The 118,951-nt window shown below is 47.9% G+C and overlaps 7 protein-coding genes across 13 annotated transcripts; 5 read left to right on the top strand and 2 right to left on the bottom strand.

The window, feature by feature from the left end:
* The first annotated feature begins 2,661 nt into the window (after nucleotides 1-2,661).
* Tmed2 (transmembrane p24 trafficking protein 2) lies at nucleotides 2,662-11,932 on the top strand. 2 transcript variants are annotated; one of them, XM_041649097.1, is made up of 5 exons: nucleotides 2,662-2,946; nucleotides 4,784-4,976; nucleotides 5,345-5,365; nucleotides 8,197-8,304; nucleotides 10,499-11,932. In XM_041649097.1, exons 1-5 carry the CDS (start codon nucleotides 2,767-2,769, stop codon nucleotides 10,621-10,623), a joined length of 627 nt encoding a protein of 208 aa, XP_041505031.1. In that variant the 5' UTR covers nucleotides 2,662-2,766; the 3' UTR covers nucleotides 10,624-11,932. The 2 variants fall into 2 exon arrangements, with proteins under 2 accessions (XP_041505031.1, XP_041505033.1); XM_041649099.1 differs by lacking the exon at nucleotides 5,345-5,365.
* Nucleotides 11,933-13,209: 1,277 nt separating this feature from the next.
* Nucleotides 13,210-28,126, top strand: Ddx55 (DEAD-box helicase 55). Its single transcript, XM_041648574.1, has 14 exons — nucleotides 13,210-13,381; nucleotides 14,598-14,648; nucleotides 14,727-14,813; nucleotides 16,183-16,274; nucleotides 16,390-16,452; nucleotides 17,427-17,576; nucleotides 18,397-18,586; nucleotides 20,291-20,373; nucleotides 21,448-21,579; nucleotides 22,928-23,020; nucleotides 25,977-26,091; nucleotides 26,421-26,589; nucleotides 27,022-27,314; nucleotides 27,497-28,126. Exons 1-14 carry the CDS (start codon nucleotides 13,274-13,276, stop codon nucleotides 27,671-27,673), a joined length of 1,803 nt encoding a protein of 600 aa, XP_041504508.1. The 5' UTR covers nucleotides 13,210-13,273; the 3' UTR covers nucleotides 27,674-28,126.
* Nucleotides 28,127-28,488: 362 nt separating this feature from the next.
* Eif2b1 (eukaryotic translation initiation factor 2B subunit alpha) lies at nucleotides 28,489-38,634 on the bottom strand. The gene is made up of 9 exons (XM_041648576.1): nucleotides 38,525-38,634; nucleotides 37,406-37,507; nucleotides 35,878-36,014; nucleotides 35,663-35,779; nucleotides 33,720-33,832; nucleotides 32,215-32,283; nucleotides 31,400-31,475; nucleotides 29,959-30,084; nucleotides 28,489-29,191 (listed from the first exon to the last, which is right to left on the bottom strand). The coding sequence occupies exons 1-9, from the start codon at nucleotides 38,535-38,537 to the stop codon at nucleotides 29,027-29,029; spliced, it is 918 nt and encodes a 305-aa protein (XP_041504510.1). The 5' UTR covers nucleotides 38,538-38,634; the 3' UTR covers nucleotides 28,489-29,026.
* A 38-nt stretch (nucleotides 38,635-38,672) lies between these two features.
* On the top strand, nucleotides 38,673-55,730 carry Gtf2h3 (general transcription factor IIH subunit 3). 3 transcript variants are annotated; one of them, XM_041649051.1, is made up of 13 exons: nucleotides 38,673-38,727; nucleotides 42,345-42,424; nucleotides 43,976-44,082; nucleotides 44,171-44,337; nucleotides 46,407-46,469; nucleotides 47,436-47,465; nucleotides 48,105-48,133; nucleotides 48,710-48,784; nucleotides 50,058-50,111; nucleotides 53,154-53,222; nucleotides 54,210-54,345; nucleotides 54,467-54,503; nucleotides 54,588-55,730. In XM_041649051.1, the coding sequence occupies exons 1-13, from the start codon at nucleotides 38,715-38,717 to the stop codon at nucleotides 54,655-54,657; spliced, it is 930 nt and encodes a 309-aa protein (XP_041504985.1). In that variant the 5' UTR covers nucleotides 38,673-38,714; the 3' UTR covers nucleotides 54,658-55,730. The 3 variants fall into 3 exon arrangements, with proteins under 3 accessions (XP_041504985.1, XP_041504987.1, XP_041504986.1); XM_041649052.1 differs by lacking the exon at nucleotides 38,673-38,727 and adding an exon at nucleotides 39,313-39,405; XM_041649053.1 differs by lacking the exon at nucleotides 42,345-42,424 and having other exon boundaries at nucleotides 38,687-38,727.
* Nucleotides 40,454-40,861, bottom strand: LOC121446428 (protein transport protein Sec61 subunit gamma). Its single transcript, XM_041649054.1, has one exon. It carries the CDS (start codon nucleotides 40,808-40,810, stop codon nucleotides 40,604-40,606), a length of 207 nt encoding a protein of 68 aa, XP_041504988.1. The 5' UTR covers nucleotides 40,811-40,861; the 3' UTR covers nucleotides 40,454-40,603.
* Nucleotides 55,731-57,427: 1,697 nt separating the features above from the next.
* Nucleotides 57,428-87,402, top strand: Tctn2 (tectonic family member 2). 4 transcript variants are annotated; one of them, XM_041649230.1, is made up of 18 exons: nucleotides 57,428-57,598; nucleotides 57,756-57,863; nucleotides 58,530-58,606; nucleotides 61,733-61,928; nucleotides 64,249-64,349; nucleotides 67,599-67,795; nucleotides 68,582-68,705; nucleotides 69,824-69,965; nucleotides 72,221-72,286; nucleotides 74,638-74,772; nucleotides 76,806-76,883; nucleotides 78,959-79,036; nucleotides 80,157-80,274; nucleotides 82,918-83,024; nucleotides 84,436-84,655; nucleotides 85,749-85,874; nucleotides 85,956-86,044; nucleotides 86,847-87,402. In XM_041649230.1, the coding sequence occupies exons 1-18, from the start codon at nucleotides 57,517-57,519 to the stop codon at nucleotides 86,972-86,974; spliced, it is 2,172 nt and encodes a 723-aa protein (XP_041505164.1). In that variant the 5' UTR covers nucleotides 57,428-57,516; the 3' UTR covers nucleotides 86,975-87,402. The 4 variants fall into 4 exon arrangements, with proteins under 4 accessions (XP_041505164.1, XP_041505165.1, XP_041505166.1 ...); XM_041649231.1 differs by having other exon boundaries at nucleotides 80,163-80,274; nucleotides 86,847-87,400; XM_041649232.1 differs by having other exon boundaries at nucleotides 84,436-84,592; nucleotides 86,847-87,397.
* Nucleotides 87,403-90,988: 3,586 nt separating this feature from the next.
* Atp6v0a2 (ATPase H+ transporting V0 subunit a2) lies at nucleotides 90,989-117,796 on the top strand. Its single transcript, XM_041648017.1, has 20 exons — nucleotides 90,989-91,206; nucleotides 94,971-95,049; nucleotides 97,688-97,785; nucleotides 99,140-99,277; nucleotides 100,886-100,974; nucleotides 102,908-103,034; nucleotides 104,916-104,998; nucleotides 106,198-106,291; nucleotides 106,866-107,078; nucleotides 108,903-109,053; nucleotides 109,424-109,560; nucleotides 109,924-110,111; nucleotides 110,206-110,296; nucleotides 110,721-110,839; nucleotides 111,927-112,137; nucleotides 113,111-113,230; nucleotides 113,578-113,697; nucleotides 114,233-114,350; nucleotides 115,198-115,369; nucleotides 116,913-117,796. The coding sequence occupies exons 1-20, from the start codon at nucleotides 91,090-91,092 to the stop codon at nucleotides 117,016-117,018; spliced, it is 2,571 nt and encodes an 856-aa protein (XP_041503951.1). The 5' UTR covers nucleotides 90,989-91,089; the 3' UTR covers nucleotides 117,019-117,796.
* The last annotated feature ends 1,155 nt before the right edge of the window (nucleotides 117,797-118,951 follow it).

Raw genomic sequence — 118,951 nt, 5'->3', positions numbered from 1 at the left:
AGTATTCTACCGACATTCTGTTGCTCTTCAAGGACTGCCGGGAGGTTCTGGGCTCACCCTCCATCTTCTGCCTCCTTCACCTCACATCCCTGCCTTTCAGATCCTGTTGCTAGTTCCAGGACGCCAGGGTCAGGGCCTCACTTTCTGCTGTCAGGAGTGTAATAGGGAAAGCTGACCTGTCTAAATACTTCCTCTGGGACCAAAAAATTCAACTCTTACTGTGCAACTTAAAGGGAGCGGGAGAAGAATGCTATCAGCCGCTTTACTCAGAACGGTACAAAGCTGGGTATAAGTGGAATTTCCATCGCTAAATTCACCCAATGGAGTACTATGCAGCAGTGAAAAACCACACGATTCTGCTGTGCCATAGTATGGGAGTACTCACAAGCACAATGTTGAGAAATTCATTCATTCAACACATACGAGAGGCTGAGCTTGGCGGTTGAGACTTTAACCTGGCACGTGTGAGGTTCGGGGCCAGCCTCATCTACACAGTAAGTTTCAGACAAACCAACAACCACCAGGAATTGAGAACTAAGAGTGGCGACTCATGTTTGTAATTCTAGCCTTTGGAAGCTGAAACAGGGGGATTGATTTAAGTTTGAAGCTAGCCTGGGCTGCTACAGTCCTTTTCATTACCTAAATCAAATCGCCAGATCTCTGAAGGCCTTTGCATTTGGACACCTGGCTTGTATTAAACTCATAACCTACAGCTTGTTGTTCCCTGAGACATTAGATTTTCCCATTTGAAATCCTGAATGGGTGACTATAGAATAGCATTTAATCTCTTCCAAATTAAAACCAAATTAAATTTCTATATTAAAGCAAATTTGTCTTTGGGTGGTTTTCTAAAGAGCTGACGCGCTGGGGAAAGGAGGCCCTGTGTGGGGCTGGAAGAGGGAGGAGCACTGGCTAAGGTTGAGAGACTTCATTGCTGGGAAGACACTGTCACTACAGCTCTACCTCTCTCTTGTCACCTACCGTGGGAAACTGCTGCCCCCTATTGCCTAATGGTTTCTCTCTCTCTCTCTCTCTCTCTCTCTTTCTCAAACAAACAAAACCAACCAACCGAACAAACATACAAACAAGAAAACCCATGAGATTTGCAAGCTCGCTGTGCTGTCCTAGTCACGGTCACAGAACTATGTGGAAAAGTGGAACTGCAAGCCAGACTTGTAATCTTCAAATTTGTCCAATGAACTCACCCAACATGTGACAACACGTGTCTTGTGTGCCCCCAAATGGAAGCATACAGAAGGCTAGACCTTCTCAAGACAAGCAAGCAGTTGCTTTTTTTTTTCTAGTGAGAACAAGTGTGCACTGCAAACACAGAAGGGCTGGTGGCCAACCAATATCCTGTAACCAGAGCTGGAGAGATGGCTCAGTGGTTAAGAGCACTGGCTGCTCTTCCAGAGGTCCTGGGTTCAATTCCCAGCATCCACATGGCAGCTCACATCTGTCTATAACCTGGTTCCAGGGGATCTGACACCATCCCACAGACATACATGCAGGCACAACATTAATGCACATAAGATAAGCAAATAAATCATTTAAAAAATTCAGAAATGAAGCAGTGACATTTAAATCGAGTTTTGAGGGACAAACAGACATTCAGCAGGCAATCTGACAATTCCAAGTGGGGGTTAGGGCAGGCGGCAATTCTGTGACAATACTGGGAAGGCTGTAATTTTGGAGAATCTGAACAAGGTGAGATTTTATTTTGCAATATCATGGACATAGATCTTTTGGTTTGTTTGTTTGCTTTTTTAGTTTTTCGAGACAGGGTTTCTCCGTAGCTTTGGAGTCTGTCTTGGAACTAGCTCTTGTAGCCCAGGCTGGCCTCGAACTCACAGATATCTGCCTGTGTCTGCCTCTCAAGTACTGGGATTAAAAGTGTGTGCCACCACTGCCCGGCTGACATAGTTTTTAAAAAGGTTTATTTTTATTATTTTAATTATAAGTATGTGCATGTGAGTGGAGTGGTCTTCAGAGACCAGAAGACTTAGCACTCCCAGCAACCTTAGGGGTTCTCAGAAGGATGATGTGGGGATTAAGAACCTTGAGCATTCCCTAGCCTAGATAAGTAGCATGATGGGGTAGCAAACAAAAGAAACAGAAACATTGGAATTCTCACTTGATGCTGTCTATCTCTGACTCTCCAGTCATCTCCTTAGATACTCCTAAAATTACATTGTAATGGGCAGGGGAAACCCTCATATACTATCACTTTCTGAATAAGTCGTTGTGATCCTTATTTATTGCCATTATGCTTTAAATTTTATGTGCTTGGGGTATTATGTGTGCTTGTGTGTATGTATACCATGTGTGTTCAGTGCTGGTGGAGGTCTGGAGAAGGCGTTGAATACTTGGAATTAGAGTACAGCCGGTTGTGAGCTACCATGTGAACTCTAGGACTCGAACTCGGGACCTCGGCAAAAGAGCAACTAGCACTTCCAAAAGCACAGCGCCTTTTCGCTAGCCCTAGTCCACGTGACCATTAGTTTGAACGTCGAAGGACTGGGGCCGACGGTTTTTTGGCTCATTGGGTACGCCGTCCAGTCTCAGGATCCATCTTGTCCCTCGGCGGCCGCCGTGCGTCCGTTACGTGGCAGCTGTCGGCGCCGGCCAATCAGCGGCGCCCGCATCAGCCCCCACGGGAGGAACAGCCGGAAGGGGAGGAGCTGAGGCGGCGGCGGCTGAGGCGGCAGCGGTGGCGGCGGCTCCGGAGGCCGCAGTCCGCTTCCCGGCTTCGGCCCGTGCCGCACCATGGTGACGCTCGCAGAGCTGCTGGTGCTGCTGGCCGCGCTGCTGGCCACGGCCTCGGGCTACTTCGTCAGCATCGACGCACACGCCGAGGAGTGCTTCTTCGAGCGGGTCACCTCGGGCACCAAGATGGGCCTTATCTTCGAGGTGGCGGAGGGCGGCTTCCTGGACATCGACGTGGAGGTGCGGCCGCGCTGCCCGCCGTCGGGGCGGCGCCGCTCGGCCGCTCGGGGGGTTGGAGAGTCCCGGGTCGCGCGCGGGGCCTGAGCGGGACAGCATCCGCCGGGGCGCGGGCCGGGGAGGGGCCTCGTCGCCGTCCGTCGCGTAGCCCCCCGACGGGCCCTGGCGCGGCCTGGGTAGCGCTCGTCTTTCCGAGCGGCTTCGGGCTCCGCTCGGAACTCGGGCGCGGACTCGGCCTCTCCCTTCGCTTTGTCCCGCGGCGGCCGCGTGTCAGCTCGGGCGGGAGCGGCTTAGCGTCGTTCTCTTCGGTCCGCAAGGACTCGCGTGCGGCGTGGCGCGGGAACAAACTTTGAAAAAGTAGATCGCAAGCCGCCGAGGAGCGCTAAGGCAGCCGTGCAGTTTCTGACTTTGGCAGAAACCAGCTTAAAACTTCCTACCCGCTTTCTTACGCAAGCGGCCCCATCGGCCCCACGAGAGATGCGCTGGGGTCACTCATTTTAGGAGCGAGATTGCAGCGAGGTGTTTTAGAAAACATTTATTTGGAGAATGAAACTGACTTGTCGAATTTTTTTGAGGCAGGGTTGTATTATGTAGCTCACGCAGGCATGAAATTCACCTGCTTCTGCCTTCTGAGGGATAGTCACTGCCATGTCCCGACAGTTTGCTGCAGTAAGGGGGGAGGAACCCTTACAGTACCAGATACACTAGTTTTAATTTGCTTGTTAGTGTTCCCGACGGGGTGTAAAGATTGTTCATTTGGTCGTGATTGATAATAGAGCTGAGCAAATCTCTACTACAACCGGGACCCCAAAGTTTGGAGGCCAGGAACCCATCTAGGTAAAGATGAGCTTTTCCAGTTTCTCAAGCTTTGCAGGTGACTGGCTCTAAAGGAGGCAGGCTTGGGCTGGAGAGATGGCTCAGCGGTTATGCATGCCTGCTGCTCTTCAGAGACCTGGAGTTCAGCGTAGGGGGTTCAACTCTAGCTGTGATGTCAGCTCCAGTGCATCAGATACCCTCTTTTGACTCTCTCTCTCTCTCTCTCTCTCTCTCACACACACACACACACACTTCCAACCTGGTGCTCTTCTCCAATCCTTAATAGGCATGCCAGATAAATCACATCCCTTTGTTGTTTGGCAGTGATAACAAAAAATCCTTGATAAAATTTATCCTTTATAAAATTACTCATTTGGTAGGGTATGATTGGGCACACATTTTTTTCATCTTGGTAACAACTCGATAAATTGTATTTATACAGCAAGAAAGTATCAACAGCACACAGCCAAAACCATAACCAGCCTTAGACAGAGAAACAGCTGTGTGACTTCCTCCAGGGTGTTGAGAAAGGGCATGGTGATATGGCACCTGTGCATCACACATGGCAGTGGCCACCCGCTTCAAGATCATTGCAGCGTGTGCTTGATGGCCTGACAGAAGGGTCTCAGTCCAAAGGGCTCTGGTCTTAATTCCCTAGCACTTTAGACAGAGGCAGCTTGTGCTAATAATAAGACCCTATCTCAAAACAAAAAGCAGAAATAAAATTTCTCAATTGGAAATCTTTCTTCCTGTTGTCGGGACTATCTTGAATTGTCCCGTTTCTGTTTCTGACAGATTTACATTTCCCTTGGACAGATGATACCTTAAGGCGGTTAGAGTGGAGGGGTGCTTTAGGGAACCATTGAGTCCACTCTTGCTGATTAAGTGGGAGAATTAGTGCCCAAAGTGGCTCACTGCTGGGGACCTAATCAAGTCTCAGTCTAGTGGATTTTTTTCCTGCTGAAGGATGCTACTTACGATATTAATATTTAGTGAATTTTCTGTTTTTTTCTTCTGCCTCCAGATCACAGGACCAGATAATAAAGGAATCTATAAAGGAGACCGAGAGTCCAGCGGGAAGTACACGTTCGCAGCCCACATGGATGGGACCTACAAGTTCTGCTTTAGTAATAGGATGTCCACCATGACTCCAAAGATAGTTATGTTCACCATTGACATTGGGGAGGCTCCCAAAGGACAAGACATGGAGACAGAAGGTGAAATGTCACTTTGATGAAAAACTCACTTAAGTTCATTACATGCACCCATCTGAGTACTGTGTGTGTGTGTGAGTGTGTGTGTGATTTTTAAAATTTCTCTTTGCAGATTGATCCACTGTCCTTAAAAATATTCCTGTTTAAGTGGATGTAATCCTGTAATTAACCTGTTTCTCAAGGTTACTGTTTGTTTTCAGTGGTTTTGATTGTCCCTTCTGGCAGCCATGGGGGTCATCGTGTGCTCTTGTAAACCTCTAGTCTCCATGTGTCTGGATTCTCTTAACTTGCTAGTTCTGGGGCCCACACACCTCTGCTTACAGTTGCAGATGTGCTGTGCTAGCCTAGCTAATCTCCTCACTTTTCTCTAGGTGGTGGAGACTCCTGGGATGGTATGTCATTGCTGGTTTTGTTTTTTGACAGCATCCTGTTTTTTGGTTTTGCACCCATGTACCTAGTGTCTGACTCCTCTAACGTCAGTTTGTTGGCATGAGAGTGGTTTTTCCTTCTTAAATCCCCTGTGATTAATTACATTATTTTAGGTAAATTTGAAAATTTGGTTAACAGGTACAAGTTGAATTACTTCAGTTTGATAGAAATGGCAATACCATGCCTGACATTTTTATTTGGCTTTGTCTAAAATGAATGCTGAAGGGTGCAAAGGCTCAACTAACGCACAAGACAGAGACAAGACTAGACACTTTAGAGCCAGCATTATCTAGGCTTCTCACTGCTAAGGTTTCTAATGTGAAGTTTGGTTTGCTTTAAAATACCGTGCATGAGTTGTTCAGAGCTCCTGATGACAAATTTGCTTTGGCGGAATGTTTATTACACATTTTTTGCTTTGTTAATTTTTATTTATTTATTTACTTGGTGGTGGTGGTGCTGGGGATTAGACATAGGACTTTGTTGCATGGCAAGCAAGCACACTTTGAGTGAGCTGCATCCCAGCCTTTTCTGTATATTTTCAATTTTGAGATAGGTCCTCATAGCTTTACCCCTGCTGGGCCTAAGTTGTGATGTTTTTGCCTCAGGTTCCCGAGTAGCTGGGGCCACAGGTCTGTACTATGCTTGGTTCTGGAGAAATTGCTTTGCTGATTCACAGCAGCCAACAGGATGTTTTTCCCTCTTCCCACAGCACATGGTAGAATTTGTGGGAACCGGCTGTTGTTTATCACATCCCGCAGTGTTTGTTTAGGCCATACATACCTCGATATTGAGCATTTACAAGGACCCACACAGTGAAGGTGAAGTTTTGTATGGTTTTGAAGTCTGTAAATTTAAGAATTTTGTTTAATTCCTATGCTTATTATTAGGGCCATTTATAGTGCTGTGCTTGCCTAATTCTCCGTGAGAGAAAATCAGCTTTGAAGGACTTGATATTTTTTTACACTCTAAATGTTGGTCCTATTACATGGCTAGAAAGTAATGGCCTATAAATGTGGGTAGTGAACTTCTGGTTAATCTTTTAGCTGTCTCAGATTCTTGCTTTTGCTTGTTGATGTTAGGTTGAACCTTCTCTAAAGCAGTGGTTTCCAAATGGGTCAGTTTTTGCCATTTGAGATGTTTTTTAATGTCTGTAGACATTTTTTATTCTACAGTTGAAGTTCCAGTCCTAAGAAACCCCACTTAAAACATTTGACATAACGTGTGCACTCCAGAGGCTTCTGAGGGGTGATTGGACATTCTGGTCCAGCCCTTCGGCGTGGAGGCCAGTGGCTTGAAAACCTGAGGGTTACCCTGAGTAAATCTTACCTGAGGCTGGATCCTGGGCAGCTGGGAGGCAACTCTTTATTATTTATTTGATTTGATTTGATTTATTTTTAGAACAGCTTGATTAGAGAGGATACCTGGGGTGGTCGAGATGATTCGTGTGTCAAGTGTGAGGACCTGAGTTTGATCTTGAGGTTTTCCTCTGACCCCTGAATCCCCTCCAGAGCCCCACACCTACTCTTCTGTGAATGAGTCCCTGGTTGAGAACCAGACCACTCCCGGCTTGTTTTCACTCATGCATGCTGCTGCGCTTGGCAGTTGAGATACTCAGGAAGCAGCATGCGACTGGTTAGTTTTCCTGAGTGTTAAGTTCTGTGCTCCACTTTATGTAGTTAAAAACCTGTTTTGGTGCTAAATTAACATCGGAATTAAAGTCGGGCGGTGGTGGCGCATGCCTTTAATTCCAGCACTTGGGAGGCAGAGGCAGGCGGATCTTTGTGAGTTCGAGACCAGCCTGGTCTACAAGAGCTAGTTCCAGGACAGGCTCCAAAACCACAGAGAAACCCTGTCTCGAAAAACCAAGAAAAAAAAAAAAAACATCGGAATTATGTGTTTCTTTTTTTATGTGTGTGTATGAGATTTTGAGACAGGGTTTCTCTATGTAACAGTCCTGGCTCTCCAGGAACTGGCTTTGTAGATCCGGCTGGCCTTGAACTCATAGAGATCTGTCTGCCTCTGACTTCCAAGTGCTGGGATTAAAGGTGTGCACCACTGCCTGGCAAATTGTGTAAAGGAGATTTCCCTATTAATTTAAAAACTTACGTGTATACTTAGGCTTTTGGCTGTTGTTCATTTGTTTTAAGTGTAAAACAAATATGCACTGTGAGTTTTTTGTTTTTGATTTTTGCCATTAGTACAGTTAACTGGAAGGAATTCCTCAGGGGTAATTTTTCTCTAGTTAGTATAGTCTGTTACCTACTAGGAAATAGAGTGGGTCCTCTGCTGGAATGGACTTCTAAAAATGTTCTGAAAAGCTAGTGGTACATCCCTTTAACTCCAGCACTTAGGAGGGAGAGGCAGAGTCAGGCTGATCGTTGTGAGTGCAAAGCCAGCCTGGTCTACAGAGTGAGTTTCAGGGTAGCCAGGACAACATAGTGAGACCCTGTCTCCAAAAAAAAAAAAACCCAACCAGGTATGGACGTACGTGCCTTTGATGCTTTGATGGCTACTTGGGAGGTTGAGGATGGAGGGTCAGGAGTGGAAGTCTGGCCTTGGTTATTTTGTGAAGCTTGAAGCCAGGCTGGGCTGCGTTAGACACTGCCTCAAAAAGAGCAAGACCAAAAGGAATAGCTCTTGAGGATTGAATTGTCACCGGTGGTTCAAGTAGTTGCTTGAGCTCTTTCTAAAACTGACTGCTTTCGTGTGCCTTCTCTGAGAAATATTCTATTTAACAAGTATTTCTCACAAGGAGATGACTAAGTGTGCTGCTCTGTCTCCCAATCCTCCGCAGCTCATCAGAACAAGCTAGAAGAAATGATTAATGAACTGGCAGTGGCAATGACAGCGGTAAAGCATGAACAGGAGTACATGGAAGTCCGGGAGAGAATACACAGAGCCAGTAAGTTATTGACACAGCCTGTGACAGTGTCCCCTGGTGGTGGTGTTTCCCCCCTGCCTATAATTTTGCAAGTAGACCATACCAAGGCCTTGACTTTAGAATTACACTGAAGGATGGTCTGTGAGACGCATGTTTATTGAACCTTGTAAGCTGGTTTACTGCAGAGACATTACTCTATACCAGAAATGTTTGTATGTTTGCTTTTTTTTTTTTTTTTGAGACAAGGTCTCTATGTAACCCTGGCTGTCCTGGTTCTCAATATATAGACCAAGTTGGCCCAAATTCAAGAGAGGCACCTGCCTCTGCCTCTCATGTGTTAGGATTAACCATGCCCGGCTAGCATAAGTTTTTTTGTTTGTTTTTTTATTAACTTCCCAATCAGAGTTTTCCCCCTCCTTTCCCTCTCCCAGTCTCTCATCCCTCCCCTCATCCACTCCACTACTGTTTCTCTTCAGATAACTGTTGGCATTCCATTGATTTCAGCCATTCAGCCATACCTAATATATCAAATTGAGGTGAGACTCGGTATTTCCTCTTTTATTAAGGCTGGATGAGGCTATCTTGTAGAAGGAATGGGTCCCAAAAGTAGGCAAAAGAGTCAGAGACATCCCTGCTCTCACTGTTAGGAGTCTCACCCAAAGACCGAGTTACACAACTTTAGCATATATGCAGAGGGCTCTTGGGTTGTTGGTTCAGTCTGTGAGCCTCTATGAGCCTAGCGTAGTTGGTTCTGTGGGTTTTCTTATGGTGTCCTTCATACCACTGAGTTGTTCAATCCTTCCTCCCCTCTTCTTCAGGATCCCCTGAACTCCACCTAATGTTTGGCTGTAGGTCTCAGTATCTGTTTCCATTAGTTGCTGGGTAAAGCCTATCTGATGACAGTTGGACTAGGCACCAACTATGTATATAACAGAATATTATTAAGAACCATCTCATTGACCTTTTTAGATTTATTTAAACCAAGTGATGGTGGTGCTTGCCTTAATTCCCAGCACTCCAGAGGTAGAGAAAGGCAGACCTCTGAGTTCAATGCCAGCCTTGTCTACAGAGTGAGTTCCAGGACTGTTAGAGAAACCCTGTCTCGGAAGAAAAAAATGTCTTTTATTTTAAAATTATGTATATATCACATATCTCTTTGTGTGTGCCACATGCATGCATGCAGGTGTCCTCAGGCCAGGTGAGGTCATCAGATGCCTTGGAACTGGAGTTACAGGTGGCTGTGATCCACTTGATGTGGATGCTGGGAACCTAACTTGGTTCCTCTGGAAAAGTAGCAAGTGTTCCTGATTATCTAGTAATCTCTTCAACCCCCACAATGATGCTTTTTAAAAATAAGTTAAAGGAGATGCTGGTTATTATGGCATGTGCTTGGAATCCCAGCACCTGGGAAATGGAAGTAGGAAGGTCAGGAGTTTTAAGGGTATTTTCAGCTATAAAACCGGTTCTTGGCTGCCAGGCATGGTGGCACATGCCTTTAATCCCAGCACTTGGGAGGCAGAGGCAGTTGGATCTCTGTGAGTTTGAGATCAGCCTGGTCTACAAGAGCTAGTTCCAGGACAGGCTACAAAACTACAGAGAAACCCTGTCTCGGGGGAAAAAAAAAAACCAACCTGGTTCTTGGCTATTCTGGGCTATACATAAAGAGAATGTCTCAAATAAAATAATGAAAATTTGTTTTTGCACAAGTGAGAGACTTTGTGGCAGATAATATTCCTCAGATACACGTGTTTGTTTTTTTTTTTTGAGACAGTATTCTAAAGGTTTATTTATTTCTTATGTATACAACATTCTGCCTCCATGTATGCCCACATGCCAGAAGAGGGCACCAGATCTCATTACAGATGGTGGTGAGCCAACATGTGGTTTCTGGGAATCGAACTCAGGACCTCTGAAAGAGCAGCCAGTGCTCTTAACCACTGAGCCATCTCTCCAGCCCTTGAGACAGTATTCTAAACTGGCCTTGAACTCTGTTTTAACTGAGGGGCTGAGTCTGGCCTCGAACTAGTAGTGATCCACCACTCGCTTCCTGAAGGTAGGTAGAAATTACAGGATAGGTCCGTCATTTTTAAAGCACCCAGTCTTTGGCCTTGGTGGATGGAGTAATTGTCAGCCCTGGGTGGCATGTTACATGGAGGTGACGAGGTTCCTGTGCTGCTGTGCAGGCTGCTTAACGTTTGTTTGTTTATCTCCACAGTCAACGACAACACAAACAGCAGAGTGGTCCTTTGGTCCTTCTTCGAAGCTCTTGTTCTAGTTGCCATGACATTGGGACAGATCTACTACCTGAAGAGATTTTTTGAAGTCCGGAGGGTTGTTTAAAAGACCTTTTCCTGTTGATCCCAAATTCACAATTCACTTGTTTACCAAACACCTTGGTCATAATAATGTCATTAGTTTATACATTTTTGTTTTTGAATGTTCATGACTTATGTTTCTTTGTGATTAATTGGTGTGGGGTAACCTGTTTAGGAAAGTTAGAGTGGAAATTTGACATTTGATTGGCCTTTAATTCTTACTTGAATGCTGCCCCATTATACAAGTCCTTCCAAGAGTTCAGGGGCTATTAATGCTGTTTGGGACTATGGTCTTTATTATGCTTCCTTATACTTTGGTTTTTATAATAAAACGCAGTTTGTTCCGGAAGCACCCCACAGCCTGACTGCATTCTAGGGAGTCCCTCATCTGTAGTTCATTATCAGGTGTCCATTTTGTTGAGTCAATACATCAACAATAAACTGAAATTGACCCTTCTGGCCCCAGCTCAGGGCAGAGCAACCTGTGGTGGGGTATATTACCATGTGGGCACTCATACTTTCTTTTGAGGTTGCTTAAACTAAAGACTTATCCCAGCACTTTGCCCCAAACGTTTTATATTGAACCTTGGAATTCAATCACCTCTATTTGAATTGACACAAGCAGCCGAGAACGTAGAAGTCTGTTGGAGCCAGTTTTTTGGGTGTTGGGACAGACTGCTCTCCCTCTGTACCACATCTCTGTTCGTGTTGGCACTTAGGAGGAGCGAGTTTGCTCAAGTGGAAGCCTGCATTTCTCATGCCAAAGGGTTAAGCCTCTTGGATTGCTTGCAGTGATAGGCAGCCACTGTTGTCCTTTTAGTCAGTGGCCTTGAGGCCCTGGTTCAGTGTCAGCACTAGGGTTTTGTTTGTTCTCTGGTGTCTTTCTTTTTTGGCACATGTCAGTTTTGTTTATAGAAAATTAAGAGGCTTTCTCTCTGATGATGGGTTTCATGAACGTCGCTCTGCTTTGGGTGTGGGCGATCCAGGATTATGTGCTGACTGATGTCTGGTAGCTACCTGGAGATTTTAATTTTCCATTTTGGATCTTGCAAGGGGAAAACTACAAGTAATAAGTTTTGTAAAATTTATTTAAATTTGTTATAAGTTTTCATGTTCAGGACAAATAATTTTTCAACCCCGATGACTATCCTTGCAACAGTCTGTTGATAAGGTGACTCTTTCACCGTAGGGCAGCTGTTGCATGCCAATTTTTTTTGTGCGTGTGTGTGTGAAAACACTTCAGAATTGAATTAAAAGATATAAATTTAAAATTGGTTGTGTATCTAATATGCCCCAGGTTCAGTAAATAAACAATTCTTTTTAAAAACCGTCAATATCTGGTTTATATTAATGCTGGCTAACTTAAATTTTTTGATAAATACAAATTTTCTTTTTCTTCAAATGAGATATGCCTATGTTTGTAAACAACTATGTTATGTCATTTTTATTTCTGTAAACAAGGGTAGTGAACAAGAATACCAATTTAAGCCAGGTGTGCGATGGCCCATCGTTTTAATCCCAGCACTCTGGAGGATGGATCTTTTTGAGATTTGAGGTCACCATAGTCTATGTAGTTCAAGACAGCCCAGGGTACATAGAGCCTGTCTCAAAAGACAAAACAACCCCACCAAAACATAAAAATAACCATTTTATCCTGTGTGGTTTCTTTGGGTCAATGTTAACTATCTTGTGGGTGGAGAAAGTCACATTTTAATTAATTTTACTTAATCACGTAGTTTATGGATGTAGGGAGATAGAGTGGAAGGAGGTGAAGTGAGTTGCCCAAGGCTGTGGAAAAGGGAAGGTGGAGCCAGCTCTCCTGCAGAGATCCTTCCCAGCGTGGAGCTGCTAAGAAAGCAGGGAATAGCCAGTCACCAAATACTGCATCCCTTAAAGCTTGGCCTCCCGCCAAACTACATGGTTTGTCCTATAGATATCTCATAGCTGCCATTACCTTTCGTAGAATTAGTAAATAAACAGACTCGGAAGAGATTTTAAGCTCAGCAAAGTAGTAACTAGAGCCCCAAAAGCAAATAGCCTCGTGATTGCCTGATGCCCTTAACAGACTGCCTGTCCTCAGATTGCCCTCTATGGTAGTTGCAGAAGCTTTTTGAGGATGCGATGAGGACTTTTTGTTCATTTGTGCCTCAAGTGTGTTATCTATAGGCAACATTTAGTTACTCCCCGACTGCTGGTTTGCTTTGGGGGCTGTGAATCTACTAAATGCACACGCTAAAAGTCCGTGTAGGGGGAAAGGAAACAGGCGTTCTGCTGATCAGACTGAAGGGCGTGGGGAAGACAGCAGCGAAAGCTGACCCCAGGTCCGCAGGTGAGCTAAGCTTAAAGGCTCAGCTGGGAGACTTTGTCTGGCGCCCTCGCTTGGCCGCGAATTCCTGAGAGTCATGCTCCTTGTATGCTCACCGACGGGGCGGGGAGAACCCCAGCATCCTTTACTGGGACAAGTCGGGGCTCCTTCCTGTCACTTCCATCGCCCTACCGCCTCGCCTTCCCGTCCGCTGTGCTCCTCTTCCTAGCTTCTCGGGCACGTCCTCCGGAACGTCATCGCTGGAGTGCGGTTTTCCGCCCGGCGTTGGACCAGCCGGAAGCGGAAGTGCTTCTGGAGGTACTGTCTCGGTGTTCCGAGCAGTCTTACAGGGAAGGCCAGGGAAAGCGATATGGAACACGTGACGGAGGGTGCCTGGGAGTCGCTGCAGGTGCCGCTGCATCCTCGGGTGCTGGGCGCACTGCGCGAGTTGGGCTTCCCGCACATGACGCCGGTGCAGGTATCGGGCCCACTGGGAAGCGAGGCCGAGCGGTCAGCCTCTCGAATGCAGCCTCGGGGATGGGGCAGTGCCACGCGTGTTCACGATACCCACTCCGGGGTCTCAGAGCTTTGTGCCTGTCCTGCCTGCTCTAGCGACTTCGGAGAGTGGCTCCTTCTATGCCCTTTCCGTCTGAGAAATTACAGTCACTTTCTTCATAGCATTGTGGGGACTAAATAATCCAGGTGGGCGCCCGGTGACTGTGACCTGTGGTTATTATTGGGGAAACAGAGTCTCCCTTGCTCTATTTATCAAAACAAGCAATCAAGCAAACAACCAAAAGCTCGCCAACCATTTATGAAGGACCTGGAATGTATCTGGGTCTCATTTAGGCTCTGGATACTTGACAGTCTTGGTACCTACTCGTGGGCCTTATTTTTAGAGGGGGTGTTAGAGGAAGAAGTATAGGAAGGAGGTAATTTATCTTGTGCTGAGCGTTATGAAGGAACTGAGATAGACTCGTGCGGTGAAGTGAGGCTGAAGGCCTCTGAGGGAGTTGTCATTCTGAGACCTGGATAATCAGGGAGGGGAGGGGCTGGCTTCGGGTGACTGGGGGAAGCTGATTGCCAGAGAGAGAGAATACCAGTGCAAATGTCCGGGGGCTGGTGGCAAATCCTATGCTTCCAGGGTTCTCAGTGGTTGAGAGCACTTGCTGCTCTTGCAGAGGACCAGGGTTGAGTACCCATCACCCACAGTGGATAGGCTGACCACTGAATATAACTACAGTTCCAGGAGATCCAACACTCTTTTCTTGCCTTCCTGCATACCTCTATGATTGTAGCCTACATACAGATAAGTAAAAATAAATTTAAAATGTCCAATGTTTCCAGCTCTTTCCTAGTCCAAGAAGGAACAATGCGAGTGTTAGGACTTGAATCCAGGACTCTTGCCACACTTGTCCTTATAGATAACTCACAGTGTTACTCTTGGTTGCTTGGTTGGTTTTGAGACCGTTCTACCTGCCCCTCTCTCCTGAGTACTGGGATTAGAGGCGTGTGCCACTACACCTGGCTACAACTTGTCCCGTTTAATTCAACCCTTTGTGGTGACTGTTTACTCGGGATCCCCGTGGGGCGGGCTCCAGTTTGACCTCAGTCACCCCCGTGTCCCTAGGACTTGGGTCTCTGTTGTTTGGCTGTGGTGTTGTGTAAACAGCTGTTGTCATCTCTCCCTGCAGTCGGCCACCATCCCTCTGTTCATGAAAAACAAAGATGTCGCTGCGGAGGCTGTGAGTATCTCATCAACAGTCCGTCCCTGGTCCTCCTAGCCAAGCGGGAAGCAAGGCAAAACCTTTGTCCCTTTGCAGGTGACAGGTAGTGGGAAAACCCTGGCCTTTGTCATCCCCATTGTGGAGATTCTTCTGAGAAGGGAGGAGAAGTTAAAGAAGAGCCAGGTGAGGAGGGTTGACTGACTGTCCTGGAGGCAGGACGGTTTAGGCCTGAGCTGAATCCTGTTTGGTATCTGAGGAGTCTATTTTGAATTTACCTGCTTGTTAAACCGAAGTCGATGCTGGGTTGCTCTCATGACACTTGGGTACTTTCTTGGTCACCTGTGGGTATGGGTAGAAATGCCATTTTCGCTCTCATACTGTAAGCAGGTATCCTTATGAGCAATCTGTTAGTTGTGTTTGTTTGTCTGTTTTAATCCTCTCTTAGCTGAAGACCCAACCTAGGACCTTGTATTTACTAGGCAAGTGCTCTACTATTGAGCTATATCCATAGCTCCTCATTTTTGTGGCTTTTGTTGTGATTTTGTTGTTTAAAATACCCTCAGTGGGGGCTCAATGGACAAGAGTACTGGTTGCTTTTGCAGAAGACCTGGGTTTGTTTCTCAGGATCTCCCGAGGGTTTTCAATCTCTGTACCTCTAGTTATAAGGGATCTGGTGCCCTCTTCTGCCTGGGATGCACAGGATGTGTGTCCATGCTTGCAGGCAGAACCTCATGTGCATAAATACAATCTTAAAAAAAAAAGCGTTCGGGGCTGGAGAGATGGCTCAGCGGTTAAGAGCACTGACTGCTCTTCCAGAGGACCCGGGTTCGATTCCCAGCACCCACATGGCAGCTCACAACTGTCTGAAAATGTAGTTCCACGAGATCTGACACCCTCAGACCAACGAACATAATAAAGTTAAATAAATAAATAAAAAATAAAATGTTTAAAAAAAAAAGCGTTCAATATTGGCTGGACTTAGTATTGGATGCCTTTAATCCCAGCCGTGGGAGGCAGAAGCAGGTGACTCTCTGTGAATATGAAGTTTATCTAAGAAATGTGAGGAATAAACAGTCAGAGGAACATGGAAGCAGCTGAGCTAGGGCTACACAGAGAGTATTAATTACCTTCCTGTTGCTGTGACAAATACCATGGACAAGGCGACTTATAAAAGGAAGGGTTTGTCGGGCGGCGGTGCACACCTTTAATCCCAGCACTCGGGAGGCAGTCAGGTGGATCTCTGTGAGTTCGAGTTCAGCCTGGTCCACAGGCACCAAAGCTACAGAGAAGCCCTGTCTTTGGAGAGTGCCCAGTGCCATCCCTGAGCCCTATGTTGGTTATATTTTTGTTTTGTGGTGCTGGGCTTTGTTTATGGTAGGCAAGTGCCTACCACTGAGCCACCCTTCACAGCTCTTGATGTGGTGATGTGTGATATGCCCTGGGACTGCTGAAAAGTCCTAGGAATTGTCTGAGGATACACGATGCAGCACTAATGCGATCCCACCCGGAACCTATGTACTGCTGACCCTGTGGTTCCCCTCCGTGCGGGCAGGTCGGAGCCATCATCATCACTCCCACTCGGGAGCTGGCCATTCAGATTGACGAGGTCCTTTCGCACTTCACAAAGCACTTCCCGCAGTTCAGGTGATTGGGTGCAGGGCCCTCGAGATGGCACTTGAGGTGATGGGTGTGGAGAATCCCTATTGGCCTGGGTTGTTATTTTGCCTGACTTTGCTCCAAGTCCCATTTCTTGCTTCAGTCAGATCTTGTGGATTGGAGGCCGGAACCCTGGAGAAGATGTGGAGAGGTTCAAGCAGCATGGGTGAGCCTGCAAGTTCCTGCTCCTGCCTCTGTGCTCTTGGCTCCTAGGAAGTACCTTGGGGTCCTCCAGAGGGTGTTTCCTCCCTGCCCACCTCCTGGTTCCCTTGTGAACACTTCGTAGTCTCCGGTTGTCCTGGGAGTCGGGGCAGGTTATGTAAACAACCTGGGTGTGAACGCCTGGTGCCCCTAGTATTCACCTGTTGCTGAGCATTGCCTGGCAAGGCTGGTTCCTTGCTGCCAGCTTGTGAAGACTGTAGAGGGTGGAATTCCATACGTGTGTGTCTCAGATTTTTTTAGCAGTTGCTTACAGTCTACATTGTGTGAAAACATAAGCAGCTGGTTTGCTTGGTCACATCTGGCTTTCAGCCTGTTGGTCTAACTCTCTCCCCTCCTCTTCCTTCCCTTTCTTTTTTATTCTCCCCTCCCCTTCCCCTTCTTTTTTCTTCCTTCCCCTCTCCTTTTCTCTCTTTTCTCCCCTCTCCCCTCTGTCTCTCCCTCGCTCTCTTTCCCAGTTTGTTTTTGCTGGGATTTGAACTGCGGGTCTCATGCATACCAGACGAGTATTTTGCCATGAGTCACCCTTACCCCATCTGTCTCCCTCCTATAGTTGTGTTTTCTGTTGCTTTAGGTCAGAGGTCGGCCTGAGTTGTGTGGGCCATGTGGTGTCGTGTTGCAGTTTCTCTGCTGCAATAGAGAGAGATGGCAGAGATAGTCTACAGTAGGGGTAGAGTGTGGCTGTGTGCCAGCAACATGCTTGCTAACACAGGTGGCCAGTGTGGCCAGTGGGCTGGACCTTGCCCATCCTGCCTGAATCCTGGCCTATAACCAGATCCTCCTCTTTCCCAGCCCTTGTGTCTACCGTGCAGCCATCATTCTCCCTGGCATGGAGATGGCCTTGCAGGGTGGGGACTTGGTATCTCGGTAACTGTTCCTGAGATCCAGAGCACACGCTAAATGGGAGCTTTCTTTCCAAAGTGGGAACATCATTGTGGCAACCCCAGGCCGCCTGGAGGACATGTTCCGGAGGAAGGCTGAGGGTCTGGACCTGGCCAGCTGTGTGAGAAGCTTGGATGTCCTGGTGCTGGATGAGGCAGACAGACTTCTTGACATGGGCTTTGAAGCAAGGTACTAGAATGGGGGCTTCCTGGAGGGGGTGAAGCTGGTAGGAGGTGCAGTGGGACTTTTGTCAAACCTCAGGTGGCTCGACCCTCTGCTTCTATCACAGGGTTTAGTCCCAGTTCTTTTATTTTTAAAAGATGAGTCTGTGTATTGTGCTAAAGTTTGAAATAAAGTTTCACTCTGTATCCCAGAATGGCTTTGAATTCGGGATCTTTGGAGTCCTGTATGTCAGCAGCACAGACACAGGCCACTATGCTGGCTAGTTTCAGTTTTTCTGTTTGTGATGTTATGTTTTTGTTCATGGTTTCTCTAATATGATATCAGGTTTTAGGATGATTCATGTATGTAGCTTGTCATGTAGTCCATGCCAATTACTATACACTTGTATTAGAGAGACCTTGATGATGTAAAGGAGGAACAGAAATTATAATGCTTTTATCTCCCAACGGTGTGGCTTGTGTCCGCATGCTATCCCTACTTTTCTTTTCTTTTCTTTTCTTTCTTTTTTTTTTGTTTGTTTTGTTTTGGTTTAGTTTTTTCAGACAGGGATTTTCTATGTAGCTCTGGCTATCCTAGAACTTGCTCTATAGACCACGTTGGCCACTGTGCCCAGCTGCCATCTGGACTTTTAATATTTGATTCATTTTGTGCAGGATCTTACTGGGAAGCCCAGGCTATTCTAGAACTTAGCTCTGAAGCCTAGGTTGGCCTTGGACTTGTCAGTCCTTTAGCCTCTGCCTCTTCGTCTGTGCCCAGCTCCTCTGCTTTAATTTGTGTGTGTGTGTGTGTGTGTGTGTGTGTTTATGTATGTATGTATTGTTTCCAGCATAAACACCATCCTGGAGTTCTTGCCAAAGCAGAGGAGAACAGGCCTTTTCTCAGCCACGCAGACACAGGAAGTGGAGAACTTGGTGCGAGCGGGCCTCCGGAACCCTGTCCGAATCTCTGTGAAGGAGAAAGGCGTGGCAGCCAGCAGTACCCAGAAGACCCCATCCCGCCTGGAGAACCATTACATGGTGAGTGTGGGGCCTGTAGCTTTGTCCTGTGCCTCCACTATCCACAGAGATGGGGCTGGCTTGAGACCAGAGGGTCACATTGTGTGGACTATGAGCTCTTGTCAGACGGCAGCTGCCTGAGGGATGTTGGCATTTATGGGCTAGCCTTTCCTTAAACTGGGCTGGGGAAGGGAGGAGGCTCATCTTCCCATGAGTGGCAGGGCTTACTACTCGGTACAGAGCAGGAGCCAAGACTCGGAGGGGGTCCCAGCTTCGTCCTTCATAGGGCCGTTGGATAGTGAGTCAACCCCCACAGCTGCTCAGGATGGGAAGAGTCAGGAAACACTGAGGACACACAGTGGCCACCCTCTCTGTCTTTTAGATGACGGTTAGACGTGTCTTAGCACAACTTTTTGTCTGTTCATGCTTCTCTGTGCAACTGCCCTGGCTGTTCTGGAGCTTACTTTGTAGACAGGCTGGCATGTGCCAGCACTTCCCAGCTAAGAGTTTTTGTTTGTTTGTTTGTTTGTTTGTTTTTTAAGACAAGGTTTCTCTCTCTGACAGTCCCGGCTGTCCTGGAACTTGCTCTGTAGACCAGGCTGTCCTCGAACTCACAGAGATCCGCTGCCTCTGCCTCCCAAATGCTGGGATTAAAGGCGTGCACCTCACTGTGTATTTGAGAATGGCCTTGAACTCCTTATCCTCTGTCTCCCTGGCAGTACAGACCTGAATTACTGTGCCCCATGAGACCAGTTTGTAACCTGCAGTGTTAGTTTTACAAAATCCAGGAAAACTCATTCACTGGGACTGAATGTTTCTGGTTGGGGCCTGGATTGGGCACTTGACTGGGAAGGGGGTGGAGCCTGTCTCCGTGGCAGTGCTTCAGGTAGTCGCGTACACTCATTTCCTGAGGCTGTGCTTGTCTTACTGTGGCAGCTTTGGAACAACGTGGCCTTAGATTCAAGCTTGGAGGTAACGCGTGTTCTTCGTTTCACTTGGACCCACTGCTGCCTGGGCAAGGGAGCTGGTACCGCAGCTGGCCCAGGCCTGGCTGTCTGGTGGTTCCTGGGAACAGTTGCCTGATATAGCAGTGCTTTCCAGTCACAGTTTTATGACATAAAGTGAACACTGGCAGCAGCACGTGATCAAGCTTCTCTGAGTTGGGCAGGCTGGGATGTCTATCTTGTTCTCTCTGAGCTGGGCAGGCTAGGATGTTGTTCTCTGTGAGCCGGGCAGGCTAGGATGTCTGTCTTGTTCTCTCTGAGCTGGGCAGGTTGAAGAAGAATGTCTGTCTTGTTCCCTGTGAGCCGGGCAGGCTAGGATGTCTGTCTTGTTCTCTCTGAGCTGGGCAGACTGACTTTGGCCCAGTGGGTGAAGGCACTGATTTCAATGTGGGTACAACATGGCAGATGGAGAGCTGACTCCTGCCAGCTACCCTCAACCTCTGTGCATGTGCCTCTCCAAATAAATCAGCATATTAAAATGAATAAGTGAAGGCTGTGCTGGGTGTGGTGGTGCATACATTATTGTAATCCTAGTCCTCAGGAGGTGAAGGCAGGAGAACCAGGAGTTCAAGGCCAACCTTTGCTACAAGAGTTTGAGGTCACTTTGGGCTATGTGAGACCTTGTCCCCCTAAAAAAATAGAGAGGAAGAAAGAAAAGGCTGGAACTGAAAACAGTTATGGGATTATTTTTGCAAATATGTGACTTTCCCCCTCCTTGTAGATATGTAAGGCAGATGAGAAATTCAATCAGCTGGTCCATTTCCTTCGGAACCATCAGCAGGAGAAGCACCTGGTCTTTTTCAGGTAGGCTCCAGGTCAGGTTTGGGATGGCGGGGAGCACAGGGGGCTCTCGGGCTGTGTGCACCTGGTGACTAGAGCCCAGCTTCTGTGGCTCCCGCTGCGGTGATGTCCAGAAGCAGCAGCTCCTGCGTCTGCCTTGTGGGCTTAGCGGTGTCAAGGCTGATGTTCCCACACCTGCCTCCACCTTGCCTTTCTTTCATCCTTTTGGTTTTTAAAGACAGGGTTTTTCTGTGAAACAGTCTGAACTGTCCTGAAACTCACTTTGTGTAGTCCAGGCTAGCCTTGAATTCAGAGATCCGCCTGCCTCTGCCTCCTGAGTTCAGGACCGTTCTTTTATCTTGAGAGTCATCTTGTGGCTTCCAGTTGACCACTGTACGTGTGGTCTTGTCACGTCTTCACCGAGGCAGAGAGTAGGGGGAAGAAGGCAATGCTCCTGCCTCCACCCTTTTCACTTAGACTGAGCTGAATGCTGCTCTGAGAAGCAGGGTCAGAGAGATGGTTGGAGCAGCTTGCTCAGCCACAGAGTGTCCTGTTACAACGAGGAAGATAGGAACAGGTGCCTGCTTGGGTGGGCTTGGGCTGTTTTTGTTTGTTTGTTTTATTTTAGTCAGGGATTCACTGGCTAGCCTGGAACTAGGCATACAGACCAGACTGGTCTCAAACTCAGAGATCCACTTCTTTCTGCCCCTCCAGTGCTGGGATAAAAGGTATATGCCAACATGGCTTCTCTTTTTCCTCTCTAACCTGTTTTGACTTTTGTACAATGAAATGCATCAGATTGGTTCCAGGCTTGGTCTCTGCTACAACCCCAGTACTTGGGAGGCCAAGCAGAAAGACAGGAAATTCAAATCCCATCTGGTCCTGATGACAGCATGGGGGAAGTAGATCCTGCTTACTGGGCCATTGCTAGACAGCAGGACCCATGTCAGGGTTTGTACTGGCGTTTGAGGGGTTGGATGGATGGTGGCGAGAAGTGAGGGGCTCCTTCGGCAGGTCTGTACCCACTGCCCTTCTCTGCATCCTTCCCCAGTCCCTGGACCCCAGTGGTCGGTGACTGAGCGCTTTCCCTTCTGACAGCACGTGCGCGTGTGTGGAGTACTATGGGAAGGCCCTGGAGGCGCTGCTCAAGAGAGCCAAGATCCTGTGCATCCACGGGAAGATGAAGTACAAGCGCAATAAGATCTTCATGGAGTTCCGCAAGCTGCAGAGGTCAGTGGGGACCGGTGTCCTCAGTGGCACGGCAGGGCAGGTCAGGGCAGGTCACCAGACTCCTCAGGTCCTGCACTTGCCCCTTCTTCCTCTGCCCTCCTGGAGCCTTTTTGGTTTCTACTCAGTTATTACATCTTTGAAGGCACCCAAAGCCTGCTTTGGACCCTCACCCCATATACTAAGCTGGGGTCTCCAAGTTTTTACTAGATTTCTCTACTCCATCACAGGCCTGTGTGTTCACTGCTGTGTCTCCCAGGGCTTGGCACACTGGAGGTTTGAGGACCTATTTGCCCCCGGGTAAATAAGAGCAAACACAGTCTTTTTGGGACAGATCCTGCTATGGGCTATAGAGCGCTGGCTAGACAGAGGAGACTTGGGGTGTCTTGATGAGCACAGCTCTTCCTGTTTTTCCTAAGCATTGCATGGCTCCTTTCAAGCAGCAACAAGAACACAGCGGCACCCTGCTGTTGTCCTAGTCACAGGCTAAAGATGTTACTTGTTTTCTAGTGGCTGCTGAGGGCTGGCCCTCTACAATTTTATTTCTCAAGTAGAAATTCATGAATTAAGAAAATTTAAACCAGAGGTTAGAGTGTTGGCTCAGTGGTTAAGAACATTGGTTGTTCTTCCAAAGGACCCAGGTTCAATTCCCAGCACCCACATGGGCAGCTCACAACTATCTGTAACTCCAAGATCTGACACCGTCACACAGACATACATGCAGGCAAATAAAAATTTTAAAAAATTAAGCCAACTGTGGCAGTACATGTTTGTAACCCCAGTGTGTGGGAGATTGAAAGAGGAATGAAATTCAAGGCTACCCTGTACTACAGAGGGATGGACCAGAGGACCTTGTCTCAAAAGGGAAATAGGGTCCGGGTGAGGCTCAGTGGTTGGCAGTGCACCTGTTAGCACGCAGAGGCCCTGGCTCCACCCTAGTACTGGCTAGAAAGAATCGTTATCTGTCTCTCCCACTCTTCGTGTGTGTCTGTGTGTCCATGACATTTTATTATTGATTATGTGTGATGTGTGTAGATTTATGCATGTGAATCCAGGTGCCCCTGGATCCCAGAAGAGAACATCAGATCCCCCAGAACTGGAGTTAACAGTGGGTGTGAGCTGCCTGTCATGGGTGCTGAGCCATCTCTGCAGCCTCCTCTACTCCCCACTTTTGTTGGCAGTTTATAAAGTCTGGGAAGATTGTAGGAGGAAGAAAAAAGAAATCAAAGTATTCTATTAAAGAAAGTAGCTGTTTGTGTGAGAGACTCCAGAGCCCTGCACTGCTGTCGCTGGGGTTTGAACACATGATGGCTAGGGGATGGCCAGGCTCATGTGCTGCTCTCATTGCTAGTGGGATCCTGGTGTGCACGGATGTGATGGCCCGGGGAATCGATATTCCTGAAGTTAACTGGGTTTTACAGTACGACCCTCCCAGCAATGCCAGGTACGTGAGGTGTTCCTCTGTCTGGGGACTGAGCCGAGGGGGACAGGAACCTGGAGGGGTGAATGTGCAGTGAAATTTTAAACATCTTAATTTTTTTTTTTTTTTTGAGACAAGAGTCTTGTAGCCAGAGATGGTCTTGAACTTCTGATGGTCCTGCCGTTACCTCTTGAGTGTTGGGGTTACAGGCATGTACTACCACATCTGGCTTAGTTTTGTTTTTGTTTGTTTTTTGAGACAGGGTTTCTCTGTGGTTTTGGAGCCTGTCCTGGAACTAGCTCTTGTAGACCAGGCTGGTCTCGAACTCACAGAGATCCGCCTGTCTCTGCCTTCCGAGTGCTAGGATTAAAGGCGTGCGCCACCACCGCCCGGTTTCTGGCTTAGTTTTGAAATCAAAGCCCAGCTCCTGTAACATTCAATTCCAGAAGTAGGCAAGTGGCCAAATAGCTTTGGTGTGTTCTAGCAATCACGTTCAGACAGTCAGGTGTGGTGACTCCTGCTTATAATAGTGGTATTTAGGGGGCTAAGGATGGAAGTCGAGAGTTTATCAGCTTGAGCTGCCGAGTTGAGATGCTGTCTGTAAAGTGGTGTGTATGTAGAGGATAAATAAAATGAAAGTGCAAATTACAGAGTATTGAAAAGAGCACCAGGCTACTCTAAACTGCGTCTCTCCGAGAGCGCGGACACTCCCCACACACTTGTCTCTTGTTTAGTTTTTGCTTTTCCCTTTTAGTTTTTTTTTCCCTTTTTTTGTTTTTATTTATTTATTTATTTATTAAAGATTTCTGCCTCCTCCCCGCCACTGCCTCCCATTTCCCTCCCCCTCCCCCGATCAAGTCCCCCTCCCTCGTCAGCCCAAAGAGCAATCAGGGTTCTCTGCCCTGTGGGAAGTCCAAGGACCACCCACCTCCATCCAGGACTAGTAAGGTGAGCATCCAAACTGCCTAGGCTCCCACAAAGCCAGTACATGCAGTAGGATCAAAAACCCATTGCCATTGTTCTTGAGTTCTCAGCAGTCCTCATTGTCCGCTATTTTCAGCGAGTCTGGTTTTATCCCATGAGTTTTCAGACCCGGGCCAGCTGGCCTTGGTGAGTTCCCAATAGAACATCCCCATTGTCTCAATGTGTGGGTGTACCCCTCACGGTCCTGAGTTCCTTACTCGTGCTCTCTCTCCTTCTGCTCCTGATTTGGACCTTGAGATTTCAGTCCGGTGCTCCAATGTGGGTCTCTGTCTCTGACTCCTTTCATCGCCTGATGGTTAATATTCAGGAGGTTGCCTATATGTTTTTCTTTGGGTTCACCTTATTTAGCTTCTCTAGGATCACGAATTATAGGCTCAATGTCCTTTATTTATGGCTAGAAACCAAATATGAGTGAGTACATCCCATGTTCCTCTTTTTGGGTCTGACTTACCTCACTCAGGATAGTGTTTTCTATTTCTGTCCATTTGTATGCAACATTCAAGAAGTCATTGTTTTTTACTGCTGAATAGTACTCTAATATGTATATATTCCACACTTTCTTCATCCATTCTTCCATTGAAGGGCATCTCGGTTGTTTCCAGGTTCTGGCTATTACAAACAATGCTGCTATGAACATAGTTGCGCATGTACTTTTGTTGTATGATAGGGCATCTCTTGGGTATATTCCCAAGAGTGGTATTCCTGGGTCCAGTGGTAGGTTGATCCCGAATTTCCTGAGAAACCACCACACTGCTTTCCAAAGTGGTTGCACAAGTTTGCATTCCCACCAGCAATGGATGAGTGTACCCCTTTCTCCACAACCTCTCCAGCAAAGGCTATCATTGGTGTTTTTTATTTTAGCCATTCTGACAGGTGTAAGATGGTATCTTAAAGTTGTCTTGATTTGCATTTTCCTGATCGCTAAGGAAGTTGAGCATGATCTTAAGTGTCTTTTGGCCATTTGAACTTCTTCTGTTGAGAATTCTCTGTTCAGCTCAGTGCCCCATTTTATAATTGGGTTGATTAGCCTTTTACGGTCTAGTTTCTTGAGTTCTTTATATATTTTGGAGATCAGACCTTTGTCAGTTGCGGGGTTGGTGAAGATCTTCTCCCAGTCAGTGGGTTGCCTTTTTGTCTTAGTGACAGTGTCCTCTGCTTTACAGAAGCTTCTCAGTCTCAGGAGGTCCCATTTATTCAATGATGCTCTTAGTGACTGTGCTACTGGGGTTATACATAGGAAGTGGTCTCCTGTGCCCATGTGCTGTAGAGTACTTCCCACTTTCTCTTCTATCAGGTTTAGTGTGTTCGGACTGATACTGAGGTCTTTAATCCATCTGGACTTGAGTTTTGTGCATGGTGATAGATATGGATCTATTTTCATTCTTCTACAGATTGACATCCAGTTTTGCCAGCACAATTTGTTGAAGATGCTCTCTTTTTTCCATTGTATACTTTTAGCTCCTTTATCGAAAATCAGGTGTTCATAGGTTTGTGAGTTAAAGTCAGGGTCTTCTATTAGATTCCATTGGTCAACTTCTCTGTTTTTATGCCATAGTTTTGGTTTTTGAAGACAGGGTTTCTCTGTAGCCCTGGAACTCGTTGCCGCCCCATGTAGATCCGCCTGCCTCTGCCTTAGGAGTGCTAGGACTAGAGGCCTGCACTGCCATGCTGTTTTCCTCACGTGCTTTCGAAATGTCAGAGCTGCGTTCAAATTCAAGTGATGTTTTCCTGACATCTGTCATTCCAGGGCCCTTTCTCTTTAGGCTTTTTCTTGCTTGTCAGTTTTGCCCTGTGACTGCTGTGTGATCTGAGGAAGCCCAGCTTTGGTCGGGTGTCCTCAGAGCCAGCAGACCATCCCTTGGATCCTGTCTGCAGCGTCTGTTTCTCTGCACCTCCTCTATACTCACTATGCAGCACTGTGTCGTGCGACAGCTGCATGGCTGAATCCTGACTGCTCACTGCTACCCTGGGGTACTGCCCCACCCTGTCCCCTTAGTGCCTTCGTGCATCGCTGTGGACGCACAGCCCGGATAGGCCACGGTGGCAGCGCTCTGGTGTTCCTACTGCCGATGGAGGAGGCATACATCAACTTCCTGGCCATTAACCAGAAAGTAAGAGGCACACTGGCCTGGTAGCTGGTGGTTAGCAACTGAGAGGAGGTTAGCAACTCACCTGGGCTGGGTTGGGAGGTATTGGCCAGCATCATGACTTGGGAACACTTCCTATTGTTGCCTGCCATCTTACTAGTCGGGATTGTTATGTGCAATGCCATTTTCAAACTTAAAAAAAAAAGAGCTCCAAACTCCTATTTGACTAAGGAATGTGTTTGGGCTGGATTTGGCCCCTGGTTCTTGGTGTACTGTGCTGTCCTTGATTTATTAGCTCTGGAAGGTACTGGGTTGGAGGGACTACAGGGAAGGTGAGATGGTGGTCTCTGTAGTGTCCCCTGCAGGAGATGAGCCTCCAGAGAAACACAGTAGACCTTCTGCCAAAGCTCCGGGCCATGGCCATGGCCGACAGGGCAGTGTTCGAGAAGGGCATGAAAGCCTTCGTGTCCTTCGTCCAGGCTTATGCAAAGCACGAGTGTAGCCTCATCTTCAGGCTGAAGGGTAAGCAGGTGCTTTGCCTTTTTGGGGTGGGGGACAACAGGGTCTTTCTGTAGCCCTGCCGGTTCCTGCTGTGGAGACCAGGCTGGCCTCAAACTCAGAGATCTTACCTCTGCCTGCCAAGTACTGGGATTAAAGCTGGGTGCCACCATGTCTGACATAATCATATTTCTTCTTCTCTGAGTCTTTGGGTGACAAGGGTTGCTTTGTCTTAATGAAATATGTGGCATGTTAGGTTAGTGTTTATAAAAATAAAAAAGAAAGTCCTATATAGGACTCTGAGTAGAGGCAAAATAAACTGCCATTTCCATCTTGAAAAATGTTTCTTAAAAATTCTAATTAAATTTATTACGTCATTTAATTAAGCAACATCATGAGGAACCCGTGCCCAGCTGTGATGTCTTGCAGTGCTAACTCTAAGCTCTTATCTGTTAGATCTCGACTTTGCGAGCCTTGCTCGAGGGTTTGCCCTGTTAAGGATGCCCAGGATGCCAGAACTGAGGGGGAAGCAGTTTCCAGATTTTGTGCCCGCAGACATCGATACTGACATGATTCCATTTAAAGATAAAATTAGAGAAAAACAGAGGCAGAAACTTTTGGAGCAAAAAAGAAAAGAGAGGACAGAAAATGAAGGGAGAAGAAAGTTCATCAAAAATAAAGCTTGGTCGAAGCAGAAGGCCAAGAAGGAGAGGAAGAAGAAGATGAATGCAAAGAGGAAAAAGGATGAGGTAAAGTGTGATGCTCTTTGTTCCTTAGCCTCCTCCTTAGAACCCCGACATTCAGTGTGTGAGGACGCCGCACTCCCCCGTTCATTTTGGAGCCTCTGGTGTTGACCCTGGCTCCTGTAGGCCCAACAGGATCTGCTGCTTTCTAGAGCCGCAGCTAATAGCCTTGTTGCTTCTGCACTCAGGGTTCGGATATCGATGACGAGGACATGCAGGAACTCCTTAATGATACAAGGCTCTTGAAAAAATTTAAGAAAGGTAAGATCACAGAAGAAGAATTTGAGAAGGGGTTGCTGACAAGCACCAAAAGAACAGTCCCGCTGACAGACTTAGGGGTCTCAGACTTGGAAGAGGATGGCTGACCTCAGCCTCAGGTGAAGGCTGTTACACCACTGGCCCACACTGGCCTACACTCCTGCCCTTCCCGGAAGACTGTTCTGGAAAGCTGTCTGCGCTGACAGGGAAACACCAAAGAACTGGACACCCACGAGCACTACAGTCCTGCCAGAGTCTCACAGAACTCATTATTTGAGTGGAAATTTGTACTTCATAACAGATGTCAGTATTGGTTTTGATTAAGTGTACTTTTTCTGGTGTAATTTTGTACTTTATTACAGACTTGAAAATATTTTCATATATGTGAAATATTTTATATGTATATATGAATATATACAAAATATATTTTCATATATATACTTATTTTAAATTATTACCATTTAAAAACAGATACTGTAGCACACTTGATTTTAGGCCTTGTAAAATTTCTAAGTATTCCCAGTCATATGACCTCTCCTCCCCCCCTCCCGCCCAAATGTTGCATGTCCTGTGCAGGCCTGTCTGGAGCACCTGCAGATGTACACGTGGCTATGCCCAGTGGGTTCTGGGTTCTTTCTCTCCTTTGCAATAGGGGCTACACTATGTAGTCCAGGATGCTTTCAGAACGATCCTCCTGCCTCAGGCTCTGTGTGCTGGGGTCACAGGCTGTGCCACCACACCCCGACTAGAGTGAGGACATTTTCGAATTGACTGTGGTGCTTATTTTATTGGCAGATAGGTGTAAGCCAGGGATGGAATTCTGTCCTGAGACAGTGCTGTTAGGCCGTTTGTGGTGTTCCGCCCAATTGTGCTTACAGTTTCTGGCCTTGGTCTCCTGGTACTGATGCAATACCATATCCAAATCGTTCATATAATTTATTAAAAAAGGTCCTGATCTGTTCCCATGTTTAATTTACAAAAGCTGTTGGGGACTTAATCATGTTTAAAGTAAACTACTTTATAGACAGGTTAGGTCCAGACATTCTGTAAGCAGCATCCTGGGAAGGCATTGGTGTTTTTCCTGACTGGCCTGACCCTGCTGAGGAGACAGAGCCCTGAAGCCAGATGCAGCCAGCAGTGTTTCCTGCCTTGTTTGTAAGGCACCCCATGATGTATTCTCAGTGGCCGTCACTGCAGAGCGGCCTGCGTTACTTTCACTGCCCCCTCGTGTGCTCTCCTTCCTTGGGTTTGCAGCCAGTCACCTAACTTGTACTTCCACAGACAGTGAGTTTCTGAAAACCCGGAAGGATGCTTGGTTCTAGAACTGGGAACAGGTTTCAGATGTGGCAGGGCTGAGTTGAAAGGATTCTCCAGGACTTCCGACGTCAACTGGTTCAGTTTGGAGCCGGCTGGCTCACCCTGCACACGTGCTCCCTGCAAGCTGGCAGGAGGGACTCTGCTCACAGGTACAGCTTGATGAGCTCATCACTTACAGCAGACGGCGTCAGCACGCCCAGGTCTGTAAACAGCAGGGTGATCAAGGACGGGGAAGTATAGTCCACCCACGGGTGTTCCTCTTTGAGGTCCTGCCCAGTCTGCACAGACTTGAGAGTGTCTGCCTTGTACTGAGGAGGGAAGAACTTGTATTAGTTGGGTTGGCCTCGTATCCAGGCTTTCTACTGCTGAGGCTGTAGTTTGAGCGCTAAGTGAGCTCACATCAGGACTGCCCCCATGTCAGGAAACTGGCTGTGTGGCAGGCTGGGAGGGACAGTACTCACAGGATCCCATCCCATCCCAGATAAGCAAATCTTCAATGGAAGGGCCTGGCCAAGGTCACATTTTATAAAAGCATAGGTGGGAATGAAGAGTTGATTCTAAGGCTGAGGTTCCACCAGTCACACAGTATGGTGCTATTTCATTTGTATTTTAATAAATAAAGCTTGCCTGAAGATTAGAGAGTAAAACAGCCACCTTACAGAACAGGCTGTTTTAATCCCAGTAGCCACACTAGTTTGCCATAGAAACCAGGTGGTAGTGGTGCATGCCTTTGATCCCAGCCCTAGAGAGGAACATAAGACTGGAGGAGACAGCTCTCACAGTTTCATTCTGAGATTCCTGGAGGCAGGATCATCATTTCAGACTGAGGTAGAGGTAAGAGCCAGTGACTTGCTGTTTTGCTTTTCTGACCTTCAGGTTGAACCCCAATTTCTGTCTCAGGGTTTTTATTAATTGTGCTACAAAACAGCTTCTCTGCTATGTAAATAAACAAGATGGAGACTGCCCACAAATGTGTCCTGGTACCATAGAAGAGCACTGGAGGACAGCAGTGGGAAGTGAGGACCTTTCTAGAACATTATAGAATCAAAGACCCTGTCAGCTATGTAAAACCCACCTTAAACTTATCTGGGACGTCTTGCTGGTTGAGTGGGAAGAGCCGTACAAACTTGAAACTTTCTGCAACCACATAGAAGGGTTTGTTTTGGGCTTTGGCACACACGGCCATCTGGTTGGTCCCAATCTGAGAAGTCAGGGAAATGGAAGAGATGCAAGGTTAGTTTGCACAACTCACTGCAGTGGAAGCACAGAGTAAGGGCAATTCTGGCATGGTAATTTTTTTGTTTCATTTAGTTTTTTGAGACTGGCTTGTTTTCTGTCTTTAAAGGTCCTCTTTGAAGGGTAGGAATTTAGCTCAGCTGGCAGAATGCCATGCTGAAGCCATGAGTTCAAGCCCCAGCCAGCACTGTCCAAATCAGGCCCTGGTGGGAAAAATGTTATCCCTAGAGATTATGGGGAGGTAAGGCAGGAGGATTAGAAATTCAAAGGCATGTTCAATACATACTGAGTTCAAGGCCAGCATGAAATATCTTTAAAGTTGGGGGGGGGGGGAGAAAAAGAAAGGAAGAAAGAAAACAGACCAGGCAGTGGTAGGTAGCTCTGAGTTTGAGGCCAGCCTCGTCTACAGAGCTACTTCAGACAGCTAGGGATACACAGAGAAACCCTGTCTTCAGAAACAAAGGAAAAAAACCCAAAACACTTTTTTTCTTCCAAGTTAAATGGTCCCAAGCCACATGAAAATGTCCAGTACCACCAGCTAGGATGAGCCACTTCACACTTCCTGGGGACTTAAGGCACTTGCTGACCAGTGTCCCAGCAGCACTTTGCACCACAGCCAGTGGAAGGAAAGCCCAATGTCCACTATCAGTGACCATGACCACACTGTCAAATGATGCAGCCCTGACACACGCTGCAGTCGGGGATGGGGGATATGACTGAGGCGGCAGGGTCAGTGAAGTATGCCAAGATCAAAGCCATGAGCTTGGGAGTCTACTTGTGTCAGTAGCACTGGAAAAGTCAGGACAGAACAAAGGGGACCCAGGGATATGGGAAAAGGCCATCTGGGACAAACAAAATTTTACAAACACTGGTGACAGCATGGTGTGATCGTGCTGAAAGCCACTGAACCAAAGCCTCAAGATGGTGCATGCACAGCGTAACATGATCAAGATGCTGTGTCATGGACGGTTTCCTAGGTAAGAAAACCCCGAGGACTAACACCTTCAATCAAATGTAAGCAAAGTGGGAGACACTCAACTCTCTAAGCTGAATCTGTTTTGCCTGGGTGTGGTAATGCATACCTGTAATCTTAGCACTTGGGAGGCAGAGACAGGAGGATCGGATCAGCCTCAGCCATACAAGACCCTGTGTCAAAACACAGATCCAAACAAAAGCACTGATCTGTGTAAATGTGCAAATTGACAAGCGTCACAAAGGCCAGCCTCTAAAGATGAAATCTGTGCTGCAGGGGCGTCCAAGGCCAGTGCGGCAGTACCCACCTTGTTAATAATGCCTCCGTTCTCAACCACTCCTTCAGCACCAACTATGACAAGATCTGCTTTCTCCATGATGTAGCTGAGGAAATGGACAAGAGGAAAGGCTTCACATACTTTTCTTGGCTCTAGTTAATGTCTGATGATGGTGGGTTCTTCCCACAGCTGCCGTTTTCACAGGGCGTCTGCCACAGGCAGCTGCCCTGGCGCTGTACCTTGCCACAGCATTAAAACTGTTGAGCCAAGGTCTCAGTTTGTAGCTTTGGTTGGCCTGGAACTCAGATCCACCTGCCTCTGCCTTGCAGTGCTAATAGGTTGAGTCACAGTTTACTTTTTGAGACAGTAAGAGCTGCTGAAAGTGCTTATGGAACACACTCCTAGCCCTCTTCGTAATGCGTTTTCTTTCCCAGAGACTACTCGTCTTCAGTGACAGACACTGACGGCCCAGCTGGGACAAAGCCTCAGTGAGCCACTGACCACCTAACTGCTCAGCACAGGCTGACTTTATCACAGCTGAGTGTTCCACCCATGCTAGCAATTCCAGCATTTGGGAAGCTGAGGAAGGACTGCGTTCCAGGCCAGACTGGGCTACAGGAGCCTGTTTCAGAAATAAGACCCCCCCCCCCCCCCCCGCCACTAACAGGCATGAACACAGGTCCTATGCTGGGCCCTCTCACGACCTTGTGATAACCTTGCTACTGCAGAGTGGCTGCCTATTAAGGGAGAGATGCTACCCAGTCAGATTTTATGGATGGGATTCACACTCCAATTCGAAAGCCCTGCTTGGAGCCAGCACGCACATGTGGGACAGTCATACTTACCCAACAGCAGCATCCAGCACTACGGTGACAGGAACATTGAGGTGGCAGAGGGCTTTGGCCATTTTCTTCCTGAAGGTGACATGAGGACATTAGATAAAGTCAAAAGGTCCCACAGTGATGCATGATGAACTTGATTTAGACAGAGATGTCCTGTGACCTCAGTGGCTTATGGGGCAGGTCGTGACTCTGGACCAGGGAAAGGAGAACCCAAGTTCTTTAATTTTTTATCTTTATTTTTTAAGATCTAGTTTTTATTTTCTGTGTGTGGTAGTTTGGATGTATTTAGCCCCCATAAGCTCACAGAGAGTGGCACTATAGGAGGTGTGGCTTTGTTCGAGCAGATGTGGCCTTGTTGGGGGAAGTGTGTCACAGTCTACTTCCTGTTGCTTTCTGATCAATATGTTGCTAGCCCCGTGTCGGCCTGCCTGCTGCCATGCTCCCCATCATATTATGGACTGGACCTCTGAAACTGTATGTGAGCCACCACAATCAGATGTTAGCCTTTACAAGAGTTTCTGTGGTTATTGTGTCTCCACACACCAAGAGAAACCCTAAGACAACGAGTAAGTGTTTTCCCTGCATGGGTCAGACACACCACATGCACGCCTGGTGTCTGAGGAGGCCAGAAGAGGGTGTGGGATTCCCTAAAGATGGAGTTACAGACAGTTGTAAACCACCATTTAGGTATTGGGGATTGAACCCAGATCTTCTTCAAGAGCAATCAGTGTCAGTGAGCCATCACTGGTTCTTTCTCTCTCTCTTTTTGAAACAGGGTTTCCCTGTGTAGCCTTGGATGTCTTGGAACTTGTTCTGTAGTACATCAGGCTGGCCTTGAACTCAGAGATCTGCCTGCCTCTGCCTCTCAAGTGCTGGACTAAAGGTGTACACTATTGTGCCTGGCTTATCTCTAGTTTCTTAAACTACAGAGTTGTGGGTACAGCTCCGGGGTGCCTGACTAGCATGTGCAGGACTTGGATTCACTCCTCAGCACGACAAAGAAAAACAAAACTATACTCTTAAAGGAACCTGGTAATGAAGTCAGCTGAGAATAAAGTTTGCTTTTCGTGTCGTCTGGAGATGGTTTTGTCAATCACCAACTAATAAAAGCTTTTCATACAGTCGCCTGCTGTTCCTCTGATGTAACTCTCTAAAGAAAAATCCTTAAAGGAGAGATGGGTCAAAGTTAAGCTGCTCTTCCAAAGGTCCTGAATTCAAATCCCAGCAACCATATGGTGGCTCAAAACCACCCATAACAAGATCTGGTGCCCTCTTCTGGCCTGCAAGCATACATTCAGACAAAACACTGTATATGGATTAAATAAATAAATCTTAAAAAAAGAAAACAAACTTAAAAAAAAGCAAAACCCTAAAAATTGAAAAGAAGCAAAAAAAACTACAGCCTGTACTGTGCCCCTTAACCCACAGGAACTTTCCTCCCAGGGTCAGAACAGTCATGAATGGGTCCAAGGCAATGCTGACTCACTGGCCAGTGGCAAGATACTTGCCCGGATAAATCAGGCTGAGACTCCGTGATATACACACTGAACCGCTTCTTGGCTGCCACGGCTTCTTCTAGGACCCTCAGGACGACTCTGGAGTAGGCGTGAGTTAAAATTCTCTATGGAACAAGAAACCTCATCAGAGGGGTGGGCTGCCAGTTAGCCACTGCCTGAGCTGCCCGCACTGCTATATGACGCGTGCTTACAGTCCTGTATGCTGCAGATCAACCACAATCGGAAGGGTGACTCTGACAGCCCATGGAAATTCAACACTCCTGTCCGAGAGGAACCCAAACGTACAGAAGACGTCACGGGTTGGCTCCCTGCCAATAAGCTAGAGCTTGCATACTTGGGCTTACAGGTGCTGGGAGGGGAGGTAACACAGGACCTGATGAGACCCTGGTAGCGCAAGGCCAGGGAAACCAGGCCAAGGGGCCCTCTGTCACATCATCCCAGAGCCACCTGGGTTTTCTAGAAGAGGTAAAAATCTAATATCTAACTGTATACAAGTTACGCTAAGAGATTTCATTTTCAAAATTGATGAGCACTGTGGGGTTAATACAGCTTCTGGCACAGGTAATTGTGGACTCACACAGACTATGTATGCTCTAGGATGCAGAGGACCACACAAGGCACGGTGGTGGACACGATTCCCCAGAATCGCAGGTTCTCGGGCCGCATCTTGAACCTGAGGAGTCTTCATTTAACAACCCTGAGGGTGATCTGACCACAGGTTCAAGATTCAGCAGCTCGGTTTGCGTGGTGCGGGCAAGAAACACACACCACAGCCACACACTGTGAGAGCTAAGTAGTGTCATGGCTGGGCCTCCACTTGGCCTAGGTGTGTCTGACACTGCCATTAACACAGCTCCGTGTCCACCTCCCAGTAAGTCACAAATACTTAATAGCACACTTCAAAGCTGGGAAATGCAGTAAAGCCGTGATGTGATGCAGGTAAATAGAGACGTGGTGCATGGAGGCTGAGTGGTGGGGGCTGTGCTGATGCTCAGGAAACATGACGGCTTCATCACCTGGTGGAGTGGACAAGCTGGAGACTGGCTCTACCTGCCATTCCCCACTTGACGAGGACAGCTCCGCCCAGGACTGATGCTGGCTCAAATACGTGGCAGTGACCATGGAAACAGCTGATCTGAACACACTCATTTCAGGTTAGAGATCTAAGTACACACCCAATCTAAAAACACTTCTTTAGAGCAGGTGCAATGGCTCAGTGGGTAAAGGGGCTTGTCACTAAGCCTTAGACCCTCAGATCCTCAGATCCTCCGCAGTGGGAAGACCTCCACACACTCGCTGTGGTGCCTCTGCACACTCACACAAACACATAATTAAGAAACAAATGTAATAAAAAATACTTCTTAAAAAAAATAGCTTGCTGGGCGGTGGTGGCGCACGCCTTTAATCCCAGCACTCGGGAGGCAGAGGCAGGCGGATCTCTGTGAGTTTGAGGCCAGCCTGGTCTACAAAAGCTAGTTCCAGGACAGGCTCCAAAGCTACAGAGAAACCCTGTCTCGAAAAACCAAAAAAAAAAAAAAAAAAAAAAAAAAAAAAGCTTGCTAAGAGGCTATGGGCATAGTTCAGTAGTAGAGCAGGTCTAGCATGTCTGAGGTCCTTACTTTCATCTCCAGATCCAATTAAAAAAAGGTTAAAATTAAGACTCACTTATGTTGGTCCCATGTTCTCCCAGTTCATGATGGTGAGCTTCTATAGTATCTGTGTTGCAGAGCACTGGCTACAGGAGGTATCTCATTTATGCCCCACCCACCCAGCCAGTCAGCTGCTGCTGTCCTTATTAACAGACTAGAAAACTGCAAGACAGAGAAGTGACTTGTCCCTGGGCCCAGCAGTAGGTGGCAGAGTCAGGACTTTAGGCCCAGTAGCCTGACTCCAAAGCTCTTGATTCTAGCAGTACAGGGGAGCCGTGTACTCACCGCCCCGTCTTTGATGAAAGTATGGCACAGATCCGCAATTTTATTTCTTGACAGGGATATTCTCCTGAGGAAAAGCTCTCCTCTCTCAATCATGATCTTCTTACACTTGGAGTAATCCTAGGGAGAGGAGCAAAATGAAGGGAGACCGCAGGACGCTGACAGTATCTGTAGGCCAACAGAGAAGCGGAAGAGGCTCCCGAGGGAGGGGGGCTTACAGAGTACTCCAGGGAGGTGAGGCTGATGAAGCGGAGGAAGAGCTCTCCACCAGATGACACGGCCACGGACGAGTCCACGCCACACAGGGTTTCTATGGCACTGGTGAGGTTCGCCCTCAGGCCCTGCAGTGTCTCCCCTGCAATGACGTCAGGAATGTGATGTTCATTTAGGGTGACGGCCCTTGCGGGCCTGCACTTCATCCACTCTTACAAAGAACACTGGCTGCATCTCTGTGCCAGCCACTGGGAGATGCTGCATGAGAGGGCTCTGTTCTCACGAACAATAAACAACAGACAAGTGACAAACTGTCAGAGGACAGGAGACGGTAGGATGATGAACAAGAGCGAGCTACTGTAAAGGGTTGGCCTCTTGCATTACAGGCCATTTAAATGGAGACTTGGATAGGAAAGGACCCAGTGAGGACAGCTTCTGTGTAGACATCAGTGATACAAAGGCCCAAGGTAGGAACACACTTGGGATAAAGAGCAAAGAAGGCCAATGAGATGACTGAGCAAAAGCACTGTGCGGCTCAAGCCTGGTGGCCTGAGTGCGAAAGACCCAACTCCGGAAAGCTGTCCACTAAGCATACCGGCTCACCGTGGCATATGCATACCACACTCATGCACATGCTAATAATAAGATAGAAATTAAAAATCCAAGAAGCCAGCAGGGCTGCGTTCATGTATTCTGCAGTGAGCGACAGCATGGCAGATGGTGAGACAGTGCGGGTCCACAGTATCTGAATGTATGGACATTGGGAAGACACTCGAGGCTGTGTTAGAGAAATTTTTCTCTTGGCCACCCCATGAGAATAAAAAAGGCATCATTATAATTTCTGTGTAAAAGAAGTCATATTATGCCAAAATCTTAAGATTACAATATTTGTTTAGTAGATCCCAGTGAATATTGATGCCAGATTTTTTTCCCCCCCGAGACAGGGTTTCTGTGTAGCCCTGGATGTTCTGGAACTAGCTAGCTCTGTAAACCAGGCTGGCCTCGAACTCACAAAGATCCGCCTGTCTCTGCCTCCCAAGTGCTAGGAGTAAAGGCAAGCGCTACCAGAATATTTTGTTTGTTTTTGGAGACAGGTTTCTCGGTGTAGCCCTGGCTGTCCTGAAACCCACTCTGGATTTGAACTCAGAGATCCGCCTACCTCTTCTTCCCGAGTGCTAGGATCAAAGGTATGTGCCACTATACCTAGCAATATTTATTCTGGAACATTCTCTATAGCATCTGCACAGAATCTAGGACAAGCTAGATGCTTGGTACTCATCTATAAAGCTAAATTATTGCTTTCCTTTAAGCCTTTTGTTATACTGACTCTCGATTCCCAGCTTATTTTATAGGTAAATAGGTGTCCTTTAGGTGACAGCCTGAGGGCTCCCTGGCCAAAAGGATGGACGCAGAGACAGAAGCTGAGCTTGAGACTGTAGGCAGACCTGCACGGCTCCCTGTCCCTGTCTGCTCTCCTAGAAGTGATCTGAAAACGTTCCTAAGGCCCAGGTTGTCAAGGGTGACTCTTTGTACCTTTGTCTCTCTTCAAGAACTCCAGCAAGGTCTGGATGGCAGCCACTGCCGAGGCCATGTTAGGATCGCCTTTCATCTGAGACTTAAAGTATTCAATTAACTCTAGGAAGAGAGGGAAAAAACATGAGTCATCACCCAAACTTAGCAAGATGAGGCTAGAGTGCTTGGTAACAACTGCTGACCTTGAATAAGAAGCAAAAACATTAAAAACAATTTTATTTTTAAAGAAGAGCAGCTTTTAAAGTTACAGGGAACAAGTGTTGACTGGGATAGGAGATACTTCCGTACTATTGGCAGGGACACCTCTTTCATATCGGTTTTTCTTCTTTCTTCTTAGTGTTTTTGAGACAGGGTTTCCTCTATAGCTTTTGGAGCCTGTCCTGGAACTCGCTAGGCAGACCAAGCTGGCCTTGAACTCGCTGAGACCCGCGCCTGCTTCTGCCTCCAGAGTGTTGGAAAAACTCTGGTGTGTCAGAGACTTTAGAGGTCAAGACCAGGGGTTAGTAGTCTAGGGAGTCCTCTCATCCACTTTATTAATCTCTCCTGCAGCCTTCTGAGCAGTCTACAGTCAAGTCTACTCGTGTGCCCAAATACAAATGGGAAAATGCATACAGTTCTACCTAGCTTAGTTTTCATTAAAGTAAATATATTAGTTTGTTTTTCACTCAACAGAAACATCCTGGTAACCACGATGGACAAGAAAACTAACGATGCCTTATTCCTTCAAGTAGGGACAATGTGTCTTCTTACTGCGCACAGAGGACACCCGGACACGGAGGCTTGCACACTGACTCTCAGAGCCAGTTTTTGTTTGTTTTTCGAGACACGGTTTCTCCGTGTGACAGTCCTAGCTGTCTTGGAACTCGCTCTGTAGACCAGACTGGCCTCGAACTCAGAGAGATCCGCCTGCCTCTGTCTCCCGAGTGCTGGGATTAAAGGCGTGCGGTACCACTGCCCGACAAGAGAGCCAGTTTTTTGGAAGAGGCCCCTCGGACAGCGTGTGCTGAAGCCAGTTTGCGCGCGTCCGAGAGGCCCAGACCACAACACAAAAGCAGTGAGAGCAGGAAGCAGCTCGAGCCCGGACTGCCCGTGTCCCCGCCGCTCGGGTCACCCACTCACCGTGGTTCTCCATCGCTTCTCCGCGAGCCTCGCAACTGCGCCGGCAGCAAGGCACAGGCTGACAGCGTGTCGCACGTTTCAAACATCACTTCCTTCGCCTCGAAGTTGAGGTGACGTCGTTTGTCAGCGCCGGAAGTTGGCGTGCGCGTGTCGAACCGTGGGCGGCTCTCCACCGAGGCGTAGGGGCACCATGGCCACAGACGGTGAGGGTGGCACGGGCCGGACGCGGAGCTGGGCTGGGAGGGACACGTTTGGTTGTTAAACGAGCAGCCAGTGTAGTCGTTCGTTCACTCAGCAATTTCATTGTTGAGACAGGGTCTCACATAGATTTCGTGATGTCAAGGATGGTCTTGAACTCTTGATCCTCCAGCCTCTAGCGTGCTGGAAATCACAGGCGTGCCCGTGGTACTCAGATCTTTGTGCTTTCTCAGTAGGCTTCCTACCAGTTGAGTCCCATCCCCAGCCCTAGTATTTTTACGTAGGCGCCCTGTCCTGCCTTAGCCTTCCGAGTTCTGGGGTTACAGGCCTGCATTAGCACGCCAGTGTGTCGTTCGGTAAATACTGGGATTGTCCCCGTGTACTGAACGTTATTCTCGAAACTGGAGAGTACAGCACAGAATCAACACAGGGAAATTTGAGTGTGTGGTGTCATTCGGTGGAGAGGGGCGGTTGACAAGTGAAATCATTTCAAGAGGTGACCAGGGCTCTGAGGACCAAATGTGTGACAACTAAGTTCAAGAGGGCTGTCTTTCGTTAGTACTCCATTAGAGATGGAGGCACTAGAACTGGATTGAGCAACACTATGAAGTTCACTTTAAGTACAAACATCCTGGGAGGTTAAACTTAGAAGAGCAAAACGGGCAGTGGGCGGATAGAGGAAGGTGAGAGAGAGGCTCTTATTCATATACTAACCTGCTAGTTACAGCTTTTAAATTACATTTCCTCCCAAAGATTCTTGCGTTTATTTAGTGTGTGTGTGTGTGTGTGTGTGTGTGTGTGCGTGTGCGAGAGAGAGAGAGAGAGAGAGAGAGAGCGCACACACTTAGGAAGTCAGAGGCAAACTTGTGGGAATCGGTTCTCTTATTGATTGTTTAGGTTTCTGGGATTGAACTCAGGTCATCGGGCTTGTAAGCAATCACCTTTACCAGCTGAGCCCTCTCACTGGCCCCGAGTTATTTAGATTGACAACATTAGAAGCATCGCTTTGGCTACTGTGTGAGAAATGGATTCTGGGGAGCAAGAGTAATTAGGGAAGTGCACTCAGCAGTCATAGACATGACCCACACCTCTGTGAGAAAGGCAGACCTGGCACAGCTTGTCAGCCAGGGAGGCAGAGGCTGAAGGAGCTTGGCAGAGACATTTCATGCACACACTTCTGACAGGCAGCGCATTGTTTTCTTTCTTAGTCTTCTTGGTACTATCAAGGAAGGGAGCCTAAGCAGGATTTGGTTCTGCAGAAACCAGAGGTGGGGGATGGTCCTGGTGAAGAAGCTGGGCTGGGAGAAGGAAAGTAGGAGGCAGTAAGTTGGGCACACACTCGCCCAGCTCTGTTATTATGTGCACATCCAGGCTTTTCATGACAGCAGGCACTGGCAGGGTTGCTTTGTCCCTTCAAGTGCAGGCTCTTGGCTGGGTGTGGTGCCAGATACTCAAGAGGTAGGAGGTTACCAAATCAAGGCCAGCCTGGGCAATTTTTTAAGATGCTGTTTTAAAGGGTCATGGTTCCTAGGGAGATGACTCAGTGGTTCAGAGTACTATCAGGGGACCCTGGTTAGTCCAGCAGCCACAGAGCTGCAGAAACATCCAGGGAATATGGTGCCATCTCCCAACCTCTGAGGGCACTTCATAAATGTGGCACACATACATAGCTGCAGTCAAAGCTCTCACTCATATAGAATAAATGTAATTGTTTTTTTTTCCCATGGGAAAAATGTTTATTTTGAAATTATTTTAGTTTAGAAATACAAAACCTCTTGGGGAGGGAAAAAGGAAAGGAAAACACAAAGTATACAGGCAACTTTTTACTTCATAAGCTTCTCACACCCTCATTTGCTCCTAGTTCCCGCGAAGAGAAAGCATTCAGCCACCCACAATAATATTATTAATAGGGATATGGATCAGTTTCACAAAGAAGCCAATGAATCCCATGATAGCAAATCCTATGGCTGTGGCCATGGCAATCTTCTGGAATTCTTTTCTGTCGGGTTTGGTGCATCTTTTAACCAGCCGAATTGAGTCCTTTACGAACTGCCGACTTGGCTCAACAAACTGCATCACCTGATCCATGACTGATTGCGGGACGGCGGCTTGAGGAGGCAAAGACACGTAGCTTAGGAAAGGACTAATGTAATTGTTTTTAAGTAAGAAAATGCTGGGGCTGTCGTTTGGTGGCAGAGCCCTTTCTTACCATGTAGAAGTTTCTGTGTTTATTTTATTCCCAGGACCAGAGTAAATGAAGCATAGGTTCTTCGAGGACTCAGAGCCAGGACCTCCATCACTAGTCATAGTTATTACTGTGGCTGTTTGTTGAAAGCTTGTGTTAGCTGGGCCTGCTTTGTTGTGTCTGTCAGTGTGGATAGTGGCCTAATTCCTTTACATGGCAAAACTTTGTTCACAGCCGGGCAGTGGAGGCTCACGCTTTTCATCCCAGCATTTGGGAATCAGAGGCAGGCAGATCTCTGTGAGTTCGAGGCCAGCCTGGTCTACAAGAGCAAGTTCCATGATAGCTAGCAATAATAATAATAACAACAACAACAACAACAACAATAATAATCAATCGTTCACATAAGAATTGTTTTCCCCTCTTTGGCTCTTTTAAAAAGTTGGGCCCTGGTCTGGGAATGTAGCAATATAGTAAGAGTCCTTGCCTGACATTCACAGAGCCCTGGTTTGGTCCCCAGCACTGTTTCCCACCAGATGTGCTGGTACTGAAGAGACTGAAGGATCAGTAGTTTGATGTCATCCTTAGCTACGCAAGGTGTTTGAGGCCAGCCTGTGCTATATAAATAAAAACTAACTAAATAAATAAAATAAAGATTCTTAATCCCCGCTGGCTTGGCTGTTGTACGATGGCTCATCCTGGCTGCTCATGGACCAGCCTCGTGGCTCAGGGGTCCCTAATCTGCTTGAAATCCTATCGTGGAGATTCCTGTTGCTCATTCAGTAAGCTCAAGACCAGGTTTTAAAATGTGGATACCTTTGGGTTAAGTCAGTATACGTTTGTGGAGTGTCCACCACATGCCAGGAGCAGAGGATTGGCATGCCCCACCCACAGCCTAGCGCTTATAGTGCTGGGGGCAGGTGAGCGCTAAGAAGGTCTGCCCAGCTCCTCAGCCCTGGTCAGCTCAGCCTGGACCTGGTTTTGAACTTGGGGAGATCCATCTGCCTCCTCCAAATGTTGGGATTCCCCAGCATTTAAAATTAAATTTTTTCCTTAACATTTATTATGTGTGTGTTAGTGGGCAGCTTTGTTAAGTCAGGACTCACCTAACCATGTGCATGCTAGGAATTGAACTCTGGTCATCGGGCATGGCCATAAGCCTTTACCTCGTAAGCCATCTCTGACCCTTATTTTATAAAATGAGATACTGGCTCTCAAACCTAGGGCTTCCCCAATACCAGGCAAGCACTCTAATCATTTAGCTGTATCTTCAGCCCATAATTTTTAAGGAAACTTGGCTCTTTCGGTGAGCTCATGATCCGTCAGAGGATGATAGCCATATGAGGCCCTCTAGTTATTAAATGACCATCAGGAATGTTGGCTGTATTTCAGTTTCATGAGGCTGACATTTTGAAATGTTGCTCTTGTTCCTGTTTGCAGAAGATGAGTTGAATCTTCTGGTTATCATAGTTGACACCAACCCGATTTGGTGGGGAAAGCAAGCATTAAAGGGATCTCAGGTAAGATGGCTTGAGCCTTCCCACGATTCTCCTTAATTCCAGTTTGTGTGTATGCCACCCACTACTTTGCAAGCAGTATTGGGTTCTTACAAGCCGGGTGTGGTGGCCCTCGTCCAGTCCTAGCCCTTAGGTGGAGGCAGGCAGATCTCAGGAGGTCAGGCTCATTTTTCCAGTCTAGGCATCTAGAGACACTGTCAGAAAGGAGAGCTGTGAGCATATAACAGCGCCAGTTATACCGTACAGACCAGGGAGTTCTTAGAGCAGGGAGATGTGTACCTGGCCCCACCGGACCCAGGAATGCACATGAAGTCCTCAAGCCTGGTGACCTGTTGACTGTCACCCTCTTCCGGCCTACGTATGCAGGCAGCTGATTGCCTCCTGTCTATTTTGCTTTTCTAAACAGTTCCTATATCTCTTGTATGAGGAGGCGTCTTCTGTTATATATCTGCTTGGGGGAGGGAGTATGGCGTGCCGCAGCACGTATATGGAGGTCAGTGAAACATCTTTCGGGGGCCTGTTCTTTGCATCAATCGTGCGCTCTAGGGATCGAGCTCAGCTCATCAGCCTTGGTCTAAAGCACCTTTAACCACTGAGCTATCCCACCAGACCTCGTCTTTGGAGTTTTGAGATAGGTAGGGTCATCCTTTTTGTGTTTTTACATTTAGTCTTTGTTTGTGTATGTGTGTGGATGCTTGCATGTTGTAGACACCTGTAGTTAGTTTGCTTCTTTCTCTAAGTGCTCCCCAGGCATCAAAGTTCCTGTATTTGTTGAGCCATCTCATTGACCCAAGTTTTAAATTTTGATGAAACACAGTTTATTTATTGAAACAAAACAAAACAAACGAGATTGTGCTTTTTTAAAAAATTTTTTCAGTACAGGAATTTGGGTATCCCAGGCTGGCCTTGAACTTGCTGTACAGCCTGAGGATGAACTTCTGGTTCAGCTGCCTCTGTCTCCTAAGTTCAAGGCTTCCAAGTTTACATGTGTGGCCCCACCATGCCAGTATTTGAGAAGTAATGTTCTCGTGTATAAACGATTCTGTCAGTAAAGTCAAGAAGGCTTCCTCTCGGGGCTGGAGAGATGGCTCAGAGGTTAAGAGTATTGCCTCCTCTTCCAAAGGTACTGAGTTCAATTCCCAGCAATCACATGGTGGCTCACAACCATCTATAATGGGGTCTGGTGCCCTCTTCTGGCCTGCAGGCATTCACACAGACGGAATATTGTATACATAATAAATAAATAAATCTTTTTAAAAAAAAAAAAAAGAAGAAGGCTTCCTCTCAGGTGCTGTGCTTCCGGTTTTAGGAGCAGCGGAGCTGAGCCGATTTTTAGTGTTGAGTCACTGTGTAGGATGTCGGTGACTGTCCATCGGCACATAGTGGCACATGTCACGACGGGGAGGTAAAGACAGGTGAATTGCTGGACATTTGTTGCCCAGGGCAAGGCTCTTTCTTAAACACATTAGTGTATAAGTAAAGCTAAGTAATGAACAATCGGTTTTTCAATGCCGTCTTCATCAGGAACTGACTTGTTTTTCCCATGTTTGTCAGTTCACTTTATCCAAGTGCATGGATGCTGTGATGGTGCTGGCGAATTCCCACCTCTTCATGAACCGCTCCAACCAGCTGGCGGTGATAGCCAGCCACATCCAGGAAAGGTAGGACCAGCACTCTGCTGGGGCTGCTTTCTAGTCCTTGCTGGTTTCATACACGTGTGTAGACATGCTGGTTACTCTACCCTGTCAGCCGATTCTTATACCCGGGGAAGAATGGCAGACTTGGAGACTTCTTTGGAGACCCTGGCAACCCGCTTCCTGACTATAATCCCTCCGGGAGTAAAGACGGGAAATACGAATTGTTGACAGCTGCAAATGAGGTGATCGCCGAGGAGATCAAAGATCTGATGACCAAAAGTAAGAGCCTGGCTATAGTCACTGTTACCTCCTTGTAGTGAAACTGTTGTATACTTTTAAAATGTAAGGTTTGTATTGAATCTTTGAGGATTTCATGTGTACCATGTATTTTGGTGATATTTGCCAACCCCATTCTTCCTAACCCTTCCTATTTCCTCACCTCCTCCCAACTCTCTCTCTTTAATAATCTGGCCAGGGTTGCAAATGCCTTTGATTTCAGCACTCAAGAGACAGAGGCAGAAGATCTCCTGTGAGTTCTAAGCCAGCCTGGTCTACTTATCCAGTTCCAGGAGAAAGTTTGTCTCAAAAACAAAAAATAAAACAAAACAAAGAACCCTCTTGTGTTGCCCATATTCTCACGGTATGGGCCATGTCCTGGAGTATGGTTGCCCTGTCAGGGACCACACCCTTAAAAAAAGCCAACCTTGCCACCCCAGGCCATCGGTTGTTAATGGCTCCCCAGCTAGGGGAGGCTCATGCATCTGTCCATCTTAGTTACGTTTCTATTGCTGTTAAAAAGCACTATGACCAGGGCAACTTACAAAGCGTTTAATTTGGGATTCATGGTTCCAAAGGGTAGTAGAACCTTCGTGGTAGGGAGCATGGCAGCAGGCAGGTGGGATTGGTGCTGGAGCAGTAGCTGAGAATTTACATCTAATTCAAAAGCACAGAGTAGGGGAAGAGCTAACTGGAAATGGCATGAATTTTTGAAACCTTACAGTCCACCTCTGGTGACAAATCTCCAACAAGACCACACCTCCCAATCCTTCCCAAACAGTTCCTCCAACTGGGGCCCAGGAATTCACATGTATGAGCCTGTGGCAGCCATTTTCATCCAAACCGCTGCAGCCTCCAGTGTTGCCATCTTTAAAGTCAACAGTGCCTTTCCCAGCTCAGGGCTCTAATGTCCCTGCAGCCTGCCATGGCTTTCAGCCTTTGGTCTGCAGCTGTCCTTAGAGGAAAAAGGAACTCTAGAGATGAGAAGGGACTGACAGTGACCCAGGGCTGGGACAGACATGTGGGCCCATGGTCTCAGATGATAGAAACTGCTCTACAGTCAGAGCATGGGGATGGGCACTTGCTAAGAAGTAACTGAGTTCTAGAGCTGGAGAGATGCCTGGAGGTTAGCAGCACTTGCTGCTATTGGAGAGGAACCAGGTTTGGTTCATAGCACCCATGTAGGGAGGCTCAGTGCCCCCTCTAACTCCAGCTCCAGGGTAGCCAATACCCTCTGGACCTCTGCAGGCATCATGTACACATCCACACACACACACACATACACACACAATTTTTTTTTTTTTAAATTGGGTTTCTAAACAATAAATTCTTTTGAGACAAAAATCTTCCTGTATCTCCCTGACTGGCTTGGAGCTTGCTGTGTAGACCAGGCTAGCCTCAGATTCACAGAAATCTGTCTGCCTCCACCTCCAGCACAGTGGGATTAAAGGTGTAGGCTACCACACCTGGCTCCATCTTAACCAGTTCTGAGTGTACAGCTGAGTAATGCTAGGTGTGCACACTGTTTCAAGGCCATCCTACTGGCCTTCTCAAGAACCTTATCCTAAATAAAATTCCACGTCCTTTATTTTAGTTTTTTACTTTTCATCTTGGTTTATTTTACTTTATGTGTATGAATGTTTTGCCAGCATGTGTGTCTATGCACCATGTGTGTGCCTGGTTTTTGTGGAGGCCAGAAGAGGGTATCAGATCCCTTGGAGCTGGTGTTATAAATGATTATGAGCCCCCACTTGGATGCTGGGCTTTGAACCCAGGTCTTCTGGAAGAGCAGCCAGAGCTCTTAAGAACTCAGTCACCTTTCCAGTCTCTCTCCAGCCTCTAAATACCAACTCCCATCTCTGCCTCTCTTTCCCCTAAATAAACACCTAGACACTTTGAAGAGAGGCATGGAGTAGCTTACTTGGGTTTGCTGATTACTCGTCTCCGTGTTTTGAAATCCACTTTGAACAAGTCATCTTGTGATTCATTCATGAATACTTGCATTTCATAGTGACTTTATTTGAAAAAAAAGACTTAGAATTTCCCCATTTTGTGCTCTTTTACATTTGCAGGTGACATAAAGGGCCAGCACACAGAGACATTGCTAGCAGGATCCCTCGCCAAAGCCCTTTGCTGTATCCTTATGCTAGTGTGTTCCAAAGCAGCCTTTTTTAGCGAGGGTGTTTAGCTGGTGGCTTCTCCAAGACCTTGTTCTCTAACACTCATGTGCAGTGGCTCCTTTGGCCCTTCAGGGTGTTTCCATGACTATCCGAAAAGCCTGGTGCTGCTTCTTAGTGAGGTATTGCTTTGTTTCTTTTGTTTTGTTTTGTTTATCTTATTTTAAGAATGAGTGTTTTGCCTGAGTATATCTCTGTGTACAGTGTGGGTGTCTGGAACATGTGGAAGTCAAAAGAGGGAATTAAATCCCCTAGAACTGGAGTTGCAGGTGGTTGAACCACCATGTAGATGCTAGGCACCGAGGTTGGGATCTCTGCAAGAGCAACCGGTGTTGTGCCTTGCTGAGCCATTTCTCCAGCTTCTTGCTTCTTACTCTGATAGTCTAGTACTTGCTTTAATCTTATTCCTTGAATTGCCATCTCTGGTACTGATTTTAAAAGTTGTTTACCAATCTCACGGTTTAATTAGTGAGTGGCACTGTGGGTGAGCAGGTGACCTGGCCCGAAGCACAGGGCAGCTAGACTCTTCCTGATTTCACGTGTCGTGGGCTCTCACTTCACTTTTGTGAAGTGTCTTTGAACAGTATTAAGTGCGTTTACGTCCTGGCGTTTTTATCCAGTTGTCCCGATCCTCTTTATGCCTTTCAAATTCATCATCTCGCTGGAGGGACCCACTGATTTGGGTGTGGCCCCAGTTTTGGTATCAGGGATGGTGGATGGTCAGCTGTCTGTCCTGTGGGCTTCAGTGCAGAGCTCATTCTTCCCTTGCTGAGTTCAGAATTGGGTACTAAACCCAGGCCCACCCATATGGCTGTCATGGCAGGAGATGGGAGGGGGCTGGCTTAAAGTCTGAAGGTCTGTTTTCCTATTAGTGTGGATGTTTGTGAAGCAGCATGTTTATTTTCCTTAATGTTAACAATCCAGATATTCACAGAGTGAGCAAGGCAGTTAAAGGTAGGAGCTGACTGTTTTGCAATTACCGCCCTTTGATTTTAGTGCTGCATGCTTGGTGGGGTATTTAAGAATTGTTGAGGCCGGGCATTGGTGGCGCACGCCTTTAATCCCAGCACTTGGGAGGCAGAGGCAGGCGGATCTCTGTGAGTTCGAGGCCAGCCTGGTCTACAGAGCTAGTTCCAGGACAGGCTCCAAAGCCACAGAGAAACCCTGTCTCGAAAAACCAAAAAAAAAAAAAAAAAAAAAAAGAATTGCTGAGGGCTGGCGTGATGGCTCAGCGGTTAAGAGCATTGCTTGCTCTTCCGAAGGTCCTTAGTTCAATTCCCAGCAACCACATGGTGGCTCACAACCATCTGCAAAGAGATCTGGTGCCCTCTTCTGGCCTGCAGGCATATATGCAGACAGAATATTGTATACTTAATAAATAAATTAAAAAAAAAAAAGAATTGCTGAACACTCAGAGGCAGGCAAATCTCTATGAGTTCAAGGCCAGCCTGGTCTACATAATAAGTTCCAGGCCAGTCAGGGCTGTAGAGTGAGATCCTTTCTCAAAATAATATAGAATAACAATTGCTTAGAAAACCATATACTTTTTAAGCTATCTTGTTTGTTAAATTATCTGTTTTTGTCTTTTTATAGATAATCAGGAGATGAAATCAAGGATATTGGTAAGGTTATACACAATTTAGATATAACTGCAGACAGGTGGAAACCATGGGAATGAGTCCAGGTGTGATGTCACAGACATTTAAATCCAGCACTGGAAGAGGGAGACTCAGGCTGATCTCTGTGAGTTGAAGGACAATGTGATCCTACATAGCAAGTTCCAGATCAGCCAGGGCTGCATAGTAAGACCCTGTCTCACAAAGCCATCTGGAAAAGCATTTTCAACATTGTTACTTTTATAGAAAATTAATATTTCTAAAATCAAGAGCTCTTGGGCCAGTGAGATGGCTCTGTGAGTAAAGGTGCCTAGCCTGATGACTTCAGTCCCCAGGGCCCACGTGTATGGAGAAAACTAACTCCCAGTGTTGTCCCCTGGCCTCCCAGTGCATGCTGGATACGCTGGACAGATGCCCATCAGTCTATCAAGGACCAGGACGGATCTGGTATCACCATTCACTTCGGGGGTTTAGTACTAAGTAGGAAGATAGACTGGAGAAGTGGCCCCGTCTTTGACTTGGAGCAGGTCATGTCCCAGTGAGTCCTGGGAGGTGCTTGAGGTCGAACAGCTGTGTTTGCAGGTGATCAAGGCTGCAGAGGACAGCGCACTGCAGTACATGAACTTCATGAACGTCATCTTTGCTGCTCAGAAGCAGGTGAGACATCAGCCTTCCTGATTTCTGAGAGAAATCCTCGGAGGCTGGGTGTGGTGGTGCATACCTTTCTGAGTTGGAGTCCAGGCTGGTCCATATAGAGAGTTCTAGGACATCCCGAGGCTCAAAAAACAAAACAAAAAACCCAAAAATGTGATCACTGTCATTCAGTGTGGTTCTGGTTGTGGCTTGGGGATTCAGAATCCACACAGGGTACCTGTCATCCTGGGTCCTTGCGACTGGGCGGTGTTCTCAGAACACTCCAGCTTGTAGCAGGTGTCATGCTGCTCATCCCGTTAGCCCACATGTGGCTAAGACTCTCGGGTTGGCGGTTTGATACAGGAACCCTCAGCTTTTCCATCTTTTGTATTTTTTTAATTTTTGGCAGTGTCATTTAACCCAAGACTTTTCACGTATGTGATGAGCTCTACGTGACCTGAGTGTCCCCAGGAGCTTCTTGTTTTGTGTTGAGACAGGTGGGCTCTTGCTAACTTGCCCAGGCTGGTGTCAGCTCCCTGCAGTCCACACAGGCCTGGAACTTGAGAAGCCCCTGTGTCAGTCTGCTGGGCAGCTGGCTAACGGTGTGCGCCATTCACCTACAGTTTTTCTTTTGATGCTAGTGTGGCATGTGCTGTGCAGATAACTGAGATGTTCGGATAACCTGATGCATCATCTTCATTCTCTGTTTTTTTTTTTAATGTGTCCAAGTGTTCTGCCTGCAGAAATATACATGCAACATGTGCACTTCTGGTGCCCGTAGAAGCCGCGGGAGGGTGGTAGAGCTGGTGGAACTAGTTACAGATGGTTGTTAGATAGGATGTGGGTGCTGGAAACTGAATCAGGGTCCTCTGGAAGGGCAGCCAGTGCCCTTAGCCACTGCACCATCTCTCCAGCCTCCTCTAAGCCTCAGTTGGAACATACAGCACCACTGGAGCCCAGTATTACCTTCAGTGTGGTGCATGTTGCAGTGAAAAGGGGTCAGGCTTTGGAGACAGGATTGGGACCTGGACTGGATGTTTCAGAAGCCAGTGTCCACCGTGCAGCATCACTGGACATGTTAAAGTACCCATTTTAGGGATAGAGTCTGATTGGACAAAATGGAGCACATCTCTACCAATACTAGGGAGGTGGAGGCAGGAGGATTAGCACAAATTCTATGTCAGTCTAGACTATAGAGTTGAGAACCTGTCAAAAAAAAAAAAGATAAAAGAGAATAGAGTCTAGCCGTCTGAGACAGCCATAACCATTGCTGTAATGTTTTAAATGCTCCTTTCAGAATATTCTCATCGATGCCTGCGTCCTAGACTCGGATTCCGGGCTTCTCCAACAGGTATGTTTCCAGGGGGTGTTTCTGGTTGTTTGTCTTGAGACAGGACCTCACTGTAGCTGTAGCTGGATCTGGACTCACAGAGGTCTACCTGCTTCTGCCTCCCGAGTGTGGAGATTGAAAAGTTTGTAACACCATGCCTCCCCCACTATTCAGTTTTCTAGGAAATAATTTAATTTTCGAGGAAAATGTAAATTCTGTACGTTGCATTATTTATATGTCTTGGGAATTACTGTTAGATGTTGTAGTCGTGCTTTCTCGTGGACCCACTAGCCTGCAAATAATGACATTGGGGACATTAATTATAAAAGCTCGACCTTAGCTTAGGCTTGTTCCCAACTAGCTCTTATAACTTAACATATTAATTTACATTCTGCCCTGTTCCTCATCTCCATACTTCCCATCCTGCTTCCTCCTCGTCTGGCTGGCACCTCTGCCTTTCTTCCCAGAGCTCGCTCTCTGCCCAGATCCTGCCTATACTCTCCTGCCCAGCTATCGGCTGTTCAGCTTTTTATTGCACCAATCACAGCAATACATCTTCACACAGTGTACAGATATCCCACTACAAGGTGTTGCTTTGGGGTTTGGGGGGGCAGGGGTGGTAAGATCTTACTCTAGCCCAGGCTGGGGTCACATTCATAGCAGTTCACCTGCTTTAGATGCTGCTCTTTGAGCAGAAGTTTGAAACTAAATCTTTTGATTTTACCAGAATGGCGAGGGTGTAAAGGTCACACACCTGAAATAATCAGCAAGCCATGGGTGACTGCCTTTTGCTCACAAGAAGTATTTCTGGGCCAGTGAGATTGCTCAGTGGCTAAAGGTGCCTGTGCCCAAAGCTGATGACTTGAACACATATGCTGGAAGGAGAGCACCGCTCCCTCAAGTTCTCCTCTGGTCTCCATTCGTGTGCCATGGCTTGCATATGTGTGCACACACAAATAATAAACGTAAAGACAATTGTTAATATCCCTTCCTTTCCCTTCAACATTTCCTTAAAGAGTTACGTCCTTGAAGATCAGTCATCAGTGAAAAGGGCTGGTGCTGGGCTGAGGGGAGGGAGCATGCGCAGGTCCGAGAGAGCTGCACTTGTCAGTTCTTGGGCTCAACTTGACAGTAGGCATGTGGTATTTTTTGTTTGTTTATTTTGTTTTTTTGTGTTTTGAGACAGGGTTTCTCTGTGTAGCCCTGGCTGTCCTGGAACTCGCTCTGTAGATCAGGCTGGCCTCAAACTCACAGAAATTCTCCTGCCTCTGCCTCCCAAGTACTGGGATTAAAGTCTTGTGCCACCACCACCTAGCCTGTTTTTTGTTTTTAATGCATAAGTGCATTTTAAGGAATTGTTTAAGATACCTAAGAATTCATTACATTTTATTTAAAATCTAGTATCCCTCCCCGTGAGGATGAGACACAGTGTAGGAGTTAGTCCTGGGTGTGGGCGCCATATGACATCAGTGCTTGTGTCTGTGTCATGTTCAGATGAGGGTGACTGCTGCCTCCCTCAGCTCCTCAGCCACCCTGGCTTTATGTAACTACACTGTTGCAGTTCCCATTGCCTTATGTATTAGGCTTTCAAGGTGACTTGATTTGCAGCTCTCAAAGGCTGTCTCGTTAACTTGGAGATAACTCTGGTTGAAAGCTGGCTCTGGCCCTGTCCCTCACCAGGATGCCTCGGTGCACATGCCATCGGCTCCTGGACCTCAAGTCACGGGCGGACAGAGCTCTGGCTTTTCTGCGCAGTGGCTTCTCCCAAACTCTGAGCCCTGTCTCTGAGCAGAGCATGGTTCACAGGGCAGCCACCCTGCTTTCCCTCTTTCTCTTCCTCCCTTTCCATACTGCTGTGATCTGGATGAATCTGTCCTCAGCACAGATGCTGAATCCCACTCCTGTCTTCTTTCCTAACTACCCCTTCTGTGGGGCTTGCAGACATCTGGGCTCTCTTAGCACACTCAGTCTGTCATCTTGGGAGTCAGAAAGATGCTGATGATGGCATAAGACAGGCCATGTTACTCCCTTGCTTAACTGCCCCCACCCCATCCCTAGCATCCCAGCACACTTTGGCTAATACCCAAGTCCTTGCCTTGGCCTTCTGTTCACTCCACATCTTCTCTTTTCCTGTGGACCCAAGGGTGGTGTTGCCTAAAACCATAGTTAACCTGGGCTGTTGTGGCCTAGTGCCTTGGCACTTCTCCCCTGCTACCTAGACTTGGCCCTTGCCTTCCCTCAGCTTTCCTTCCCCATCACCCACTTGATTGTCATGGAAATTAAAATCTATAACATCAGTTTTGTGCCCAGCAGCCCGATGTGCTCTTCTCCCTCCTCCCCCTTAAAACTAGCAAGGAAACTTTAAAGCAAAGCATTGGGAAGCTCATAATAGGCTGAATGGCACAGAGGGCAAGAGAATGATGCTGCCAGGGGCTGTCCTGCCTGTTGGCAGTGCTAGGAGCTCACCTGAGGAAGAGATACAGTAGCCTGGGAGTCTGGAGCAGAGCTGAGTGATCGTGTCTGTAGTATGGGCAGTAGTGAATACATGAACCTCACTGGAGCAGAGCTGAGTATCGTGTCTGTAGTGTGGGCAGGAGTGAATACATGAACCTCACTGGAGCAGAGCTGAGTATCGTGTCTGTAGTGTGGGCAGGAGTGAATACATGAACCTCACTGGAGCAGAGCTGAGTATCGTGTCTGTAGTGTGGGCAGGAGTGAATACATGAACCTCACTGGAGCAGAGCTGAGTATCGTGTCTGTAGTGTGGGCAGGAGTGAATACATGAACCTCACTGGAGCAGAGCTGAGTATCGTGTCTGTAGTGTGGGCAGGAGTGAATACATGAACCTCACTGGAGCAGAGCTGAGTATCGTGTCTGTAGTGTGGGCAGGAGTGAATACATGAACCTCACTGGAGCAGAGCTGAGTATCGTGTCTGTAGTGTGGGCAGGAGTGAATACATGAACCTCACACCAGCTGACTTAGAGACCTGTGGAGTCCTCATGAACCCCACTCCCCTGGGAATGCCAAGGTTCTGTGTTGTTCATGACCCCTCTGTCTTACAGGCTTGTGACATTACAGGGGGATTGTACCTGAAGGTGCCTCAGATGCCTTCCCTCCTGCAGTACTTACTGGTGAGTTATTGGGCCATCTCTAAAATACCAGGGTAGGAATTGCTGGGAGAGAATGGCTTCAGGGTTCCCAGGCTGAGAAGGGTAGGCTTCCAGGTCTTTGAACTCTGAAAGTTTTTGCAGATGTCATATGATTATATAGCAGAGTGGCGTGGGGCTGACAGCATGGCTCAGGGAGTAAGGGTGCTTGCCGCCAAGCCTGATGACCTGAGCTCAATCTCAGGATCTGTATGGGGAAAGGAGAGAATCACCTCCTACCAGTTGTCTTCTGCCTGCCATGTGTATGTGCTCACACACATACAAGTGCACAAATTAAATGAAAAATTAAAAAAAAAATTGTGGGATGAATAACAATGAATCTTAATAGGTGTTAAAGGAAATTATTATTTTGTGTATGTTACGTCCCCTGAGTGCATGTGGAGGGCAGAAGCCAACAGGCAGGAGCAGTTCTCTCCTACCAGTGTGGGCTCTAGGAATGGAACTCAGCTCATCCAGGCTTGCTCTCATGTACCTTTCCCCACTGAGCCAGCCATATAATCAGCCCCAGAGGACAGGCTCTAGTTAGTATTCTGGTGCTGATTGGCTAAGATCTGCTCTTGAGTGTGACGACTGGCTGAGCTCTGCTGTCTGTGTGATGACTGGTTAAGCTGTTGTCTGTATGATTGGCTAACGCTGCTGCTTGTCTGTGTGTGATGATTGGCTAAACTCTGTTGTCTGTGTCTGGACTGTTGCTGTTTTAAAAGTTCCTTGTAGGGGCTGGAGAGATGGCTCAGTGGTTAAGAGCATTGCCTGCTCTTCCAAAGGTCCTGAGTTCAATTCCCAGCAACCACATGGTGGCTCACAACCATCTGTAATAGGGTCTGGTGCCCTCTTCTGGCCTGCAGGCATACAAACAGACAGAATATTGTATACATAATAAATAAATATTTAAAAAAAAAAGTTCCTTGTATATTTTTTCTGTTTTTTGTTTATTTGTTTTTTTTTAAACAGTGGGTTTTTCTTCCGGATCAAGATCAGCGATCTCAGCTAATCCTCCCGCCTCCGATCCACGTGGACTACAGGGCTGCCTGCTTCTGTCACCGAAGTCTCATTGAGATTGGCTATGTCTGCTCCGTGTGTCTGTCCAGTAAGCTCACGTGTAGTTTTTCTTCTTGTCTCTGTTGGGGAATGGGGCAGCACAGAACGAAATCTGGTTTTCAAATCCTTATTTCCTTGTTTTTGTTTTGTTTTTTTTAAATTTTGAACAGTTTTCTGCAATTTCAGCCCCATCTGCACCACGTGCGAGTGAGTATCTTCACAGGTGCTGATGGGAGTGGGTTCCCAAGGACTTCCGAGCCCTGAAATGTTCTTCTCTCTCTATCGTTCCAGGACAGCCTTTAAGATCTCGCTCCCTCCTGTACTGAAGGCTAAGAAAAAGAAACAGAAGGTGGCCCTGTGATGAGCGATGTGCACGCGTTTCCCCTTCTTGCTGCCGCCTGCTCTCCCTGGAGGGCGCTGCTCTCATCCTGTGCTTGTAGGGTGGAGCTGACGTGCACCCCAAGCCTCCCATGTTCAATGGAAAGGGGACAAGCACAGGGTTAACACTTTCTGTCTGTTGCTTAGCAGAAGCCTGGTTCATCTGTTGTTGCTCTCTTCCTTGGGGCTGGGTGTTGAATCCCCGCCTTGCAGGTCCTCGGCCAGCACCCCACTGCTCCGCTGCAGCCGCCTGGGATTTTGTCCTTAGATTTGTCCTCCGTCACAGCTTATCATCTACATTCTGGGCTTTCTGTACTAAAAGATGGGCAGTGAGTGAAGTTGGAATGCCACTCGGGAAGGTGACCAGCATTGGGTCATCATCAGTCATGACAAAGCATCTTGGTTGGACTGGTGTGCACATGCCTGGAATCCTGGGTCAGGAAGGTTTGGAATTCAGATCCTGCCTGTCTTTTAAGAAAATGAACATTTTATATCAAATAAGTTGTTTCCTTTAACTATATTTAAATGTAACCTGACCTAAAGGCATAAGCCTTCAATCCCAGCACTCAGGGTGCAGAGATTGAGGCCAGCCTGGTCTACGCAGTGAGTTGAAATCAATCAGGGTTGCATCTTGCCACTTCATTTACAAAAACAAACCAAACCAAACCAGTAGTCAGTGTAGGAGACCTGCTGACTCGAGGCTCCCCGCAGCTGTTAGCTGTTCTGTATTTGTCTGGTATGCCCTCATATTTGCACAGAGTTAACCAAGATTATTAGTAATGGTTTTCAACAAAAATGTATAAAATCTGAATTTAAATATACAAAAGGAGCAATCGCAGGGGCTGTGGTAAAGGTTGTCAGAGACACACGCGAGGGAAGAGTTTGTCGCCTGGGGTCAGAGCCACCTCATGGGGAAAAGGAGCTATCTAGAGGTATAACCCTGTCATTTTCTAATAGAATAACATTAATGTTGGAGAACTGTTGAATACTAAAATGTAAATGAGTTTAATCGAAACACTTGTAATTTCAACAATAAAAATTCTATTTTTATATTTACTAATTTTCTTAAAGTATTTTTCTAGATATTTTCATTAGTTTTTTCGAGACAGTTTTTCTGCATAATAGCCCTGGCTGTGTTGGAACTCACTTTGTAGAACAGACTCACAGAGATCCTCCTAAGTGTTGGATTAAAGGCGTGTGCCACCACCACTCAGCTTGCATTGAGCAGTTTTTGTTTTTAATTACTAAAAGCTTTCTTGAGAACACTGACCTTCCAGAGGACCCAGGTCCAGTTCCCAGCACTCAGGAAGCAGCTCACAACTATTTGTTGCTCCAGTTCCAGGGCATCAAGTGCCCTCTCCTGGCATCCACATGCACCAGGCACAAACATGGTGCACAGACGTGCATGCATGTGTAAACAACTGTACACAAAGAATAAAAATCTTAAACCCAAACAACAACACAAATCAGCAGGCTGGCATGATAGCTCAGCAGGTACTGTGACCTGACTCATCTCCAGGGCCATGTTGGGGGAGGACAGAACTGACCCCTGAGTTGTCTCCATTCGGGCCCATTTGGGACTGAGGAGCTGGTGCCTGGAGGGCCTACATATAAAGGTGGCAGGGGCAAGTGCAGGTGCCATTTCTTCCAGCTGTTGCTGTGTGGGCCGCTGCCGATCACGGACCTCTGCCTGAGGTGACAGAAGTCCAAGCCAGTTAGCCGTGGCTAATGGATAATGACAGTGGGAGTGGAAACATCCATGGGCCACTAGCTGTCTTTGAAGGGGGAGGACCATGTTACTCCACTGATTGTAGGTGTGTGCCACCACTGCCCAGATTGAACTAGCCTTCACCACTGGAGGGTTTTCCATGACACTGGCTGCCTGCTTTTGAGGCAGTGAACCGTTTTTGGCTGGGATTGAAGGAAACACAACACGGCCTGGGTCAAACGAAGAAATATACAGATTTTGAATATGGTAACTAGGCAAGAGGCACCTTGGGCTAATTCTAAGGTTCTCTGGCTTTGCTCATAGTGCATTTGGTGTTACCATAGAGAAAACACGAGATGCAGTTGATGGCCTTACACAGGAGTCTGCAGGGCCATGACTGGGATGCTGTGTAAATATACAGTGGTCTTCCAGGAATGGCAAGCGGTAGCCTGGCAGAACTAACGTAAGCCTGGCAAACTAGTCTTTAGGGTTCTTAAAAGTTACAGACCTGGGACCTAAGATACCCCTCTACTCCCCTACCCATGTTCTGATACTAATAGGTTTTACTTCATGTGTATGATTGGTTGCCAGGAAGTATGTGTATTTGCACCATGTGCAAGTAGTGACTAAGGACGCAAGAGCCTTAGGGCATCAGATCCCCGGGAAGTGTAGTAACAGGAAGTTGTGAGTTACCACGTTGGTGCTGGGAACCGAATTGTGATCCTCTGTAAGAGCAGCAAGTGCCTGAACTTCTGAGTCATCTCTCCAGACCCTCAATGTGGTTTCTAGAAGTCTGGGATGGAAAGAACCTATGATATCCATTGAAAGTAGGGAGCTGGAAAAGCAAACAAGGTCTGGTGGGCAGGGCGAGGATCGGAAAGCAGGCGCTCTTGCACTGGACCAATCATGGAACGCTGCTGCCCGATTGGTGGTTGCCATGGCTACTGGTACTTTCGCTAGACACGTAAAGCAGACTCTCTTGACCTAGACCAATCACGACATGCCCATCACCGATTGGTGGTTGCCATGGCTGCGGGCTCTCAGTTTGGCAATATGGCGTCGGCCGGGCGGCTAAGACTGCCGCTTTTTCTCCTCTGGAATATTGCAGGCTTGTGAATCAGACGCGTTCTTGGCATGGGCTCTCTGTCGCTACTCGGCCTCCTGTGGGGATTTCTCCTGCTGCAGGACGTCCTGAAACCGCTGCGTGGGGACCCGGGTGTGTATGGCGTGGTATGGCCTGCATGGCCCAGCCTAAGGGAACCTGGGGCTCCTAGGATTCTGGAAACCAGGACCACGTAAAAAGCCAGCACACGCAGCCCAGGCACAGGTTCTGCAGTAGCTAACCCCACCCCGCACCCTTCCTTCTCTCCTAGTTTTTATCCCATCTTTCATACGAATGTCCAGCCCTGAGGTCAGCGCGTCCCTGGTTGGAGGCAGTGAGGATGTCACCGTCTCTCTGATTCCGTTGCATGTCGAGAAAGGTAAGAGTCTGGCTTTTCTTGGAAGCGTGGGTGCTGTCCTCAGCAGAGTGGGGGTGGGGAAGAAAGGCAGTATCTTTGTGTTGTAGAACAAAGAGGTCCTGTGGACAGGTTCTGGAAATGGGACCTTGAAATAAAAGTGGCCAACAAGCCGGGCATGGCAGCACACGTTTTTAATCCAGCACTGAGGAGCCAGAGGCAGATAGATCTGTGAGTTCCAAGCCAGCCCGGTCTGCTTAGTGAGGTGTTTTTGTTTTTGCTTTTGTTTTCCAAATAAAAAATTGACCAGTATTCATTGAGATAGCCCCCTGGGTTTTCCACACAGCATCTCAGGGTTCTCATAAGAACAGCAGGGCCACCAGGCAGTGGTGGCGCACGCCTTTAATCCCAGCACTTGGGAAGCAGAAGCAGGCGCATCTCTGTGAGTTTGAGGCCAGCCTGGTCTACAAGAGCTAGTTCCAGGACAGGCTCCAAAGCCACAGAGAAACCCTGTCTCGAAACAACAACAACAACAACAAAAAGAATGGTAGCATCTCTTTATCCCATTGGCAAATGAGGAGACATACTGCTTGGCCAGTCTTGTTTAGTGTCTGTGGAGATTCCCACCCTAGGACTCTCGACCCCTTAGCTGCCGGACTCTGATGACTTGCGTTCTAATTTTCCCCTTAGGAGTGTTGCCAGTTCCTACTTGTGGTGGTCTCAGCAATGAGACGGGAGATTGGAATATTACTGTGAGCCCCAGTGTGGTAAGACCTGAGACAAAAGCTCTGTTGCATCTGTAGAGGCCTCTTGTGTAGGCTTTGTGCAGGTGTGTGTGTGTGTGTGTGTGTGTGTGTGTGTGTGTGTAGCTGGGGATCAAACTCAGATCCTGTCAGCTCCCAGATGTTCTTGTGATCTGACATTCCACGCTCCATGAAAGTGGAATTTTCCTTGGGCCACCAACCAACTCCCAGATAAAGACTTATTAATGATATGAATGCTCAGCCTCCGCTTACACTTCTCCCACTGGCTCTTCTAACTTAATCTAACCTGTACATAGTCATCTGCATTCTGCCTCAGGGCTTTTTACCTTTCTTTCATTCTGTATGTCTTACTATGCCCTACTTTCCTGCTTCCTCTGTGTCTGCCTGGCCTCTCTTTCTCCCCACCCCCAGCCTGAATTTCTTCTGCTTACTCTCCCTGCCCAGAAGTCCTGTCTATGCCTCCTCTCTCGCTATTGGCTGTTCAACTTTTTATTAGATCAGTCAGGTGCCTTAGGCAGGCAAGGTAAAACAGCAACACATCTGTATGTGGTTAAACAAATATTCCTCAACATAAATAAATGCAGCACGTATTTGCATAGTTAAATATTCTGCAACAGTTCCATATTCAATATTATCTGGAATTATCTGGAATTGTGGGCTATCAATGTAGATCCCCTATCTAGCATGAAGTTCCTGCCTTAGCGTTAATGGTGTGTTTGGATGTGTTACAGGTAGAGATTCAGACATATAGGACAGCCTGCTTTACATAGTGAGACCTTATCTAAAAGAGAAAAACAAGCTAGGCAGTGATGGTGCACGCCTTTAAACCCAGCTCTTGGGAGGCAGAAATCTCTGTGAGTTTGAGGCCAGCCTGGTCTAGAGAGCGAGTTTCCAGACAGACACCAAAGATACAGACAAACCCTGTCTCGAAAAACCAAAACAACAACAACAAAACAGATCAAAACGAAGTAAAAAGCATGAAACTTATTTATTTATCATTTATTTATTTATTTGAGACAGGGGTTCTCTGTGTAGTTTTGGAGCCTGTCTTGAAACTAGCTCTGTAGACCAGGCTGGCTTTGAACTCACAGAGATTCACCCGCCTCTGTTTCTGAAGGGCTGGGATTAAAGGTGTGTCCCACCACCACCTGTCTAGGCACTAATTTTGTTTTAGACTTATGAGATGAGGCATCTCCTACTGAATGAATGTTTACCGTGGACTTAGTGTGGGTGTGAGAGATACGCAAGTGAGAAAGACTGCTTTAGGGATGGACGCTTAGCAGGTCAGGGCCACCCTGAGAGGAGCGGAGCTGTTCCCATCTTCTGCCTCAAAAGTCTTCTCAGCGAACTGACTTCAAATACTGGACCTGTGTTGACCTTTCTCTTAAGTGTCCAGAAGTTGTTTGCTTTTATGTTTAAGATGAGGATAAGGGGGAGGGGAGCCAGAGAGATGCTTCAGTGGTTTCTCATGTTCTTGCAGAGGACCCAGGCTGGTTCACAGACATCCACACTGGCAGAACCCCCGTGCACATAATATAAAATATATATATTTAGTTTTATATTAAAACACACACATATATATATGTGTATATATATATACACACACACACACACAGTCTTAGGGTTTCTTTTTTTTTTTTTTTAAATTTATTTATTATGTATACATATTCTGTCTGCGTGTATGTCTGCAGGCCAGAAGAGGGCACCAGACCTCATTACAGATGGTTGTGAGCCACCATGTGGTTGCTGGGAATTGAACTCAGGACCTTTGGAAGAGCAGGCAATGCTCTTAACCACTGAGCCATCTCTCCAGCCCAGTCTTAGGGTTTCTATTGCTATGAAGAGACACCATGACCACAGCAACTTTTATAAAGGAAACATTTAATTGGGTGGCTTACAGTTCAGAGGTTTTGTCCATTATCATCATGGTGGGTCATGGTCATAAGCAGGCAGAAATGGTGCTGGAGAAGGAGCTGAGAGTTTTATATCTTGATCCAAAGGGAACAGGAAGTGAATTGAGACACGGGGCATGGCTTCAGGATATGAGACCTCAAAGCCTAACTCCACAGCGGCACACTTTCTCCAACAAGGCTACACCTCCTAACAGTGCCACTCCCTATGAGCCTATGAAGACCAATTACATTCAAGCTACCACATATGTATATGTATGTGTATGAGTAAGATTAGGAAACGGGGATGGAATGGTGGGGCACAGCTTTAGTCCCAGCACTTGGGAAACAGAGTCAGGTGGATCTCTGTGAGTTTGAGGTCAGCTTGGTTTACATGGCAAGTTCAACACCAGCAGAAGTACACAGTGAGATCCTGACTCAAAAAAGAAAAAGAAAATTTGGACGTGGAGTTGTGTAGATGGCTCGGCGGTTCAGAGTTCTTCCAAGAGAAAGAGCCAGAGGCCAGTTCTTAGTGCCCACACAAGGTGGCCAACAAACACCTGCAACTCTAGCTCCGGGACATCCTGCATTCTTTTTTTAAAATAATAATTTATTTTTATTTTATTTACATTGCTGTTTTGGGAGGGTGTCAGATCCCCTGGAACTGGAATTACAGACAGTTGTGAGCTGCCATGTGGTTGCTGGGAATTGAACCTGGGTCCTCTAGAAGAGCAGCGAGTGCTCTTACCCTCTGAGCCATCTCTCCAGCCCTAAGCATCCAGCATTCTTTTTGGGCCTCTCTTGATACCTACACACACACACACACACACACACACACACACACACACACAGAGCATTTATACATATAAACACACACATAAGTAAAAAGGAAAAATTTTAAAAATCAGGAATTAGTCAGGGAATATGGTTCAGCTGGTAGAGTGCTTGTCTAGCCTGTGTGAAGCCCTCAGTTCAGTCCCAGCAACAGTCACGTGCATGTATGTATACACACACTGAATAACGAAGGTAATCATGAGGGGGTCCGGAGCTTGGGTACCACTGGAAGTGAAGAGAAGGCTGCTGTCTTTGTATCACCAGTTCTCCTTCTGTCAGTTGAGCCATCTTGGTAAAACGATGCAAGGCTCATGTGTGAGTTTACAATGTTTTCTGCTTCATGTTCTCATCACTAGAGATGCTCACTGTGAGACACTTTAAAGGCACAGCCATGTTTTCCTTCCAGAACGCACTGGAAGTGACGGTCCGGTGGAAGAGGGGCCTGGACTGGTGCTCCTTAAACGAGACTGCCTCCTTCTCGGAGCTTCCATGCCTCGTGCAGACACTGCTGGTTTCGGCATCCCACAATGCATCCTGTTTAGCACATCTGCTCATTCAGGTGGAGATTTATCCCAATGCGTCTGTGACCCACAATGCATCAGGCAAGTGATGTCTGTGGACAGATACTAGACGTGGCTCTATGTTGTTATTTTGTGGTTGTTTTTGTTTGTTTGTTTTGAGACAGGATCTCATTATGTAGCTCGAGTTGGTCTAGAACTCACTATGTAGAACAAGTTGTCCTTGAATCACAGAAATCTGCCTGCCCCTGCCTCTTGAGTTAAGTTTTGTTTTTAAATTTGTATGTATGTATGTATGTGTGTGTGTGTGTGTGTGTGTGTGTGTGTGTGTGTATGTATGTATGTGTATGTGTGTTTGGGTGAATATATGTGTGCCATGTATGTGCAGTACCCCGAAGAGACCTGAAGAGGGCATCAGATCTCAAGTACCTGGAATTCCATGCAGAACCTCGGTCCTCTGCAAGAACAGTGGGTTCTCTTAACCACTGAGCCATTTCTCCACTCATGGAGACTCAACTTTTGAGTCTTCCCTGGCTTCTTTAATGTACTATTTTTGTTTGTTTGCTTTTGAGGTTTTTTACTTTGTATCATTTTATTTAGTTAAGATCTAGCCAAGCAACTGGTGGCACACACCTTTAATCCCAGCACTGGGGAGGCAGAGGCAGGTGGATTTCTGTGAGTTCAAGGCCAGCCTGGTCTACAGAGTGAGTTTCATAACAGTCAGAACTATATAATGAGACCTTCTCTCTCTCTCTCTCTCTCTCTCTCTCTCTCTCTCTCTCTCACACACACACACACACACACACACACACACACACACTTATCTGGCTCTCCTGACGTACCTTTTGTAAGCCACTTTAAGTCCTTTTGGGGAGAAGGTAAAATTTGTTTCCTTGCATCGATCCCCATGTCTCTGCTTAAGAAACTATAATTGAACCAACACTGATGGAGGCGGGCCAGCTTTCTCAGTGTGACTCGGAAGGTACAGCACTCCTCCTCCTCTCCTGCCGTTAAGACAGCCGGCCGAGCCTGAGCACACAATCTCTATGGAGCTGCTGGGCCACCACGTGGCCAGCCTCTGTACTCGCTCAAATGACTTGTCTCTCTCTCTCTCTCTGAAGCTCACACCTATGAATCTATAATAAACTTCTTTTTAAAACTCAGAGAGAGAGACTGTGGGTGCAGCTCATGTGGGAGGGTGCCTGCCTATCACACAAAGCATGGGTTCAATTCCCAGTACTGCAGAAACTGAGCAAGGTCATGTTTGTCTGTAATCCCAGCACTGGGAGGCGGGCGCTGGAGAATCAGAAAATCCAAGGTCATTCTTGGTTACACAGTTAAGTTTGAGGACAATCTGAGCTACATAATACCATGTTTCTTAAATAAAAGGCGTGGGGGATGGCCTGCTATAACAAGTGCTACCACCATGGTTCTCTTGCCTGCAGCACACTCCAGCATCTCTTGCCTGAGTAGCTATGGCTGGCCTTGATCTTCCCTGGGAGCCAAGGTTAGCCTCTACTTCAAACCATCCTGCCTCGACTGAGGGCTACGATCATGGGTGGGCACTACAATGCCCTAATTTCTACTGGTATTTTGAGGCAGAGACTCACATAGCCCAGGATGACCTGGAGTTCACTGTGTACCTGAGGCTAGCCTGAATCATGACCCTCCTGCTTTTGCCTCCCAAGTGCTGGGATGACAGGCATGAGCCACACATTCAGCTCAAACACTTATTAAAGGAAGAAAAAGAAATCTTTCTGAAGAAAACAGTGGTTTTAGTTTTAGAGGTTTTTGTTGTTGTTTGTTTTTTAATGCTTAAAATTCAGAACAAACCAAGAAGATATTCAGTGTGTCCTCAGAAAATCTGGAGAAGGGAGCTGGAGAGATGGCTCAGTGGTTAAGAGCATTGCCTGCTCTTCCAGAGGTCCTGAGTTCAATTCCCAGTAACCACATGGTGGTTCACAACCATCTGTAATGAGGTCTGGTGCCCTCTTCTGGCCTGCAGGCGTACATGCAGACAGAACACTGCATACTAATTAATAAATAAATCTTTAAAATAATAATAATAAAAAGAAACATAAGGTAGAATGCCTGGCATGATGGGGCATACCTGTAATCCTAGTTCTTTGGAGGCAGAGGCAGGTGAATCTCTGTGAGTTCAGGGGCAGCCTGGCCTATATAGTGAGACCCAACCAAAACCACCACCTAAGGTGAAGAGAAAACACCTGACATGAGTCTCTGCTTCCACACACGTGCACATGTGCAGACACACATACACATGCATGTACACGCACACGCATGCACGCACACCCTTACACATTGTGATTCAGCCTTTTTGTGAATCTCAAGAACTGTCCATGCTTTTCTTCATAGCTGAACCTTTTCTGCCGTATGTGCTTTTCAGATAACATGACCGTCATCCCTAACCAAGTCTATCAGCCTCTGGGTCGCTGCCCTTGCGACTTGACAGCCAAGGCCTGTGACATTCGCTGCTGCTGTGACCAAGTGAGTTCTTTCTGTTTGCCCGGCTACCTGAGGGCATTTGGGACAACAGTCGCCCCTAGCAGCTTTGGATAGGTGACAACAGAGATTATATTTCATTTTACAAATCATTGGTTTTTTTATTTCTAAAGATTTATTTATTTTTATGTGCATTGGTGTTTTGCCTGTGTTTATGTCTGTGTGAGGGTGTCAGGTCCCCTGGAACTGGGGTTACAGACACTTGTGAGCTGCCATGTGGCTGCTGGGAATTGAACATGGTTCCTCTGGAAGAGCAAACAGTGCTCTCAACCCCTGAGCCATCTCTCTAACCCTGTTTTTTGTTTTTGTTGTTGTTGGTGTGTTTGTTTGCTTGTTTTTTCAGATAGGGTCCTGTGCAGCCCAAGCTGGCAGAGGGAGTAGCCTTGAACTCTTGATCCTCCTGCCTCTATCTCCAACCAGAAAACTGTGTTTGAACTGAGTATTTTCTCTTCTAGTATTGTTTGTGCACTTTGTGGAGGAAAGAGAAAAGAATATGTCTTTGGATAAAGTCACATTTGGAAAGCTATATGATTTTACTACATTTGTTTTCAGCATATGGTGTGGTGTGGTGTGTTTGTGGGCATTATAGAGGCTTAGCCCACAGTGCACATGTGAAGGTCAGGGAACAACTTGAGGTTCCAGAATCAAGCCTAAGTTGTCACCTTTGGCAGTAAGCAGCTTTGCATGCTGAGTCACATGGCAAACACACACACCCTCCTCTGTGTGTGTGTGTGTGTGTGTGTGAGAGAGAGAGAGACAATGTCTCACTGTGTAGCCTCAGATTCTTAAGACAGTCCACCTTCCTCAGCTTCCCTGAGTGCCAAGTTTGTAGGCACAAACCTCGACACCTGTTCTATCTATCTATCTATCTATCTATCTATCTATCTATCTCTTTTTCTTTCACCTGCCTCCTCTGAGTGCTGGAATTAAAGGTGTGCACCACACCGTCCAGCTCCATACCTGCCTGGTTTCTAATACATATCATAAAATGTTAAATTTGAGAGAAATGAGAATGTTTGTTAGTACCCATGGTGTCCCAATTTTGCACAAATAAGAATGCATGTGGTTTTTTGTTTGTTTGTTTGTTTGTTTGCTTCTCCCCCTGGGAAAATGCAGTGTTTTGGTGTTTTTGTTCATTTGCTTTGATTCTCACTGTATAATGTTGGTTAGTCTGTAACTAGCTCTGTAGTCCAGGCTGGCCTCGAACTCACAGTTATCCCCCTGCCTCTGCCTCCTGAGTGCTGGGAGTAAAGGCATGCGCCACCACCGCCCGGCACTTAGTTGTTTTGCGATAGGGTCTCATGTAGCTGCGGATAACCTTAACTCCTGATTCTCTTCTGCTTCCACCTTCCAAGTACTAAAATGACAGATGTTTGCTACCATGCCAAGTAAAACAACCCTTCACCCCGCCCCCAGCGATATGTAATGTCACCCCCCCCCATATGTGATATCTAATTTTGATCTTTTGAGAGGTAAACACACACCAGGGAACACATCACCATAGCGCTGGGGAGGTGGAGGCAGGAGGGTCAGGGGCTACACAGTTCAGCAGCAGCAACTTCAGATTATAGGGTGGCCTGGGGTACACGAGACCCTCAAACAAAAGAAATGGCTGTCAGAAAAACCTGTCCGCAGTGTCTTTGTGTTAGAGTGACATGCACCGTGTGTCACTATGGTCCACCGCCATCGGTGTATTTACATAATCAGGTGGCAGGCGACACATGGCACTGTCAGGCTGTACCCAGCCTGTCACTAACAGTGATGTAACCTCCTTCACTCCCTGCTGGTTGTATTGTATATTCTATTAGCCGCTACTGTTAGGATTTACCACTCTACGAGCAAGTGTGGTACCACTCCGGTGAGCCTCGCTCCGGGGAGGTTAAACCTGAGAATCGTCATGAACGTGAAGCTGGCCTGGTCTGCATAGTCAGGCTCTCTCATGACAGAAGAGCAGGGCCAAATGTGGTGGTGCCCATGTATGCACAGGCATGCATGTAGGCAAAACACCCACACACAAAAAATAAGCATTACTTTAAAAAAAAATTCCCAGTCTGCATAGTTAGTCCTAGTCAGAGCTTCTCAGTGAGACCCTGCCTCTAAATAACTAAGAAACCAAAAGGCAATAGTGGACAGAACATGGTGCTCATGCCTAACCTCAGCACACGGGAGGCAGAGGCAGGGGGATCTCCGTGACTGTGAGGCCATCTTGGTCTACCCAGTGAGTTCCAGCCAGAGAGCCCTTGTCTCAGATGATAAGTAGACACACACCAAACATATTTGTGTCAATGATGTCTTCAGATGGCCCCAACTTATATTTTATGCACGATGTTAATTTTGAGTTTGAGGTCCTGGGATTGAATGTAGGCCTCACACATCTGAGGATCCCACTGGGTAATGCACCCAGCTCTTCTCTGTTCCTTTTTAAAATTTGAGACAGAGTCTTGCTAAGTTGCCGAGGCTGGTCTTGAACTTTTGATCCTCCTTCCTCAGATTCCTGAGTAGCTAAGATTATACACCTGGCTCTTATTCTTTTTTGGTGTGAGTGTGGTTTTTTGAGAAAGGGTTTCTCTGTAATAGCCGTGGCTGTCCTGGAGCTTGCTCTGTAGCCCAAGCTAGTCTCCAGCTCACAGAGTTCTACCTGCCTCTGCCTCTCAAATTCCGGAATTAAAGACGTGTGCCACTACCACCTGGCTTGAGGCTTATTCCTTTGAAGGCTGGAAGTTTCTGCCTGGGACTTCACTAGGGAGTTGACTAAGGAACTGTGTGTGTGTGTGTGTGTTGTTGTTGTTGTTGCTCATGAATGCACACATTTATAGAAGCCCGAGGACAACCTTGGATGTTATGCCTTAGGATCGTGCATCCTTCTTTCTTTGGAGACAGGACTCCTCACTGAACCTGCAGCTGGCAGAGTAGGCTAGGCTGGCTGTCTAGTAAGCCCCAGGGATCCCCCTCTTTCTGTCTCCCCAGGACTGGAATTATAATCATGGGCCTCCACACCTGGCCTTTCTATGGAGGTCCTTGAAGTTGAACTCAGGTCCTCATGCTTGTGTGGCAAGCATTTTTACTGACCGTGCCTCCCCCACATCCCCAAGGAGATGGGGACGTATTGCTTTCTCAGCTACGGGGTTGCAGGCTGGTAGCATCAGAGAGCAAGACGTCATGCTTGCTGCAAGCTGTGCCTAGTGTCACAGTGGGAGCGCATGCGCCTTCACTGCCCTTTTGTCTGTTTCCAAGGACTGCCAGCCAGAAGTAAAGGAGCTGTTCCAGCAGTCCTGCTTCTCCGGTGTGTTTGGAGGGGACGTCAACCCTCCCTTCGACCAGCGCTGTGCTGTGGGCACCACTCACGAGACCCCGGACTGGTTTCCTTTCCTGTGTGTGCAGTCTCCCCCCTCCACCTCGCCTTTCCTCGGTTACTTCTATCATGGTGCCATGTGAGTAGCCGCTGCCTGGAGGGACCTGTTTCTAGCACCACCAGGTTTCCTCCACTTGGCTTGGGTCACATTTCTTCTCAGTACCTTAAAAAAGTCATATTGGTTTGCAGTTAGTGAGGCCATTTCTCCCAAAGTGTTAGAAAGAACTGAGAACCCAGCAGATGCAGCCAGCAGTTGGCAGTGACTTTCCAGCATAAAGGAAGGGTGCCAAGGGCCCAAAGGGCCTTGAACTTTCTGTGTTTTATACTTCAGTATCATGTTGAAATTGTTGTTGTGGTTTTTGCTGTTGTTGTTTGGAGACAGGGTTTCTCAGTGTAGTCCTGACTGTCCTGGAACTCGCTCTGTAGACCAGGCTGGCCTTGAGTTCAGAGATCCTCCTGCCTCTGCCTCGTGAGTGCTGGGATTAAAGGCGTATCCTGCTGTTGTCACTGTCACTCCCACCCACCGAAGAATTTATGACTATGATCTTTGTAAATAAAAAAAAAAAAAAACGAAGAGCTGGGGTTGGTGTTGTATTCCTGAAACCCCAGCAATCAGGAGGCAGAGACAGGAGGATCAGGAGTTCAAAGTCATTCTTGGCTATATAGAGAGTTTGAGGCCAGCCTGGGCTATATGAGACACATAGCAAAGCAGAGAGGAAGCATTACAGGGTGATTTGTTTCTTAGCAGATCATTGTTGAACTATTATCAATCATATTTTTATGGTGTTGGGGTGGAACCTCAGCCTATACATAGGCTAAGCAAACCCCTGCAGGCCTGTGGATAATCTCTCTTGCGGACTTGCAGTTCCCCCAGACGTGACCCCGCCTTTGAAGCCCATCTTCACCTTGACCTAAGGGACTTTGCTGATGCTGGCTACAAACAAGGAGATCCCATCATGACCACAATGGGGTATTTTACCGTCCCTCAGGTAATGCCTTCCATTTCCACATTTGGATTCAAGTAGTGTCCGTCCTAAGCAGCTGGTCTTCCTCCTGTGCATCAACTACTAATAGTCTCTAGACTGAACCGACTTTCTTAACCCCTCTTCACTAATCACAGCGTGTATATCATCACAGGAATAGTCTCTATGGAGACTCCTTGGAGGCGGTGGTCAGTTTCCACCTCATCCCCTTTCATTGTTTCGTGGTTTTGTGTTGCTGGGGCTGGTACTGAGGGCCTTGTGTGTGCCAGTCAAGGGCTCCACCACCAGGCTACATCCCCAGCCGCAGCAATTTCTAAGAAGCTAGAAGTATGTGACTGTATAACATTTGGAATGTCGAAACATCCTTTCAGGTTAGAGAGTCTGATGTGAAATCTTGGTTTTTTTCTAACTCCGTCATCATTAGGAGACCATGCCCGTGGGAGGAAAACATGGGATTCATGACAGTTTATTATTTCTGTAAACCTTTTATGTTATTGAAGCTGTTGGGGGTCAGGAGGGGATGCTTAGCAGTATAGTTTATGGTTATGCCTGGCTTTCCCGTCTCCCTCAAAATTCAGGCTGTGAGGCCGGGTGATGGTGGCACACGCCTTTAATCCCAGCACTCGGGAGGCAGAGGCAGGCGGATCTTTGTGAGTTCGAGACCAGCCTGGTCTACAGAGCTAGTTCCAGGACAGGCTCCAAAGCCACAGAGAAACCCTGTCTCGAAAAACCAAAAAAAAAAAAAAAATTCAGGCTGTGATGAGAAGAACTGAGGTTGAATATAATCGTGACTTTTTAGTGGAAGGGCCAAGGACCTTCCCCGAGTATTTTAGAGAACACTTCTATGAGTAGTGGCTTCCAGATCTTGGCTCCCTAAAGTCGCGGTCACCTTGAGTACTAACTGTTGACATCATCCAGCAATAGCAATGGGCAGCAGAGAGCAACGTGGGGTAGAGTGGCATCGAAATAGGGTCTCATTGTAGCGTAGCCTGGTTCTGAATTTAGTGCAATCCTGCCTGGACCCCCCAAGTCCTGGGATTGCAGACTTAAGCACCACGCTTGACAGACAGAATGTTTTTAAGACAGGAAGAAGTCGGTGTACCATATTGGTTCCTCGCCCCTAGGTCTCCCTGGCTGGACAATGTCTGCAGGATGCTCCAGTGGCTTTCCTGAGGAATATTGATATTAAATGTACCATCAATCTGGAAGTGCACCGAGAACGAGATGGCACCGTCCCTGAGAATGTGAAGATTCGCACGGTGGGAGGTAGGCTGCCTTTGCGGTTAAAACAGTATGTAAGCCTCTGGCTCTGCATCCATGATGGCTCCTCTGTTGGTTGAGGATGGTTTTTTCCACGAGAAAAGTTCAGTCTGACTGGACAGCACCCTGTACATGTGGTTGGTGTTTTCCTCTCTGCTCTGGGCACTGAGTCCCTTCCCCTCCTCAGGTCTCTATTGTGACTTAAGTCAGATCTCCATCCTGTGCACCCTACACACCTGAGGAGCCCCAGGCCTTTCAGTACCAGCAGAGGGAGCTGGTGTTTTCTGTGCAGTGAGCTACTGAGCTCTTGTCTGTCCCTGCACTTCACATCAGCACATCAGCGGGGCCATTGCTTTGCTGCTGGCTCCCCCTGAACAAAGGATGGAGACACACTGTGACTGCAGCCATGGGGAGGCTGGCTAGTCTGTGGGTCTCTACAGGCGGGCTCACGGGCTCTCAGCATCCAAGAGGAAGTTACAGTTGCTAGTCTCTGCACACACAGATGAACAGTTCCTAAACACGCCTACTCATTCTTCTTTGGAGCTGGCCCATACGAGTAATGGCTTTGCTAATTTCCTATGGGCCAATTGGTCTCGGAGTCCAAGCTCATGTCAAAGTACACACTGACTCAGGATCTCATGCACATACACACACACACATACCCGCCCCACCTCCTCTGCTGCTGCACTTTGCTCTGTGGCCTTCACATCTGACTTCTTTCACTTAGCATCATCTTTTTTGTTTTTCAAGACAGAGTTTCTCTGTGTATCCCTGGCTGTCCTGGAACTCAGTCTGTAGAACAGGCTGACCTTGAACTTAGTGTGTGCCAACTTCTGCCTCTAGCGTGCTGGGATTGAAGGTGGGCACCACCACTACACACCTTTACGTTAGCATAATCTTTTGAAAGCATATGTCTGTGCCACATGACTTATTTACTTTGTTTTAGGGCCAAGGAGGATTCTGCTGTGTGGCTCAGCTGCATTTCGTGACCGACAGATATCTGGCTTGTTGCCACCTTTTTGTTTTATGACCAGTGCTGGAGCGAGCATCTGGAGACACAGTTTTGTGGGATATGAAGTGGGATTGCCATGCCATGTAGTTTACTTGACAGTTTGAGGGACCCCAGACTCTCCCAAAGTGGCTGCACCACAAGTGCTGGTGCTGACTCTTCGTGGGTATAGGGAGCAGCTGGGACAGAGGGACCCCAGCCTCTGATGATGTAAGGGGGGAGGGGAGGACCTCAACACAGGCATGGCTGCCCAGTATCCTTTTTCTTTTTTCTTCTTCTTCTTCTTTTTTTTTTTTTTTTTTTTTTTTTTTTGGAGGGGGGACTTGAGACAGGGTTTCTCTGTGTAGCCCTGGATGTCCTGGAACTCACTCTGTAGACCAGGCTGGCCTCGAGCTCACAGAGATCCACCTGCCTCTGCTTCCAGCCAGTCTCCTCTTCCTTTTCCTTTTTGAGATAGTATAGCCTAGGGTGACCTTGAGCTTCTGAGCCTTCGTCCTGTGAATGCTGGGATTTCAGGCATGTGTGTCACAAAACCTGGCTCCTTGTTAGCTCGATAAACCCCTGTGCGTACGTGAGTGGCACCATGAGGGACCACATGTCTCTGTGAAAGTTAATTTGTTAGGGGAAATTCAATCACACTGTGAACCCCAAGTTTGCATTAGCAGTAATTAAATAAAATTAACCTTGGGTCAGGAGGTTCAGTTAGCAACTAGTTGACAGAAAGTGATCAGAGAGAATCAGAAGGCATCCAGAAGAGAGAGAGACACACACCAGGAGTAGGAAGGATTTGGAGTGGTGCAGACTTTTTTTTTTTTTTTTGGTTTTTCGAGACAGGGTTTTTCTGTGGCTTTGGAGCCTGTCCTGGAACTAGCTCTTGTAGACCAGGCTGGTCTCGAACTCACAGAGATCCGCCTGCCTCTGCCTCCCGAGTGCTGGGATTAAAGGCGTGCGCCACCATCGCCCGGCCAGACTTTTTTTTTGCAAAAAAAAAAAAAAAAAAAAAAAGAGCAAAAGGATGTGCTGTTTTGGAGAGATGCCAGCAAGGAGAGAAGGTTAGCCAGTTGCTACTGAGCTAGCAGGTTTTCACCCCAGCTTTTGAATCTCTAGTCTTATTTATAAATAGAGAGATAGAAGTTTAGTTAAAGCTACCTTTAGTGGCAGTGGCAGAGTTGCAGTTTCTGGCTGAAATAGCAGTAGATTAAGGTGCAGCCACTTGCCAAGTTAAAACACGATTGATTCTGTGTCTCTTTAGGTCTGGTCACACCAAGAGTAAGCTATGAGCAAGCCGCTGACCTGGACAAATGGATCTCCAGTCCAGGTACATAGTGTTACACGTTCATGCCACTTCTACAAAACACAGGTGCTGTTCCTTTTCTGTTTTATTTTCTTTTTGAGACAGGTTCTCACTCTGTGGCACTGGATGCCCTGGAACTCCCTATATAGACCAGGTTGGCCTGGAACTCACAGAGATCCACCTGCCTCTGCCTTCTGGGTGCTGGGATTAAAGGTGTGCGACACTATATCTGGGTTGTTGTTTTTGTTTTTTTCAAGACAGGGTTTCTGTGTAGCCTTTGCTGTCCAGGAACTCACTCTGTAGACCAGATTCTCCTTGAACTCAGGGATCTGCCTGCCTCTGCCTCCTGAGTGCTTTGATTAGAGTTTGGTGCCACCGCTGCCCAGCATTTTTTAAAAATATTTGTTTATTTATTATGTATACAATATTCTGTCTGTGTGTATGCCTGCAGGCCAGCAGAGGGCACCAGATCCCATTACAGATGGCTGTGAGCCACCATGTGGTTGCTGGGAATTGAACTCAGGTACTTTGGAAGAGCAGGCAATGTTCTTAACCTCTGAGCCATCTCTCCAGCCCTGCTCCCCAGCATTTTAACAAATTTTTAAAGATTGATTTTTATCTATGTGTCTGTGTGGTGTGTGCTAAGGCCAGAAGAGGGTATCAAATCTCCTGGAGCCTCACTTAAGGCTGATTGATGTGAGTGCTAGAAAGCAAACTCTGGTCCTCTGTGAGAGCACACCTTTAAACCCAGCATTTGGCAGACTGAGGCTTGTAGATCACTATGCATTCAAAGCCAGCCTGTCAACATAGCAAGTTACAGGACAGCAAATATATATATATATAAGAGACTGTGTCTCAAAACAAACAAAACACAAAATCAGATGACGGGCCAGAGAGACAGTTCAGTGGGTAAAGGTGTTTGCAGCCACGCTTGAGGACCTGAGTTCAGTTCCTGGGACCTGTTTGGTGAAAGGCACCAACCAACTCCTGAAACTTGTCCTTTGACCTCCACTCGGGCACTGTGACAAGCCCCTGCATGTGTATGTGTGTGTGTGTGTGGGGGGGCATGCAAGGGTGTGTGTGTACATGCAGGAACACACACTAATAAATAAAAATGTGAAAAAAGAAAGGATGGAGAATGATTGAGGAAGATACACAGCACTGACCTCTGACCTCTATATATATACATCATGTAGAGGTCACACAGGAATGTTTACACATATGTAAACACACAAAGTAATTAAAAATTTAAAAATGGGGGCTGGAAAGATGACTCAGTGCTTAAGAGCATTGGCTGCTCTTGCAGAGGACCAGGTTCAGTTCCCAGCACCCACATGATGGCCCACATCTGTAACTTCAGTTGCAGGTGATTTGATGCCCTCTGCTGCCCTCCTGGGCACCAGTCACACTCCATGGTGCATACACTTATGTGCACATGCAAACAAGACCCTCATGCACGTGAAATAAAAATAATATATACATCTTTAGGAAAGAATTGATGGAGGCTCAGCAGAGTTGGAAGACACTCCAGCAGAGTTTTGTTGCATGTTCTGCTTGTGTGGCTTCTGTGGACTCTGAGACCTCAGCCGCCACCTCACAGGCCCTGAGGGGATGTGCATCAGAGCCCTCGCCAGCGCTCAGGTTCTGAGGCCTTTGCATAAGTCACTCTTAGGTTGTTAGTCCTTGCGGACACAGCAGGGTCATTCTTGCCTGCTTTATTTTCTAATCTTCGTGTGTGTGTGTGTGTGTGTGTGTGTGTGTGTGTGTGTGCATGTGCATGGAAATCAGGACAAATTCAGCTGTGTCTCCCCCTTATTTGAAAGAGGTATCTTGTTCTTTGATGCCAGTGTTGGGCTAGCACCAGAACTGAAGCTGGGCTCTCAGCTGGCTTTCTGTGGGTTCTGGGGATCTGAGCCTTCTCTCCAGCCCCCTTTCTTGCTTTTCCTGGTAGTTAAACTTTGCAGCCAGAGCAGCTGTGTGGTGTGCCTGATTCAGCAGCCCTTTGTTTTGAATGAAGGTGTGGCCTGTGTTCCTTTCCAGTGGGTTATGACCTTGTTCCTGGCTGTGTGTTTGAAATTCATTCTTTCTAATAGCTTAATAGCTGCTAGGCCTCAGCTCTCTGCTCCCGGATGCCTGAGTGTCCCCAAGTGCAGAGCTCAGTACTGGGGACACAGGAATCACAGGAAAGGGACAGAATCATTCAGGGAGCCGAGGTGGAATAGAGGATGTGGCTAATTGACTTGGGACTACAGGAAGCTCCGTGGAGGAAACAGTGGATGGCTTCCTTAGGGAGCTGGAGAGATGGCGGCTGTGGGGGCACTCAGGCAGAGAGAGCCCCAGGAACACTTCACCTCAGAGAGGGTTTTTCTTTGCAGACACACTTGTGAACAGTGGATCTGCCTCCAGAAATGTGAGCGTTGAAGAGGATTACGTTTTCAGATGGCAAAATAATTCCATCAGCGGACTAGACATCACAGTCATCAGGGCGGAGATCAGTGCCCACCAGAAAGGTAACGCTGGTGAGAGGCTGGAGAGCCTTGAGTGGGAAGTGTTTTATTTTCCGATGGTTTCTGTAACTGTGGCTCTTCCAGTGGAGCCAGACTTGTTTATCATATGTGTTTATCACTGAATCAAGGAGTCAGTATTTTTTTTTTTTTATCCCAAGACAGGGTTTTTCTGTGTAGCCCTGGGTGTCCTGGAATTAGCTCTGTAGACTAGGCTGGCCTTGAACTCACAGAGATCCGCCCCGCCTCTGCCTCCTGAGTGCTGGGATTAAAAGGGTGTGCCACCACCGCTTGGCAGGCGTCAGGAGTCAGACTTAATTTTGCTTTGGGCGTGGTGGCTCACACCTGTGATGCTAGAGCTCTGGAGGCTGAGACAGTGAGACAGTGAGTTCAAAATACATACAGTGAAGCCCTGTCTCAAAGGAACAAAAAAAGTGATTTTTAAAGTAAATGGTACCTAGGCTAGAGAGATGGCTCAGCACTGGCTGCTTTTCCAGAGGACCTGGGGTTCAGTTCCCAGCACCCACATGGCAGCTCACAGATCAGTGTACCCCAGATACTCCACAGACATCTGCAGTGGCTTGCACGTCTACACACATGTATGTATAATTAAAAATAAAGTTTCCCTGAGCAGGGGTGGCGCACGCCTTTAATCTCAGCACTTGGAAAGCAGAGGCAGGCAGATCTCTGTGGATTCATGGCCAACTTGGTCTATAAAGTTTGTTCTAGAACAGTAGTACTGTTACACAGAGAAACCCTGTCCCAATACCCCTCCGAAAAGAATTAAATAAAAAAAATAAAGTAAATAGTATCCCTGGGCTGGCAAGATGGCTCTGCTGGGAGGGTGCTTGTGACAAGCCTGACAACCCTAGCTTGTGTCCCCAGAACGGACTCCTGCAAGTTGTCTTCAGACCCCCACATGTGTGCCAATGCTTATGCACCCACACACCCACACACATACATGCACACCATTACACCCAGATCATTCTCCCCTCCCCCCCCCGCACCCCAAGCCAACTAGACCAAACCTGTATGTAAAAGCAAAGAGCCTTTATTCTTACACAAGTTTGCAAACTTGGACTCTCTGTGTGTTCAATGTATTGGAGTGATCGGAGAGCCCCAAGCTCAGCTGGGGTTGGGGTTTTATAGTAGCAATAGAAAAGGTGGGGGTGAGGTATCTGTAAGGTTCAGGACCCCTGACTGGCTGACATGTCTAGGGGTGTCCTGGTGAAAAATGGTGGGTGTGTGCTGGCAGGTGACCCTATCTACAATGGTTGGAATGTTAGAAGTTTCCTTTGGAAATGTCCTGGGTGGTGCTGGCTTATGACTTTTCCTGGAACCTGGTTGCTGCCTGCTATGGCAGCTGTGCGGCCTGGGTGCCATGTATGGCCAAGCTGCCCTGGGCCCCACATCGCCTGGGCCCTATTATGTGTGGCTTGGCTGCCCTGCCCCCTCAATAAAACATAATTTTAAAAAGTTTTATTTATTTATTTATCTATCTATTTATTATGTATGCAGTATCTGCCTGCATGTACACCTGCATGTCAGAAGAGGGCACTATATCTCATCATAGATGGTTATGAGCCACCATGTGGTTGCTGGGAATTGAACTCGGGATTCTCTGGAAGAGCAGTCAGTGCTGTTAACCTCTGAGCCATCTCTCCAGCCCAAAACGTAATTTTAAAAGAAGAGAAAAAATGGTATGAGCTTGGCTAGCGTATGCCTTTAATCTCAGCACTCGGGAGGCAGAGGCTGGCAGGAATCTTCTGTATAGACCAGGTTGGCTTCAGCCTCCTGAGTGCTGAGACCAAATGTGTGTAATAACATACTTGATTTGTTTCTGTTTTGGTCTTGGTTTTTGTTTTGTTTTGCTTTTTAAGATGATAGCCTGGACTGGCCTTCACCTCAAAGCCATCCTCCTGCCTCAGCCTCCTGAGTGCTGGAATTACGGCGTGTGTCGCCATGCCTGGCACATGGGCATTGCTTTCTTTTCCCAGTGAAATGGTACACATTATATCTCCAGTTTCTTTCATCTCTAGGAACAATGGCCCAAAGATTCACAGTGAAGTTTTTAAGCCATGACAGTGGTGATAAGAAGGAATCTTCTGGAAACCCAGGTAGGACGACTGATGTGCTGGTCTGCACATGCCCTAGGGCTCTCCTGGGCTGTGACATGGTTATCAGGAGCTACCGAGTTGTGTCTCCATGGCCGGTTTATCCTGTGACAGTCCACTTTCTCTGACGGCAACTCAATATTGTAATATACAATGTTACTTTAAATGCAAATTTTATTCTTTATAGGTGTTTTATTTTTGTATTTTGTGGGGTTCTTTAGTTCCTGTTTTTTGTTTTGTTTTTTCTATAGGACTTCTCAATGTAGCCCTGGCTGTCCTGGAATTCTTTCTGTAAACTCAGAGATTAGCCTGCCTCTGTCTCCCAGTGCTGGGATTAAAGGCATGCACCACCACCACTGGCTAGTGTGTGTGTGTGTTTAATGATTTATTTTTATTTCATGTGCATTGGTGTTTTGCCTGCATGTATGTCTGTTGGATCCCCTGGAACTAGAGTTACAGACAGTTGTGAGCTGCCATGTGGGTGCTGGGAATTGAACCTGGGTCCTCTGGAAGAATAGTCAGTGCTCTTAACCACTGAGCCACCTCTCCAGTCTCTTTTTTAAAAATTATTTTTACTTTTGTTTGTGTTTGTGTTCACTTGCATGTGAGTTCACTCACACGTGCCTCTTGTGTGCAGACACCCATGTAGGTCAGACTCCCTGGGTCTGGAGTTTCAGTCAGTTGTGAGCTGCCCAGCACGTGTGTTGGGACCCAACCTGGGGTCTTCTGGAAGAGCAACAAGTGCTCCCAAACACTGAGCCATCTCCCTAGATCCCAGGAGGGCTTTTCTTTTTGTATTTGTGTGTAGCCAAGACTGGCCTTGAACTCTGGATCTAATGTCCTCCCTCAACCTTCCAAGTAGCTAGGATTATAGGCACTGTACCACCACCTGGTGCCTTTTAAAAATGTTTATTGTGTATACAGTGTTCTGCCTGCAGGCCAGAAGAGGGCACCAGATCTCATTACAAATGGTTGTGAGCCACCATGTGGTTGCTGGGATTGAACTCAGGACCCTTGGAAAAGTAGCCAGTGCTCTTGACCTCTGAACCATCTCTCCAGCCCACCTTTGTCCTTTTGAAAGAAAGCTGATACTTGGTGGGCCACGGTCCTCTGAGGATGATAGCCATTGCCACCCTAGAGTGGTTGTGACCGTATCTACAGAAACCCCAGTGAGGTCAGGCCTGCTTCCCTCCCAGCTGCTTGGGAGATACTGGTGCATGGGGGGTGAAAGGCTGAGGGGTGCCCCATCCATGCAGCAGGAGATACTGGCGCATAGGGGGTGGAAGGCTAACTGAGGGGTGCTCCATCCATGCGGCAGGACATCACCACCCGTGCTGGTGGGGTTCTCAGCGCTGTCACTGTCTTAAGGTCACCCACACTCCTGTGAGTTAGCGCACCAAAGCCGTGGGCTCATGCCCTTCAATCCCAGTTCATTCACATGTAGTCAGGGCAAGGCCCACACCGGCTTGCTGTGCACCTGCTCATCTCCTGCCTTTTCGGCCTCCTTGGTGCCTGGTTTGCACCTGTGACGTGGTAACCTATGTGGAGCTGGTAATGTTTTAGATATGCTGGGATAAGTAAAGTACATCAGGACATCAGGGAGGCTGGTGTTCAGGAGTGATGGGAAGTAAGGTCAGAGTATCCGTGGGCTGTGACCGTGACTGGGCCCAGATCTGTGGGACGGGCACCAAATCACACGGGGATGGAGAGGGAAGTGGGAACACGCACTGAGTTGGCCATTGCTGTGGGGTTCTCCTGAGGAATGCTGGTGCTGCACATGTTGGCTAGGAATGTGGCACAGCCTTCAATTTCAGAGCTTCCTCCCTCCATAGCTTGAGAACGGGGTTGCACATGGGTGCCGTCAGGCCTGACTAAAAATGAATAAGTCAAAAAAATCGAAACAGGAAGTAGAAATCACCATCCTCTTGCCTCAGCCTTTCAAGTGTTGGGGTCACCTGCTGCTGTGTGGGCACAGGGGTGGCGTTTACAAAGCTCCGCCTCCACCTCCAAGGCTTCCCTGTCCTGCTGTCTGATGTATGAGAAGATGCCAGCTCTCCCTGCCTTGTTTGCTGTTCTAGGTTACCAGCTTGGCAAGCCGGTCCGCACCCTGCATACCGATGGGATGAATGTTACTGCGTTGCACCTCTGGCAGCCAGGTGATGTGCTTTGCCATGGCGATTTGCCCCTGGCAAACAGGAGCTAGAAAATCTGCTGCTCTTTTGGCCTGTGGCGTGGGGGGGGGGGGGGCGGGCGCTACTTTTTGTGTCTCTGTGGCTTCCCGCCCCCACCCCCAAGGTTGTCTAGCATGTTGTACCTATGTGCTGGGTATTTGAAGATCAGTTCAGGCGTGACTGGGCTCTCTGTGGCCAGCATGCTGCTCCTCGGAATGATGGGCACCCAGTGCTGTGGTAGGAGATGCCCATACCTGTCAGAAGCAGCGATGTCCCACTACCAAGGAGTCACTGAACTTGGTCCAGGAATTCTCACAGAGAATAGTGTCTTTGTTTGGCTTTGAAAGTATCAGAAGGATTAGAATAGCAGTTCTCAACCTTCCTAATACTGTGACCCTTTAATACAGTTCCTTATGTCATGGTAACCTCCAAGCACAAAATTCTTTTCTTTCTTTTTTTTTCACAGTCCATAAAGGCTCTTTATTTATGTTTTACATCTCTAGAAAAAGAATCATGTGGTTGCTGGGAATTGAACTCAGAACCTTTGGAAGAGCAGGCAATGCTCTTAACCATTGAGCCATCTCTCCAGCCCCTACAAAATTATTTTCTTTGCTATTTTAGAGCTGTAATTTTGCTTCTGTTATGAATCGTAAAGTAAGCATCTGATATGAGATCCCCAAAGGGCTTATGACCCACAGGTTGAAGACGACCAGATCAGAGTAACGAAATGACCCAGTTTGCAGAAACGGAAACATTTTGTTTTACTTTCCATTACTGGTTTTGTATTGTTTAGCCAGCTGTGCTGGACATTCCTGCTATCCCAGCACTTTAAGATGTGGAGGCAGGAGGACCAGGAGGTCAAGGTCATCCTCAGCTTCATCATCAGCCCAAGGCCAGACTGGGCTGTGTGAGACCCTGTCTCAAAAAAGATGAAAATTAACACTTTTTGTTTGTTTGATTGAAAAGGGTCATTTTATGTTGTTCAGGCTGGCCTTGAACCGCCATGCTCCTGCCTCCACCTCCTGAGTACCGCTGAGAGGGCTTTCAGGAAACACCTGGAAGTAAATTTTGTCTATTAGCAGAACAGTGAGAACTCATCTTTCAGTTGCAGCTGGAAGGGGCTTGTGCACATCAGCCGCTCTCAGACCCGTTTTATTTGGAGAGAATGTACTTGCCGGCTGCCTTTTGGAGGTTGGGATTAATGAGAACTGTACGCAGCTCCGGTGAGTCTCATATTGGTTGGTTTATGTGAAGTGGGGTCTCATAACCAAAGATGGCCTTGAACTCTTGATCCTACTGTCTCCACCTCCCCAGGACTGGCTCAGCGAGTTTCATTCATTAATTTTCCTGCATTTTGAGTGGTTTCCTTAAAATTAATTTATCACGTGTGCGCAGAGAGAACTTGCACATCAACACAGGCAAGCAGACCTGGGGATGAGAACTATTCATGCTTAAACAAGGCTTCTGGTGTGGGAGCCTTCTCTGAAAACTGGGTGAAGGGCCAGGGCCATCTGTAGTTTTAACTGCATGATTAGTGTTTGGAAAATGTTTGTGCACATGTGTGTATTTAATATTGTCCATGAAATTATTGAGTGTGTGAGATGGGTATGAGCACAGGTGCATGCATGTGTGTGTCTTGTGTGTGTGCGTAGGTTGGGGAGCACCTTTCTCCAGCACAGATTCTAGGTGTGGAACACAGGTCATCAGGGTTGGTGGCACTTGCTCTTACCCCTGAGCCATATTGCTAACCCTGACTTTTTTCATGGCGGTAAAATTCCTATGTTATTAACCTTCGTGAAGCACCGATTGAGCCAGGCACAGTTGCTCAGCCATCGTTGCTCTCGAGAGGCTGAGGCAGGGTTGTTGTTAGGGGTATCTTGGGCTGCATATAACACCCGGTCTCAACATAGAATCAAACAAAGAGGGTCTGTCTGTCGCAATGGTTCAGCAGGTAAAGGCATTTGCTGCTAAGGGACCTGAATTCAAGACCAGGACCTGTGGTGGAAGAAAACTGACGCCCTTAAGTTGTCTGACCCTCAAATATGCCACGGCACATGCATGCACATGTACACAAATGTTTAAAAGACCAAAGTCAAGCAAAAAAGTTGAATATCTACAGGCCTTTTATGATCATATATATCTTGTTCTAAAATATTTTCATCACCAAAAATGAAAATCTGTCTGTATAAATAGTTACCCCCCCCCCCATCTTCTCCCCAAAGCCTCAGGTACCACACACCCTGCTTTCTGCCTCTGTGCTTTGCCTGTTGGGTGTTCAAATGGAATCAGACCCACCCTGCTGTTCTTCCATGTCACAGCATGTACTGGAACTCCCTCCGTTCCTATGATGACCTGTAGACTGACTGTCTTTGTGTGTCTGTACATACCACACCTTGTTCATCCCCCTGGGTTGTTGGACATCTGCGTCTTCCACTCTTTGGCTGCGTTCATGGCTGCGAACAGGCCTGTACTAGTTTTTCTTTGAATTGCTTACTGTTCTTTTTTCTTTTTGGTTTCTCAAGACAGGGTTTCTTTATGTAGCTCTGTCTATCCTGTAACTACCTTTGTAGACCAGGCTGGCCTCGAACTCACAAAGATATGCCTGTTGCTGCTTCCCAAATCCTGGGTGAAAGGTGTGCACCACCACCTGGTAGGCGCTTCCTGTTCTTTTAGTCTGTGCCTGGGAATTGAAGTGCCAGGTTGTCTGGTAAAGCCGTCTGCAGTGCCTGGTTTTTCTACAGTGATGGCGTCTTTTGCCACTCGCACAGCAGAGCAGGACAGCCCCAGTGTTCCCACATCTTCCCAGCACTCACTGTTTTCCTTGTTTCTGATTACATTTTTGTTGTTTTACGTTTATCTTTGTTTTGTTCAAGGATGGGCGAGCACACATATGCTTCCCATGTGGAGGTCAGAGGACAACTCTTGGGGCCCAGTGCTCTCTCTGGCCATGCTGTAGGGTCTAAGAATCCAGCTCAGGTCTTTAGGCCTGCTACACGCTCCTCCACCCACTGAGCCACCTCACTGGCCCCTCCCCTCCCAGCACGGTCTCCACTTTAAGATTTATTTGTTTTTATGGTTTAAAAGTTTGTATGGTTTGTATGCCTATGCACCATGTGCAGGCAGTGCCTGCAGTGACCAGTTGAGGCTGCCAGATGCCCTGGAACTGGGGGTACGGATGGTTGTGAGCTACCAAGTAGGTGCTGAGAATTGAACCTGGGGCTTCTAGAAGAGCGGCAAGTATTCTTTCTTTTTTATTTCTTTGTTTCTTTCTTTCTTTTCCTTCCTTCCTTCCTTTTTTTTTTTTTTTTTTTTTTTTTTTTTTTTTTTGAGATTGGGTTCTCTGTGTAGCCCTGACTATCCTAGAACCTGATCTGTAGACCAGGCTGACCTCGAACTCAGGGATCCACCTGCCTCTGCCTCCTGAGTGCTGGGATTAAAAGCGTGTGCCATCACTGTCCAGTTTGAGCAACAAATGTTCTTAATTGCTGAGCCATCTCTCCAGTTTACACCCACACCTGTATATACCCTGTTTATACCCTGCATATACCCCGTTTTTATTTATTATTGTTATTATTATTATTGGTTTTTCAATACAGGGCTTCTTTAGCTTTGGCGCCTGTCCTAGAACTTGCTCTGTAGACCAGGCTGACCTCAGACTCACAGAGATCCGCCTGCCTCTGCCTCCTGAGTGCTGGGATTAAAGGTGTGCGCCACCACTGCCCGGCTGCACTGTGTTTTTAATGTCAGTCCCTCCAGCAGATTTTCATCTGGGCTCCCAGCAAAGACCTAAGTTCCAGTCTTGGGAAGGGCTTGAGGACAAGCCCCGCTGGTCACCTGCTGAGAAGTGTCGTCTTCTTCTCATGCAGGGAGAACGTCCTCCAGAGGCTGGATTTGCTGATACAAGCAACTCACGTCGCGAGGAGAGGCAACTCGGATTACAGCGATCTGAGTGATGGCTGGCTGGAGATCATACGTGAGTCTTAGTGGCCACGCACAGGGGCTTATGGCTATTGAGCCTGTGGTTGCCAGCCGTGGCCCAAGAGCCTGGCGTATTTGGCTAGGACTCTCTGCTGCAGGCAGGAAGCTTTTCACGGCTGTCTCATGGCTTTCCCAGGCAACCCCTGCGGACTTCCTCTTGCTGAGAGTCCAGGCTTGAAGATCTTTAGGGCACGTCAGTTTGCACTGCTGCTTTGAGCTCCCAAGAATATTGGCACCGAGAGCTAACTTGGTAGTGTATAGAAGTCACTTTGTTACCGAGTTTGAAAATGTGGTGCTGAGTGAAGGAAGCCCAGACACAGACCTCCCAGATGTGTAAAAATCCCACTTGTGGGTGCTAGGAAACGGTTAGGTACTGCTGTGATCTGGAGAGTTCTGTGTAGGCTGATCTGAAAGGGAACAAGGCTGAGATGTGTGCAGGGCCCTGGGTCTGAGCCCCAGCAACCACTTCTTCCCAGATCCAAAACCAGTCCGAAAAATCACTCACCTCTGAGCTGTTCACTTTGAAGGGAACTGGGCAGAGACTGGGGTGTGGCTCTAAGGACGGGTGCTAGTTTAGCTTGGTGGTATTATTACAGTGCCTCCAGCCAGGAACAGGAGCAACCAAAGATGCTAGGATGAGTTCTAAGTATCCTTCTTTATGTGACTTCTGAGAGGGTGGTGACTATTTAGGATAATTTTGTGACTTTACTGCGGTCCCTCGTGTTCCTCTCAGAATACTCTTTGGCTTTTGGGGACAAACTTAGACTCTGAATCTCTCATCTCTTTCTCTCTCTCTCTGGTTTTCAAGACAGGGTTTCTATAACAATCCTGACTGTCCTGGAACTAGCTTTGTAGACCAGGCTGGCCTTGAACTTAGAGATCCACCTGTCTCTGCTTCCTGAATGTTGGGATTAAAGACTTGCACCATCATTACCTGGCCTTTTTCTCTTTTTTAAGAAAATATTTTATTTATGTGACTATGTGTCTCTGTGGAAGATTATGCCATACAAGTTCTGGTGTCCTTGGAGGCAGGAGAGGGCATCAGATCTCCTGGAGTTGAAGTTATAGGTGGTTGTGATCTGGGAACTGACCCTGGGTCCTCCACAAGAGCAGCCAGTGCTCCTAAATGCTGAGACATCTCTGCAGCTCCAGACACTGAATCTTTATGTTTAGTTTTATTATGTGGGCTGGGACCTCATTCATCTCGCAGGGAAGCATTTAGCCGCCACTCAGGTGAGTAGTACCTGCTTCTGCCTGGTGGACATGAGGTCACATAGTTATGGGGTGACAACATTAGAGCTTGCTAGAGGACTGGGAGCCAGACCATGTCACCTTCCATTCCTTAGTGTGTCATGTGTGACACTATAGGACAGCTGCTTTTAACAGGTATCTTGACATTCCTGCAGGTGTTGACGTCCCTGAGACAGGTGCTGACCTGCCCCTGAGCAGTGCAAATGGCATCTGCCCAGAAGTTCCTGCCCAGCTCACCATCCGCATCCTCATTGCTGAAGCTGGTTCTGTGGAAGGGGTGGCTCAGCACGAGATCCTCGGCGTGGAGACGAGGTGTGTGTGGTCTCTTCCCAGCGCTGCCAAAGTCAAGAGCAGGACAAAGACTAGGGATGCTAGGTGGGAATCTGCACACTTGCAAATGGGGATTGTTAGGGATCTGGCTGTGTGGGTGGAAGGCGCCAATACTGTGTTTGAGACTGAAGCTGCTCTCAGGATTGTTGGAAGGCTCTGAGAGCTGCTGCTGCAGAGTCCAGAGGGCTAGGGCTAGCAAGGGGCCGTGCAGTGCTGCATGTGCAACTCTGTGAGCCTGGGTGGCGCGCTGGCAGCAGAATGTGGCCATTGGTTGGAGGCTTTGCCATGTGTGGCTTTAGACAGTTTGATATGTAGTTGCCTCATCTGAGAAACGATGACAGCCGAGTGTTGAGTTTCTCCCTCAGGTGACAGGTTCCACCTAACAGAAAGTGATGCGTGCCGCTCAGTTGGGAAGAGTCCCCATGCTGCAAGCTCAGAGAGGGTCTCTTCCCTTTTACCTCCAGTTCCCCTTGCCCTGGGACTGCCTTCATTCGCAGGGACGTCCTCCTCAGTCCTGCAGGGTCAGCACCAGCTCAGTCTTGCCTGGGCTTACTAAAGAGAGGCCATCTTGTCAAGAGACATTCGGGTAGACTTACATTTGTCCAGCTGGGTCATGTGTTCCTGTCGGAGCCATTTGCCATGGCCAGGACTATCAATAGCCCTGGCAGGCAGGCTCTGGATTCAGGCTTCTGTCTTTTGATCTACTGAACAGAGAGTGGGAGTGATGTGCCTCACCCCTAAGGGAAGTTGGGGAGCAGTTACCAGAACAGGAGAAGGGATGCCTAGTCCCCATCAGAGCTAGAGCTACTTCAGAGTGTTGGGGTGAAACCAGTGGGCTCTCTTCCTAGGCAAGGCTTCACCATTGAGTTTCTCCTCAGCCCCACAGTACTGTTTCGAGGATTCTTCGCCATAACATGTAAAAAGTGCCTTAGTTCTGTGCTGCGGACATGGAATGCCCTCGATAAATGACCAGCTGCCAATAGACTGTGGGAGACAAGCAATCTTTGCTAAGAGAACCTGGTGACGGGTACAGGGACCTGCAGATTCTCTCTTTGTGTCTAGACTTGAATTCCCTGGGGTCCTGAGTCAGGCTTCTGATGAATGGTGGCCACTCTGCCTTACAGTCTCCCCGTTCTAGGGTCTCCACGGTGACCTGGCAGTACCAGTGTGGGCTCACCTGTAAGGACACGGCTGCTCTTCTCCCTCTCAGCGCTTCCGTTCAGTTCATTAAAATCCCTGCGCAGATGCCCCGCCCTCCAACGAGGTGAGCCAATGGCTGACAGGCTAGCAGGTTCCTTCCTGCCTCTCACTGGTTCTCCCCAAACCTTCTCATGTGTTTTTATAGATTCCAGATCAACTTCACAGAGTATGACTGTACCCGGAATGAGCTGTGTTGGCCTCAACTTCTGTACCCTCTGACCCAATATTACCAAGGTAGGGAAGGCAGGTTCCGCTTGTTGTCAGAATGTCATGCCAATTGAAACTGCTGAATCAATGTGTATTTGTCGTGGGCAAACCGCACAGACAGACTTAAAAGAAGAAACTGTGCCACAGCTGATGTTTTATCAGCTATTAATGCTTAACACTAATAATCACTAAATAGTTACCTTCAAAGTCAAGATAGGATACAGCCCACTTGTTGTGGGGATGGGGTAGAGCCCCTGCAAGTGTCATGGCAGGCAGGGAAACAAACCTCAAAGAGATGAAAATGAAAACTCAGTTCAGCCCGGTTGGATCAAACGCTGGGTTCTGGTCCAGTAAACACAGTACGATTTGGAGAAAGTTTCCTGTGTAATACAATTCCCAGTTCACAAGGAGGCGTAAGTACACTGCAACTCAACTCAAAGTACATGTCCTTTCTTCCAAGATAGGAAGAGCCTGCTTCCTGTTCTAGCTGAAGGGCCTAGGGAAGGACCTGGTGTGTCTGGGTCATACAGACAGTATATTGCACTACTATCCGCCTCTGTCCTGGTTGGGGGAGCTCGGGGGAGCCCTTGGCTATATAGATAATATAAGGGTCATTTAGACTATCAGCCACCTCCGGTCCTGGTTTGGGGAGCTTGATATAGTCTCTGGCCTTACAATAATATAGATCATAATGTAGACCACCGGGTTGTTCATCACCCCCTTTCCTCTGAGAGGACAATCCTGCATGCTTAACATTCCTGCTTTCCCTGGTGGTCTGTGGGTGCAAGGACTTTGTGATCCCAAAAAGTTGTCTTTTGCTGTCTTCCAGGAGAGCCCCGTTCCCAGTGTGTCGCCAAAGGCCTAATGCTTCTGTCGCTCCTCCTGTTGGCCACACTCATCAGCCATCCTTGGATGAGACTGTACAGAGGCTGGTGCTCGGCTCCCATCCCCCGCTGACTTTGCTCAGGACTCAGAGTGCGCACTCAGTGGCTCCCTGTAGGCCTGTGTGCCTCTCTGAAACCGTTTGTTTGAGACAGGGTCTCACTATGTAGCCCAGGCTGGCCTCTAAGTACACTGGGATCTTCCTGCCTCTGCCTCCAGAGTGCTGGGACTGAAGGTGTGCACCACTGTGCCTAGCCTCCCTGAAACATTTTAATAAACAAAATGTCTATTTTTATAGAAATTCTTGGTGTTAAGTGAATTTAAGTCGATTATCCAGATATTCAGAGTTGCACAGAGTGATCATTCTTGCTGCCGGCTGGCTTCAGGGGAGCTGCTAGTGTCCCTGAATGTCAGAGACCTAAGCCTAGCACGAATTCCTAATCACAGGAGTTTTGGTTTTGACCATACTTAATGCAAGCATATAAGAATTAAAAAGGATTGATTGATTACTGCTTCATATTCCAAAGAAAAGGTTTGAAAATGCTTAAAAGACTTTTAAAATTAAATTAGATGATGATGATGATGCAGCAGGTCTGTGTTTGAGTGAGCGTAGGTGCGGGTACATGGGAGACAACCATTGGGGCGGGTGGCATTGTGTAGGCATTGCCTCTACCCATGAGCCATCTCAGCATCGCTATAGTCTTAAAGTGTACATTACTCATTGTGTAGAACCAGGCCAGCCTAGAACACAGAGATGTGCTTGTCTCTGCTGCCCGAGTGCTGAGATTAAGGGCACGCGCCACAATGTCTCAGCCAGTTTTCTTAAGCAGGCCAGGACCACCTATCCAAGGGCAGTAGTGCCCATAATGGGCTGGGCCCTCCTACATCAATCAGCAATCAAGATAATTCACCATAGACACGGCTTACAGAGCAATCAGATCTGTGTCACCCTTCAGTTGAGATTCCCGCTTCTCAAGTGACATCATGTCATGTTGACAGTAAAAACTGGTATAGGGCCGGGCGGTGGTGGCGCACGCCTTTAATCCCAGCACTCGGGAGGCAGAGGCAGGCGGATCTCTGTGAGTTCGAGGCCAGCCTGGTCTACAAGAGCTAGTTCCAGGACAGGAACCAAAAGCTACGGAGAAACCCTGTCTCGAAAAATAAAAAAAAATAAAAAAAAAAAAACTGGTATAGGGACATTTGAGCTGAAACCTAAAGGAGTCACCTTTAGTGAGGTCCAGTGGGCCAGTATTTTAAACTGAGGGATTCCAGAGTTCCAGAGACCAGGAAACAGAGAGGAGTGTGGCTGAGTGAAAGGACCCAGGACTAGGGTGAGGGGTTCAGCTTGTCTTTGGAATATAACGAGAGAAGCCACGTCAGATTGTATGCTATTGCAGAAGTCACATGACCACTGTGTAGAGGCTGCCTGTGTGGCCAGTGGGATTGCAGAGGCCACACAGTGCACCACATAGGGTGCCATGGATCGTACACGTCCCAGGCTGACAAACCCACTGTGACAAGGCCAACAACCGGTGGTGGCTGACTGCAAGCGAGCAGGTGTCCTGGGAGTCAAGAGAGAGTTCTCAGACTAGCTCAGCATGATGGCTGCAGCCTCTGTCTCCACTAAGAGCCAAAGGGTGTTTTCTTGGAACGGTAAAGTGGCACAGAGTGGCTAAGACTCTCCTCCCAGCACTCGAAGGCAGAGGCAGATGCATCTCTGTGAGTTTGAGGCCAGCCTGGTCTGCTGTTGTTTTTACTCTAACCCCATATTGAAACGTCAAAATGTAGTTGGTTGCTTTACTCTTTAGTCTTTGGGGACCCGCCACCCAGCTCCCAAATAAATCACACACGGAGTTTATTCTTAGTTGCTTCTGGGCTTTTTCCTTTTCTTCTGTATATCTTACTTTCACTCTGGCCCCTAGTGTCCGCCACTTCCTCCGTTCTCCTGTTCACACTTTCTGCCTGCCAGCCCTGCCTATCCTTTCTCCTGCCTCCCTATTGGCCATTCAGCTCTTTATTAGAGCATCAGGTGTTTTTTTAAAATATTTGTTTGTTTGTTTATTTATTATGTATATGATATTCTGTCTGCGTGTATGCCTGCAGGCCAGAAGAGGGCACCAGACCTCATTACAGACTGTTGTGAGCCACCATGTGGTTGCTGGGAATTGAACTCAGGACCTCTAGAAGAGCAGGCAATGCTCTTAACCACTGAGCCATCTCTCCAGCACCCCCCCCCCCCAATCAGGTGTTTTAGACAGGCAAAGAATCACAGCTTCACAGAGTTAAACAAATGCAGCATAAACAAAAGCAACACATCTTTACATCATTAAAACAATGTTCCGCAGCGTAAACACAAGTAACACACCTTAAAATAATATTCCCCAACACTGGTCTACAGAGCTATTTCCAGGACAGCCAAGGCTACACAAAGAAACCCTGTTTCGACCTCCCTCCCCAAAAGACACTCCTCCTCACCCCCATTAAAATAGATTTATTTATTGGGTCTGGAGAGATGGCTCAGTGGTTAAGAGCCCATATTCCCCTTTCAGAAGACCTGAGTTTGGCTCCCATACCAGGAGGCTCTCTGCCACTGTCTCTCCTGGGGATCTGAATCCTCTGGCCTCTGCAAGCCATGTGCAAGTGCACACACACTTTCTTTAAAATAATAAAAATCATTTGAAAATGTTTATTTGTATGTGTGCTTGAGTGTATATGTGTGCAGAAGCCTATTAGGTCAGAAGAAGACATTGGATTTCTTGAAACTGGAGTTACAGATTGTTGTGAGACATCTGATCTGGGTCCTGGGAGCCCCAAAACTTACTGCAAGAGCTCTAGGTGCTCTTAACTCCTGAGCTATCTCCAGGTCATAGGACAGCAATAACAACAACAAAACTGCTGACGTTATTAAGAGTTCTTGTCGCCGGGCGGTGGTGGCGCACACCTTTAATCCCAGCACTCGGAGGCAGAGGCAGGCAGATCTCTGTGAGTTGGAGACCAGCCTGGTCTACAAGAGCTAGTTACAGGACAGGCTCCAAAACCACAGAGAAAACCCTGTCTCGAAAAACCAAAAAAAAAAAAAAAAAGTTCTTGTCTAGCATATATGAAATCCTGGGTTCCAACCCCAGCCAACACAGACTCAATGTGAGCGGCTTGCCTGTAATCCCAGCACTGAGGTGGGAGGTTGAAGGCAGGAGTTCAAAGTCACCCTTAGCTACTTGAAGAGTTTGCAGCCTGCCTGAGACATGTGGGACCCTATCTCAAAAACAAACAAATAAATTTAAAAAGTAGGTCTCTCAACTGGACGGTGGTGGCACACACCTTTAATCCCAGCACTCAGGAGGCAGAGGCAGGTGAATCTCCGTGAGTTTGAGGCCAGCCTGGTCTACAAGAGCTAGTTTCAAGACACGCTCCAAAGCTACAGAGAAAACCTGTCTCAAAAAACCAACAAACCAAACAAACAAAAAAGTAGGTCTCTTGTCCTCTGGTGCATAGCCACCCACACATATACATTAATTGGATTTAGCGGATCATCACCAAAAAGGACAAGCAATTGGAGGGGGAACGTTTTTGGAATAATGTGGGAATTGGAAAGGAAAACGGGTTGAATACGATATTTTTGCTGTATACATATATGAAATTCTCAAAAATAAGGAAAATAAAGAAGTCCTCAGGGGTGGTGGTGCACACCTTTAATTTCAGCACTTTTAGGTAGAGGAAGGGTGATCTATGTATGAGGTCAGCTAGGTGACAGCCGGGCTACATAGATTCTGAGTCAAAAAACCAAGTCTTCAAAAGGACCTGGCCATAGTGGGGCACGAAAACAATCCTGGTACTGGAGAAGCTGAGGCAGGAGGGTTGCGAACTCACGGCCAGCTTAAATTCCATAGGGAGATCCCATCCGAGGAAAAAAATTACACACCAATGAAATAAACTCTAAAAGTAGCGAAGGGTCCACCCGCCTCCTGTGCACCGATTGGACGAGTCGTAGTGACGGACTGCCACAATCCTGATCGTTCATTGGTTATTTTGCGGTGGGCGGTTCCCCGGGGCGGAACCGGAACCGGCTGCCGCGGTAGGCGGGGCGTGGCAGGTAGTTGTGGCGGCGGCTGAGCTGTGGCCGCGGTGGCAGCGGTGCGGAGCCCCATGGTGCCGGTGCGCGGGCCGCGGCGGCTGAGCGAGGCGGCGCCGCCATGGGCTCCCTGTTCCGCAGCGAGAACATGTGCCTGGCGCAGCTCTTCCTGCAGTCGGGCACCGCATACGAGTGTCTAAGCGCACTGGGCGAGAAGGGCCTGGTGCAGTTCCGAGACGTGAGTGTCCCGCGGCCTGCGTGCCTGTGCAGCCCAGGGCTGGGCGCCGGCAAAGTCGGCTGACGTCGTGGGGACCCGGGCCGGGAGGTGGCTTTGCAGGCTGGCGAAGGAGGGCCCTTCTGAGGAGGTGGTTTTTGAGACGAGACCCGAACGGGGCAGGAGCTGTCAACGGGGAAAGAGGAGGGTCTCGGAGATGGCTTTGCAGAGTAATCAAGGACGACCCCTCCGAGAAGGTGGTCTTTGAGCTGAGATCGGAACGGAACAGGAGCTGGCAGTGGGAAGATGTGGAGGAGGACGGTACCCAGAGGTGGTTTTGCTGGGTAGTTAAGAAGGGGCCCCTCTGAACAGGAATAGGTGGGATAAGAGAGGCTGGAAGAGCGATGGGGAAGTGTGACAGGTTGTGAGTTCCTAGGGAGAGAGCTTCTGAGTTTCAGACTCCTGTATGATGATGCGTTGGCATTGTTGACAAGTGACAAGGACCTGGGTCACAGTATGTGTGGAATGGAGGCTGTCTCTGCAACTGTAATAACACACTTGCCAACACAGCCACTGGCTTTTTTTCAACCTCCGTGCACTACCAACCTCCGAGGGTCAGGACCTTGCCCAACTTGTTCTTTCTTCATTTCCCACGAGTGGCACGGGCCCTGGCATTTATTGGCATTAATGAACAATGTTGGATGAATACATAAGCCTTTATGGATTAACTTCTGGCCTTGGAGACTCAGAGCAAGGCAGATGAAGACCCTGTGCTCCTGAAGTTCAGTCTGGGAGGACGCTGGGTAAACGCTGATCATGAACTGTGTCACGGAGGAGGAGAATGGTGCACAAAGGCTGCCAAACAGGCCCCGATACCTACACCAGTTTGGGCTTCTGGCCATTTCTCTGTCTCTTTCTGATGGGTCCATACTCCCATGATCTGATATGGGTGGCCCTTACATCATCATGGGGACTCCTGAGTGGCAGGCGAGGGCACAGGCAAGGTGTGGTGCTATTCCTGGGTCCCAGAGCCACTTGGCCTACAGTCCTTGGTCTTCGTACCTGACAGGTAGGGTGTGGTGCTGTGAGTGGCACCAGAAAGATCGAGGCAGCAGTCGCAAGGGAAACAGGCTTTTATATCAGGTCTAATTTGTTCCATCCTGTTAGGACTCAGGCCAAGGCACTTATCATGCTTCAATCTCAGGGGCCCAACAAGCCCTGTAATCAGCTCAGAGCTTCGGGTTCCACTGAGTGCCGTTACATGAGCTCCAGGCTGGACTCTGGATCCTTTTAAAGGGAGAGAAAGTGCAGCTGATCTTCGCAGGAGGGAAATAAAATGAACGTGCTTTGCTGAGCCTTCAGGGCTGCTCCGGGTCAGGTGCCTGTAAGCTTGGGCATTGATGTTCGAGCTTGTGACGGGTCCCATGCTCATTTATGGGGTGGGATCACCAACCCTTTTTGACTTACTCAGGCCTTTTTGCTTGTCACCCCCGGAGGGGTGGGGCAGCTGAAGGTTTTCCATAGCAACTGCAGTGGGGAAATCTGGACAAAGAGGGGCTGTGGCCCTGAAGAGACAGGTGGGCTCAGTTCCGTTTTTACTGTGAGGACAGCTTCCTTCTTGGCCCTGTTGTTGCTGGGACTGGAAAGACAGTGAGTGCTGTAGCTTTGCCTCCTCTGCCTACTCTTCTGGGTTCAATGCCAGTCATATAGACAGGGTCTGGAGCTGGGTGTGCTGTTGCCACACTCTGGAGGCTGAGGCAGGAAGATGAAGAATTCAAGGCTAGCCTGGGCTCTATAGGGAGCTATCTCGATAAAATGAAAAAGGAGGCGAGGGATGGCTCAGCAATTAAGAGCCCTTAGGGCTCTTGCAGAGGTCCAGAGTTCAGTTCCCAGCACCCATACCAAGAGGTTCACGGAGCCATCTGTAGCTCCAGCTCTTTTGGATTCCTCAGGCACCTGTACTCATGAGCCCTCACCCTGCACACAGAAATAATAAAATAAATCGTAAACATCAAACAAAGGGGTCTGTTGGAATGCACTTCCACACCATTAGCTTTGAATTAAGGAACCTGCAGTCTTACGTTACATCCTCCCCCAAAATAAAACGTGGTAGCCCATCCAATAGCACACAGTGGCTGTCTAAGCTGCTGCTGCTGCTGCTGCTGCTGCTGGTAGGTGTTTGTATCCTTGTGGCAGGGGCACACCTCTTCACAGAAGAGCTGCTGTTGGGTTGAGAGTTAAGCCACTGCCGAAAGGAAATTGGCAAGTGGAGCGGCAGGCAGGGCTGGTCCCTGGCTCCAGGTTCCCGTTCTCAGTTCCACGGCAGCCACCAAGTCTGAGTCGTCTGGGTGGGCGTGACCTCCAGAAGTGAAAGGGAATGAGATAGAGAAGTGACCTCCAGTTTTGATCCTTCTGATTAATGCTTTAAAAGTGGTTGGGAATCTCCAGCGAGAGGGGAGCAGTTTTACACCAAGTCTAGTTGTAGAGCCCAGTGCAAATGCTGTATCCATACGGATGCAGCTTGTGCCCTAAATGCATGTCCTTGTAAGTGATTATTAGAAAAGTAGGACGTTGCTTGGCGTGGTGGTGCTGGTGGCGCACACCTCGGGAAGCAGAGGCAGGCGGATCTGTGCGTGTGAGGCCAGCCTGACCTACAAAATGAGTTCCAGGACAACCAGGGTTACACAGAGAAACCCTAGTTAGAAAAAATTTTAAAAAAGAAAGAAAAGAAAAGTAAGGTAGTGCCATTATTGTCGAGAATAAAGTTGCTGGACAGTGGTGGTGCACCCTAAAGGTGCACACCTTTAGTCCCAATACTCGGGAGGCAGAGACAGGCAGATCTCTGAGTTTGAGGCCAGCCTGTTCTACAGAGAGCTTAGTTCTAGGAGTTTCAGGACTGCCTTCGTAGCTACTGAGAAACCCTGTCTTGAAAAACAAAAACAAAAACAAAGAAAAAGAAAAAAGTAATTACTGTGTGTGATTTAGAAAGAAGTTAACATGTTAACTTCTAACTCATTTTAATCTGCTTTATTTCTTTATTATTTATTTTGAGGCAGGGTCTTGAGCTCCAAATATAGTTGGGGATGACCTTGAACTTACTTCTGTTCCTCCTTCCTGCCCCACCTCCCCGGTGCTGAAATTACAGGGGTGTGCCACCGCACCCAGCTTTGTGTTTCTGTGCCTCTGGGTGCTGGGCGGATGCGCACCAACTGACCTAGTCCCCCACCAATTTCCTGTTGGTGGATGTTGGTGTAGATTTCCTCTGAGCTTAATATCCATATTCATGTTTTTTTCTTAAATCTATGTTTCTTTCTGGATTACTTCTGAGCCAAGGGCTATTATTCAGGCGTTACTTGCTGTCCAGGAAAGCCCCGTCAGTTTTCTGTCAGTGGCTGATGACAGTGGACTCCTCCCAACCCTTTCACAGTAATGTTTTCCCTCAACAGTCTGTTTTAGCTCAGTGGCAGAGTGTGACCCCTACACCAACACATTTTAAATGACTAGATAAATATAAACAAAATTTACTTTATCCAGTCCTACATTTGAGCTCACCATCAAAAAATTTAAATAATTAGATTAATAAAAACAAATTTAGCCGGGTGCAGTGGTGGCACATGCCTTTAATCCCAGCACTCGGGAGGCAGAGGCAGGTGGATCTCTGTGAGTTCGAGGCCAGCCTGGTCTACAAGAGCTAGTTCCAGGACAGGCTCCAAAGCTACAGAGAAACCCTGTCTCGAAAAAAAAAATTTTTTTATGAGCTTAAAACAAAATTTTCTTCCTTTTCTCAGCTCAACCAAAATGTAAGCTCTTTTCAAAGAAAATTTGTTGGCGAGGTGAAGAGGTGTGAAGAGCTGGAAAGAATATTGGGTAAGTTTGTCTTCCATTTTAATAATCCTAATACTTAGTTTAATATAAACTTATTTGTTTCTTTTAGAAAACTATAGACAAGCTGGGCGGTATTGGCACACAACTTTAATCCCAGCACTCAGGAGGCACAGGCAGGTGGATCTGTGAATTCAAGGCCAACCTGGTCTACAGAACTAGTCCTAGGACAGCCAGGCTACACAGAGAAACCCTGTCTTAAAAAAACAAACAAGAGGGGGCTGGAGAGATGGCTCAGAGGTTAGGAGCACTGCCTGTTCTTCCGAAGGTCCTGAGTTCAATTCCCAGCAACCACATGGTGGCTCACAACCATCTGGAATGAGATCTGGTGCAAAATACAGTATATATAATAAATAAATAAATCTTTAAAAAAAACAAACAAGAAAGAAAGAAAAAGAAAAGGGTTTTCACTTTCCTGTAATTCATAGGTAGGCACTGTTATGGGTGCTTCTTATTTTTTCACTTGTTCCATAGACTGTAGAAGGAACTACAGTGACTGCTGCTGGCCTTTCTCTCATGTAATGGTCCTTGCTGCAACATTCCTCTTGTTTAGTGTAAACTGAGGCTCAGCATTTGGTGGGAGCAGAGTAGTATTTCCTGATATTGATGTGCCATGGTTTAATCAGCCAGCCCTGTATATATAGTTTTTTCTTATAAGTGAAAAACCTTATATGTTAAGATATTACTTAATTTAAGACCTTATTTGGCAATAAGAAAGGCAGGAAATGGCTGGTAGCTGCCCTGATATCACTTGTTGTCTTTGCAGGCTCCCTTTGTGACTGGGCTAGGTTGGTGCTCTCTGCTTAAGTGTTGGAACTCAGTAGCTCTCGGCGTTCCTTTCACCTCTAAAACCTGCAAGAGTTACCCAAAGTAGTCTGGCTGCAGGAGAGTCCTCCAACTTCCTATCCTGTTTATCGTTGATGACTAATCAAGTCCACCTAGTACTGCCCTTGTATTCGTGGACAGGTGACCATAGCCTGCTAAGTTAAGCGAATCTGCCTACCCCAGTTGCTATCAGTTGCCAATAGTGCCTCAGATAGGCATTCCCCTTAATTAGAGATTTTTCCTCTTTTTTTCTTCCTTTCTTTCTTTCCTTCTTGATTTTTTTTTTTTTGTGAGTGGGGTGGATCAGAGTCTCATGTAGCCCAGGTTGGCCTCAAACTCAGTATGTAGTTGAGGCTGATCTTGAACCACTGATCCTCCTGCCTTTTTCTCCAAGTCTGCTTGGATGACAGGCCTGAGCCATAACACCCAGCTATTTTTTTAAGATTATTATTAATTTGGCTTTTTGAGACAGGGCTTCTCTGTATAACAGCCCTGACTGCCCTGGAATTCCCTTTGCAGATCAGGCTGACCTCAAACTCATAGTGATCTGCCTACCTCTGCCTCCCAAGTATTGGAATTAAAGGCATGTGCCACCATGTCAAACATATTCTTTTTTTTTTTTTTCCAAACATATTCTTATTATTTTCAGTTATGTGTGTACATGAGTGCAGAATCCCTTGGAGGTCAGAGGTGTGCTGTATCCCTAGAGCTGGAATAGCAGGTGGTTGTGAGCTGCCTGCTGTGGGAGCTGGAAAAGCAGCCAGCGCTGTTGAGTGTGGAGCCATCTCTCCAGCCAACACATGACAGGGTTTCTCTGTGTAACAGCCCTAACTATCCTGGAGCTAGCTCTTGTAGACCAGGCTGGCCTTGAGCTCACAGAGATCCTTCTACCTCTGCCTCCTGAATCCTGAGATTACAGATGTGTGCCCTTATGTCCAACTTCCAGCCTTAATGTTGACAGGAACTTCTGGTCATGTGAAATCTCTTGCTTAAAGTGCTAGTTATTTGCATACTGTTAGATTATGTGGTGGAATGATATCAGAGTCCTCATAAAGAGCCACTGGACAGGTCACTTGTGTGGAATAAGGCTTCTGAAAGCAGAGCAGAGAGCCACCTGGTTTCTTTCAGGGGAGCCTGGCTCTGCTCTGACTCTGGCTGCCAGGTTCTCTCTGAGAACCCTGTAGCAAATGCAGCAGGCTGCCTCTGGTTGGGGTACAGGTCTGCACCTGCAGTGTGTTCCCAGTCTTCCAAAAACATGTTTCTTTTTTGTTATGTTTTGTTTTGTTTTCTGTTTTTTGATAGAGTTTCTCTATGTAGCCTTGGCTGTCCCGGAACTTACTTTATAGACTAGACTAGCCTCAAACTCAAAAGATCTGCCTGCCTCCGCCTCCTGAGTGTTAGGGTTAAAGGTGTGCACCCAACTCCCAAATGTGTGGGTTGTTTTTTGTTTTTGTTTTTCCAAGGCAGGGTTTCTCTGTAGTTTTAGAGTTTGTCCTGGAACTCCAACTGTAAACCAAACTGGCCTCGAACTCACAGAGATCTTCCTGTCTCTGCCTCCAGAGTGCTGGGATTAAAGGTGTGCACCCCCACCACCCAGCCTTCTCTAACATGTTTTAACCTGGGTTTTAGGAAGGAAAGGAGCTGGGGAGCTCTAGCCAGTGTGTGCCTGTCTCTCTGGAAGAAACTGCAGGAAGTGACAGGGACAGGCAGGATCTGCAGTCAGCAGGTTGGGGCTGCCAGGGTTCTGATTGCAGAAGGTCACAGAGAGACTGTCTGACTGTGCATCTTTCTTTCACAGTGTACCTGGTGCAGGAAATTACCAGAGCTGATATTCCCCTGCCTGAGGGAGAAGCCAGTCCTCCTGCACCACCTCTTAAACATGTTCTAGAAATGCAGGTAACTCCTCCTGAAGACGCTGTCTTCAACAGTCCTGGGACTGCCTAATTGCCTTCACAGTCCTCACCCTTCATCTCTCTTCCCAGAGCTGTGGCCTAAAGTAAGGAACAGTGGAGTCGCACACCCTCAGGGAACTGTAATGTGTTCTGTCTGACAGTAGAGGGCGCTGCTGGCAGGAGAGCTGAGGAGTAGTTGAGTCCCTGTTGAATCATGGCAGGTTTCAGGATACTCTCTGGGACTACCCATCATAGCACATCTGTCCCTGCACCAGTGCTGGGGGCTGCAGACCTGGACTTCATATCTTTCCCATCAGGCCTGAGTGCTTCCAGGTAGCTGGCATGTTGAGGACGAAGGATATGGCACCATTACCCCACCTCTCTAATGAATACTGGGTGGTGCCTAAGGCTCTAGACTATTTTTATTTATTTATTATTTATTTATTTATTTATTTACTTACTTACTTACTTACTTAGGCAAGGTCCCAGTATGTAGCTCTGGCTGGCTTTGAACTTACTTTGTAGACCAGGCTGGACTTGAACTCATAAAGCTCTGTTTCTCTGGCTCTGAGTGCAGGGATTAGAGGCCCGCACTAGCACGCCTTCCCTTCTAGATTTTTCTTGTTAGGGTTTGGCACTTAGAAGAAATATAGTGGCTCTTCATCACTCTTCTGAAATAATTGCCATGGTATTGCTGCAGCCCTTTGTGGCCGGCTGTTCTGTCTGTCTGCAGGAAGTAGCCAGCCACTTGGTGTCTGGGCTCACACCAAGCATGGCACCCTCCCAGCCACGGTGACAGCCCTCTGGTTTGGCTGGATGGCCTGGTTATGACATTCTTACGGACAGCAATGCTGCTGGTAGCTTGTGGATGCAGAGCACAGGGAGGAGAAGGAGCAGGAAGGGTTGTTTTGAGTGAGTTGCATTGGCTCAGTGGTTTGTCTTATAAAGGCTGTGTCTGTGGTTTGAATATGTAAAGCAGGAGAAGGACGCTAGGTTGTAACCATGAAAGCCTGCATCCTTAATTGTGTGGTGGGACCAAGCAGACACTTCAAAGCTGGAGGCAGGAGAATGTTTAGAAAAGATGATCATATGTTGTTTCCATTGTAAACAAAAGAAATAAAGATTGTTGTGTGGGGTGGACAAGCAGCTGAAGGAAAGCTGGCAGCATCAGATTCTGGGGGGCATGTGTGGCCTGCAGGTGCCTGCAGGTGTTGTGGTTTGACCATGAACTACACTGAGCTGTCTGGCACATTTGCATTCTGGCTCTTTGCGGGCACTGTGGCCCTTTGAGCCTGGGTGACGGGGTGAGGAGGCTACACCAGACTAAGCCTGCTTTCACTGCAGCTGTGTTGTTGCAGGAGCAGCTGCAGAAGCTCGAGGTGGAGCTGAGAGAAGTCACCAAGAACAAGGAGAAGCTGAGGAAGAACCTGCTGGAGCTGGTGGAGTACACCCACATGCTGAGGGTCACGAAGACCTTCGTCAGGCGGAACGTGGAAGTATGTGTGCCCGCCCGCCAGCGGGAGAAAGCTCACCTGACAGTCCCTGCCCCTGCTGTGCTCTCTTGTTAGCGCCCTTCCAGCTTTGGGTTTGAGGTAGTCTTGTGTGTCCCTCTGGCTGACTGCCGTGCAGCTTGACTTGATACTGCTCCCGGTGCCTCCACTTCCCCGTCCTGGAAGTCAGGCTGGCTTTGTCACACTAGGCATGCACCCTGCCAGCTCTGGCTCTGCTCACATTGACGTCTTTGTTTTTGAGACCAGGTCTCACTATGTAGCCCAGGCTGGCCTTGAAGTTGGACTGATTCCCACCTCCGCCTTCTGAGCGCTGGCATTACAGGCAGGAGCTGCCGTGCTTGGTGTAGATGTGGTTTTGTTTCGTTTGTTTGAAGTGAGACATCAGCCTCTGCTTTATTCTAGGCTGGATCGCACACTTCTTCCTGTGTTAGTGGTTTTAGCAGAGACGCTGCTTCCTCCCGTCAGAGGCTTTAGTTTTCAGTTCAAAAAAAGATTTCTTTTTTTAGTTTCAAGACAGGGTTTTTCTGTGTAACAGCCCAAAGTATCCTAGAACTCACTTTGTAGACCACGCTGGCTTTGAACTCACTAATCCACCTGCCTCTGCCTCCCAAGTTGCTGGCCTGGCTTTTTTTTTTTTTTTTAACTGTTTTAAAGAAAACTTTTAAAATGTTTTATATTTATTTGTTTTGTGTGTATTGATATTTTACCTGCATATATATCTGTGCACCACATGTGTGAGTTACAGAGGGCTGTGAGCGGCCACATGGGTGCTGGGAATTCAACCCAGGCCTCTGGAAGAGCAGTCAGTGCTCCTAACCCTAAGCCATCTTTCTGGCTTCTACTTTATTTTATTATTTTATGTGTGTGGGTGTTTTGCCTGTACACCAAATATGCAGATATTATTTTATGTGTGTGGGTGTTTTGCCTGTAAACTAAGTGTGTAGATGGAGCCCCAATACCCTGGAAGAGGAGTTAGAAGCAGTTATGAACAGCAATGTGGGTGCTAGGAATCAAATCCAGGAATTCTGGAAGAGTAACAAGTACTCTTAACCACTGAGCCATCTCTCCAGCCCCAAGCAATGTGTTTTATGGTCATGAGGAAAAAAAAAATCTTGGTTTTTCCAAATGGCTGTGAGCAGAGGGGGCAGGAGGAACCCTCACCAGTGAAGACTGGTTCCCACAGGCGTTGGAGGCTCAGTGGGCTGGGGTATTTGTGTGGATGCCCGAGTGTCACCAGATGCTTAGAACATTGCATCTTAGTTACAGCCGCTCATCCTGCCCCACGCTGGGCTGGGCAGGGCATCGAACCCTTCCCTTCTGAGGTTGCTCTTAATTGCCCTAGTTGTGACCCTAGATACAGTTATTGTCTCTTGAACCTAGGTCCAACCTCACTTAGAGCCACTCCCGTATGTGAATGTCTTCAAGCAGTTCACCTGACAAGCTTGATAGAGTATTTCTCTCCTATGGGGAAGCTTTCCCTTCTCAGTTGTCATTTGGACATGATGCTCAGTGGTACCATCCCTCTGTGGACTTATCTGGAAGCTTGTAAGGGTGGATTCTGTTAACGGTGTGCCTGCTTCCATGTCTTTCCAGTTTGAACCCACTTATGAAGAGTTCCCCGCCTTAGAGAACGATTCTCTGTTGGATTACAGCTGCATGCAGAGGCTGGGCGCCAAGCTGGGGTAGGTGACAGCGTGCACCAAGCCCTTCCCGTAGAATAGGAGACATGGGCCATGGTGCGGGTGAATGGGCCATTATAGCCTGGGATTGGCCCAGAGTGAGCGTCTGTCAGAGAACACTGGGCTCCTGTACATTGGACTTAATCACACAGTGTTGACGTAGCTGGATGCCGTGGGGATTTCTTCTCTTGGTCTTTTGAGTTGGAAAGAAGCAGTGTCTGTGTTCCCCAGTGTTGACTCCTGTGAGCCTGCCTTAACTGTGCCACAAGTCGGAGGACAGCTCACAGGAGTCAGTTCTCTGGGATTGAACTCACTCGGCTTTTAAATTACATTTCCAGTGACCCCTTCTGCCTCTGTTCTTTTCTTTCCTTTTGTTTGCTCCTCATCTTCATGCTCTTCTTAGACAGAGTGTCACGTAGCCCAGGCTGGCTCAAATGCACTATGTAGCTGAGGATGACCTTGAACTTCTTTTGCTTCAGCCTCCCAGGTGCACAGGTGCAGGGATGGCAAGGTGTGTTTCATCTCTTCTTTATTTTAATTTTTTATTAATTTTTTCTTCTTCTTCTTTTTTTTTTTTTTTTTGGAGACGGGGTTTCCCTGTGAAACAGTTGGATGTCTTGGAACTCACTTTGTAGACTAGTGCTCCACCTGCCTCTGTTTTCTGAGTGCTAGGATTAAAGGCATGCATCATCATCACTTGGCAAATTTTACTTAATTCTTTTTAAACTCATTACTTTTTTAAAAATTTTACTTTATTTTTTAAATTTATGATTTTCTTTTTTTAATTTTAAAAAAGTTTATGCATATGGTTGCTTTTGCTTGTTTGTATGCCTGGATACTATGAATGTTCCTGAGGCTCACAGAGGCCAGAAGAGGGCATCAGATCCCCTGGAACTGACATTATAGCCCATCACGAGCCACCTCGGGGGTACTGGGAATTAAACCCAGGTCCTCTTCAGGAGCCAGTGCTCTTAACTACTGAGTTATCTCCTGTTGTGTTTTTTTTTTCTTTTTTAACATTTACCTAGCGTGTATGTTTGGGATTGGTACATGCATGTCATGGTATGCACTTGGAGGTCAGAGGGCAACTTTCCGGAGCTGGCTCTCTTTCTACCACGTGGGGTGGGCATGACTGCAAGTACCCTCTCTTACTATGCAATCTTGCCAGCCCTCTTGTTCTCCTTTGTGGCTCTGGAGATGAGACCCAGAGCCTGGCACTGTCTAGGCAAGCTCTCTGGCACTGAATTACATCCCCAGCTACGGCTTTTTAAAAAATGATCTCATATTCCTGTGTTCCGTATTTGGGCATCAGAGAAGTTTGATATGAAGATACGTTCCTTTAGAGAGATTTCTCACATTCACAGGTAACTGGAGTCTTGTTAGCCCAAGCTCAGTTTTTATTCTTAGAACGGGGATTTTATTCTTAGAATGGGGACTTAAATTTTTTTAATTTAATTTTCAGAAGTGATATGAACTTATGCCAAACTCCTGGCTGAGTTCTGTGCTGTGGCTGTGTGTTCTGAGGACAGCATCTCCCGTGTCCAGACCCGCAGCTGATGTAAGCAAGTGGCTGCGAGGCTCCTTCCCCTCCAGATCTCTGCTTCTTTAAGGAGCAGCCCTTTGGGCAGGCAGTCCTGGCTGTGGTGGGTTCTGCCCCATCTCCTCACCTTGCCAGTGCCTGGGCTTATTGTCATCTTTCACACTGGCGCGTCCAGGGTCTGCAGTGTGAAGAGCAGAGCAGCTGGATATCTGGTTTGGTCTTGAAATTCCAAGACCTTCCCCTCACTAGAGGCTCAGCTGTCTGTGGAAAAGGCAGCTTCAGCAATGCTTTGTCTAGCACGTGAGCATCTTGCCGCTTGATGACTCTTAGAGCAGCCTTGGCTGGCGGAGGCGGAGATCTCTCAGTCCTGAAGCCTGGCCCCTCACTGTCTCGCAGATTCGTGTCTGGCCTGATTCAGCAAGGCAAAGTGGAAGCATTTGAAAGAATGCTGTGGCGGGCCTGCAAAGGGTACACCATCGTGACCTACGCAGAGCTGGACGAGTCCCTAGAGGACCCCGAGACGGTGAGTGCCTGTCACAGGCAGAGCCCTGTTCCAGCCTGTGTGCACACTAGCCCTACAATTCTCCTAAGTTTGGGCTTCCAGACCCCACCTCAGAAAGTAGCAACTCCATGTCTAAGGTTCAGGGCAGAAGCCTCAGGACACCCGCCTTCTCCCCTACTTCACTCTATCCCCAGACTCAGAGACTGGACTCAGAAACAGGGAGTCTGGTTCATGCTGGTTCCCTTGCTCAGCCATTCTGGTTGGGATTTTGGTTGTACTTTTCTTTTTTTTTTTTATTTATTTACTTAACTTTATTATGTTTGTTGGTGTGAAGGTGTCAGATCTCATGGAACTGCATTTTCAGACAGTTGTGAGCTGCCATGTGGGTGCTGGGAATCGAACCCGGGTCCTCTGGAAGAGCAGCCAGTGCTCTTAACCGCTGAGCCATCTCTCCAGCCCCTGGTTGTACTTTTCTTGCCTCTAGGTGGCAGCAGCCCCCACCATCACTCTTGCACCTGCCCCGCCTCCCCCTGGACTCCTCTCAGCCTGGTCGAGCTAGCCCTACCAGGGCTTCTCACTCTTCTTAGAATCTTCCCATGGCTTCCTGTTTACACAGCAGAAAGCCCTGTCTGTCCCCAAGTGCTTTGTTCTTCTGCGCCCTGTCTGGCCGTGTTCAGCTGGCCACCCCTCTCCAGTGTGCTTCTCTTGTGTACTTTTCCTTTCACGCCAGTCTTTCCCAGGTCCATGTAGCTCTCCCTCCCCTTCATGACAGTCATCTTTCCTGGGACCTTCTTTTCCCGCCTGTTTTTTATTTAAATTTATTAATTTACTTGTATACAGTGTTCTATCTACATGTATGCCTGCATGCCAGAAGGCATCAGATCTCATTGCAGATGGTTGTGAGCCACCATGTGGTTGCTGGGAATTGAACCCAGGATCTCTGGAAGAACAGGCAGTGCTCTTAACCTCTGAGCCATCTCTCCAGTCCCCCATTTCTCATAGATGGCCACACAAACCCTGCCTCACTGCCCCTCCAGCCTGTTTTTTTCTGTAGGGTCCTCTGCCATGTTGTCATGCTGACCATAGCTCCCTTGGCTTACTGCTGTTAGCGTTGGCAGCTCAACAGTGACTGGCAAACAGGCAGAGCACCTTGGGCTAGCTCTGTTCCCAGTGCTAGGGGCTGAGCCTGGCCCTGGTTCACAAGAGGTGAGTTCTGCATTTCCCAGCTCAGCTTCAGAGAATTCTGTTTCATTGACCATTGTAATGATGGCTGGTCCTCATTATTCACAGAATTATGTTGTTTGAAGTCACAAATTATGTAAATACTCAATTAGCAAATGTTATGGTGCTTCTCTGTTCCTGGGGCAGTGTGGGTTTGTTCCTCCGAAATCTCTTCGTCACTTTTCATCAGCGAGCCACACCGGTCTTTACTTTGTGTTTCTCTTTGACTTCTTGTTTCCTGTGCATTGTTGACTTTGGGGAACTGTACTCTTAGCTGTTGGTGAGTGAGGCTGGTCCATACAGATTTCCAGAAGGCTGCTCGACTGGATTCTGGGTGTATATGTCCCTTGGTGGCCATCTTAAACAGCACCATCACCAACAAAAAGCACATACAAGGCCGTTGTGACAGTAATGGAGGAGGGCGCTTGGTTACAATATAAAAGTTGACCTGGGAGGAGGCAGACCTCAGCCTTGTGTGCTCATCCGCTTACAGGAGTGTGTGGCTCACAGATGCCTGTGAGCCGGCATGTGTGCATGCTGCTTGGGGGTTACTGGTGAGTGGGTGATGCAGTCCTGTTGCAGTCATGGGTTTGCTGCAGTCAGAGCCGCTGCACCGTCTGCCCCGATGGTGGACTTGGTCTGGGGGCTGAGGGCAGACTCACTGTCCTGTGTGTCTTGCAGGGTGAAGTCATCAAGTGGCACGTGTTCCTGATATCCTTCTGGGGTGAGCAGATCGGCCACAAGGTTAAGAAGATCTGTGATTGGTGAGGAAAGTTGTCTTTTCCTCTTTTCCAGTGCTGGGAAAGGAATAGGCACTCTCAGGCCAAGCGGGCCCTCTGCCCTGAGCTGCAGCGGGCCCTCTGCCCTGAGCTGCAGCGGGCCCTCTGCCCTGAGCTGCAGCGGGCCCTCTGCCCTGAGCTGCAGCGGGCCCTCTGCCCTGAGCTGCAGCGGGCCCTCTGCCCTGAGCTGCAGTGGGCCTCCAATTCTTCTGCTTATTCACTGCACCGAGGACTTGCCAGGTGCATGCTGCTTGGGCAGACTGTCAGCCTGACTCAGTCTGTGATCACTTGGGGAGAGTGTAGGTGTCAGATCCTCTGGAGACGAAGCTACAGACAGTTGTGAGCCACAGTGTGGTCCTGCGAACTGAACCCAGGTCCTCTGGAAGAACAGCCGGTGCCCTTAACCTCTGAGCCCTCTCTCCAGCCCCAGCTTGTGTCCTTGCAGCAGACACGTTTTAGTGTGACTGGGAAAGCCGCACCAGCTTAGTGAAGCCCCTTTGTTGCCTTTACCAGGCTACTCTTGGGAAAGGGCTGGTGGCTCCTGCAGAGAGAAAGGCATCGCTCAGCAGGCAGAGTAGGGCAACTGTGGTTTTAAGGCAGTGTGCTTCTGGCATTTTCTGGGTGTCTGAGGCCATGCTGCCTGTAGGACAGGTCAGGCCTCAGCCCACGGCTCAGCTTAAACAGTGTCAACCCTGAAACAATAGCCAACTCAGACTTATGATCCTCCTGTCTCTGTCTCCTGAGTGCTGGATTACAGACTGTACCACCATTCTGGCATGTCTTCTAGGTGTGCTTTCTGCTTGTTAGGTGGTTTGTTTTGTTTTGTTTTTCTTCTTCAAGAAAGGAGACAGGATTTCTCTGTGTAGTTCTGGTTTTCCTAGAATTTGCTCCGTAACCCAGGCTGACCTCGAACTCAGAGATCCACCTGCCTCTGTGCCCTGAGTGCTGGGACTAAAGGTGTGCGCCACCACTGTTTATCTTTCTTGGTGGTTCTTAACCCCAGGATACTGGTACATTTCAGGAAGGCAGGTGGGTTGATCTGAGGGCACTCATTTACCATAGCAGCCTGCTTGCAAGGCCTCCCCATAGTGGACAGCTGTGGCTTTGCCGTCAGAGGGCGGCCCTGCCTGGTGCTGGAGGCTGTGTGCCTGGATTGAGCGGATCCTGGTGAATTCTGTCCTTAGTTACCACTGCCACGTCTACCCGTATCCAAACACGGCTGAGGAGCGCAGGGAGATTCAGGAGGGGCTCAATACTCGGATCCAAGACCTTTACACTGTGAGTAAGCCGGGGCTGGGAGCATGTGAGAGGCCTGGTAGCCGGTTGTGGGTGGTCACCATGTATTCCTGACATTGGGGTGTCTGTTTTGTGGTTACAAAGCCAGGAATGGTGAAGGGACTTAGACAAGCCTTTGTGTCTCTTTGGTCTACTGGATTGTCCTTTGACCATGGAAGACAAGCTTGAATGCTGGGCATCGTCCCACCTGCTTGTTTAATTTGACTTTCTCTTGATGGTGCTGAGGAGTCTGGATAGCTATATCAGGATCAGATTTTCACACATGGAAACAAAAGGGAAATGGGAGTTGGTAGCTTCCAGGGCTGGGCCATCCTGAGTGTAGGCGAGAGTCAAAGGGCTGTTTGGGTCAGTCAGGTCACCCTTCTGCCAGGGATAGAATGTCCGAGCTCTTACTGTGCCTTTGGGGCTCTTCTAGGAGGTCACCTGGTGTGTCCCCTTGAAGAGCTGGCAGTCTCTGACCATTCCTGGTATTACAGCCATGGGAGCAGGTACCCAGAATGCTCCTCCTCTGGAGGTCAGGCTGGTGGACAAGAACTTCCCCTGCTTGGCCCCACAGGTGCTGCACAAAACGGAGGATTACCTGAGGCAGGTGCTGTGTAAGGCGGCCGAGTCGGTGTGCAGCCGGGTGGTGCAGGTGAGGAAGATGAAGGCCATCTACCACATGCTCAACATGTGCAGCGTCGACGTCACCAACAAGTGTCTTATAGCGGAGGTCTGGTGCCCCGAGGCGGACCTGCCAGGCTTGCGCAGAGCACTGGAGGAAGGCTCGGTAAGGCTTGCGTCCCACTGGCACCCCCAGACCCAGAGCACTCAAGGACAGGGTGTGTCGCTGAATGCAGTACTGCAGGCTCGTGAGCCCCAGGACTAGAGAGGCTGCGGCAGGAGGATGGAGAGCTTGAGGCCAGCCTGAGACATTGTCTCAAGCAAGACAGAAAAAGTTTCTGAGTGCTGGCCAGGGCCTGGTCAGACACTGTTTTCAGACAGGGTTTGAAGAGTGGCTCTCTTGCCCTGGAGAGATGGCTCAGTGGTTAAGAGCACTGACTGCTCTTCCAGAGGTGATGAGTTCAATTCCCAGCAACCACAAAGCAGCCTCACAACTGTCCGCAACTCCAGTTCCAGAGGACCTGTGTGACACCTTCACACAGATGCAACAATGCACAGAAAAAAAATAAATGAATGAAAGAGTTGGTCTCTCTGGCATTGTGTGGGGGAACATTTTAAGCTGTGTTTCTGAGTAGTAATGTACTGGTACAGACCACAAGAGAAGAAATAGCCGTGGAAGCTCTTCCTGCTGACCACAGCCTTTTCTGCTCCTCCCTCAGGGTCACCGCTACACTTCTGTCCCGCCTCCGTCACTGAACAACATTTGGCCAGATAAGGGCTAGGGCTAGGCAGCCTTTCTTTTTATTTTGCCTTTTAAAATGAAACCCCTCTCTCTTTGTAATTTCTAAAGATCTGTGTTTGGCCTGTGGTCCCACTGGGAAGTCCAAAGGATGGTGGGTGGCGGCTGGCGTGGCTGCTTGAAATCGGCTCCCTCTAACCAGCTGATTGCGTGTTCTTCTTTCTGCTGAATAAAATCTCTTTTTATGGCCAGACTCTGTTGCAGAAACGCACCTTGATTTATTAGCTGGGTTCAGTCCACCAGGTACAAACACTGCTGCGCAGAATAGCCTGTGACCTTTGAAACTTAGCACCTGCTGGTCTTCCAGAAGGATTTCCTCCCCCACTCTTGCTGAGTGAGGCTGGGTTTCTTCCCGTATTCTCTCAGCTCACCTTCCTGTTCGCATGCACACCGTTGCTCTTTCCCCTGGTGTTGGTCTGTTTCTCTGTGCGCATTTCTGGGCAAGTGTAAATGTTACACTGAGCTGAGCTGAAAGCTCACGGAGAAGATTATGCCACAAAGATAAAATTTTGTTTTTTCTTCCCTATTTTCTTTTTTGAAAACTAGGTAGTGTAGCTGTGTCTGACTTCCTCTTTGCTAAGCACTTTAAATTCCTTCTATTATGCATTGTGTCTATATGTGGATACCACTGTGCCCGTGGAGGTCCTGGGGATTGAACTCAGGTCATCAGGCTTGTAGGCAAGCACCTTTACTCACTGAGCCATCTCACCAGCCCTTTCTTGACCACTTTTAAGAGATAAAGTCCTAGATATCAAGGCTTTTTCTTTATCTCGCTCTCTTTTATTTTTATTTATTTTTATTTTTTTCTGTTTGAGACATGGTCATGCTCTGTTGCTAGGCTGGGCTCCTGTTTGAGATTCTCCTGCCAAAACCTCCTGAATGCTGACACCCAGGCCCGCACGGCTGGCCAGGCTCACTTGTCAGCTTCCACTGCCCTGGACTTGATTCTGTTTCCATCCACTTTACCCCAGAATTCCATTCCCACTCTCTAGTTCCATTCAGCTCTCCTTCCAAGGGCCCCAGCTCCAAGTTCTGGCCTCATGCCACTAGGCTCCGCATGGATGTCTGGCCTGGCGACTTCTGTGAACATGCCCTACCCCACCCTGCCAGAGCGTGGCCAGCTCAGTCATGTGCTTATCTGTAGCTGCTTTCGTGGACAGTCATCTTTTCTTTTTCTTTTCTGTGTGGAAGAGAGAGAGTGGAGCTACAATCCCCTCGTTCATGAACACAATCCCTACGAAAGAGACACCACCCACTCTGATCCGCACCAACAAGTTCACTGAGGGCTTCCAGAACATCGTGGACGCCTATGGTGTCGGGAGCTACCGAGAAGTGAACCCAGGTGGGCATCTGGACAGGGCTGGTCCTGCACTTAGCTCAGCTCAGCTTTGACTTTGGTTGCGATTCTATAACTCTGACTAGCCTGTAACAATCCCAATGTAGCCCAGGCTGGCCCTGAACCCTTGATGATCTTCCTGTCTCTGCGAGCTGGGATTATAAGCATGTGATACCATGCCCAGTCCTGTTGGTCCCTTTTGATAAGGGAATGTAATAGGTGTTTGTCAGGTAGGCTCACTACTGTCACCTTGTCAACTGGTATAGCATTTAAATGCCCTTATTGTCCTGTCCTGAGAGAGAGAGACAGTGTGTGTGTGTGTGTGTGTGTGTGTGTGTGTACATGCTGAGAACTTGCCAACCCTCTGTCTCCACAGCTCTCTTCACCATCATCACCTTCCCGTTCCTGTTTGCTGTGATGTTTGGTGACTTTGGGCACGGCTTTGTCATGTTCCTGTTTGCCCTTTTACTGGTGTTAAATGAGAATCATCCCAGACTCAGCCAGTCACAGGAGGTAATGCGTGCCTGCCAGCCCGTGCACGGTGGGAGCCATGACATTGTGGTACTGGAAGAGGGCTGTGCTTTGTCATTGAGGTGGTCTTAGGTAGTCCGGGCTAGCCTCAAACTTGTTACATATTGAAGGCTGGCCTTGAACTTGTGATTCCCTTGTTTCTGCCTTTTGAGTTCTGGGATTATAGGTGTGTGCCCCACACCTGGCTCAAGAGCTTTGAGTGTATAAGTGCCTGTCACCCCTGGGTAAGACATTGCTGTTGGGGTTTTCTGGGAAGGCCCAGAGGAGTGGCTGGAATAAACCAGAATGAGCTTCTCCTGAGCCACTGTCCAGTGGGTGAGTCTGTCATCACCGTGTCCTCTCCAGATCCTGAGGATGTTCTTCAACGGCCGCTACATCCTGCTGCTGATGGGGCTGTTCTCCGTGTACACCGGCCTCATCTACAACGATTGCTTCTCCAAGTCTGTGAACCTCTTTGGCTCCAGGTGGAACGTGTCTGCCATGTATAGCTCCAGCCATTCTCAGGAGGAGCAAAAGAAAATGGTGCTTTGGAAGTAAGTAGTCTGTGAACAGAAAAGCGACAGGTAGGGTGTACCTTTCTCAGGCCCTTCCTCTGCACGTGGCGACATTCTCTGCCCTCTCTTTCAGTGACAGCACCATCAGGCACAGCAGGACTTTGCAGCTGGACCCGAACATCCCTGGAGTTTTTCGAGGCCCCTACCCTTTTGGCATTGACCCTGTGAGTGCTTCTTTCCCCATATTTCTGAGTGAGGGGGGCTGCTGGGGAGCTGCTGTACCTCTGTTAGTGTAGTCAGTAGGAGCCAGGGCAGTGCAGGAGTGGTTGGCAAAGCCATGGGGCCATGGTCGTATCTACCAGTCTTTTCCTCTGGTAGAAGTGACCCTTCAAACAGGTTCTGAACTGCTTCATAGTTTGATCTGGAGAGGAAGGTGAGCCCACTCTGCAGCTAGATCCAGCAATGCTTCCAGCCTTGGCTCAGGAGCAGCAGGCTCCCTGGTTTTGACACTGAAGCCCTGGCCTGGGAAGTCAGTTGGAAGCACCAAGAGAAGGTGTTATTTCCTCTGTAAGGGAGAGTGACAGTCATGTAGGAGCTTGCTAGCTCCTGCTAACGGACTTACGTTGCTTCTGTCTGGTTTGGTCCTAGATTTGGAACCTGGCCACAAATCGTCTCACTTTCCTCAATTCCTTCAAGATGAAAATGTCTGTTATTTTAGGAATTATTCACATGACTTTTGGTGTCATTCTGGGAATATTTAACCACTTGTAAGTACATGTTTTAACTTTCTTTTTGTTCTTCATCTTTCATTTTTTTTTTGGCAGTCCGTCCTGTTGTATGATTTTTTTTTTTTTTCATTTTTCAAGACAGGGTTTCTCTGTAGCTTTGGGGCCTGTCCTGGAACTAGCTCTTGTAGACCAGGCTGGCCTCAAACTCACAGAGATCCGCCTGCCTCTCCCTCCTGAGTGCTGGGATTAAAGGCGTGCGCCACCACCGCCCGGCTGAAAATAATTTTTAAAATTGGGGGTTGAAGAGACAACTCAGTGGTTAAGAACACTTTGTGCTCTTTCAGAGGACCTGGGTTTGGTCCCCAGTGCCCACATGGTGGCTCACATCACAACTGGCTATGGCTCTAGTTCCAGGAAGCTTATACCCTCTTCTGGCCTCTGTGGGCACCAGGCATGTATATGGTGTACTGACAACATTCAGGCAAAACAACCATAAAGAAATTAAATAAATTTTTTTTTCTTTGGTTTTTCGAGACAGGGTTTCTCTGTGGTTTTGGAGCCTGTCCTGGAACTAGCTCTTGTAGACCAGGCTGTCTCGAACTCACAGAGATCCGCCTGCCTCTGCCTCCCAAGTGCTGGGATTAAAGGCGTGCGCCACCACCGCCCGGCTTAACAGTAATTTTTTAAAAATTGATTTCATTAAAATAATATTATTAAATCTTAAAAAAAAAACCCAGCAAAATCCCTAATATTTTGAAGTCAGACTCAATAGCAATGTGTTTGTGTGTGGTTCTGTAGATGCTGTCTTCTGTGGGGGGATCTGTGTGTGTGGTTCTGTAGTCGCTCTCTCTGTGGGGGGATCTGTGTGTGTGGTTCTGTAGTCGCTGTCTCTGTGGGGGGATCTGTGTGTGTGGTTCTGTAGTCGCTCTCTCTGTGGGGGGATCTGTGTGTGTGGTTCTGTAGTCGCTCTCTCTGTGGGGGGATCTGTGTGTGTGGTTCTGTAGTCGCTGACTTCTGTGGGGGGATCTGCAGCTCTGGCTTGAACCAGCAGGCACCCATGGAGCCCTGGAGCGGCCTGTGGTGCCCTGGCGACAGCCTTTCAGCGGCCTCATTGCCTCTCTTGCAGGCACTTTAGGAAGAAGTTTAACATCTACCTGGTGTCCGTCCCTGAGATCCTGTTCATGCTGTCCATCTTCGGGTACCTGATCTTCATGATCATCTACAAGTGGCTGGTGTACTCGGCAGAGACCTCTAGGGAGGCCCCCAGCATCCTGATCGAGTTCATTAACATGTTCCTGTTCCCATCCAGTGAGACACATGGCCTCTACCCCGGGCAGGTGAGTGTTCCTCCTCTGCTTGGCAGTGACAGCCCCTGCATTCAGGCTTCTCCAAGTAGTCTGTGATAAGGAAGGCCACACTGAAAGCAAGATTGTGAGAGGATTCTACTAGTGTTCCTGGTTTTCCTTTTGCAGTGATCTCAGGAAGTTATTAACTATAGTTTGGCTCTATTTAGATTTTTTTTTTGTTTTGATTTTCAAGACACGGTTTCTCTGTATAGACCAGGCTGGCCTGGAACTAGCTCTGTAGACCAGGCTGGCCTCAAATTCAGAGTTCTGCCTGCCTCTGCCTCCAGAGTGCTAGGATTAAAGGCATGCATCCTAACTGCTCTAGCTAGATTTTTTTTTTAAAGTAATGGAATGCTTTATAAGTTTACATGTCACCCTTTCTCGCAAGGACCACGTGAGCTCTGTTTGGTTCCAATATTTTAGTGTGATGCCCAAATGAGCTCCCGTTTAGAATTTGTGTGAGTGTGGGTACCTGTGTCTTCAGGGAGAGGTCAAATTTGGATGCCATTCCTCAGGCACCAAGCACCTCTCTTTTTTGTTGTTATTCTTGTCGTATGTGTGTGTGCATGTGCATGTTCACGTATGTGTGATAGTCTATCCCTGATCTGGAATTGTCAGAGTAGGCCAGGGTGACCAGTGATCGAGCCCCAAGATCTTCTGCCTCTGCTTCCCAAGGGCTGGGTCACATATAAGCTTGCACAGCCACAGTGGGGTTCGAACTCAGTTCAGACTGAGGCATTACCAAAACCTCCATTTAGATTTTTTCTAAAGCATTTTACTGTTTTCAAAGCAGTATTTCAGTGCTGTGTCCTGAATGTTGGGAGCTGGAAGAAGTGCAGAGGGTCCCTTGGTCACAGGGACTTAGCAGTCATCTGTCTTGTGCCCCTGGCCCTCACAATCTACTCCACGCCCCGTGACACGGTGCCGCCCTTCCATCTTCCTGCCTTCTCCCCTACACCCGCAGGCGCATGTCCAGAGAGTGTTGCTGGCCCTCACTGTGCTGTCGGTCCCTGTGCTCTTCTTAGGAAAGCCACTCTTCCTGCTGTGGCTGCACAATGGGCGCAGTTGCTTTGGTGTGAGCCGGGTAAGTGCGCTCCCTGTGTCCCGATGTTCTGATTCCTCCACAGCTGGCCTCATTTAGAGCCTGGATGTTGCTGTTGGGCTGCAGCTGGAGAATAATACTGTTACAACATGTTCGCACAGGTGTTCCCTCAAGTCTCTCCATGGGCACTCCTGGGTGTAGAAGTGGAGGTGTCAGGTTACGGGGCACATCTGCATTTGCGTTTTGAGGACCTGCTGTACTTCTCTAGCAGCTGGACCATTATAAACTCCAGCAGGAATGCTCTAGGCTTCCAGTTTCTTGATCCTTGCCAACACTTATTATTCTCCACTTCCCACCCTTGTTCTTTGACACTGCTCTTTTATCTTTAGAGCGGTTACACACTTGTAAGGAAGGACAGTGAAGAAGAGGTTTCTTTGCTGGGCAGCCAGGACATAGAAGAGGGGAGCAACCGCATGGAGGAAGGCTGCCGGGAAGTGACGTGTGAGGAGGTGAGCTTGAGATGGGTTGGGTGAGAGGGGATGCTGGTCATTGGTTGCGCTGGTGTGGTTGTCTGGTTATTATTGTATACTGCAGTTTTCATTTGGGTCAAGTTCACAGAGCAAAGAAAGCAGAGTGGGAAGAGCCAGGGTGCTGCAGTCCCTCCCCTCATGGGGACAGCACCCTCTACCCTCCCTCCCCAGCCTTAGGCATGAGCTTCCCCTGTGCACCTGTAGCTGGGGAATGCCCATGGGAGTGCTGGCTAGTTTTGGAGCTGGTTCAGATGTCACTGAGGTCTCTACCATGGGCTTTTGTGGCAGTCGCAGTTCTAGGCTGGTGCTTGGTCGTAGAGAGGGGACTGAAGCTTGAGTAGAGTCAGGGAGCTCGTGTGGGAGGGGGCCGGTGAGTCCCACTCCCACTGAGAGCAGGACTCAATCTCAGACCTGCTCTTTCTGGCATCGGCATGCTCTATCCTTGAGGCCGGCCAGGGACTCACAGTGGAGCAGGCTTGTCATATGGTGTCTAATGTTCTCTGTTGTCCCTCAGTTTAACTTTGGGGAGATCCTGATGACGCAGACCATCCACTCCATTGAGTACTGCCTTGGCTGCATCTCCAACACCGCGTCCTACCTGAGGCTTTGGGCCCTCAGCCTGGCGCATGCACGTATGTTGCTTAGCTCCGTGGAGTGTGTAAGCTCTCCAGGTGGTGGTGGACCAGGGCTCTTTGTTGTTTTGACCCACCTTCCGATCACGCAGGTCCCAGTCCTGGCCTAGGCGCAGAAGGGCTCTGTGAACTGAGGGCCTGGTGACCTCTGGCACGGATGCTCTCCTCCGGTTCATGTGTCCAAGTGTATCCTAGCCATTGCTTTACTCACTGAGTGGAGTCTTTATTTCAAGCGAGTGTGGCAGCTGCTGAACTGTAGCTCAGACTCCTAGTGAGTCCTCATGCACGTTTGTTCATGGGCAGCTGAGCCCAGCGTGACTCGGCCTCTGTGTGAGACACACCTGACAATTACCTTGACAGTTGTAGTGAGAGCCATGCCACCTTTGCTCCAGCCTGGAGGTAACTGGTCACTGAATGAATTTACTTCACTGACAGTGAAACATGAAGTTGTGTTGCGTTGGTATTCCATGACAAAGCCCTGGGACATGTGGCAGAGATAGGTAGTCACAATAGGGTACTGACCAACATGGGACAGAGTGAGGCCCTCTGTGTCCAAAGACAGTGAGGGTGAAGAGGCTGCTTGCTGGCAGCAGACCCAGACTTGAAACAGGTACCTTGCTAGGTTCAGACAGGACTCTCAGTCCGGGTCCAGGCCCTGAACTTGCTGAATTAGCAATAGGAAGGGACGATGGAGCCCCCTAAGATTGTTGTTCTTCACAGGGAAAGCAAGGAGGTTCGGGTCCTCTGCTCTGGGGGTAGGCTGACTGGTGGTCATTCCTGCTGTCCCGAGGGTGGTGAGAGGGCTGATGTTTTCAGACTGAACTCTGCTCAACGGCTTCCTTTGCAGAGCTGTCCGATGTGCTGTGGGCCATGCTGATGCGTGTGGGCCTGCGTGTGGACACCACCTACGGGGTCTTGCTGCTGCTGCCTGTCATGGCTTTCTTTGCAGTTTTGACTATTTTTATCCTTCTGGTCATGGAAGGGCTTTCTGCATTTCTCCACGCCATACGCCTTCACTGGTGAGTGTGACATGTATCCTCAGAACGTATTTTAAAGTGGAAATGAGGGCTAGAGAGATGACTTGTGGCTGAGAGTGAGCTGCACTTCCAGAGGACCCACGTTCAGTTCCCAGCGCCCGTATCAGGTGCCTCACGGCTTCCTGTCACTCCAGCATAAGGCGTCCAGTGGGTGCTCCGGTCTCTGCAGGCACTCGGGTGCACATACACAGGACATGCAGTGCTATACACGCATAATAAATCTTTTTTTTTTTTTTTTTTGATTTTTCGAGACAGGGTTTCTCCGTAGCTTTTGGTTCCTGTCCTGGAACTAACTCTTGTAGACCAGGTTGGCCTCAAACTCACAGAGATCCGCCTGTCTCTGCCTCCCGAGTGCTGGGATTAAAGGCGTGCGCCACCACCGCTCGGCGTAATAAATCTTTTGAAAAGGGTGCAGGAACTGGCAGGAAGGCTCAGTGGGTACAGATACCTGCTCCCAAGCCCAGTTCAGTCAGCAGGACCTGCATGGGGACGGAGAGAACCGATGCCCAACAGCTATCCCCTGACAGTCACATGTGCGCATGTTAATAACTAATACAGAATTAAAAAGCCACCCCTTAAGGAAAAAATACATGTATGTAAAACCCCTTTCTAAACGCAGTGCTTATGATGGCTAGCTCCTCCCACCCAGCTGTGAATTAGCAGTTCCAAAACACAATGCAATTTATCACAAGTAAAAGAAAATTTCTATCTGTGATGCAATAGTGTGTTCTCCCTTTATTTTTATTTTTATTTTTATTTTTTTTGTTCTCCCTTTTTGTTGTTGTCATTGTTTTTATTTTTTTGAGATAGGGACCAGGCTGGCCTCGAACTCAGAGATCTGCTTGCCACTGCCTCCCGAGTGCTGGGATTACAGACAGGTGCCACCATGCCCAACGTGTGTATGTTCCCACTTTTATTTACACTGGGACTGGCAAGTGTCACTGATGGCTTCTGGATTAGTACCTTCCTTGTTGTGGGGGCAGAAGTCAACTTGCAGGAGCTGGTTGTCTTTATCGTGTGTCCTGGGGATTGAACGCCGGGTGTTAGGCTTGCCTGTACCCCCTGAGCCCCCTGAACTGTCTCGGCAACCTCCAGGGTATTCTCAATGTTACTCAGAATGTGTGCCTGGCTGCTGCTCTGTGGTTCCAAAAGTAGCCAGTGTGACAGAGGAGTCCTGGTGTCTTTTCCTCTGTGTCTGGTTATGGGAGCTGACACCTAGGGTGGAGGGAGCAGGGGACAGGGTGTTGAGGTGACACATGGGAGCCTGGCTGGATGGGGAAGCCAGTGTGGACTCTGGAGAGAATGACAGGGGAACATGTTCATGACAGGAATGCGAAGAAATGGGAAGATTTTATCCCAGTGTGTGCATAGAAGAGCTAAGGAACTCGGTACAGTCTGCCCAGGTCTATGGTGGACCTTCTTCTTAAAAGAACTGTAGGAACATCATTTCACTCACAGTTCTGTGTGCAGTCCATGGTGGGGAAGGCATGGCGTTTCTAATACATATTTGTTTTTCTTTTTGTAGGGTTGAATTTCAGAACAAATTCTACGTTGGTGCAGGCACCAAATTTGTTCCTTTCTCCTTCAGTCTGCTCTCCTCCAAGTTCTGTAATGACGACGACATTGCATGATCACATGGCTGCAGCCGTCCGCTCTCAGGGCTATGGAGAATGATCATGTTACACAATTCCCTCAAGTCAGATTTCTGACGGGGAAATTCCACCCTTGATGATTGCCTTACGACTCAGCCAATGATTCTGTAAGATACACCTCTCCTCGTGTTGAAGATTTTGTAAAGCTCACCACTTCGGACACAGAAATTTCGTTGGTTTTTATTATGAGCAAAAGTGAGCTATGCCAACATTACATTAAAGATATTTTTTTAATAAGTGTACGATTGGAGGAGAAAAGCCAGCTGAATGGCTAGCTAAAATTGTTTTTAGATTCTTGATTCCCTTCCAACTTAAAAAAAAAAACACAAGAGTTGTTCCATCACGAGAAGACGTCAGATACCGTAGTTTTCTTCAGACATTCTGCTGGGCCATCAGCAGATCCCCGCACCCTGCTGGCTCAAGAATGTGTGTGTTCTGCCTGGATGCTGTCAGAGTCACAGGAGGGAAAGGGACAACACAGCACAGCAGATGGCTCTCCTGCTCGTTCTTACAAGAGCCCTGCCCCGTTACCTTTGTCAGACCAGTCATGACAGTTGAACGTTCGGAAAGATAACTGTCCAGAGCCTTAAATCCTGGTGCGGCTACAGAGAAGACAGGTGAAAGTAATGTGTATTTTTGTAGCAAAGAACAAATGAAGCTATTTTGCCACAGAGACCTTGCTTCTGCTGGGGGACAGTGTAATTTTTTACTTTCACAGTAATTCTAAATAAAGGTCTGATGGCCACAGTTTAATTTCTAAAAACTCTTGAGGTCAGTTGAAAACTAATTCTCACCAATCTGTTCATTCATCGTCTCGAGCAGAGATCACCTGCTCCTGTGTCACTTAGCTCTGTACGAAGTGGGCTCGGCCCTGCTGAGCCCTGATCCCTGTCATAGGCTCATAAATTATGTTCATTCTCACATTTTACATTAACTGGTTTTAGATTAAGTATTTCAGAAAAGAAGTCTGCGGCTGGGGTGTGGCTTGGTTGCCAGATCCCCAGAATCACTTCGTGTTCCTAGCACTCAGAGGGTGGAGGCAGGGGTTACCCTTGGCTGTGTGGTCAGCCTGAGGCCAGTCCAGGCTACATGGCATCCTAAAGAGAAAAGGGAACCTAAAATGTTTCTGCCCTCTTGAAATTTTTACTCACATGCTACTGCAGAGGTCCTGTTCATCCCCCTGCCCCACCACTCTGTGAGGCCTGCTTGCTGAGACAGTGAACTGCCCGTGCCGCAGCTGGACTGTATTTAGCTGCAGTGGAGTCTGCACTGGTGGGCAGTGAACTCCAGCATCTGTGCCGTGTGTGCCAGCTTCCTGGTAGCTGTGATGCCAAGCCTACTGCTGCTGGGATGAGGTGGTGCTGCCCAGTGTTAAACCTGCTCTTACTCATATCCGTTGTCACTCCCACGATGTCACTTTCGTTTCTGGTCCCCCAGGGTCTCTGGTCCCCAGAGAGATAACTGATTCCAGGGATAAGGACAGGAGATGCAGTTTTGGCCATGTTCATTGTCCTTCTTGGCAGTTGTGATGGGGCCACTTTTCAAGTAACTAGCATCTCTTACTGGGGTGAGAGAGTGACTTCTCAGCTGAGGTCTGTCCCAGTTACACGGAGTGTAATTACATGAACAAATTACTCTTTTTGTGAACCCTCTGGAAATATAATTGATAGCATTATACAGAGGGAAGCAAGCAACTGCCTGGGTAGTGTGATGTTTGTCCTCCCTATCACCGCAGAGCCGTGCCATCTGTTCAGGTGTTCACTGCGTCACGTAGGCTTCCGTTGGTGGAGAGGCCGGATATGGCCAAGTAGAAGCAGGCAAAGGGGTTTGAGCACTTGGACTCTTCCACCATGGGGCCTGGGACAGATTCCGTTTCCCTCCAAGTCCTCTCCTGGCCTCAGTTCTAGAATCT

This window comes from Microtus oregoni, unplaced genomic scaffold (assembly GCF_018167655.1).
Source record: "Microtus oregoni isolate MIOR12 unplaced genomic scaffold, Mior012 000003F_ref0000135, whole genome shotgun sequence".
NCBI classification, from domain to species: Eukaryota; Metazoa; Chordata; class Mammalia; order Rodentia; family Cricetidae; genus Microtus; species Microtus oregoni.
The sequence above is the reverse complement of the archived record's forward strand: the minus strand, read 5'-3'. Positions and strand labels throughout refer to the sequence as shown.

What these genes read in the sequence shown, in the direction of transcription:
- Tctn2 (XM_041649230.1), top strand. Translation starts at nt 57,517, where the DNA reads ATGGGCTCTCTGTCGCTACTCGGCCTCCTGTGGGGATTTCTCCTGCTG. An exon ending in TGTGACCCACAATGCATCAG is followed by an intron (nt 61,929 to 64,248) that starts GCAAGTGATGTC and finishes TGTGCTTTTCAG; the next exon opens with ATAACATGACCGTCATCCCT. An exon ending in TCTGACCCAATATTACCAAG is followed by an intron (nt 86,045 to 86,846) that starts GTAGGGAAGGCA and finishes GCTGTCTTCCAG; the next exon opens with GAGAGCCCCGTTCCCAGTGT.
- Gtf2h3 (XM_041649051.1), top strand. An exon ending in CAAAGATCTGATGACCAAAA is followed by an intron (nt 44,338 to 46,406) that starts GTAAGAGCCTGG and finishes TTACATTTGCAG; the next exon opens with GTGACATAAAGGGCCAGCAC. An exon ending in TCTTTGCTGCTCAGAAGCAG is followed by an intron (nt 48,785 to 50,057) that starts GTGAGACATCAG and finishes TGCTCCTTTCAG; the next exon opens with AATATTCTCATCGATGCCTG.
- Eif2b1 (XM_041648576.1), bottom strand. An exon ending in CTTTCATCAAAGACGGGGCG is followed by an intron (nt 33,833 to 35,662) that starts GTGAGTACACGG and finishes CTTGTTCCATAG; the next exon opens with AGAATTTTAACTCACGCCTA. An exon ending in ACGTCCCAGATAAGTTTAAG is followed by an intron (nt 29,192 to 29,958) that starts GTGGGTTTTACA and finishes TTCCCTCCTCAG; the next exon opens with TACAAGGCAGACACTCTCAA.
- LOC121446428 (XM_041649054.1), bottom strand. Translation starts at nt 40,810, where the DNA reads ATGGATCAGGTGATGCAGTTTGTTGAGCCAAGTCGGCAGTTCGTAAAG.
- Ddx55 (XM_041648574.1), top strand. Translation starts at nt 13,274, where the DNA reads ATGGAACACGTGACGGAGGGTGCCTGGGAGTCGCTGCAGGTGCCGCTG. An exon ending in AAGATGTCGCTGCGGAGGCT is followed by an intron (nt 14,649 to 14,726) that starts GTGAGTATCTCA and finishes GTCCCTTTGCAG; the next exon opens with GTGACAGGTAGTGGGAAAAC. An exon ending in CCTCATCTTCAGGCTGAAGG is followed by an intron (nt 26,590 to 27,021) that starts GTAAGCAGGTGC and finishes CTTATCTGTTAG; the next exon opens with ATCTCGACTTTGCGAGCCTT.
- Tmed2 (XM_041649097.1), top strand. Translation starts at nt 2,767, where the DNA reads ATGGTGACGCTCGCAGAGCTGCTGGTGCTGCTGGCCGCGCTGCTGGCC. An exon ending in TGGTGGAGACTCCTGGGATG is followed by an intron (nt 5,366 to 8,196) that starts GTATGTCATTGC and finishes AATCCTCCGCAG; the next exon opens with CTCATCAGAACAAGCTAGAA. An exon ending in GGAGAGAATACACAGAGCCA is followed by an intron (nt 8,305 to 10,498) that starts GTAAGTTATTGA and finishes TTATCTCCACAG; the next exon opens with TCAACGACAACACAAACAGC.
- Atp6v0a2 (XM_041648017.1), top strand. Translation starts at nt 91,090, where the DNA reads ATGGGCTCCCTGTTCCGCAGCGAGAACATGTGCCTGGCGCAGCTCTTC. An exon ending in GTTAAGAAGATCTGTGATTG is followed by an intron (nt 104,999 to 106,197) that starts GTGAGGAAAGTT and finishes TTCTGTCCTTAG; the next exon opens with TTACCACTGCCACGTCTACC. An exon ending in GAGCACTGGAGGAAGGCTCG is followed by an intron (nt 107,079 to 108,902) that starts GTAAGGCTTGCG and finishes TCTGTGTGGAAG; the next exon opens with AGAGAGAGTGGAGCTACAAT.